The 128,353-nt window shown below is 43.8% G+C and overlaps 3 protein-coding genes across 3 annotated transcripts; 1 reads left to right on the top strand and 2 right to left on the bottom strand.

Moving 5' to 3' along the window:
- Positions 1–18,342: 18,342 nt before the first annotated feature.
- Positions 18,343–33,274, top strand: DLD (dihydrolipoamide dehydrogenase). The gene is made up of 14 exons (XM_054631032.2): positions 18,343–18,492; positions 19,401–19,476; positions 20,200–20,279; positions 23,856–23,924; positions 25,737–25,806; positions 26,195–26,295; positions 26,636–26,779; positions 26,968–27,069; positions 28,166–28,356; positions 29,744–29,914; positions 30,299–30,488; positions 30,868–31,005; positions 32,070–32,159; positions 32,262–33,274. Exons 1-14 carry the CDS (start codon positions 18,454–18,456, stop codon positions 32,325–32,327), a joined length of 1,527 nt encoding a protein of 508 aa, XP_054487007.1. The 5' UTR covers positions 18,343–18,453; the 3' UTR covers positions 32,328–33,274.
- A 2,834-nt stretch (positions 33,275–36,108) lies between these two features.
- On the bottom strand, positions 36,109–79,115 carry LAMB1 (laminin subunit beta 1). The gene is made up of 33 exons (XM_054631031.2): positions 78,935–79,115; positions 78,603–78,772; positions 75,235–75,370; positions 73,245–73,318; positions 71,220–71,408; positions 71,050–71,113; positions 69,386–69,588; positions 68,005–68,125; positions 67,657–67,845; positions 67,166–67,345; positions 66,635–66,747; positions 65,713–65,792; positions 63,072–63,207; positions 60,840–60,998; positions 59,984–60,111; positions 59,411–59,534; positions 58,672–58,876; positions 58,369–58,512; positions 58,041–58,272; positions 57,366–57,529; positions 56,696–56,920; positions 55,680–55,897; positions 55,466–55,562; positions 46,437–46,806; positions 44,612–44,796; positions 43,180–43,421; positions 41,517–41,720; positions 40,994–41,138; positions 40,042–40,249; positions 39,734–39,875; positions 38,713–38,889; positions 37,315–37,474; positions 36,109–36,417 (listed from the first exon to the last, which is right to left on the bottom strand). The coding sequence occupies exons 1-33, from the start codon at positions 78,969–78,971 to the stop codon at positions 36,281–36,283; spliced, it is 5,358 nt and encodes a 1,785-aa protein (XP_054487006.2). The 5' UTR covers positions 78,972–79,115; the 3' UTR covers positions 36,109–36,280.
- A 4,680-nt stretch (positions 79,116–83,795) lies between these two features.
- Positions 83,796–124,863, bottom strand: LAMB4 (laminin subunit beta 4). The gene is made up of 34 exons (XM_054631555.2): positions 124,799–124,863; positions 123,449–123,606; positions 120,360–120,495; positions 118,650–118,723; positions 117,838–118,026; positions 117,626–117,689; positions 116,842–117,056; positions 115,702–115,822; positions 114,832–115,020; positions 113,554–113,733; positions 112,682–112,791; positions 112,151–112,230; positions 111,050–111,200; positions 109,991–110,122; positions 109,095–109,280; positions 107,788–107,909; positions 106,987–107,107; positions 105,888–106,065; positions 104,387–104,530; positions 103,453–103,684; positions 101,400–101,557; positions 99,674–99,898; positions 98,356–98,576; positions 97,153–97,249; positions 96,442–96,817; positions 95,933–96,093; positions 92,599–92,804; positions 91,506–91,709; positions 89,714–89,858; positions 87,690–87,894; positions 86,948–87,086; positions 86,518–86,694; positions 85,376–85,529; positions 83,796–83,995 (listed from the first exon to the last, which is right to left on the bottom strand). The coding sequence occupies exons 1-34, from the start codon at positions 124,830–124,832 to the stop codon at positions 83,856–83,858; spliced, it is 5,424 nt and encodes a 1,807-aa protein (XP_054487530.2). The 5' UTR covers positions 124,833–124,863; the 3' UTR covers positions 83,796–83,855.
- Between the last annotated feature and the right edge of the window lie 3,490 nt (positions 124,864–128,353).

Raw genomic sequence — 128,353 nt, 5'->3', positions numbered from 1 at the left:
CAGGGAAAGTGTGGCCTTCTCTACCTAGGCAGAGCAGAGGAGGAGGAGGAAATGAAAATTCCTGATTGTTTTGTCTCTTAGGTAGCCCCATAAACACAGAGAGTTCAGAGATGCCAATCAATCACAGCCTGATCCTTTGCCAAGCCTCAAGCAGTCTCAGCTTCCCTTTGTTTTCATGAGAGCTGAAAGCCACCCACAGCTCTTGAAAGCCCCTTGGCGAGCTGAGCTCTGAAGGGCTTTAAGTGTGCTGCCTCTCACCCTGGCCAGGATGGAGAGGGAAGAACAAGTGACTGAAGTGAGATAAAGCAGCAAGAAATTCAGTGACTTACTGCATAAAGAAGCTATTCTTCACAGAGGAAGAAGAAAACTGTTCTGCTGGAGATGCAGGATTTGTCTTGTGAAGTGCTTCACGTCTTTGGTCAGTGTTAAACAAACACCAGTATCTATACTGGGAGATTAGCTAGCTGAGAACATGAATAACAGCATCAGCCCATCCAGTTTTGTAGTGTTTCCCAATGTTTTCCTTCACCATGTGCTGTATAAAACTTCTGTTCTCTTGTGTAGCTTTCTGGCAACATCCTGTCTTCTGGCCAGGTTCTACCCAAAGCCTTGAAGCAAAGTTTGCTCACAATACCATCTGCTGTGGTGCTAGAGGTGTGAAAACACCCCAAACTCAAGTTCTTCCAACCATTTAAAAAATAACACTGTTCTACTTGGGCAGTTTAACATGTAAATGTATTTTGCTCAGTGGTAAGTGCAGCAGGCAGTTTGGGCATGCACCTCTTGTCAGTGCCAGTTCCTCTCTCATTTTTGGAGGAAAGACAGGGACCCACCCTCTGAATGGCATCCTTAGGAAGATTTGAAGCTCCCACTGAGGACATCCAAGAAAGAAATGGAAAAAATGCTTGGCCCTGAGAGGCCTTCATGGAAAGCAGAGGTGTCACTTGTACTCACAGACTCAGGACACTGATGTCAGAAGGAAGCATAATGGCATTTCACTTTCCACTTCTTATAGTCTCTAATACCTTAGATTTTTTACAGCAAATTTCTTTTACTAGCACCCTGAAGCCCAACTCAAATCAGTCACGTTACTGTGTCAAATTCAGTGGTGACACCTAAAACTAGGATGAGGATGAGTAAGTTTAGTCAAGATGCAAATATCAGGCAAACAACATAAGAAGGAAAGGGCAGTGAGGTTGGGTGGGAAGAGATGAGTTCCATTAACAATGATTATTTCTTGATTGCTCAGGCTTATTGAGACCTGTAGAAAAGAGGGTTGGAATTTTGCTAAGTGCCTCCAGAAGAGCTGACACCCTGCTAAGATGTGAGTCATTGAAAGTTATCACTCCTTTGTACAGAGCACACTATAAGCAGGAACACCCAGTACAGTTATTGCAGTGTATGGTGAAGTGGAACTGCAAATTTCCAATGAAAGATTGGTGCCATATTCACATACCTCTCACTTTTTAGTCACACTTCTTTTATTATACTTCTGTGATTTTATTATCTTTTTTATGGACTTTACAGTTATTGTGCCCTGAAAGCCAGCAACCGTGGTGTCAGTATTGGGTGTTTATAGGATTCCATTACACCATAATGAAGAGCACAAACACAAAATCCTGCACGTTGCTTTTCAGAACAAATTTTGACATCCTTCTCTGCCAACATTAAAAATAGTGCTTGATTCTTCAATACAAAAGTATCATATTTTAATCCAATGTTATTTTCCCTCTTATGAAATTTCCGTATTTTGCTTAAGATGTCCATAATTTTCATTTAAAGTTATCTCTTTTAACTCAATTAAGAAAATAAATTAATCATTCTCTCACATCAGTGACAACCAACCAGTTAGATTTGTCAATTCAGCATTTGACTCTGCTTTCACAGTTGAAAATCTAGCAATACATTGAGACTCAATCTGGCAGGGAATCACAGGGATGGGAGGGAGCACAATTACAGAGCTGGTGATGGGTGAGTCAGGGAATCTGCACTGTCACAGCCAGATACTGCTACAGATACTGGTACAGGGGGACTGCTACAAGAGCCTGAAGTTGTGTTTAACACAGACTGCAGTGAGTGTTCAGATATCTGAAATAAAGCAGAGATGTGAATTGTCTCTTTTTGTGCTGTGCTGGAATGGGAGGCTCAGCCTTGCCACTCCACCCTGATGTCCTGTCTGCTGGCTACAGGGACACCTGTATGAGCAGAGATGTATTAAGCAGAGATGCTTGTGGGACCCCCATTTGCAAGGGGTTTTCAGCCATGTGAGAATGTAAAAACATCCTATGTTCCACCAGGCCAAAGGAGAAGCATTGCAGGGTGTCCTGTCCACCTCAGGCTTGCAATCAGTGTCCATGTATATTCATCCCCTAAGCATATCCCATCTCTGGGAAACCAGGGTCAAGATAATGGTTCTTGAAGACCACAACAGCAGTTACCTGAATTTCAATTAATCCAAAAAATATTTATGTTACATAGGAAAAAAAGTCAAACTGTCATGAAACCAAAACCAAAACCAAAATAATTATAAATGGCCAAAATGCTGCCTGGCAGAATATGACAAGAAACTTCCATGAATGGGTGTCAGCACCGTATTTCACAGGTGAGCCCTGACCACTGTTCTCAGTTTCTTTCCTAAAGTCCAGCTGAGCACACTTTTACTTGCTTATCCATTTTGAAATAACCTTAAAATAAACTGTTAAAAATAACCTAAACAAATAATATATTTCTAGGTAGCTGGTGGAACATTAGAATACATACAAACACTGTCAGAGACATCTAGTAATCATTTATGTTTGTGCTCTAGGTTTCTCTGTGTGATGTACCTTTGCAGATACCACTGCAATAAAATACTCCACTATCTCCAGATACTTTAGACTGTGCCATTCCTTAAACTGTGCGAATTATGCCTGGAGTTTCCCTCGGGTAACAGCGACGTGGAAAAATGTCTTTCCTAATATTTCACCAGGTCTCTTATCAGTTCCTGTGTCCTTATCAGCGTCAGCTTGTTTTGCAAGAATGTGCAAAATGAAATTGTCTGGGGTTTTGCTCATGGAGCAACATTGCTGTGTTCATCTAGCAGAGGGATTCATCCACCTGCAGGCTCCACAAGTCTGGGGTCTACAATCCCCCCCTTCATTGCCAAGTGTTGGTTCCAGAGCTATCCAGGTGTGCACAGTGCCTTTGAAATCACATCTGGATTTGGGAATTTTAAGCTGCTCTTCCTCTGGAATTGTACAAAATAAGTTGCCACGGGAAATGGAATATTTTGTCTTTTGATCTTACATCTGGATAGTTTCAGATTATTTAAGAAGCCTCACTTTCCTGAATATTTTGGTAATTGTTAAGAGTTCCTACATTGCAATGATTTGCTGCTGGAATTCTTTGAAATTCTTATTATTTTTCAACATACTGTTAACATACTTCTTCCATTTATGCGCTCATAAACATTTCCATACAGATCTTTCAAGCATACATTGAAGTCTATCATAGAGAAGTCTGTTTTCCTTACTCATGTCACAAAGATCCTTAGAAGTAAAACACTAGGTTCAAAGACCACATGCTGAATATCAGTGGCCTAGATTAATTCCAGATTAGCGCTAGCAAACTTTCACTTCTATAAAGTTTCCTTCCCTATGTCATACAGGTACCACATTCTTTAAAACCATATTAAAATACATTAAGCAGTAAATAAAATCTGAAATATATATATATATTTTTAAATGCTATTATAATAAATACAAGCAGGAAAAATTAAGGGTAAAATTCAAGAGTTGAGTTCAGTTGTAAGAAGTTAAACCTATATATGTTTGTCCCTCTTAATCTACAAATGAGGTCTCTCTCATGCTGCTGAAAAGCTCCACAGTACCCTCTGTTGCACTCAGACCCCTGAATGTTCTTGCTACCTGCTTGATTGCAAATTGACACAGGAAGATAATGAAATCTTAATGCAGATCAGCAGGTGGCCTGACCTGGCATGCTGTCTACTCAGAAGGCAGAAGTAGGAAAGTGGTTATATATCAATCATACCATACCATACCATACCATATCATGTAACATAGTCCCAGCTGTAGCATTCCTTAGTAACTGTGCTAATTTGAGGAGGTTTACAAGTATGACAACTGAGAGATGCAGGGGAAAAAAACAACACAACAAAACAAACAACCACAAATGCAGCATTTGAACAAATTTTCATTTCCCACTTGTTGAAGCAATGTGAATTTCCCTGCTCACAGTCCCAAACCCACCCATTCTAGGGCTCCTGGGTTTATTCACAACATCTCTCGTTTCAGCCCAACCTTGACCCTCAGCTTTTTTCTTGCCCCATACAATGATTGTACCTCATACTTTGGCCTCTGCTTGTATGAGGGGAAGCCTCAGTGCTCACGGGGCTTAGCTGTTACTTGCATACAGCCAGTGGTTTCAGCCTATTTCTTTTTTTTTTAGTTTTTTTTTTTTTTGTTTGTTTGTTTTTGGTTTTTTTTTTTTTTTTTGGAAATAAAGAGGTTTATTTGCTCAGTGTGCCAAATCTGAAGGAAATGTGGCCACTGAGAACTGTAATCAGGCCCACAGTTGTCTCTGGTTCCCAAAGAGGCCATGACTGTAGTTTTTACCTACAACATTATTAATAAAAAAAGCTGCACTTCCTCCAGCTGGGATAAAAAACCCGCAAAACCGCAAATCCCAAAGCCAGGTGTGCAGAGTCATCTTGCAAACTGTGGGCAGTAACAGCAATGGGAAAACCCTCCAGTGCTTGGGTGGTGGCACCTTCTCTGCAGCAGCCTCTGGGCAACAGATTCTGGCCACAGCACCTGCTGCCAGGGCTGGTGCTCTCCTTGGCTCCTCAAAAGGCTGCTTCTGGCTGTAATCATGGCAGACCAAACAAGCCAAAAATACTGTGACTAATCAATTTAGGATAAAGGCCATCTCAGAAATGATAGCTGCTCCAGGAAATGAGCTTCTTTCTCAACAGCTGGCATCATTCCCAGTCAACCACCAACAGGGCTCTGAGCACTGGGCTACAGAAGTGAAAAAAAAAGACTCCTTCGGATGAAAATAAGGAGGGAATCTCACCCACACTAAGCTTCATGCAAAAACTGTTAAAAACAAGGCAATAAGAAACTGGTCAGTGTGAAGGGCAGCACTGGGATTGAGGAAAACAGCCATAATCCTGGACACAAGTCCCTTGAAAACAAGCATTTGAGAGATTGGAGGAGGGCAAAGGGGAGTTGCCCATTCTCACCAGCCAGTTACCAAAGTCTATGAGGAAGGTAATTTAGAGCAAACATGAGGAGGATAAAAGAAGAGCAGGAGGTTCAGCAGGGCTCTTCCTGGAAGGGTGAGGAGGCAAAGGCTCCTTGAAATGGGAACCAGCAGCACCTGGCAGTCTCCACAAGCACAACCGTGTGGTTATCCTGGCTGGGGCAAACAGAGTCTGCTGGTGGAAACCTGGAGCTCCGGAGATGTGCTTTTGCAAAGAAAAGACAGACAAGTAAACAGTCCTTATCAAACTCTCCTTCACATCTTGAAAATGTCTTGCCTGTCTCATTTCTCAAGATGTATGTATGGAAAAAAGTCATGCAGTCCATATATTTGGAGTGAGTATATTTGGATGATCCAGTCTAGTTGTTAATGGAAGTTTAATACTTGCTCATCATTATGCCATACACTTTTGTGTTTCTGGGGCTTAGAGCTCAGCCCTGAAACAATACTTCAAGCTACTGCCAAGTCTGAGGATATTCCTGTCATATCTCTTATAAAGGTATTGTAAGTTTATGATAATAATTACAACTAACTTTTAAAGCTTTATCACTATAAATACTGTTGTATGCTTTCATATCGTAGTGGCTTTCATGAAAAATGCTTTCGAATATCCTAGTATTCTATAAAATATTATAGTACTCAAGCTTTCTTTTTATTATCTGTCTTTGTGATAAAAAGTTAATTATCTTTTACATATTGGCTGCACTTGCACAATGTAATATTTTCCAAGGTCTTCTGGAAAGGCTTTTTAATTTATAACTTGGGATGGGCCTAAAATAAAACCCATGTATCTAAGTACATCTAATAAAGATGAGTTGATTGCAGTCTACGTCATAATCAGGACAACACCAATTAAATATCCTTTCTCCTAGAAAAACAGCCACACAAATGTGTGCATTCCCTCCTTTTGTTGAATCATTTAGCCAATCCAGCCCCTTATTTACTCAACTATCTTCTCAGAGCCTGATTGTATCAGCACTGGGAGTCAGATTACAGCTTGTTTTGGACTGGCAGGCTTCACCATCAGGACGAGGTGGGCAGGGACTGGTGCCTGAGTTATGGATGCAAGGTATGGTGCAGCACTGCTGGCCCCATTGGCACAAGCTTCTAATTAACAAGCACAATTTAAATAAAAGATACACACAAAATTTTGCAGACACTCATGATATTCTGAAGTGCTGTGTTGCTCCAGTTTGGGTTGCAAAACTGCACCACCCAGACTACCCTGGCTCCCAATGGGCTCTGAGCAGCTCATGGTGGGAAGAGACCTCCTGCTGTTAGTGCTGGCAAGCCTGAAAAGCATCCTGCCTCATCTCTTGGGTGTGAAGTGAGGCTTTGCCAGAAGGATTCCCATCTCCTCAAGAACCACTCTGCCTTCCTCATGTACTTTAAGATGTTCTTTAAGTTTCTATAATAATTTTCTTCCACCTGGAGGTAAGTATTTGTTAATTCTAAGCAACTGGTTTTTGTTCCAATGGCTAAACTCCAACTCTCTATAGTGAGACATACCAGCAATTGATGGAAATTATCAGGGTGAAGCAAAGGAGACAGGGCACATTTAGGAGAGTGCAGGTGGAAATGCCCAACTGCAGATGGGTGAGATGGTTGAAGTAACCAGGAGAGCCAGCTTGCTGGGGAAACTGATAGGATGCCAGAAAATACAAATTAACCTATGGAGGTCTCACCCTGGCACAGAGGGCTGCCTGTGTGCTCTTGTGGAAGGGTGACCGTTCTGCAAGCCTCCTTTGGAGGGCTCAGCAATCAGCCTTGCTGAGAAAGAGGAGCAGGGAGATGTCCCCACCACCCTGCTCCCAGCCTTTCCCCTCCTCCTATCAACCCACAGGAGAGCAGAAACAGCTGAGCACTTGTTCTGGGCAGTAAAGAGATGATTCTGGGCTTCATTTAGCCTTATAAGCTTAAAAAAATTCTTCAGGACAGCAGATGTCTTCTCTTGCTACCTGCTTACACATTGGAAAATTAAATTTTGTTGTGTATAGACGAGGCCATTGAAAGGCAAGATTTTTCCAAACTGGTGTAACCCAATTGCAGAACGTTGTGCTCAGCCTTGACTGCCTGGTGCACCACAGGGCATTTTGTTAATATTTAAACTCAGTCTTTTGAGTGTTATCCCAGAAGCCGTGGCAGGGTCTGGGGTTTAGGCAGGTTATGTAACCCCAGCCCTGGTGGGTGTGAGCTGCTGAATGGCAGCACTTGCACACGCTGCCAGCCAGGAGCTGGGGTGAAGTGGCAGCAGGTGAAGGAGGCGTGTCCCAGGGAGCTGCAGCCAGCACAGTAGTCTGGGGAAGCTGTCACATGAAAACCGGCCCTCAGAGCCTCCCCAGGAGAGTGAGGAGAGCCTTGCCAGGGAGGAGCACTGGGCTGCAAACAGGAGCCCAGCACATGCTGTACCGTGGCTGCAGCCTGCTTGTCTTTGTCCCCACAGTGAGGGAGCAGTGGGAGAAGCATGGGGAGCCAGAGGCTCAGCTGGGGGTGCAGAGGGGAACAACTTTGATGGAGTGCTAAGGGTGGAGTGCTAGGGTCACACCTGGTCGTGGAAGACCCTGTGTGATGTCCTATGCCCTCATGTACCTTGTACTCAAAAAAACCCACCCCAACAACTTGTATAGTTTTAGTATTCTGCAGGCAGGTTGGAGAGGATGAGGGCATGATGTCTGTGCCAGAGGAATGAGGTGCCGGCAACATGTGTAGAAAGGATAAATGACCTGTGCAGAATAGGAGCTGTCTCCTCAAGGCACCAACAAATTAATGTCTAAATTTTCATCAGGAGAGATTGAAGATGAGTACCTCAGGCACCCTACTCTGGATTGATGCAGCTACAAAACCCTGTTTTTCTTAAGAATGGGTATATAAAACTCTCCCTTCAGTTTCTCAGACATAGGACACACATGTACCTCTGACTGCCTATGACAGAGTATGTATATGTGTATGCAAATGAATACCAAAAATAATTCCAAATCAATTAAACAAAATTAACAACAATGTCAACACAATTATTAGACTGGCCTGGTCATACAGGAAAATGAGTTGGGGCTCTTGTGACCATTCGTTTTAATAAATTGACATTTTATGATAGGGCTATATATATATAGATAGATAGCATTTTGCCCAGACAGGATATGAAATACCATTGAACTCCTTTATTCCTGATTATCTGAAAACTGATTCAAGATACATTTTTTACTCAAACATTATTTGTTAATGTATATCTATGCTGATAACCCTTAGACTCTCTTAAGACAAAGTGTTTGTAAATATGCCCCTTATTTAATCACTCCAGTTTTTGAAGATAATACTTCAATTAGAGGAACAGTAACTTGACTAGAAGAATACTTAATGCTTGCTTAAGTGCCATTTTTAATACTAAATCCTCATTCTACAGTTAAAAATTACCTGAAGTATCTCACTATTACTGTATTAATGATGTAAGAACACTTGTCAGTTTATAGAACCTTCCACTCAAGATTCTTTAATTGCTTCATGACTGTTAGTGTGACCCTTTCCTTAGTAGACAAACATCTGATATTTGCTTTACTTAAAATAAACCGACACATGTAAAATTTACTCAGTGCCATATCAAAGGATGTTGAATTGATAGATATTTTTGAAACTTCCTTTGCAAGTATATCTTGTCCTCTGACAGCCCAATGTATCTCTTGTTAAAGGCAGATACCAGCTCATGGCAATTCTTCATTCTTCATTATTCTGGAATTAAAATGGACTGGGAGAAGCCTTCTGAAAGCCCAACCAAACTTCAAATTATTTCAAGGGGAAAAATAGTCTCCTTGTATTTTCTCTCACTTCTGCTTCGAGTCTGTGGCAGATCCTTGAGACTATTCTAGGTCTTAAAGTTCGTGGACTGAAAAGCCTTTCTCTGGAAATCTGATCCTGCCTTCAGGCAGAGAAGCAAGCTGTCAAAAGAAGAATGGGGATGTTGCTGGCTCTTGCTGGCCTACGAGATTTTGCTCTGGTGTCATAGTCATAGTGGGGCCGGATTACTGACATGACTTTTCCATCTTCCTCACCACCAACCAGCTCAAAATCACCACTGTGTCCCTCAGGAGTCCACACTGATTTGCTCCATGACCAATTAGCTGGCACAGGGCAGGCAGCCATGTCCTTGTGTGGGTCGTGCCTCACCTGGGTGACCTGAGAGTTCAGGTCCTATTGTTTGTGTGCTGCTGTTTACAAGGACATCTTGTCACGTCTTCCTTAATTGTTTCCCAACAATGTCTCTTTAATCAATTTTAGTTATTGACTAGACCACCAGCAAGAATACCAGAAGTTCAAGAACTGTGGTTGACATTGTTTGGGAGGCCTGTGAGGGGCATTGCAGGTATTGGTTATTAGCTTGTTAGACATTAATATGACTCTGTTCCACAAATATGTTAAGAATGCAGCCAAACAAAAGGCTCATGTATCTCTGTGCAAAGGACACTTTGAGGAGCAGTTCCTGGTCTCTTGGGCTCTCAATATTAGAAACAAAAAAAAGTAAATTAAACTACTAGAGAGAACAAAATTCAAAATAAAAAAGAGAGTCCTTTTTCTCTGGGTGCCCAACACAAGGTGATGTTCCTGCCCTACAATGTCATCGAGGCCAGTAGTCCAACAGGAATTTAGCATGCAAAAATTGACTACCACACTACCACAGCTACACTGCTCCATGCTGTGCTGCAGGTCTTTGCAATAAATTCCAACACATAAAATCTGCTTCAGGATGAACTCTGGGATGGTTTCAAACTAAATGGTTCGGGTATTTCTAAGAGTATGACAAGTTTTTTGCCAGATTTTATGTGTGAAATGTCCACAATTCAACTTTCCTCACTTGCTCCATGCTGTGAGCCTCAAGGTTGCAGACCTGCTGAGGAGAAACCAAAAATAAGTCAGGTATTTCATCTCGTGATTTCTTATCATCACTTTGTGAAAGCACCCAGAAACAAACACTAGTTAAAGCAAACTGTTAAGATTGCAAAAGCATCCCAAATTAGGACATGACAGAATTTGAATGTTTTATGTGCATATGTATTGGATATAGGCAGTAACTGCAGGATCTCATGTCTGAGCCCCATGGGAGCCTCGCCTCTTCCAGATCAAAAGGAGAGATGAATTGGGTGGCTCATGGAAGAAAGCTTGATGCCCATAGCTGAACTGGTCACAGTCAGCTGTGTTTACAAAATAGATGTCTTTATGAAAAAGTTCCAGGCTGTGAAGAGCCCATCTTCACATGGTGCTGTCTACTGGAGGTGCCTTGTGAGTATCTGTAAGGGCATTAGAGGGAGAAAAAATCTTGAATATAGATTCCTTAAGCCTGCAGAAGCAGTAGATCTCGAGCCCTCACATGGTCCTACAGTGTACTTTAGGCTAGTGCTTGGTTACATTTGGATATTGAAGCATCTGGTATCACAGGAGGGCAGCAAGGACAGACCTGCCCAGCAGCTGGCACAGGAGCATTACCTTCCTGGGTACTGCCTTTTGGATTCTACTTGAAATCAGCCTCAAAGATCCTCAAAAACCCTCAGACTTTCTCGTCCTAAAGAAGCTGAACCTTGCTGAGCTTATCCAGGCATTTCTGTCACCCTGAAGCTATGTTTGGGAGTATGGCAGCATTTCACTCTCACTCACATAGGCATACCAGAACTGGATGAAGAAAATGTCCTTGTGTTATCAGGACAGATCCAAAACATAGCCCCATACAAGCTCCTATGAAGAAACTCTTTTCCCCTAATCTTTATCAATTATAGTTCTTAAACAGCAAACTGCAGATCAGCATGGGGCGTGCACCTTGGTTTTCACAGTGTCAGTTGATTTATTGTGCTAAATAGAACATTCTCCCATCTAGGTGCTGTACAGTGCCTACAATCTCAACACTGCAGGGAACTAGGGTGCAGAAATTACACTGTGTTTATCACCCTCTTATCGCTGAGAAACTTCCAAACTGCACAATGTCACTATGTTTCAGGGAGAACTTTGACTTTCATAAAGCCAAGTGACATAACAATGGGAATGTATTACTTCAGAGATTCTGTGCAGGTGCAAAGAAAATGTCACTGGTTTCTGGTGCAAAATTTCCTGCTAGCCACAATTCTCCCTGTTGCTCGGGAGGTCTAAAGGTCAGGTTGGGAATTAGGAGAGCAGAGCTTGAGAAAACGTAACCCCAGAGGAGAAGTGTAACATTTCTTTGATGTAATACATATCTCTTGAGGGTGTCTGTGACTGAATTATGTATCTGACAGAGCTTTTGGAATTGAAGAAAATTAAATACTGCATAGTTCCTGCATTTTTAATGGCCTTGTTTGAGGACAAGTTGAGATTTTAGTTAACATGAAAACTTTTGTGGATTCTTTCCACATCAGTTTATATTTACATGTTTTCCAACAATGGAAAAAATTTTACAGCTATCTAAGAAATAGAAAATATTTGTAGTTTTTGGTTTGATTTTTATTGCAGAACTGAAAATGTAACTGGGAGCTTAAAACAAATGAAAGTGGGGTGGTTTTGCTTTACATGTGAAAATTAACTGGCACTTCATTATCAGCTCTGGTATGAATGCTTATGAAGAACTTTAAATTGGCATGACATATCCAGCACAGAAAAAGGGAGACAACAATCACATATCTTTCTAATTCTCATTGCAAAGACCTTGAATCATAGGTGCTGGGCAATTTTATCCTACGGTGAATAATTTATTTCATTGCCTTCTAGGAAGAACACTGACTTTTTCCTGTGAACAAACTGGGCTTTCATATACTGCAATGGCCTCATCCATAATCTCCTTTCTAATTAAGTCACTTTTCACAAGTGTAATGTGCAGGGAACAGAATTTTACAGGGTACAACATGTTACTGATATGCAAAGCCACCCACTGCTATTGCAAAATAATTGCTACCCAGAAGAAAGTCACATGGAAGGAAATTGGAGGGAAGGACATCAGACACAGACCTCCCACTGTCTTTCTGCAATACAAACTTGATATATCAAGTTAAGCAAACTGATGACTAAAGGGAGGTTCATCTCTGCCTCCTTTGAGGGGCAGCAACACAGTTGTGTCCCAGGGATTCTGAGGGCAGGACTCAATCGAACAGGCTGAGATGCTTGAGTTCTCCAGGCCTCTGGAGACCCTCCTTCATCAATGGGGTGAGCTTTTTTCTCATCAGCTTTGACTGTATCAAAATTAGATGTTTAGGGTCACCTGTGTCCCCTCTCTGCTCAGCATGTGGCAGCATTAGAGCTGGCCATTGGAGGACAATCCTTTACGCCCACCTTGGGATAGGATGAGTGACTCTCTCAATTTGCCAATCTTTCTGCATGTCCCATAGGAGCCCAGAAGACAAGTTTTCTATTAGACCTGCTAAACCAGATGTCCAACCCTGAGAGCTGCAGTAAGTCCTGCAATGATTGCTCGCTTTCTCTGTGGAGTAAAAGCAGAGGCAGGAATCCTTGAAGGCCCCAAGGAAGATTGCCTTGGCCTTGGTGAATGCATGTAAGACAGGCAGATAGAATCTCCTGGGTGCTTATTTCCAAAGGCACCTGCTGACCACGCAGACAATTTGGATACTTGCTTTAGGGGGATGGCTTCTCTAGGTGCCTAACATTTAAATGCAAAGCAGTATCACTCCCTCAGGTGAGGCAGCTGGATTCCACCCCACACACAAACCACTGCCAGGAGCAGGGTGCTGGGTGTTTAACCACGGTATGTGGCAAAGTCTTCAGTATATAATGGTTCAGCTTGGACCAGTGCCCTTTTCTGGGCTCACCAGGTGGTGTGAGAGAACCCAAATGTGTCCTGTCACTAGCACCAGCTGTGGTGCCCTTTGTAGGGTCTTCAACTCTGATCTTCTCTTTGGCTTGAAAATGCTTCAAGCTTCCCAACCCCTTCTTGCCTACATGTGCTGCTTTAGAGCTCTAACCGGTAGAGGAATGTCCTGACTGCTTAACTCTCCTGCTAGCACCTGGGAGCCACAGATCTTTGTAAAATACCTGCACAACAGAGCAAATACCAGGTCTCCTGATATGCTCTGTCCTACCTTTTCAATGAATCTGAGGTATGCTGCTATTTTGCATCTGGCCCCATTTCACTCACCTTCTTTCCTATTATCCTACATATTTATGCAGAACCTCAAGCAGAGATCAGTGACTTGCTGTAGTTTTCTCTGCACTTCTCATCTTGCTTTACTGGTTGAGTGATAGGAAGCTTTTCTATGCAGAGCAGTAAGGTGAGCAGTCTGGAAAGCAGTGCCCTGCTTTGAACAAGGATGCAAAACAAAATGCCACCCCTGTCTCCTTCTGGATACACTTTGCCCTGCCTCTCACAAAGAGAGGAGTTTGCCAAAAGGATTTACCAAAGAGAGGAGGAATAATCTGAAAATGTGCTTTCCTAATAACAGCTTTGCAAGGTACAAGACACTGATGGCCACCATCCAATCCTTGAATGGAATGTGGTAGGTATTTTAGTTCTGTTTTCTCAAGTCAGATCCAGTGTTATAGTCTGTCTAGATTGATAATCTCAATGTGTACAAATAACCATGTGCATAGGTATGTATGCACATAAAATTTCAATGTTTAATGCAAGAAATTATTCAGTATTTCAAAGAAATAGAATGTTCTATTTCTCTCTAACACGTCCTTGCAGCTCTGTCAGTTTATGCAGCCATATTGCCCTCTGCTGACTTCAGCCTGTCCTGGCAGCTTTCCTCTGGCTCCAAGTCATAGGTGACTCTTCCTCTCAGAGCAAATAACCATGATGCAGGTTTTTTCCTGACACAGACTTGTAGAATGGTTGAGGTTGGAAGGGACCTCTGGAGGGATCTGATCCAACCCTCTTCTCAAGCAGGGCTGTCTGGAGCTGGTGTCCTAGCATCATGTCTGTGTGACTTTTGAGAAGCTGCAAGGAGAGACTCCACAACCTCTCTAGACAGCCTGTACCAGTGCTCAGTCACCCTCTCAGGAAAATAAGTGTTTGGAAGGAACTTACTGTGTTTCCCTTTGTGCTCACAATCTCTGGTTCTGTCAGTGGGCACTGCTGAGAAGAGCCCAGCTCTATCCTCTGTGCACCCTCCCTTCAGGTGTCTGTATAACCTGATGAGATCCCCCTGAGCCTTCTCTTCTCCAGGCTGAACAGTTCCAGCTCACTCAGCCTTTCCTTACAGCAGAGGTGCTCCAGCCCCTCTGCCATCTCCATGGCTCTTTGCTAGACTGTCCCCAGTACATCTGTGTCTCCCCTGTAATGGACAGCCCAGAGCTGGACCTAGAACCCCAGCTATGTTTCCCCAGTGCTGAGCAGAAGGGAAGGATCACTTGCCCCCTCTTGCTGACAAGATTCCTCCTCATGCAGCTGGAATCCTGGGAGCCTGCTTTGCTGCCAGGAGACATTTCATGAGTATTCATGGATGCAATAAAAAGCAGAAGTGTAAACAGGTACTGTAACCTCAGTGTTCATGAAAAGAATGCCACAACCAAAGCAAGGTGAGGTAGAGTCATACCAGGAGGAAGGGAACAAAAAGTACACAGTACAAAAGTACTTGGTTTACATGTACCATGGTTTACAAGTACCACAAGTTCTACAGACAATAGACTGTGTTTATGATCTTTATTACTCAGAGATGTAAAACCTCAAAAGACAATCTCCAAACTTCAGCAGAGTACCCAGGAAGGTTCACAACACCCAGACACCATAACCCCAAGGGACATGCAGTTAAGGGCAAGGCTGTTCAGAGGTGACTACCAGGGCTGAGGTGAATGGGATGGAGGGATGTAACACTGCATTCCCTGTGTGGCCCTTTGCCTTCCCACTGTCCCCATCCTCTAATACACACTTTAATGCTTCCTGCATTCTCCCAGGCCCCCTACACCCTCTTGCCTGGGTGCTGCAGCAATAACCACACAAACTGCCTTCCCTTTGGTGGCCACAGTAACCATCTGTACTGACCACAGTAACTGGAGGCATCATTCAGAGCCTCCAGTCATTTCCTGTTCATTGCTTGCAGTAAACACATTCTCATGGCATTCAGATTTGTGTCTGAAAAAACCTGTAATTTCTCTAGAAATACTCATGTACTGCCTGTGCAGTGGGGAGAGCTCCAGTACCCCAATGTGCACCGAGGCTGGGAGGCCATGGAGAATTAAAACATGTTGGCTGAGTACTTTCAGTTAGCTACAGCTGGAGCAGTTTTGGGTTTTATTCTCTTTGGTTGGCTCATTAGTGAGGGCAGGAGGAAATGATGGGGACACTGTACTATCCAGGATAACTCTGGAATGCTTTTTCATTAGAATAACAGAATATTCTAAGTTAGAAGGGATCTACAAGGATCATCAAGTCCACCTTGAGTGAATGGCCCATACAGGGATCAAACCCACAACCTTGGCATTTTTAGCACCATGCTCTAACCAACAGGGGTTTAAATATAAAACCATTGGGCACATACAGTCTCCAGCATTGCTGAAGGGCCGATCAGAGAAATCCTTATGGAAAAAGATAGAGGAGGAATTCTGCCTGCTGAATAGGGCCTTTTCCCCTGGCTGGGCGGGAAGTAGCAGAACGCTGCCCCCTGATGGAAATAGTGACGAGTGCGAGAAATTAGTACATCTAGAAAACGTGAGAACTCTTTCACAGAAAATATTTTTAATTTCAGGCAAGGTGGGAAATCAATAGAATTATCTATATTGTATATCACTTACCTAAAGCCACATTTAGGTGTTTTTAGCTTAAATTGAACAGAATATTATGTATATCCTAAACTAGGTAGAAGTCACTACAGAAGGAAAATTATCCTGGCCCATTGTTGGTCTCCCACAGGCAATGAAGGATTTAAGTTTTAAAATACTGATGTGCTGAAGTGCAAATAACAGAGGAATGTAGGGTGTGCAATCTATTATTCTAGAAGAAAATACAATCTATTTTCCAGAAGAAAGTATAAGTTCTGGAAAAATATACAGCATTAAATTAAACCACAGTAATTATGAAAGTGTGTCAATATTCTAGTTCAATTCTTTTCTTGATTAAATAAATTGGAAACAATTATTCCAAGACACTTGAAAATATTTTCAAAACGAAATATTTTAGATTTTATATTTTTGAATGTTTTAAAAATTGAATTTATGTGCATTTCACAGCCATAGAGTCACAGAACCAGTCAAGTTGGAAGGGACCCCAGTGAGTCATCTAGTCCAACCTCCCTACTCAAACAGGATCATCCTAGAGCAAATTGCACAGGATTGCATCCAGAAGGTTCTTGAATATTTCCAGTGAAATACTCCAAAACCTCTCTGGGCACTCTGTTACAGTGCACAGTTACCTGCACAGTAAACACATTCTTCCTCAGATTCAAGTGGAATTATCTGGGCATCACTTTCTGCCCATTGCCTCTTGTCCTATTGCTTGGCACCACTGAGCCATTGCCTGGCTCCAATTTCATGGCACCCCCATTTAGATATTTGTATACATTGATGAGATCCTCTCTTAGTCACCTCTTCTTGAGGAGAATTTTCTTCTGGAGAATGTTCTACCTTGAGAATATTTTCAAGAATATCCTAGTTCAATTTTTTCATGATTAAATAAATTGAAAACAATTATTCAAAGCCCTTCCAAAATTATCTTAGATTTTACATTTTTTAATATAATATGTATGGGCATTTCACTGTCAATTACATGGAAGAGGTTTCTGTCTGGAACATGTCATTTCCCTTTCTCTGCTTGTGCCCAGGTGTTGCTCAGGACACTCAGTCTGGGACTAGGGGCTGCTTTGCTCACCCCAGGGTTCACTTTGGCATGGAGAGCAGCTCTGCTGAGAAGGACCTGTGAGTTTTGGTGGGTGACAAGTTGATTCTGAACTGGCAGTGTGCCCTTGTGGCCAGGATGGCTGACCAATGGTATCCTGGGGTGCATTAGGAGCAGTGGAGCCAGCAGGCCCAGGGAGGTGGCCCTCCTCCTCTATTGGGCCCTAGCGAGGCCACAACTGGAATGTTGTGTGCAGTTCTGGGCTCCTCAGCACAAGAAAAACAAGGAGCTGTTGGAGAGGGTCCAGTGGAAGCCACAAAGATGACAATGGGACTGCAACACCTGCCTTAAGAGGAGAGGGTGAGGGAGCTGGGCCTGCTTAGTCAAGAGAAGACTGAGAAGGGATCTCATGAATACATACAAAGGATGAATTAATTAGCAGTGCCCTGGCAGCCAGGAGGGCCAACCATGTCCCAGAGGACATCACCAGCTGGGCCAGGGAGGGGATTGTCCCACCCTAGTCTGCACTGGGCCGGTGTCACTTCAAATCCCAAGAGGAGTTTTGGGCATCACAATGTAAAAAAGACAGTGAGTTATTAGAGAGCATCCAAAGGAAGCCATGAGGATGTGAAGGGTCTGAAGGAGAAGCCTTATGAGGAGATTTATGAGGACTTTTAATGTCACATGGTCTGTTCAGCCTGAAGGAGACTGAGGGGAGACCTTATTGTGGTCTTGAACATTCTTATGAGGGGAAGTAGACAGGCAGGTGCCAATCTCTTCATTCTCATGATCAGTGACAGGACTCGAGGAAACATCATGAAACTGAGGCAGGGGAGGTTTAGATTGGATATTAGAAAGTGTTTCTGCACCCAGAGGGTGGTTGGGCACTGGAACAGGCTCCCCAGGGAAGCAGTCACAGCCTGACAGAGTTATAGAAGTGTTTGAAAAATGCTCTCAGGGACAGGGTGTGACTCTTGGGATGTCCTGCAGGGCCAGGAGCTGGATCCTGATGGGCCCCTTCCAACTCAGCATATTCTATGATTCTCTGATTCTAGAAATATCTCAAAAACTGGTGCCAAGAGAATGTGCCAGATTCTTTTTAGCGGTGCCGGCGACAGGAAGAGGACCAATGGCCATAAAGTGAAACACAAGAAGTTCCACCTCAACATGAGGAAGAACTTCCTTACGCTGAGCGTGGCAGAGCCCTGGAACAGGCTGCCCAGGGCGGTGACGGAGTCTCCCTCTCCGGAGACTTTCCGAACGCGCCGGGCTGTGCTCCGGTGTCACCTGCGCCAGGTGACCCTGCCCTGGCAGCGGGGCTGGCCGAGGCCGTGCCCAGAGCCCGGGGCTCCCTCCCGGCCCTGAGGCCCCGGCGCCCGCCTGGCCCCGCCCCGCCCGGCACTGCGCCTGCGTGCGTCCGCGGAGTCCTTGAGCGGCCGGGGCGCGGCGGCACCGCCGACATGCAGCGCTGGGGCCGCGTCTACTGCGCGCTCGCTCGGGTACGGCACCGGCGGGGCGGGGAGGCGAGGGCTAGGGAGGGGATATGGGACGGAAGCCGCCCCGGACAGCTCGGGCCTGGGCTTTCTTCAGACCCCTCAGCCCGCCGGGGGCGTGCGTGAGGGCGGGCGGGGCCGGAGTGGCGCCTTGAGGCGGGCGCGGGCCTTGGCCGCGGTGCCCTCCCTGCTCCGCTGTCCCCGTTCCTCGCCGCTCGGGCGGGCGGAGGGGACGCGGCGGCGGTGGCGGCCCTCAGGGTCCGTGAGCGGCAGGGACCAGCTGTCGTGCCGGTCCCCCGGTGTCCCGGCCCGCGGGAGGCCGCGGCCGTGGTGGCTGCAAAAGGCGCCGCCGTCAGCCGGCCCCGGCTTTTGGGCTGCGGTGCTGGGGACTTCCCAAATGCTTCCAGGGACATCCTCTCCTCCAGTTACAGGGTGATCGGCCCTCGATGTGTTTGTAGCAGCTGTTCTGTGCTGTCCCATTACTTTTTCGTAAAGGTTAAAAAATCTTGCCCTCCCGAACCTCCTATGAGATACAGCTGCGTGTTCATGGGAGGTGGCCGAAGGGGCTGGTTACAGAACAAGACTATTCATAAACTCCTGTGGATATCTACTCTATGTCATTATGTGGTTTGAGAGTTGAAAGAGTTTTGTAGTTAGAGGTGAGCCTGAGGTGAGACTGACCTGAGAACAGGTGTGATGACAGACTGAGGTGACAGAGCAGGTAACTGGCAGAGCAACTTCTGCCTCTTGTTCCCATCAGTGCCCACTGTGCTTCAGTGGTGCTGTTCCTGTTTTGGTTACTGGTGACAGTAACTGTGTATTCATCTGTGTGTGGCTGAATGCTTATTTTCCCTCAGGGATAGACATAAACTTATAAAACCAAGGGGTTCTTTTTATTTTTTTTTCCTTTCTAGAGAAGCCATTTTGATCGAATTCATCATGGTCTTCCGGGAGTTTGTGCTGTGCCACAAAGGTCCTATGCTGATCAAGGTAATTTCTTGTGAGAAACCTTTTTTGGACAAAAAAAAAACCCCACCAACCTAAACCCCCACAAAAAACAAAGCAACACTTCAAACTCAGAAATCAACTTTCCAGATAAAATCCATGTCAGGATGGAGATTTAGATGAAAACTGTGGTTTATTTTCATAATTTGATTTCAAGCTAAAGCTGTAAATAGAAGTTGAACTTCACCATCACTGTTCATATGTTAATTCTAATAATATTTTAAAATTAATATTCTAAAAGAGGTTGTGGTTGCAAGATATGAGCTAGGTACAAAGTTCATAGCTTGCACTGCTTTATAATCAATAGAGTTTGCACAGATAACTATTGCGGCCGTGCTTTCCTTTATAAATTTGTGGCATTCAGTAAGCATTTATGTTTGGTGCTAAACATCAATAGAAGCTATGCTGGAAAAAATGGTACAGTAAACTATTGAAACATCTTGGGTTAAGTTCTTAAAGACTTTAGAGCAAGAGGGATGGGAAATTCAGTTTTTTTATGTCATTTTACATAATTTTCCCTGTGAAATTTAAGACTGGTTATTTTTCTTGTGGAATGAATACCTTTAGACAACCTTTCCCTGTGTGCATAAAGTTACTTTCAAATATGAGGTGTAGCTTCCTTATCTAATCCTATTTCATTACCTTGGATAATTCTTAATACACAACTATTTTGCTGAAAAGCAGTAACTCTGCTGTTCTCTGTTTCAGTTGATGCCGATGTCACGGTCATTGGCTCTGGGCCTGGAGGATATGTTGCTGCTATCAAAGCAGCTCAGCTTGGGTTTAAGGTGAGACCTCACTCAGATGGCACAATACTCATCCAGGTTAAGTTGAAAGGTATCTGTGTGACACTGTAATCCTCCTGGCACATCTTGGGCCACCAGATGCTGTAGACATGTTTTGCTAATCTTTCCTTACCTTGCTTACCTGCATCATGCAGAATTTGAAATGGAGGTCTGGCTGTATTACTCTCTATAGCCCTGCTACTGACAAGAGCTGCTTAGGACAGCTTACTTTTGGTTGAAACTGATAATAAAATAAAGTGGGCTTATACTCTTGTGAAGGAGAAGGTGGGAAAACAGTGCTAGGAAGGATTTTTTCTCTCAACAAAGGGAAAAATTAAGAGATCATGACTGACAAAGGACCGGTGGAAAACTGTTCTGAAGAACAGACTGAGGGAGCTCAGAAGGAGAAAAAGCCATATTCAACTGATATGCTTTTTGAATGTGATTAGTGGAATTCTACTGCCATATGAGAATTTTAGAGGCAAAAGTGTGTGTAGAAATACTGTAGTATCTTATTTATGTTCATCTCTGTTGTTCTGCTTGTTGACTTTGAATGCCTTTTAGAAGAGGCAGTTTGTGTCTGATGTGTACTAGTGGTGTGTCATTTAATGAAGTATTGTGAGAGTTGTATGTGTATAATATATTTCAGATGTTTTTAAACTTATAAAAATACAAAACGTGACTTCAGGATACTTTTTTTACCTTCATTTCTTAATATGAAACCAACTGACACTCTTGGCACTGCATTATTGTTCTTGTAATTATCTGGAGCTCTGAGAAGGTGGTGCTAGCAGTCTCAAGCATGTTTCTGCTGTTTGGTATGTCACAATGTTTCTGAATTACCCAGAATAGACTTCATGACCAAAATGAGCTCCTGGTGATGAGTTCCAGTGAAGCACAGGAATGGGGGGCCCATACAGCGTGTAGTTTTCATCTTTCAGTATTTTCAGAACTTGGCTGTACAAGGCCCTGAGCCATCTGATACATCATGGAATCACAGAATGGTTTGGGTTGGGAGGGATGTTAAAGCTGGCCTTGTTCCAACTCCCCTGCCATGGACAGGGACACCTTCCACCAGACCCTGTTACTGAGAGACCCATCCAGCCTGGCCTTGAACATTCAGGGCTGGGGCATCCACAGCTTCTCTGGGCAACCTGTTCCTGTGCCTCACCACCCCCACAGTAAAGAATTCCTTCCTAAGACCTGATCTAAATCTATGCCACTCAGCTTAAGGCTGTTTCTGTCACTGAATGTCCTTGTGAAAAGTCCCTCTCCAGACTTCTTGCAAGCCCCCTTTAGATACTCCAAGGCTGCTGTGAGGTCTCCCCAGAGCCTTCTCAGCCCATCTTCATTGGAGAGCTGTTCCAGCACTGTGATCAACTTGGTGTCCTCCTCCAGGCTTGCTCCAGCAGGTCCAGATCTGTGTTGTGTTCTGCTGGGGACTCCAGAGCTGGGGTCTCATGAGAGCAGAGTAGAGGGGGAGAGTCACCTCCCTCAATGTCTTTGATGTTGACTGTGTTTGGAGAGGGAGGTTTAATTAGATGGCCTCCAGAAGGAGGTCCCTTCAAACTGAATTTGTCTGTAATTCTGAGTGTTGTCCCTCATTGGTCAGTACCCCCCCAACTGGGTGTCAGTAACATCTTTTTGGGCATCTTTTAGCCTTCTAATATGTACCAATAACTGTACCAAAGTAGAAGTGTGTGAGATTCCATTAAGTTTTACATCTGCCTGCGACCTACAGCAAAATAACTGAATTGTCTTTGCACATCTTTGTGAATTACTATTTTGTCATAATAAGTACTTTGCTTGTGGGTGTATGTGGTTACTTAGCTAGTAAGCTGAGAGAAAAAGGTGCTCAGTGATGCAGGTTTTAATAAAGATTGTGGCCTTCTGCCATGTGAGTTTGTGTTTGATTATTCCAAAGCTATTTTTGTGGCTGGCTATAAAGCAGCTTTTCTTGGAACAGTACTGTCCTTGAGTCCTTCATATCCGTGATTAAAAGTAGGATACCATGCACAAGGGGGTTAAAAAGTGCCCTGGATTCTGTTTTTCATCATAGTAAAAAATAATTCTGTTACACTGTTTCACAGCTAGTTAGAGAGGAGGAAATGCTTGGACATACTTGTCACCATTATCATTGAATATGTGTCACCATTATCATTGAATAAACATGTAGAATGTTTTTAGTAGACTGGCAAAAAGATTGTATAGTTACACCATCCATGGAAGAACCTAATTCTGCTCTACTGAATTACTTAAATTTCAATTTTAGTGCCATTTCTACTGGCACAAGCATTGAATCCTTGTATCAGCACTACAGCATCCCATGTTGTTGCCAGTAATGTTCTCTGGGTTTTGGCTTCCCAAAAGCTTTGCTTGGCCTTGTCAGTGAAGTTTATGTGAAATGGATGAGGCAGAACATCCTTGTTGGGTAAAGGTAGGAGCAGTGTGGTGCTGTTTGATCCATGGTGCAGCTTTTAAAGCCTTTGTGCTGTGTGTCATGTATTCGTGTATTTAAAACAAGAGGAAGGGGAGGTAGGGGATGAGCATGTCTCAGAATGTTCCTGTGATTTGATTTGGTAAATTCTGCTCTTCATGTTACCATCACCTACCTTAGCACAAAAGCAACTATTTAAAGAAATTGTGAAAGGTTTTCACTTGGTAGTTGCCTCTCAGTGGACTGGAACTCTCAACAGTGTGAACCAAGGTTACAATTATTTTGAATATGTATGTGCCTTCCAAAGAAGGAGATGCCAGTTCCTTTGCTTATACAATTCCTTCTCTGAAGGAGACCTTCCTTTGCTCTCCTTCATTTTCTCCCAGTGATCTGTTTTTAAATGAAGTTTTGGTAGTTGTTTTTGTCCTTTGCACACTTTGATGTTGTCAGCTTAATGAGAAGGAGATGAAATATTTTCCATCCCTGTTGTTATTGACCTTATTTTTGTTTGGTTTTGCTGTACTTTATTTTTGTTTTTTCTTTCTTTATAAGTGTTGGTACAGCTTTATAGCAGTGGGAGGAAATGTTGTTTGTGGCTTGGGGGTTTTGTTCTGTGTTGTTTTCTTGGAAGAAAAGATAGCTTCATGGGATTTTAATCTATGCCAGTTCACTTACCAGTTGTTTTCTTGTTTTTATGAATCTTCACATGATTTACATGTTTTGCTTCTAGCAGCTTTTTCTGTAATTGTTAGGGGAACATCTTTCACTGGACTGAGTCTTGTATTTATTATTTACTTTGTAGATTTTTGTGGTAGGACTACAGAAATGCATAAAAGTAGCACTTGTATGAATTGTGCAGTGGCTGTTGTTTGCAGACAGTAAACTGGTGCAGTTTGGTAGAGAATTTGGTTGCAAGGAGCTATTTTGTGGGTTTTAAGTTAACAAAAAATGAGGGAAGGGAAACATGAGCTGTAAAATAGATCTAGGAATTAAATTAATGGGATACTTGTAGAGGTAGAATTACTAGACAAGTAGACAAATGTCTTTGTCATCAGTTCTAAATTGTGAGAGATCCCATAAGGAAATGGTGGCAGAGTATTACTAAAAAATTCTTTTTTTTTTCCTCTGTTTTTTTTCCTCAGACTGTCTGTGTAGAAAAAAATGCAACGTTAGGGGGAACCTGTTTGAATGTTGGATGTATTCCATCCAAGGTAAGCGTGCATGTTTGTCATAGCTTCATTAAAAGCAGCTGACATGATGTGCTTCACTTGGAAGGAGATTAGGAAGGAGTTTCTCAAGATGGATGTGCATGTAAGAATGGCCTGGAGGGTGAGGCTGTGGAGTGTGGAGTAATACAGATGTGGAGAGAAAGAGCCGAGTCCAACACATGCACTCTGAAAGAAAGGAGAAGCAAGAAGAAATTAATAAGAACTTCCTATTTGACATTGTCAATCTAGTTTAAAGTAATTTCAGACCTTGGCCTTTGTAAGAACAGTGCTGTTGTTGGGGAATCTGCCCCAATAGCACCCAGCAGGTGGAGGAAGACACTGCTAAGGCCAGGTTTGTGATGGTTGTAGTAACAGATGTAATATTCTTAATAAGATCCCTCCTAACTGTGTTGCTGTTACTAATCCTTTTGCTCAAGAGGTTCCATTAGCATGAGAGGAGAAAATCCAATATAAATATTAAGTTTTTTTAAAAAAATATATTAATTTTTCCAAATCATTTTAATCATTTTAGTAATCATTTTAATGAGGTTCAGAGTATCTTAATAAATTGAAGCACCATTAAAACATGTTAATCCACACAGTGTTACCTTGAAAATTTGAAACTCTGCTAGGATCTTTTTAACTAACTTCTCAAGTACCCTTTTATTTTTTTATCCTTTAGATTTCTTATGAAAATACTGTTGTACCCATGGTTAAACCTAAATGCTATCTGGAATTCTTTTGAATTGTAGTAAACTTAAGAAGAGGTTACATAGGCTGTGTACACTAAGGCACTAACAAATTATTCAAATACTCCTTTCCAGAAAACCACCCAAAATAATACCTCGGGCATGGGGTGGTTTTTTTTCTTTCTAGTTGCTAAAGTCTTAACGCAGTGCTTGTGTCTTTTAAGTAATGTGAGTGTTACAGATTTGGGGCTGTGACAGCTATGTGAAGTAGAGAAATTACTTTTAAAGGTAGTTGATAAAAATAGAATTATCTTATTTTGATAGTATTAGTTTTACACAAACATGTGTAGATAAGGCAATTATTTCAAAATGCCCTTTGAATCTTTTACTGTGCCTGCTTTAGGTTTAAGTCTGTGCAAAGTCACACTGTTGTCCTTGCAAAGATAGAGATACTTTCATATTTGGGGTGGCTATAACAAAAGAATCAATTTTCTTAGTAAGATCCTGCCTTAACTATATTGTTATTTCTAATCAAAATACAATTATCAAGCTTCTGAATTTGAAGCTACTAATTTTTAGCCATACATATAAAAACCATTCTAATTTTTTCTATGAATTTGGAAGATCTGTGTACCTGAGCTAGCTCCAAGCTATCCAGCTTCAGCTTGGCTGGCTGTGCAGAAAACCTCAAAATTTAACTCATATATGTCTACACAGGTTAAAATCTTAACAGGCATTTTAGTGTAGATTTTCCTCATCTAGTTATTCTGTATCTTCTCTTTGGCCATCAGTCATGGTTATCTTTCTCTTCCTCTACTTGGTTTGTTGCTTTTTTAATCTCTGTGGAGTAATTATCAGTTTCTATGGTGAAGTGAGCAAAAAGGATAGGTGTTGATTTAACTATTTTTTCTATTTCTAGGTAAAGTATGTAACTTCGTTGAATGTTTCAGTAGGAGCTACTGTGTACAAGTTCTGTGATTGAAATACACCTTTTCAAATATGTAAATGTCAAGCAATAGTGAGAACATTTTGTAAATAGTATAATTATTTTTCCTTATAGTAAATACTCTTTTATATTATATATGGAATGTATGTCCAAATCCACATTTTTGTGTGTCTGTTTTAGGCCTTGCTGAACAACTCACATCTGTATCACTTGGCCCATGGAAAAGATTTCGCTAACAGAGGAATTGAAAGTGAGTGAAGAGCTCTCACTGCCTGTTACATAAGTGGTTTCCACCAAGAAGTAAATTTAGTCTTTCAAATCTAATTAGTATGGTTTTCTGGTCAGAAAGTTTTTAGAGTTATAAAATAATATCCTTTATGTGTCATTTGGAGGCTTAGGAACATGTCTGCTCTTTGAACTGTGAATATTGGATAGATAAGTTATAGCTGAAAAGTGCAATATTGATTTTCAGCATAGCAGTTGTTGAATGTAACCTTTAGCATTTAGTGGGGCCATTCAACACATCTTTCTGTACCAGCTGTTAACTGTTGAGGTTATCTCCTTTAACATTAGCACACTGCAGTGCTTGATGTAAGTTGTTGTAATGCTTGATGTAAGTTGTTTTGCTTTACCTTTAGTTACAGGACTCCGTTTGAATCTGGAGAAGATGATGGAACAGAAGAGTAGTGCAGTGAAGGCCTTAACAGGTGGAATTGCTCATTTATTTAAACAAAACAAGGTTAGTTTGGATTATATACTGAGATATATCCATTTTTTTAATCTGAATTTCTTACTTTTTACATTTTCCCATTGCCCCATAAATTAGAGTGACTAGTATGATAAGGGCAGAATTTGGATGCTTCTCTTCCAGAAAACTTTTAAATGCCTAGTGCCTTCATTCTTAATCTGCTTAAAGGAAGAGTATACTATTCCTATTCCTACTAGTATACAGTTACTTTGTGATTTGTACCAGATGGAGGTGCAGAGAGATATTTTAGCAGCATCTCTAAGCATTAGTGAGAACCAGGTGAAAGCCTAGCTTATTTGAACCTGACTTCACTGTGTTCTGATTACTAAAGGTTGTACATGTATCTGGGTTTGGAAAAATAACTGGCAAAAACCAAGTCACTGCAACTAAAGAAGATGGCAGCACACAAGTTATCAACACAAAGAACATACTCATAGCCACAGGCTCAGAAGTTGCTCCCTTCCCTGGAATTACTGTACGTATTTGAACTTAATTGTATTTCCTTTTCAGTGTCTCATAGCCACACAATCTAATGTGTAATAATGGTTTGCACCTGATTGCACTTCACGTTGTGTGTGTTTTGTATAGAATATGTAGAAGTGTTTTGTATAGAATATGTAAAAGAGATTGCAAACGTCCCTTTGTGCATTTCTTTGTCATTAGATTGATGAAGATAACATTGTGTCATCCACTGGTGCGCTGTCACTGAAAAAAGTTCCTGAAAAGATGGTTGTCATTGGTGCAGGAGTCATCGGTGTGGAACTGGTGAGAGGATGTTTCAACCACTTGACTTGTAATTTGTAAAAGAAAAAGGTGGTTTTTTGTGGCTGTATTTGATGGTTTTGCTGTGCTTTAACAGTTCAGTGAGTTGTAGTCAATCTGTTCAGACTTCATAGGCTGCTAGCTCCATTTTTTTACCAGAAAAGCTGGGATAAGTGTTTGTTGGGTCACTACTTCTGCAGCTGGTTAGATAAGCAAAGAAATTAGAAAGGAACAGCCAGGGCCTTGCATATTTATTTTTCTCTTTTGGAGGAGTAGGGATGTGAGGGAATGCCAGGGTAATCAGGATGAATTCTTGTGTTTAGTAGTTAATCTCAAGAGATGTTTAATGTGATCTGGTAGTACATATTCTATCAGCCAGAACTTTGTAGTTCATTGTGGTCTGAATCCTTTTACCTCACAAGTACACGTTTCAAAAAGAATTTATATTTGCTGGTCTTGCAGCTGCTTGAGTCTGTGCCCATCTGCCAAGTGGTTGCTTAACCTGCTGACTAATAAGCTGGGAAAGAGTAAGCAAAGTGAAATTCTGTATTGGGTAGATGTGGGTAACTGTAGGTGAATACCTCCAGGGTGTACATGGTTTTTGTTGGTGAGGCTGATGATCATGGTTAAGGTTATAAATACAGACAGGACCAGCAGAGGCTCCATTTTGTTGTGTAAAATTTCCTTAATGTGGTATTGTTTTGATTAATTAGTAGTGGTATTAGAGCACCACAAGCAATTCCCTGTGGGTTTTCCTTTCAGATTCTTTGATTTTTAATTTCTTCTATACCTATTGTATAAATAAAACATACATGAGTTGTATTTAGTGATTTTGTTAGCTATTTCTTTAGAAGCCTAATTCCCTGAATTCAATCATGGAAGTTTTGAGTCTGCAAATAAACAATGATAAATCTTTTTATGGAAAGGCTGGGGGAAGTTGAACTTGTTTTATTTTACATCATGTTTATAGAAACTAATCAGTTTGCTGTTACATGCTATCCTGCTTTAGAAGAATTTACAGTCTGTTGTAAATATTAGAGTAAAAGTATCTGAAGTTTGCTTTTCAACATCTCTTTTTACCTGTATTGTTTACCTGCAGGGTTCAGTTTGGCAGCGCCTCGGTGCAGATGTGACAGCTGTTGAGTTCATGGGCCATGTTGGGGGAATGGGAATTGACATGGAGATCTCTAAAAACTTCCAACGCATTCTTCAGAAACAGGGATTCAAGTTTAAACTGAACACCAAAGTTACTGGTGCTACCAAGAGACCAGATGGAAAAATAGATGTAGCGTAAGTGTTTAACATAAAACTAAAGGAATGCAAAATACATTCTTCCTCCCAATCCATCAAACCTATTTAAAAATACAATCTGATACTATTTTTTAAACAGGAATTAAAATTAATTTAGTGCAATTAAATGTTTATCCTTCTTTAACAACTTACAGAGCTCATAATTTTGGGTTTATTAAGTCCTAAGTTGCTTATACAGGAGAGAATCCATTGACTTGAGTTGAGGGCTTGCTGGCATAAAATCACTGTTATAATGAGATCAGTAATAAAAACAGAACTCTAAATCATTATTTTCATGGAAGATATTAGCTTCTGTATAACTAGCATAAATACCATGATTGTTCATACAGCCATTTCCAAGCCATTAATTCTTGACTACATACTGGATGGTCATCTTGTCTTAGGGTAAGCCTGGTAGAGATATTATTTTGAACAGAAATAAATGAAGCTACACAAAGAATTTATTTTAATGGTCTTACTCAAGACCTTTGAAGTTTTATACATGAACAGTTAATATAGAAACACATAAAGCAAATTTGCTTTGTAAAAGTCCATAAGTATGCACTAGTTCTGTTTGTGTTAATGGATTCTCTATTCAGAAACTGTAGTTTAAAAAATTGCTTGATGTTACTTCACAAAAACAAGTTTAAATGGTTTTTTTGCTGGAGACTTACTATGGAGACTTTTACTTGCTGTATCACTGTATTTTGGGACAGTCTGTCATCTGTCACTCTAAAGGTCCAGGATTTGGGCTTCTTTGCATTCCATGCTGATGCTGGTTGGATCTCTCATTTAATCTGTTTCTACTTCTAGGGTATCATTTTGGTTCAGAGTATGCTTTTGAACCACACTTCCAGTTATCCTCATTTTCCATGCTTTGGTTCTTGTGCTCTCAGAGTACGTGAACTGAACTTGCTCTGGGTGCAATTAAGGACCAGATGCACTTGAGGGATGCATGGCAGCTGCTAACAGGTGTTTGGTTCCTGGGCCAGAAGAAAGCTTGCTGAGAATACATGGCCCTACCCCATCCCAAAGTATGTATACTATATACAAAATATATATATATATACTTTGGGTGACAGGTACTCAGCAGTGATGACTTTGCTGTACAGATTTGATCCCATCAGATCATGACATTTGCTGTTGAAAATACACCCTGATTTTCTCTCTGACAATTGTTAGCAAATGTAGTAAGAGTTGTTGCCTCTTCCTCCCTCTTCCACTGCTGAACTCTTGCAAGGAGGAAGCCTGGGGCAGGCTGAATGAAGTGCTTTGGGTGCCAGACCCAGCCAGGATTTCACCATCTTGAGTCATATTAGTTACTAGCCAGGGAGAGATAAGGCTACAAGTTTACAGCTTAGCATTTTTGCTTCTTGTTTTGCTGTAGTGTTGAAGCTGCTGCTGGTGGCAAGGCAGAAGTAATAACTTGTGATGTGCTCCTAGTTTGCATCGGTAGGCGCCCTTTTACAAAAAATCTAGGTCTTGAGGAAATTGGAATAGAACTTGATAAGAAGGGAAAAATTCCAGTCAACAACAGATTCCAAACCAAGATTCCCAAGTAAGTAAGACTAGTTTTTTTTTTCCTTTTTTTTAAATGCAGAACTTATTTTTAAAGTTTAACTTACTAAAGCATTTCTGGTTTTTAATAACAGAACATATTTCCCTTTTCTGAAAAGAAAACTCAATATATCCTATCATTTCAGTAGCTAAAAAATTTTAGTCAGCCTTTGAAGTTTTGTAATTTAAAAGTCACTGTCTATTTCATGTCACTAAGTACCTCTTGAAGTGTGGTCATTTTGTGGAAACAGCTAAATTGAAGTATTTTAATCTGTTTTGATTAGAGTTTTCAGTAACATGTTTCAAACAGACTGTTATGTACGGTAGCCAAAGTGTGCTAGGATGTTTTTAAACAGTGTCTTATTCTGTTTCATTGGTCTGATAGCATCTATGCTATTGGTGATGTAGTTGCTGGACCTATGCTGGCCCACAAGGCTGAGGATGAAGGCATTCTTTGTGTAGAAGGCATGGCTGGGGGAGCAGTTCACATTGACTATAACTGCGTTCCCTCTGTGATCTACACTCACCCTGAAGTGGCCTGGGTGGGCAAGTCAGAAGAACAGCTGAAAGAAGAGGTACCGTTTGTTTTCTTTGCCAGCAAAAACTGTTTTTCCACTTTGAGCTTGGTTTCATTCTCTAGTTGTTTATCTAGCTACATTATCTATATTTCTGCATTTGAATTTATTGCTTAGGGAATGTGAGTGAATGATGCTCTTGTGCATGCCGCTCTCCCAAGAACCACAGTTCTCTTTAATAACTTGAATTCTGTGACATTAATATTGTTTATTTGCAAATTAATCTTTTTTTTTGTACACTGTTACACCATTTACAATGATCGTTCATGTACATTCCTGTGTCTCCTGTTTTAGTTGTGCATTGCTTCTCCTCATGTATGTAACAGTTGGTTACATTGTTCTTGTTGGTCATTAAGTCAGTAACACATCTGTTTTGCAGGGTGTAGAATACAAAGTTGGGAAATTTCCATTTGCTGCAAACAGTAGAGCAAAGACAAATGCTGACACAGATGGCATGGTGAAGATACTTAGTCATAAGTCGACAGACAGGATGTTGGGTGCTCACATTTTAGGCTCAGTAAGTATCATCAGTTGTGCTTTCTTAGCCTTGTAACATTCTTTTTATTTAGTGTTGCATAGTTGTTGAGTTAGAAGTGGTGTTTGTAAACAGGAAGGTTTGAGTTCACCGTACTTATTTTTTTTACAGTTCTGTTCTGCACCCCTGGCCTCCTTCCTACTTTTTAGTTACTTAGGTGTAACTAAAAAAAAAAAAAAAAGCCCAGCTTTTTTTTTTTTTTCCCTCTTGAATTGTTATAGTTATTTATTTGGTTTCTTTGACAAGTTTTGTGTGGTGAGGTTTTTGGTGATGGTGTTTGTTGTGGGGTTTTTTTCATTTTGTTTTTATGAATACTGCCAAATACTTCAGAGAACAGCAGAAATTGTTGATTCATCTTTTGGAAGTTGAAGGAGCTGAAAAGACTTTGTCTTTTTCATTGGTGTTTTCTTTTTTCCCTTCTCTCCAACTAAAGACCTCAGCAAGGGTGGCAATCTTATGCTGCAGTCACCAAATCTGGGGTCAGTAATTTATGGAACTTAGAGTAAAAAAGCCTTTGGGATTTCCCTTGTCCAGAAGGTTTTTGGGTTTTTTTGGTCAAAGTTAGACCCTAGTTTTTCTCTGTTTTGTTTCTTAGCTGTAAATATTTTTTTTTCAAATTATGTTTGCAGAAACACTTCCATACATTTTTGTGTAGAGCTTTCTTTAAGAGAAACACCAAACTGTTCTCAATAAGATTCTCTGCTACTTACTTTCTCTTGCAATTGTAGTAATTTAGAAACCAACATGCCTTTTTAACTTTTCAGGGAAGCATTGAAGTTTTGGGTAGGTTTCCTTTCATGGAAAAATGCCTAGCTTTTGCACAGCTCTCAGGAATGAGAGAACAAATACTCTCATTAATGTTTGGATTTATGCTAGGTTTGATCACAATCATCAAATAGAGTACATTACTTATAGCACAGATGAAGTGCTAGTTAGAACATAACTTCTCTTTTTTAGCAGAAAATGCTTATTTATAAGTGGCTACTGATGCAGCGTGGACAAGTGCATAAGAATTTGTGCTAATTGCAAGTGCCATTAAATTACAGGGTGCTGGTGAAATGGTGAATGAAGCTGCCCTTGCTATGGAATATGGAGCATCATGTGAAGATGTAGCCAGAGTTTGCCATGCCCATCCAGTAAGTGTTTTCTAAAGGGGCTGTTGAACACCATTACACAGACAGGCTGTTACTCCATGTAGCTGTTAATGACTTGTAACTTTTTGTGTTTGCTCCCTACAGACGGTGTCAGAAGCCTTCAGGGAAGCAAACCTAGCAGCATCCTTTGGCAAAGCTATCAACTTCTAAAATGAAAGAGCAAATCCTTGTACATATATAGTACATCTCTGAAAATGGACTGTGGGCCCTTAATGGAAGGCTGAATCTGAGGATTTTAGGACTGACTTAAATGAATATCTTAATTTTAAACATCAGATATTTAAACAAGTAGAGTTTGGAACAAGTGGAATTATACAGTCTCTGTAAATTAAATACTTAAAATTACATGTTTATTTCCACAATGAATGTTGCAGAAAAGCAGCCTGACAGAACTCTTTTCTTTTTGGAAACCAAACATTTTGCTGCTGCATGGGATTATCAGGTGTGCTGGTCAGAACTGTGGATGATTGTCCAGCATACCTTGTATTTTCTTATTTGAAGTAGTGTTACAATAAACCAGTTGAATACTGGCACTTAAAATGCCACTGGCACTTAAAATGCCACTGTCACTTCCGCACAAAAATGTGTTTCCTTCTGAAGGGATTAACTTTGGTATTTAACCTACTTCTTACATATGAGTACCAAAACTTGTTTTGACCTAGTAGTGTTGGGATGTTGGAAGAAGAGGGGCTCGTGTAGATCAATTAAAATTATACTCACTTTTTAAAGAGAAAATTACTGTCTGTGTGATTCTCTATGTCAGGTTTTCATATTGAAAACTCTTAAGGGGAAAAACTGAGTGCTGATTGAGAAATGAAAAATTGAAGACAAATTCATTGTACTGCTACCTAATCCTTTTTGGTTTTAAAGCTTCCATTGTCCAGCTCTCTTAAACTTGAAATGCTAAAACTGGGTAGTGAAGCAGTGTTTGCTGTTAAATGCTATGACATGAGGGTTATTCTGCACCTTCCACACATAAGGGCTGCAGTGTCAGCTCTCCACACAATTAAGACATACTTTCTTCTCTTCTGTTTTCTATTTTGTTCTCTCTTTCTGTCTCTTCTGTAGCAAGAGAGCTTAATAAATACTTGACATGGCTGGAGGGTCTTGTTGGGTTTTGTTTGTTGATTGGATCCTTGTAGTGTCTAGGTTGTTGATCATGTGAGCAAACTCACAAACAGATGGCATTGTTGAAAGATCTTTAACCTGTATATGGAGCATGCCCAAATCCAGTAGTAAAATTAACTTCTTTTCCAAGGTGCCATTTCTTTTTTTGTCAGGCCTCTTCTGCCTTGAAGAAAACCTTAATACCTGCTGGTATTGTGCATGTCCTTTTTCATTATGCCACTGGAATGAGAAGTGCACATTCAGAAGGTGGTGCTACAGCTACATGGTTTTTTGTATAGACAAGATGGTTATATCTTTCTAAATTGCTTTATTATAGCTTATTATTCAAGTACTATTTATAGTGAGTGATAGAGATGGATGCCAGCATTACCATATCAGTTAATCAGTAAAACAACCAGTGATACTCTTCCTCATTGTGATTTATTTTCTTAACTCCTACTTTAAATGTAGATGGGGTTAAACCATACCACCTCATTAAGCTTATCACCATCTGATTCATGGGTATGCTGGGTGAATTAATGTGGGTCTGCTTTCAGGTGTTAGTAGGAAGCTGCTAAATGGAAAGTGAAGGTGAGACAACAGAGCAGAAAAGCTTGATTCTTCCAATAGATCTTGACATTTCAGAATCACTTCTAACTTAACAAAGGTAAATGTTAAGTGTTAATTATGTGACTTGCAAGTTCTTCCCAGAAGCCTTGCTCTTTCAGAACCAGTTTTGTGTCTACTCCCTCCACTTCCTGAATACTTGTAGCAGTCTTACTGCAATTCATTCTTGAAGTTTATAAGTTAGAGAAGTTTGTATCTCATTTTATGTTAAATGAAGTTTAAAAAGCCAGGGAAACTTATAACCAATACTACTTCTAAGTTTGTACTGGAGCCTGAGTTTTCCAGACACTTAAAAATAAAAATCAAGGCCTTAAAATTATTTTTGTAACTTCTCTTGCTGTCATTCCCATTCTAGTTAAGTGTACAAAAAAGTGTAAAAGTGAAATGAGCTGCTGAGCCACCTGTCAGTGGTCTCATGGCAGTTAGGCCTGAGTGCTGCCAAATTGGCACTTTGTAGCAGCTGCTGAGTGTACTGGCAGTGAACAGTGCATGATGCTGCTGTCATGATCAGTTCCTTCAAAGATTTTTTTTGTTGTTGTGCTGTTTGTAATCTCTGGAGCTTAGGGGTAATTATTTATTTAATTATAATGCCCTTCATTTTGCTCAGGTGGTGCTGTATCCTTCTGTAGTTGTCCTGATTTTGATGATCACACCTGCTTAGCAAACCTGATTTCCTTTTATCACAAGTTAACCCACAAAGCTGGTCAGGGAAGCCAGTTGATGTACCCTTTTTGGATTTCAGCAAAGCTTTTGATACTGTCTCTCATAGGATCCTTCTGCACAAAATGTCCAGCACACAGCTGGATAAACACATCATTGACTCACAGGTTGGGCACAAAGGGTTACAGTGAATGGTGGCATCAGAGTGGTGACCTGTCTCTAGTGGGGATCCACAGGGTTCCATCTTCAGTCCTGTGCTCTTCATCTTCATTAATGACTTGGAGGCAGGACAGGAAGGGCCTCTAGCAAGTTTGCATGTCATACAAAACAGGGAGGAGCTGTTGAGTTCTTCTAAGCCAGAGAGGCCCTGCACAGAGACCTTGACAAGTTACAGAACTGGGCAGTCACCAACCACTGAAAGTTCAGCAAGGGGACAGTACCAGATCTGCACCTGGATGTATGGACAGACTGGGGAATGAGAGGCTGGAAAGCAGCACTGTGGAAAGGGACTTGGGGGGGTCCTGGTCAGTGGAAAGTTGAATTATGAGTCAGCAGTGCCCTGGCAGCCTGGAGGGCCACCTGTGTCCAGGGGGCATCAGGCACAGCAGCACCAGCTGGGCAAGGGAGGGGATTGTCCTGCTCTGCTCTGCACTGGGGTGGCCTCATCTCGAGTGCTGGGGGCAGGTTTGGGCCCCACAATATAGAAAAGACATGAAACTATTAGAGAGTGCCCAAAGGTGGTGAAGGACCTTGAGGAGAAGCTGTATAAGGAGTGCCTGAGGTCACTGGGTCTGTTCAGCCTGGAGGAGACTGAGGGGAGACCTCACTGCAGTTACAGCTTCCTCATGAGGGGAAGAAGAGGAGGGACAGACATGGATCTCTCTGGTGACCAGTGCTGAGGGAATTGCCTGAAGTTGTGTCAGGGGAGGTTGATGTTGAATATCAGAAAAAGGTTTTTCACTCAGAGGCACTGGAACAGGCTCCCCAGGGCAGTGGTCACAGCACCAAACCTGGCAGAGTCCAAGGAGGCTTTGGACAATGCTCTCAGGAACGTGGTGTGACTCTTGGGGTGTCCTGTGCAGGGCCAGGAGTTAGACTTTATGGCCCTTGTGGGGCCCTTGCAACTCTGTTTATTTTGTGAGTCCAAGTTTGAATTACCATATAAACTTGGTACATTCCTCCTTTCAGTGCTGACCTCTCTGTTTTCACTCCTACATATCAAATGTTTCATAATCAGTGACATGAAAGTAGTTTTAGGCCTAACTGGGTATCATGCAGGGGCTACACAATCCTTTTTGAGTGCTGTGGCATAACTAACTACATATGGATGGTATTTCTTCACTGGTAGTTTGGTCTGAGTCACCATATTATGTTTTATAGTAATAGTAACCCTTCTTTAGAATTACACAGCTCAAGCCAAGATTTTATTAGATCTCTAACCAATGTAAGAACAAGACTTGCTAAAGGATTAATTGATGTACCATTGCAGCTACTGAAAATAGGCAGGAACTTAATGAGTCATACTAGGTACATACACTGATACAAAAGTACTGTTTATTTTCAACATCAAAAAGTTATTTTTCTTTGGTTCTGTGGCTTTAAAGTCAATATAAAACCTGTTCACCTTTTCAGGTCTTAATGTAATGTCAAAAAGAACTAGTATAATACTTGTAAAAACCATCCTGAACACAAGCGCTTCCCACTCCTGTTTACAAGCAAGTGCTGTAAACAGCAACCTTCTGGCTGATTGTCTGTAAGAGGGAGCGAACTGTCTCCTCCAGCTCCACCAACTGCTTGGCTTTGTCTTCCAGAACTTTCTGATTGTTTTCATATGTATTTTCCAAATCTGTAGGCAAATGAAGGCAAAAAAACCAGCTTAATTAGTGGTGTTTTGATGCATGTAAATCATTATAGGTATAGATAAACTACTATTAAAATTTATTTCTATTGTGGAAGATATTCTGATTGGGGAAAAAAAACAAATAAAACAAACAATACCCCCAAAATCAACAAAGGCTGGAATGGCACCTTTTGTTTCCCTAACATAGCGATGTAAAGGAACAAAGAAGTCATTTTCCAAAGGTGAAAATCCAGAAGTATATTTTGAGGGTTAAAATAATTGTAATTCTTTGCTCTATGGTGGCTTTTACAGAACAGTGAAACGTTTTGTCTTGTGATGATTAAGACTACTCAGCAAGTCACAGTAACTGTGCAGGAGTAGCAAAGAGGGGAAGAATGAATTCCTGGCCTGGCAAAACCAGAAGGAAAATTTAATTCTGTCTCCGATAGCAAGGGGCAGATTGCCTTGTTCTGGTTCAATCAACTTTGTCAACAATAAATGTTAAATTAAACTGTGAACTGGAACTCCTGTGTCCTGATTAGCTTTTGTTTTAAGAGCTTTCCAGGGTGGGGTGAGGGGAGTAGTTTGGAGATGGGGGTCTTGCTGGAACAGATGAGTCCTTGTCCTGAGCAGAGTAGTTTTGTTCCTTCCCTTGGTTGTTCTGGGGACAGTGAGAGGTGCCACACCAGAAGTTTGTGTCTCACCTCTAAGTTTCAGCTTATTCTACAGAAATCCTTGCTTCAAAAGACTGTATTACATCCATAATAATAAGGAGAGCAGATCAATTCTCAGTAACAAAAAAGTACCTTTTCTTTTCCCTTTCTGCTAATGAATAGCTGGTTAAACAGCATGAAATTGCTTCATGTTCTAAGGTGCCAAATGACCTCCTCAGAAGAGCCTTACCTTTGAGCAGCTGGAGTTTGCTGTTTGCTTGAGCCAACAAGGCTTTAGCTTCATCTTGCAGCACGCCTGCTTTCCTCCTGGCCTCGGCCGACTCCTCTGTCTTCCTGGCAATGAGCTCTTCCACGGTTCTGTACTTGCCGCTGAGCTCGCTGCTGAGCACCTGTTCCCAATTCAAGCACAAGATGGAGCTCACACAAAGCCAATACAGCGGGAGTTGGCATTTCCTCCCTCTGTCCTTTACTAGTCCGGCTGCCATGCGGGGAGCTCACTTTACAAAAGCAGAAATGGTGTCAGGGTATCTCCTACTTTCTGTCCAAGGCTAAGAGCTGTGGTGAAGACTCATCAGTTGCTCTTTTGCAGATCTGTGTCTGTTTTACAGCTTCAATACTGGCACTTGGCAGAGATTTATGGGATTCAGTTACAGGGTTCTGTAACTAATGGAAGCCATGGCCCCTAGAACTGCTGGAAAGCTACACCTGGCACTGCTCCTGGCTGAGTGGTTGCATCTGGGGAGGAATAAATACCCTTGCTACCCTCTCAGCAACAGGAACTGAACTAGCTGCCCAGCTGGTGTTAGTGAAGGTGCTGGGAAAGTTGTGAGGTTGGTTTCTCAGCTGTGCTTTTGTTGTGGGGTTTAAGGTTAAGAAGTCCTATGGCCCAACTAAATTCAACCATTGAGCAAGATGATGAACCATAGCAGCACTGGAATTCTCTTGTGTTTCCTTGACAGCACCTGAAATTCTACTTAGTGTTTGGATATTGTTGAGTTGATGGATAATGCAGCTCTCCTGTCAGAAAATGGCTCTCTGGAGATTGGTAGGCTAACTACAGACAAGAGATGGGAGTAATGAAACTTCCTTTGGCAGACTGGTCAATTGTTTTGTTAATGAACATTCTTTTGCTATTACAAAAGTGTGTAGCAAACATTGGGAGTAATGCCATGTTACAGAGAAAAATCTTGCATCTCTGATATTTAGCAATTACTTCAGTTTTTTTGTTAGGGTAATTACTTTTCCTGTTGCTTGATTCTGTATATGCCAAATTCTGGTTTGTTTGTGCTGAACCTATCATTGTCATAGAACCATAAATATTCTATACAAGTGGAATAAAAAATTCCAGTTCTCTAGTAAAGCTGAGGAACAAAAACCTATCTGTGAAAGGCTGACAGGTTTCCCACAGCTATTTCAGAACCTAAAAACTTCCCAATGAATCTCTCTCAGGATCTGATACCAAAGTAAAAAGTAGCTATCTTTGGTAAGAGTATAAATGTTGGAATATTTTCTACCCCCAGAATATGAACAATAAATGTGACTGACCACATGGATTCATTGATCTCCCTTTAGCCAAACATGGGGAGTTTTGCTGGCTTCTCTTTAGGATTGTTCCTGAGCTTCTCACCTTTTGAACTTCTTCAGCATTTTGTTTTGCACTAATAATTTTGTCTTCTATATTTCCCACAGTCCCTGAATTTGTAGCTGCCTTTTGTCTAAGGTCTTCAACACTCTTCTCTAGCTCAAACAGACGTAAGGTAGCATTGTTCAGCGTTTCTGCAGATGCCGCATTTTCAGATTCAATCTAAGAGAAAGAAGAATGAGAGTTAGACTTTCAAAAGACAATGGATATAATACTAAACTTTCTTCATAAACCCTGCTTAACTAACTAGCTTGTGTCCATATATCTGAGTTAAAAGCAGTGTTTTAGTTTTGCTAAAAATGGCCCATTGCAGCCAGGGTGAAAAAGCTCAGTGCTTGAGAATGGTACATATGGGGCTGCACAAGCATTAAGGAACATGGTCAAAAAGTATTTGATTGCATTATACACGCAAGAGTTGACTAATCCATTGACAAAACTTCAGACATTTGACTCCATCATGTGATAATGGACTTGTGAAGCTTCTAAACTGGGCAAGCTTCATAAGTGTAGATAGCACTGTAGTCTCATGAGGGCTTTGAGATGAAGTCTGCAAATACTTTATCTGACAAGATTGTAGCACTTGGCACTTCAATCTGGCATTTGTTTATTTTAGTCTGGTGCTGCAGTGGTAGATGACACTGAGCACACCAATGCACAACCAGTGTGACTGACAGGAGTGGCTTGCCAGGGGTCTTGTCAGACCTGCTGGTTTAGAGAGCTACAGTCCTGCTCATTTAACTTGGTTGGTGCAGAACACGGGGTGAGAAAAGCCTTTTGGTGGTTTTTGTTTTTGTTGTCTGGTTTGGTTTATGCACAAGAAGTCCCCTAGCATCTGTCCTACTCACTCAAAAGTTGATGTGAAGGCAGGAATGGTTTAGATGCATTTTAACTGCAGCCTTTGCTTTGCAGTACCCAAAAGCTTTCCCTAGACAGGCTTACATTAGTTTCTGAGCATCAGACTTGGTGCTGTTTCTATGATGTTAAGAAATACTTGTAAAGAACTCACCGAAGTCAGCAAGTCTTGAGTTCCTTTAATATCTTCATCAGCTTGTTTGATGGCTTTTTCAGCTGCATTTTGAGCTTTTTCAGCTTCTTCCAGTGCTGCTTTCACCATGTCTGCAGTGACTTTAACATCTGTTGCCCCTTTGCTGTGGACCAAGATTGTTAATGCTAAAAATGCTCTTACTTTGGAACTGGAAAAAGAACATATGCTGCAACGGGCTGGTTTTGCCCCTTACTGAAGGAATGAGAATTCACATCAGGGAAACTTAAACTGCATTTTCTGATGCAATGAGATGAAACAGGGCTGCATACCTTGCTCTTTTAGCTTCCTCCAGTAGCATTTCTGCTCTGGCAATGTCTCCAGCACTCTGCTGCAGAATGACCTCAACATCAGAAAGGCTTTCTACACGCTCACGAATATCTTCTGTCAGGGCCTGCAGCTGCTGGGGAGTGCTTGGCATCTCCATGTTCAGCACTTCATTAGCCACTGCCTCAATGCTATCCAGGTCAGCACTGTCTTCTAGCAGATGGACACAAATGACAGAGATGTGAGTAAAAGCGTCTCCCTGTCACATCTCAGCACTCAAATTCTGTTCAGCTGCTTCCTTAAGAAGGAAAATAATGAGAAAACTTCCTCCCCCAGATGTATGGAAAATCAATGTGTTAAAGCTACTTCCCAAGGTGAAACTTCCCTCTCAGGAGAGGCCCAGCAGGTGTATAGGCCCTGCTGGCACAGCTGTCTTGGAAGCCATTTGAAGATCTTGGTGCCCAGCTGCAGCACTCTGGGGAGGACCCGAGCCCACAGGAAACAAAACCAACAGCTGCACGTAGATGTATTTATGCTCCCAGCACAGTCAGCCCTGAGCAAACAGGCAAGGAATGGGCTGCTGGCAAACAAGGCTCTCATTTAACCTTTACTTGCTTTCTTACAGAGAGAGAAATGCAGTTTCTGACTCCCTTCCCCTTTAATACTACTTTGTCTTTCTAGCCAGAACTTACAGACATACTTGGCAAAGTACAGCAGTACAACAACCTCAGCTGAAAGGCACACAAGAACATGTCACAGTTTGCTCTCACTTTCTTATTATCTTGGTTTTCTCTTGTTTTTTCTCATGTTTCCAGATTTCATCATACACACTGTCTGTCTAGGGGAGGTGGGGGGAATGATGACAACTGTTGAGCTAACTCTTGGAAGATAATACAGATGTAAGGCTGGTTTTCACAAACCCAGCATTAAAATATAATTAAAATGTAACGTTCTTACGCATTAGGAAGTCTCTAATCTGTTTAATAAGATTTCTCAGATCTTCATTGCTTCTGTCCACTTGTTCTTTTGTAGCATTGGTTTTAAGCAAAACTGCTTGTGCATTTTGTTTTGCTTCATCCGCTCTCTGTTTTGCCTCAGAAACCTAAAGAAAGGAAAATGGAAGGCTTGCTTGCTTATCTTCTTATGCTTTAGGGTTTGTTTTAAAACAATTCATCTGGAGTCAGAAGTAATAGTAACAAGGAATGCTTTTTCTCATAAAACTCAACACTTGGAAGCTGGCCCTGATCCATACCACCAGTGCTAGTTTAAACAACTCAGGCTGATGTTTAGTTATCCATGGAGCTTCACTCTAGCAAGCTCCCTTTCTGAAGATATTTACAAGCATGATGAAGTTACACAACCCAAAATAAGTATTTTCTGCAGAAAACCAGCACATGCTTTATCAATTAGTGCCTGTGCTACAACAGACAGATTTTCCCTTTTGTTTTTTACTATCTTAACAATTGATTTGGCATATTACCATTCTGGAGAGTTGCTCAACTTCTGCTAATGCACTGAGGATGTCTCTGTCAAAATCCATAGCCTTCTGCCAGGCATTGTGAGCCACAGTCACCAGCCCATCGCAGCCGGGGCCTCCACACTTCTTCTTGCCCTCATCTGTCCGACAGCTCAGCCCCCCGCACTCGGACTCAGCACACGAGGCTCCTGGGGCACTGCCACACGTCTGCAGGGACACAGGGGAAGCAGTCACAGCCTCATTTCCATTCCACTGCCTGGGGGCTGGAGTAGGACACTGTTCCACCACAAAATTTCAGAGTCAACTTTTTTTTTTCAAGAAGCGAAACTATTTCTATCGGCAACATTGTGCTGAGAATTATCTGCTGCTTGGTCAATTGTTTGGTAATGAAATAACACGGGAGTTGGTTTAACCAGAGGGAAAATTAGAAATTCCCTGTTCTTGTGAGGCTCTTTTACCTTTTCATGCCCCCCATCCCACTCTTTTTGCCAAATGATAGTCACTAACTCAGATTTTGCAGCCAAAAAATCTCCCTGGAAAAACCTAGGGGCTGAGCCAAGTTAGCTGCAGCTGTCTCATGTGAAGTGTAAATGAGTCCCTCTTACCTGTTTGGCACGTAACCCAGCAGTAGCTAGAAAGCAGAAAGATGTGTCTGTGTGTGTGTGTGTGTGTCTCATGATTACACCTCCAAGCAACTCAGTATTTACTGCCTTGATAAACATCTACCAAGATTTCAGTTCTTAAGAACAGTCAGGGCAGGAATGTAGGGGAAGGGAAACTAAATAGAAAGATGTCTCTTTCTTCCCTTCAGAGAAAAAAAGGAGGGCTGAGGGAGTGGGAGGGATGACTGGTTGTAAAGGAAAAGGGACAATCAGTGTGTGAAGAACTCACTCTCTACCACAGGCCTGGCCTGCCTGGGGGAGTTAATGAGCGGTGCCCTGCAGCCTGCCTTCACCCAGGGTTGTTCAGGGATTGTTCACTGAATGCAGCTGGCCAACTTCAAAGAGAAACTGAGAGAACACCCAGCCTCTCCCAAGAAAAAGCCATCCTTAATCATATTTACAGATGAGCAGGCACCTTCAACAGAGAAAATGCCCTTTTGACTCCAGCTCCCTGTAAATTCTGCTTTGTCTCGAGCAGGAGGATGAGCCTGGGGGGATGCTGAGGCCCGGGGGTGTGTGCAGAAGTGCAGCCTGGCCAAGCACTGTACAGGCACAGAGTGTATCGGATGGACCTGCAGAAGGGAAGAGGGGAGCCTAGGGAAAGCAAGCACTGAACTCAGGATAGGCTGAAGAGGATGGCTCTCAGCCCAGCAGATTTGCCACACTTTCCTGCATGTGGGAACTCTGTCCCTAGCAAAGAACATTGGATTAGAACAAGGGTGATGCAAAAACAGGTGCTGTGATGGGGCTGGGAAGAGTGGGAGGAAGACCAATGTGAAAGGCTGGTCTTTGAAAGCCAGTAGTGGCAGAGCTCACCAGTTAAACAACCCAGTTGCAGCCCACGAAACCGAGGGGTTGCTCAACCAAGCAAGGTGCATTTCTCATGACCCAACTGCACATCTCACACTGCCATGTCCCCTACAGCTCCTCCCTGCCCGTTGCTTCACCACAAACCCAACTCTGTTTCTGCCACGGGTTTATCCCAGCCATTCTCAGCTGTGTACCTTCTCAGCCACCTCAGAGAGATCCAGGCTCTGCAGCTTCCCAGCGAGTTCATCCAGAAGGCGCGACTGCTCCTCTTGGTTAGCCTTGAACTGGGCCTCCTTCTCATTGATCAAGTCTTGCACTTCCTGCCGCGTCCGCGCTGACAGCTCCACGGCGCTGTCAGGATCAACGGTGGAGGCATTGACCCTCTCCTCTGCCTCCTGGGACATCTGGAAATACTTGGTGATACTGTCCAAGGCTCCTGCAGAAATCAGAGGGAACTGATGAAAACTCTGTTGAGTAACCCAAAGTAATGTATATCACAGATGTTATCGGATGACACATCAGGATTAGTGATATATCACATTAAAGGAAATGCTGGCCTTGGCAGCTGTGCCATTGCAAGGATGACAGAATTTGGCCTCTTGTAGGAAAAAAAAGTTTGCTTCTTTGCTTGGTGGAGACTGTCAAGCTGGTCTTTGAAGTTAAGCCTTTCTCTAACCCTAGTGACTGAATTCTGCCTGCCCTAAGGGCAAAAGGAAATACAGCCTTTGAAGGTTTTTAGGGGAACAGTTTGTTTTCTAAGGATTCCTTTATCCCATCAGTTCTTATTGCTTGCCCTGGGATGTCTGGCTTATGGAGTCACTGCTTGGAAACTGGTCAGAGCTTTCCTATGAAACAACTACTTGTCGAAAGATGCTGATTTATGGAACTGTTGATTTTGGACAACTCCTAGAGAGGCCTTGTGTGGGTGTGAGGGACCCTATGGGGGTGGTTATACTCTGCACCTTGGGGCAGCTTTCCTCTGCCAAATGCCAGAAGTCAGGGACACCACTATTCCACATGCTACTCGCCTTAGTCTGAAATCTCCCATGTTCACTGGAAACAATCTCAGACTTCCTGCAAACCAGGAAATATATAAGAAAAATTATAAATACTTTCTTTGAAGTCAGCTTTCCAGATTTCCAAATAATTTAGTGACATTCCTCTTCCTCCAGCAAATTTTGATTCTTGGCCCATTTCAGTGTGCCAATGGACATGCCAGGCTTGGGTGGTTCAGAAGAACTGGATCCTTTACCATGAGCTCTTTTTTTTCACCCAGAAATAGCAATTTAACAGACTGAAGGGAGCAAGGGAGATGTCCAGACATATCTTGAAATCTGTGGTGCACTTTCTTCTGTTGTGTCTCATCTACAATGTGTTCACCATGATACCTTAAGACGATTCTATGCCCGAAGAATTTAAGCCAGCTTTGTAATGTGCAGAGGAAGAGAGACCAGATGAGGGGGCAAAAATTCCTGCTGCATCAGCAACTCTGCTAATGCACAGAAAGAACCTGTCCCTGAGGAACTGTTTTATTACAAGTTAGAAGATTAATATGGTACTTAAACCCATGCACTAATTAAATCTTTGTCCACCCTGCTGCTTTCTCCCCCTCCCTTTGACACTTACCCCGAACATCAGAGATCTTGATGAACTCTAGCTGCTCTGCAAGCTCTTTCACGACATGGTCCAGACTTTTGGCATCTGTCTCCAGTGCACTCAAGTCTGTGTCTGTGCTATTGCTCTTTGCTGATAAGGCTGATAGGTTTTCTTCTATGTCAGCGATCTTAACTGTAACATCTGCTGTCAGCTTTCTGTAAAACAGGCACAGGACTCAACATGGGGAGGAAGAAGGGTCATCTGCCTCATACTTCACTGGAGCATGGTGGCTAGAGATGTACCCAGCTTCTCCCATGGCAGGACCTGTCCTCCCTCAGTGGAGCTCCAAGCGATTTGTAACAATATGCCTACCTAAAATACTGGTTTGCTTCCTTTATTATACAAACCTACTTTTTAATTTACAGCACATTTATAAACCCAAAGCGCCAAATTGCTCAGAAAACAGCTGCATTGTGTAAGATTAACTGGAGGGAGATTCCAGAGGACTGGAGTAATGCTCTTGTATCATGGCAACCGCATAGGTCAGAGTTGACTACTATGATCCATACATAATCTGCTTCCCATCCCACACAGCTCAAATGTAGTTTTGATTACTACGAGCTCATCAGACAGAATTGAACTTCAGGAAGCAGGGAGGGGGGAGCCTTTATTTTAGCACAATGGGTTCTTTAAACTCTTCTGTACAGATCCCTCCTCACCAGAGTTTTGAAGGAAAACCTCCTGCTCTAAGCATTCACTCAGTGAGCCATGGAGCAGGCTTTAGCTAGTGGTATAACCCTAAAAGGAAAAGCAAGTGAGCTACATGTCAAGGCTGCTGTGGAACAGAAGTGGGCATAGGAAGCTATTCCCATCCATGGTGATCCCCTCAAGCCAAGCATTTCCTCACTCTGAAAGAATCAAGGCAGTATTTAAGATCTAAGTTCAATTTACAGCTCTCTCAATAGCCCACCAGCCTGCTGTTTTCCAGGACTCCTCCAAAGCCCAGTACTTTCTATACAGCCAGAGAGGAGCAAGAACAGATACACCTAAGGTATGTTAGGGAAAAGCAGCTCCTCAGCTTTTCTGGTCTCCCTCAATACACACAGAGTCCAGAAGCAGCAGCAACCCTCAGCTCTCTAGCAGGAGGGAGGGGAGCTGTAGGACAGAAACTATTCCTAATTGAGACATTTGTTCTTTAATCCTCACCCTTTCGCTTTGTGCAGTTCCCTTCACAATGCACAAGCAAGTTGGAGCAGTGGCACACAGGGCTAGAAAGCCTCTGTAATCCTACTTAATGTTACACTGCCCCATCTCCAGACTACCATCTTTTGTATGCTTAGCCCTAAAAGAAAATACAAGGCTTCTACTCTCAGAAAAAAAGGAAACAATCCATGTTATAAACCTGGTGCTTCCCCCAACACGTGCTCAGGGTGCAGAAAGAAGCCCAAGTTTCCAACTCATCAGCTACACAGGGAAATCCAGGAATTTAATCTCTCCCCCTCTTCATTCTCTCACATAATAGCAGTGTTTGTCCTTTGGCCTGGGGCAGCACAAGGCAAGCATGAGTGGCTCCCTGGTAATTAGCTGCCTGGAGAGCAGTGGGAGCAGGACAACCCAGCCCAGCACGTGGCAGCTGCACTGTTCCTGCCTGCCCCACCAGGTTTCTGCCCCATGGGAAGGGCACTCACTGCCAGTGCTGAGCATGGCAAGGTGCTCCAGCAGCCACAGCACCCTCACCCAGCCAGAGTGCCCTCAGCCCAGCATGGGGACATCAGTCACTCAAGTAAATCCCAGCTCATGGAACTCCCACTTGTTCCCAAGACACACTGATCCATGTAACTACAACTGTACTCACTCTGCTTCCTCAAAGAGATTCCCAATGTTCTTCAGGGGCTCGGCTGCTGGATTTTGAGCGATGATGGTTTTAATTTCAGAGAGCTTCTCCTCCAGTGTGTTGAGTGTCTGCTGGTATGGGCCAGTGACTCCAGTGATTTTGAGGGTATTAGCCCTATCCAAGAACTGCTGGGTCCTATTAGCCAGCTCACTGATGATCACATCCCAGAGGGCAAAGCACTGGTGGCAGGGCACGCAGTCAGGGAAGATGCCCGAGTAGCCCCGGGAGCACTTGTCACAGTGCAGCCCTTCCACCCCCTCATTGCAGATGCACTGCCCTGTGGCACGGTCACACTGCGGGGTCTGGATGCCTCGAGGGTTGCAGTCACATGCTGGGAGGAGAAAAAGGCACATGTGAAGGCCATGGATGTTGGCAGGCTGGGGAAAAAATCAGTTATAATAAAATGAACACAGATGTGGTCAGTGTCTCAATTATAAAAAGCTAATTATGGATGTATCACTTCCGTATGGAGAAAGCAAGTGTGAGTGAGAAAGGGGAGAGAGATGGGGAAAGAACTCTAGAGGAGATCAGGATTTGCACATCTTGGAAATAGGAACAATAATGGAGCAAGGATGGACACCAATTGCAATGTTCAGATGTCAGCTGAATAGCAGCTGAAAATAAAGATCCCAGTTTCTCTCCTGCAATAAAGAGTGAGTAGAGCAGGGCTCTTGGGACAGGAAAAGAAGTGGCAGGCAGGCACATAGAGGATTTAAGAGCAAACCATGAGAGAAGAAGGAAAATTGAACTAGGAACAGCCATTTACTGTCTCCCCTAGCAGTGGAGTAACATTCAGGTGAGGAATCCTGCAAATCATAACCCAACCACCCTTTCACAAACAGCACACTAAAAGGAGATAACTGATTACACGGCACTTGGTTAATTGGAGGAGCTCTGTTCCATAAGGCACTGTGGGTGCTAAAAGTGGAATTGGCTTCCAAGAACAGGACAAATCTATGCAGCAAAAGCCCTTGAGAGATCTTGTAGGCAGAGGTACAGGGACTGGCTCAGAACATGCTCCTGCCATGGATAGTGGGAAAACATTCACAACACACACTGAGGAGCCTGGCATGGGCTGACATTTTGGGTATACAGAAAATCAGAAAAAAATCTGGCAGTGAAAAGTAGAATAGAATAAAGAATGTGGTCATGGGCAGCCCTGTAGTGTTTGAGGTGTTAAGGACCAAGAGCCTACGTGCTGTTTGCTACCCTCAATGTCACCCTCAGTGGAAATGAGGACACTTAAATTTATAAATTTTTAAAAATTATTTCACACTGAGCACTGACTTCGGAGTTAGTGTTCACACCTTCATGAAATACATTTCTTTGGCACTAACCCATGACAGAGAGAAGTTACTCACTTAACTCAGTGATGCACTGTCACTGCTGAAAGCACAGACATGCTCTGTACACAATAATGCTATCAGGAGAAGCATTTCCATGCAGCAAGGCTGCCACTTGACCTCCTTAATTACACAGGAGGCAGCAGCAGCAGAGGACATCACCAACATGCAAAGCTTTTAATAAAGAGATGGCAGCAAGCAACAAAAAGAGAGGCTTTGAAAATAAGCACATCATCTACCTATCATTATGGCAGAGTGCACCCAAAACAGGTCAAGCACATGTTCCCTAAACAGGAAAAGGACTGGCATACCTGATAAAGCCCCTCACTTACACATCCATTTACCAGGCACGCTCTAAGGAGGTTAAATGGCTCAAAAGGGCCCATCAATCAATTCACACACCCAAAGCAAATGTCCCCTTGAAAATAGGGCAAAAAAACACAAAGCTGTTTTCAAGACTGTACATTGTTTGCTTCAATGCCAGAACACAGTGGTGGTCTTCAGTTCAAAAAGAGCCCCAGCAGAACAAATCGCTCCTCAACAAAACGACTTTCTTGTACAACGTGAATATGATAGGCAAGAGACAAAAATAACTTCTGCTGCCTGCACAATTGAGCAAAACGCTCTTTTGTTCTTTGAACTATACCCTGACACAAGAGATTGTTTTTACTTTACATCGAAAGTGCTTAAGTAGTCAACTCACCATGGAATATGTTCCCTGCAGGCAAACCGTTGAGTTCCTGTTCGAAGGTCAGTTAACCCTTCTGTCAACTAATAAGGCCCTTGGTATAATGATGAATTGTCCAAATTCCTCTGTATAGAAAGAGGCTAAATGGCATGTGGTTTTTCTCAAAGATCCTGAGGTCTGATCAAGTTACACGAATACTTGCTGCTGGCAAATCAGATCACTATATTTACTTGCAGATTTAAAAGGCTTAATGTGAAAAATATCCCTGTAACCCCATATTGGTAATTCTACTCCTGAATACCTGCATGTTCAGGAAAGCCAGGTGACATGGCTTTAGTAGCATTTACATGGTAAAGTGGATTCCAAAATCTCTGGAACCAGAAAATACTAGGGAAGAAGAGAAAATAATTTAGGTACTAAAATACTGTTTGCAAACTCCACAGCTGCCTGTTGGGGGATGATAAGAGCAAAGAAGTAATTTATTCTAAATGCAGAACAACAGCTGGAAGAATACAGTCCAACAGAACTCCCAAACCAAGCTTTGCAGGACCATGAGAAATTGTACAAGGCAGATAGAAACATTACTGTGTCTTACGTCTCCATTTTATGATTTCTTATCAAGCTCACAAGCAGGTAATCCTGGCTCTCAATTACTTCAGTCCCCTGAATGAAATGCATATAGAATGGCTTTCAAAAGTGCTGGTTTCCTATTGCTCTTCCTCCTCTTCCCAAGACATTAACCATATACAAGACAACGCCAGATTTCACCCCTAACCACCTCTAGTGATGAGTCCTGTACCTTGTGCCCTGGAAACCTCCACCAGGCATTTTACACCTCAGCAAGGAGAACGTTCAAGGCCACTGAAGAAGAACACCTTCCCTTTATGCCATGGTGGGGATTAAACCCTCTACTCACTCCAGCTGTGGCCAGTTCTCAAGAGAAGGAAAGCAAGCCCAAGCCAAGATGATGTAAAGCCTTCTTCATAGTGAGTAGCACCTTGAACACAGCAGTCCACCAGGCAAACAGCTCAGTGCCAGCTTTCACCTCTGCCTCAGGCAGTGCCTGCCTGCCAAGAACCTGCTGGCTTCAGTCTCTTTGACTGAAGGGCATGACTTCATCCTAAAGAACAAAAGCATAGTGACAGTGGCAGGATGTATGTGAAAGGAGGCCCTCCGAGCTGGCACAGACTGGAGAACACTGGCACAGGATTGGCAAAGAGCTCATGGAAGAACAACTGAGTTACACAACTATCATTCAAGATGGTGGGTGCACATGCACCAGAAAATTCCTGTGACATTCTAGCATCACTGCCAATGAACTGGGATGTGAATACCAGAGATACCTGCTAGAAACAGAGCAAACACCAGTCAGAGTGACCCAGCACATCATGCTCAGTATCATGTTTGACCAAAGTACCCACCATCACTTCTAGCCACAGCAGAGTTCTCGTTCCCCAGACACCTCCTTTGTTATGTCCAACTATTCCTATGGCCATGGTGGGATTCAGAAGTAGTCCTGTGCCTGACAGGCTAACTCAAACATGACCTTCAAAGTATTGCTTTGCTCAGGAGATTTTGGCTCCAACCAGCACACTCCTAAATCTTATGTAAGACCTGAGTAGTACAACACATCCAGTGTTAGCATGTATCTGATTAATCTGAACTTTTTCAAGAACAAGAAACACACAGGCACATCTAGGGATGCAGATGTGCCTGAAGATGTTTCAGATGTGGCTTAGTAGCTACCAACAGCTTTATACTCATATGTGATATAGGGAAAGACAAAGTCCTGTAAGCTACTTTTATGTGGCTTCCCTATGCTTACATGACAAGAAACTGGAAAAGTAGTTCATTTTGCACTGCAAAATCTAACAGATGTTGAGTTTACTTCAAGATACTTGGATGCCTTGACCACTTGGAGTTGGAAATGCCTTTCAAGACAAATGGTTGATTAGTCTCCCTTCAAGCAGACAGATGGCCCAAAGCCAGGGTGAAGGGCTGAAAGTTAATGCAGACATGGCGGCTTGCATTGAAGATCAGTGTTAGAAAGGCTTCAAATCTGTAGGCAGAGCAGGACATAGCAGTACCTCCCATGGAAAACACAGTGGAGGAAAAGAAGTCTTTTGAAATCGTTGGCCCAAGATTTAAGGGTTTTCAAAGGAGCATTTACTAAATTAAACAATAGGTTTCTGTTTTGAAATGTCATTTTGGAACTGGGCGTATTGTTTTCTTTAACTGAGTGTGTAACTCAATCAGTGATTCTTTTGTGGCATACTTCAACTTCAGGGAAACCATATTTTTGGAAAAGTTTTAGCCAAATTCTTCAGTCAGGATCTGCTGATTAGCAGATTATGAGGATTGTAGCTGCATCTGTTTACAAATGCATGTGCACGTATGTGCATGCACACCCTGAATATCCATGGGTAATTCTTGTATCACCTTCATCAGTGCATTTCTCCTCCTCCTTTTTCCTGATCCTAAAGAGAGAAGTAACACTCAAACATGTATACCAAATGCAGTCATGTAAAAACCTAAGAGGAGAAATCCAAAAGAAGCAAGTAACTAGCTTGAGAGGTTTGCTTTAAGCTCAAAAGGATCCGAGAATTGCTTTATTTTTTACCTACTCTGAAAGCTCTGCTATCTTTTCCTCTGATTTCAAATATTTAGAACTCACTTCCATTTAAACTACTGTAGTTCAATATGCAGTATATTTGCACATCACTTTAATTTAAACTCAGGTGTGTCAAAGCACTTGATACTAGAGCAAAAGGTGACAGAATGGATAGTGAATGGGCTGTATGAAGACCAGTCTCAGTGTTCAATTCCTCACTGGGGGATGCCAGGAACAAACAAGTGTTGTACACCATCCTATGCTGAATAGAAATCATTTTTCCAGAAATATTTTTTTACTGCTTGAGACTGAGGGCGGCAAGCATCAAATGTTTAACTCCTCCACAGAAAAAAACATAAAGCTTTTGTTCAAACATGATTTCCTGGCATCATTTCCCAGTGGCAGTGAGGCACTGTGATAAGAAAACCATTCAACAATTTTTAAGGTTGAAAGTTTTGCAGAGCTAGCAAATTTCTTCTGAATAATCAGCTATTGATTCAAGTTACCCTGCAAGCATAGTGCTAACTTCTCAGCATTATGATTTCAGTAGGAATCATTTCCAGCCTAAAATTACTGGAGTTGTGCTACATCTTAACATGCTAGCAGACCATACCAAAAGGATAATTTTCTGGAAATAATCAATACACATTACAGTACTTTATGACCCTAGGTAATTTAAAATTATGAAATTCCAAGTGAAAATTATATTTTTTTAGCACAGAATTTGTCTGACTTCCTTTAGGCACTTCTCACAGAAGGAAACAAGACATCTCTGAACACCAAAAATATCTATAAAAGCAGCCTATGTGACTAGTTCAAGATCTAGGTGTTAAAATTTTAAGACTACAAAACTTATTCTTAAATGGCAATAGGGTAATTTTTAGTACACTGCTGTTCCTGCACCATATAACAAAGACTAAAAAAAGAGAAAAACAACATTCTTGTCAATGTATGCAGTGTGTATTTGACAAAAAGCATGACCTTTTTTTTTCATTGTAATTCAATTAAATTCTGTGATTTTACAGTAAGACTTGATACTCATGTCCAACACAGGACATGTTTCTGAAGGGACTACAGCAACACCACCTAACTTCCAATCTCACACAGGGCCTCCTACTAACTGCACTCTGGTCTGCTTGTTCAACTTATTACAACAGTAATGACAATAAAATTGTCATCTCCTTCATATTAGATGAAGCATAAACTTTAAGTATCTACTGTGCAAAGGCATTGTTTGAGCTGCATCTGCAGCCACTCCACATCTCAGGCCTCCCAGGAGCCTGCAGCCTTCTTTTGGAGACATGCTTTGTGGGTTGAAGCTGGTGCAGAACTCAGCATGCCGAGTCCTGCACTTTAGTTGCCAGGCTTTGGAAAAGCTCCAGCAGAATGCCTGGGAGACCTGAATTTGATGAACTCTGTAGTGCTATTATTTACTACCTTAGGTAGGATTTTTATGCACACACACACGTTCACATGCTGGTTCATGCAGAGCTGCAGCCAGCTCAAGGCTGGAGCAATGGCAGAAGAGTCCTGCCAAGGGGCTGGCACTGCCTCCAGAGCAGGTGATGCCCACAGCACAGCTCCTGCCCACTGTAATCCTCCCAGGGACCTGCACGAGGCCAGGAGAGAAATGCTGGGCTCTTCCCCATCCTCTATGGCTCTGCTGTGCTTGTTTCAGGCATTATGATGAATTCAGTGAGAGAATGTTGTGCTTTTTCAAAGCACAGGGAGTAAGCAGGCTCTGAAGACCCAGCCACAGGCTTTCTGTGGGGTGGAATCCCCAGTGGGGACATTTGTGGGTGCTGAAGTGCAGCCAGTGCTGTGGGTGCACAATGCTGTCCAAGCACAGGCACCCACCTCATCGGGCCCCAGTGGTGCCAGTGTGATCTCTGTGGACAGAGAGGAGACGTCAGATGACATTTTCTCTCCACAGCAGAGGGCACAGACTGCAGCACCCAGAACAGGTACAAAAACCTGCCTTCCCCGGCTTCTGCTTCACCATGGCTGATCTAAACAAGGTTTCTAGAAGAGACATCACAGACAGCAGCTGGCAATGGGGATGGGAGGGAAGAGTGCCCTAGAGCCTGGTATCCCCTGGAGTCTACTGGGACCCTGGGCCACATCCACAACTCACTGCTGCTGCAAGTGCCTGAGAACCCATGGAGAGCTGCAGCCTCAGCCTGTCCTATATGGGCCATTTTGCACATCTCCACACAGCTTTGTCCAGAGCTTATTTGCAGGCACTTGGGATTTTATAGTATTGTAAATATTGTCAAAGCTACATGAGCAGTATGGTTCTCATTTCTCATCAGGAGCTTGTGTTTCTTGATGCCAACAACCTGAAGACCTGTTGTGAAGAGATCACACATCACTGTCCTTGGAGTAACTGGTTCACCCTGTGGTTTCCAACCTTGAGCAGAACTCACTTGCCCTAGAGAATGGAGGATCCCACACTGGAGCCCCTGGGAGCAATGTCCACACCTCTGCACCAGCTTGGTGAAGACTGTGTCCACACTCACATGGTTCAGAGCTTTTGCTCTTCCCCATCCAGATTTGTTCCTATTTTGCTCCTGAATGCAGCACAAAGTGTGGCCATACTGGCTGCTTGGGCCAGCAAGAACATGCCAGGTGGCAAACACCATGGCAGGAGTCCACATGTTCCCTGCAACTGGAGCAGACATCTTTGTGACAAAGCCTTGTCTCAGTTCCAGCTTCACTGGCTGCAGGCCAGATCTCTGCTGTTTTCCAGGGACACTGCTCAGCAGCTCCTTAAACAGCACGGTTTCTGCTTGCAACCCTCTTATCCCAGAGAGCTGCTACCTGCCCACGCAGCAGCTGCAGGTCTGCCAGCCTGAACATCACCACTCACTCCCCAGGGCTAAATGAGGGCTGAGAAGTCAATTGTCTTCTTGCCAAGGAAAGACAGGAGGCCCTGACCGCAGCACACCGGGGAGAGCCTGCAGCACCACCCGGCTGGATGCGTTCCACGAGCCAGCACACGCTTGGAGCCTGTCCAGAGCATCACACTGCAGGCTGCCACTGCTCAGCCCTGGGCAGCAGCTCTCCCCACCTGCCACAGACACCTCCTGTTGGATGTAATCATGAAGGAAAATCTGCCTTTCCACCCGAGGGAGTCTCCTCTCTCACTAGGGCACAGAAGGGATGGTGGACTGGAAGGGGAGTGTAGATCTCACATGGTAAAAACAGGCTCTGAAGAATACATTGTCTCTTTACTACAGAAAAATTAAAGCAGGTTTTCACATGTTCAAAAGACAGCAGAAACTCCTCTGCAAAACCCTGCCGATAAGGTATGCAGATGGACTCCATCAATAAACCCTGATGGAGACAACTGATAGCAAAAGACAATCCCTGCCCTGGAGGCAGCAGGGTCAGCACACCCCTTCCCATGTCAGAACACACACAGCCTCTCAAAAGGCAGCCTTTCCCCCAAGAAACCCAATATGTACTCAGGAACTGGGACAACTCCCCAGTCCTTTCATCTGCTGCAGTAACCAAGTAGCTGTGACCTGCCTATCTATCAAGATAATGGGCTCTAAGGTATCTCTATTGTAAGGGATTTATTAAAGACCACAGCAAGCACATTCCTCCCTGCAGGAAAAAATACCTTAAATCTATTGCAAATCCTCCTGGCAAGGACTCTTATTTGAACAGATCAGAGATACAAGTTTGTTCTGGTCTGGACAATGTTTGAGGTTTCTTTTCCAGCTAATGAACAGACTTGTTTATAATGAAAGGACAGAGGCCATCCAGTTTTCTAAACAACCTACTTCATGGTGCTCTGTTTTGCAGCTATGTAGCTATGGCTAAACCACTGCATGGTCTCTGCTTTCTCCTTTATTTTAATCTGAAATATAAGGAAAGTCTCCTACTTAACAAAAAATCTCCAGTCTCTGTAAGAAGGCACAAGAGACAGGGGTCTTCAGCTACATATAATTGAAAGACAAAGGAAACTAGTTTCAAGAACAATTCTCAAACTCAAATGTTTGTGATATGTTTTCTTATCATGCTGGCTCACCTGACAGCATTGCAATCTTACCCTTAAGGAAGAGTTGCTTCTAAACAGAGAGGTTTGTTTCTAAATAAAGGTCAGACAAGAAAAACACAGACAAGCACAGGCCTGGGCTCCTGCCACATGTCCCATCCTGCAAGGCACCAAAACCCCAGGGCAGACCTTACCATGCCTTTGTCCCTCTTTTCCCTCTTTTCCAAGGCTCAAGCGGGCTGCTCCTGGCAGGGGTGTCCCAGTGAACCAGGGTGTGACAGTATGCCCAGCCACACAGACATTTCTAAAAGGAGCAGGTGGAGCAGGCACCAGGGTTGGACTCACCTAAGCACTCCACGCTTGGGTCACCCCAGAAGAGCTCCTGGCACTCCCGGCAGGTCCGGCCTCCGAAGCCCGGCATGCAGTGGCACTGCCCTGTGAACTGTCAAAGCCAAAAAGCAAACCCATCAGCGAGCCCTCAGCAGTTCAGCCCTGCCCCGAGCGGGGGCCGAGCCTCGGGCACAGGGCCGAGCCTCGGGCACAGGCCGCGCCACCTCACCTCGTTGCAGGCCGGCCCGAGGGAGCGTGCGGGGTCGCAGTCGCAGCGCTCGCAGCCGGTGCCGCTGGCCAGGCGCCACGTGTGGGGGGCACAGCGGTCACACGTCTGCCCCACCACGTTCGGGAGGCACCGGCACTGTCCCGTGGCCGCCGCGCAGCGGCAGCTCTCCGAGCCCTCGCAGTCCTCCCGCACTGTGCCCAGGTAGTTGCAGACGCACTCTGTGAGGGAAAGAGCACGGCACCTCCATGTCAGCCTGCCCCCTGCTACCAGACTGCCCTGATTTCACATCTAGTTTATTCTCTGAGTCCACAGAAGTGTGGGCAGATGCTGGCATGTCCCAATGCCAGTGGCCAGGCCTGGCTGACCCAACACTAAATGACATCCAGCACTGCTCAAGAGCCCTCCTTATGCCCCAGCCCTCCTCATTCAACCAGCCCAATCCTCCCTGCTCTCCTCCATTCCTCCTTCTGTAGAACCAAAGCCCAGGTCTGCTCAGCTCTCCTCAGTCAGCTACGGTGGCAGATCTGCTTGAAGTGGTCAACTGGCCAAAAGTGAGCTCACCTGCTCAGTGACTCACCTGTCCTGCTAGGCTGTGCCTGATGCCACAGGAGAGTGGGGTCTGCCTCCCCACCACCCATTACAGCTTCCTGTCCCAGTCCTCATTCTCACTGCCCAACCACACCTGCTGGGAGCTGGTGTAAACAAAAGCCAAACCCTCCCCCCACCACCTTATCTCTGGAGAAGATATAAACAGAGACCAGTATCAAGAGGGTAAGAAGCCCCCCTCCTGCAAAATCCTCCCACCTTTCAGCAAATGTAAATGCTGTCTCTGAACTCCCTCTCAAACACAGAGAGCCAGGAGCCCCACCCAGCTGCAGGGCAGCTGCAGGCAACTCCAGCTGGAAGTAATAAGGTTTTTCCTCCACCCCAAATGCTCCCAGGTAAAAAGCATTTAGCTGTCCACTGCTGCCCCTGACAAGGCTGGTGCTGGGGCTGCAGCTGTGTCTCGCACTCACTTCTGCAGTCCTGCTGCAGGGCGCTCCCATAGTAGCCCTCTCTGCAGAGGTGGCAGTTTTCCCCCTCGGTGTGATAGAGGCACTTCACGCACGCTCCGCTCCTCTTGTCGCAGGCCTCTGGGTCAGTGGTGTCGATGTTGTTGTTGCACTGGCACGGCTGGCAGGCGCCACCGACCTCATCAGGGCTCCCAAAGAAGCCAGACGCACATTCATCACAGCGACTGCCTGTTTGAACAAACAGGCACACTGGGAACGGCCATCACGGCTCCCTGGCACAGCCCCGTCATCAGCAAGGCAATAAAGACCATTACTGGGGGGGCATTAACTGGATCACGTTAAAGAAACAGAGACAGCACTTGGTGAGACCAGGGTAATTTGGTGCAGAGCAGGGATGGTACCACCCAGGGCACCAAGGCATGCTGCTCATCCCCTCGGTTCCAGTGCTGTCCTGTCAACCCTTTGCTCAGCACCAGTCATCCCTCACTGCTGCAGATGAGGTTCATGGTCATGCTGGCACCAGCCACAGAAACCACTCTGCCCTGGCACCTTCCAGGTGAAGCAACCTCCTGCAACAACCCACTGGTGCTGGTCACATCTAACCCACATGAACACATCCTCTCCCTGAAAGGTTCAACCCAACCAGCCACCCCTCCATAGCCCCACCAAATACCTATGTATCCCACACTACAGACACACACGACTTGCAGTGTGACTGGATCCTGGTAACAGCCACTGGCAAACTGGCGTCCACTCTCAGGGCCATCAGGGCAAGGGCATGGCCGGCAGTGGTCACCTGATCCCAGGATGGGGTCTCCATAGTAGCCAGCCTGGCACCTGCACAACAGAGTACACAGCATGCAGGGACTGCAGGCAAACACACTGCAGCCTTGCTGTACATAAGCTCAGATTTTATACCACTGTGAAGAAGCAAAGGGCAGAAACATCCTTATGGCTCTCCCTAACCACTCACACTCCTAGCAGCTGTGTCCACAGACACAAATTTGCCTGGTTTACACCAGCATAGGAGCTGCACACCGAAGGCTGGACATCAGCCCTGCCACTGCAACACCTCTCAGAAGGCTTGCAACGGCTTGCTAAAGGCCTGGGGTCCTGCAGCATGCTCTTGGTCACTTATGCAGACACAAGGCTGTGGGCAGGGAAGAGGGGATCCCCACTCCCATCAATCTCCAGGACCACAAGTGCTTCTCTGACTCCCCGGACCCAGGGACTTTTGCTGTGGCTCAACACCTGCATGAGCACCAGCACCAGAGAGGCACAGCAGAGCTGCTGTGGCCACACTGCTGTGGGGAAGGAGAGGGGCAGGGCAAGGGCACAGGTGCCGTACCTCTCACAGTTGTGCCCGGCTGTGTGGTCCCGGCAGCTGAGGCACTCCCCGGTGTAGGGGTTACAGTCGTCAGCGTGGCCATTGCAGTGGCAGGGCTGGCAGCTGGGGAAGCCCCAGAAGCTGGGCAGGCAGCGGTCGCACTGCCGCCCGTACACCCCGGGGAAGCAGTGGCACTGGCCCGTCTCCACGTCGCAGAAGGCGTTGTAAGAGCCTCGGGCGTGGCACTCGCATGCTGCAAGGAGAGCAGGAGAGAGGCTGAGTTTCCAAGACAAGCCATAACCTCAGGGCCCCAACCACAGCCCAGCCCAGAGCCAAGGGTTTAACATACGTCGGCATCCGCTCGGCCCAAACCCGAAGGTGCCAGGGGCACATCTGTCGCACTGTCTTCCAACAACGTTGGGACGACACTGGCACTGTCCTCCATTGGGGTCACACACCGAACTCAGGGAGCCCTGAGGGTCACACTGGCATGCTGAGCAGAGAAAAACATTGCAGAAAGTGAGCACTGTGGCACAGGACATGAATCCCCTGCCTCATCCCACGCACATGCCTTCCCCATGGAAACTGCTTTGCCTGCAGACACCATCCAGCCCCCAGGCACAGTCTGCCCTACAAGTAGGTGGTTACATACATAAGGCAGTCTCATGCAGTAGTGCAGAAATGCTGAATATTATGTTCTTGCAGACATCTGTCATGGGAGTTTTCACAACACTCCTGCTGTTTTCCAAACACCGGTATCTTTGGAAAGTTTCCCAAGCGCTGTTCGTGACCACGTCTTCGCCCGAGCCTCCCACTGTGAATATGTCCAGTGATTTGCAGTATGGCATGAGAACAAGCTACAAAACAATTTTAGAATGACAAAGTGTCACTACTTATAAATAGCCTCCACAAAAATTGTGAAAATTCAGTATTATCCCAGTTTCTAGCCTTCTTTTTGCTGAAAAGCAAACAGCCAGATGGAATTTGTAAGGTAAATGACAGTATTTCTCTATTTTGGTGGAATACTTCTGGTATCTGACAAATTCTTACCCAATCTACCAAATTCTATCCATTCTAAAGAAGAAGATTAACACTGTCATTGATTTTCATGACCTACATGACACACATGAGCCTCCCCAAAAAAACTAGAGGTCTGTGGACTAGCTGCAGTCCTGCAAAATACCTAAAAGGCATTTTAGCAGAAAAATAGCTCACGTACTTGGAGGAACTTCTGAAGAAACCTATACTGCATTACATTGTTCAGTTGAAATCTGACTTCAGCTGTAAGGAACAACGCTGCAAAATACTACTTTGAATTTACACAGACATATGCCAGGGGAAATGCAAACTTCCAGGCTTTTAAGAGCATCCCTGAAATAAATTCTGCTCACAGAGTCAATGAGTGTGTAGGGGTTCTCAGTCTCTGTGTCCACCGAGGAGTACTGGGGCAGCTCCAGGCGGATGGTGTAGTTCAGCCCCTTCTCGAAGCACACGGGCCGCGGGAGAACAACGTATCTGAAGGAGGAACAGGAAACAGTCCTTACTTCAAAGGCACCATAAAGCATTTCAGGTGCCCCTATAGAGCAATCTAGATAACAGAAAGCAGCCAAGACCTGGCAGAACAAAAGCTGCGACGTGAGAGAGGCAGTTTGCAGGCTTGTGGAAGTCAGAACCGGAAAAGGTTATCAGCAAGGTAAAGAGTCAAACCAGTGTTCACTCACAGGCTGTGCAAACACCTCCCCCTCCCCCTCCACTCAGTGAACAAACCATATCAGAATATGAGAATAAACTTAAAAGCTTTGAGTCTACAGACACACTACTAAATGTGGTTTTTATAACCCACTGGAAATTAATTTTCACCTATTTTCACAGAGGTTACAGAAAACTGAAAATGTGGCATTATTGTACTTCAATTTTTAAATGCTTTATTTTTTCTCTCCTTTTTCCCATCCAGTTATACCAACCTGGATCCAGGTGACAGTGAGACCACTTGATTATCGTCATCAGGAACTGTGTTGCCACACCGACTGCCTGTGGGAATCTTTCCTGGGCGTGTGACACTGATCACAGCTTTTTCCCACTGATCAGGCAACTGGGAAAAAAAAAAGGCTCATCAGTATCAAGTAAGAATCATAAACTCCTGGAAGCATCCAGAGCTCAGGCCAGGAAAAGCGTGAGCACAGACAGGGTGGTCATGGTGCTTCAGGGAGGATGGGGCTACAGCTGCAGCATCAATGGGGCATCTACCAGCTGCAGGTGTGGGCTGAGAGCAAGGAGCAGGTGGCCAGCAGCCCCATCTGCATCATGGCATCACCAGGGGCTTTGGTGACTCCTCTCCCCTCACCTCTGGGTCCTGTATGTGAGTATTCCCTGCAGTTAGTTGCTGCCAACAGGCAAGGAGATGGAGGGATTTTTCTCTTTCATTTCACTCTACGAATTATCAAAGGCAACTGCTTGCAAACCCTTGGCTGCAGGCATTCAACATCCAAGATGGGCAATTTGCTTCCTAAGGTGCACAATGCCCATCTGATCTGGCCAATAACAAATTTATAGTCTAATCTGCCCTGATAGGACTTGTCACTTTTTAATTTGCTCATTAAACAGGTGCTGAAACAATGCAATAGAGAAACAAACTCTAAAGCAAATAGTACTAGAAATAGTCAACATCATTTTGGATTTTGACACATCTCAAACATTTAACTGAGCACCTGTCCTTTCTTTGAGCCCTGATGACACCTTAAAGTGCCAGCTCATGTCAGTTGTGCACCAGGACAGCCAGCACCTGCTGGGAGGCAGCAGTGCCCATACTCACAGACCCACCTGCGGCTCGTAGCGGATCACAACATCATACTCCATGGAGTAGGGGATGTTGTCAATGTGGAATTCCAGGTGTCCCCCCTCAGGGACTCTCACAAATCCTATGCCCGTCCATGACGGCGTGCGGTCTGGCGTGTACTGGCGCTCTATTATGTTCACTCCCTACAAAACAGGGAACAGATATTTCAGTACTGATCCATTAAATCTGCAAGTCCCATAGGAGGACATGAAGTGAGGGGTTCTGCTGATGGATGACTTCTGGACTGCAGCATCCACTGCTGGCATCCCAGACAACACAAATTCTCTTTTAAATCCATACACGTGCACACTACTGCACTTTCACTTAACAACATTACAAATGCAAGAGAGATAAAGCAAAGCAAAACTGCACAACTCTTCATTTATTTCTCTGCTATGGTGCAGAATTAAATTTTAAAACTTGCTATGAGTAACTAATTCACCAGCTATGACATCTCATTCACCATACAGATTTCCACATTGCACTTGTAGCAGTAGGATTTATGGCAGTGGCACATCACTGTTCCATTAACTACCCAAACCTGAATGCCAATTGCACCCTGACTACACCAGGCTGTTTCAAACCAAACCACTGCTCAAAATAGCACTGGAAAAGCAGATCATGGCTTTAATGAGCAGGGTGTCACTAAAGAACAGAAATCCTCATCACTGATAGATATTTCCTAGCCAAATCAACACATGGTCACCGTTTTCAGTCTGAGGTGTCAGGTTTTTTATCTGTTTTTTATATAAAGCAAAGAAGAGGAAAAAGCTAATAGAAAATAGAAACATGGTGCTCAAATTTCCTGTTTCAAATGTATCTGTATCCACAAATAGTTCTCTCCATAGAACAACATCCTGTGCATTCCTAAGGAAGCTGCTTCAGTAGAAAGGGATAAAATGCAAGGAAACGCCTACATATATACGTGTCACTTCAGGATGTCCCCTCATGTATTCTCACACTCTTTGAACAGAGCCTGGCTGTAAGTTATCAGCCTTTGGCTTTGCACAAAGATCAGAGCTCCCCAGAAAGGATGGCAGGCAGGATGTGAGCAAGGGCATGCAGCTGTAGGAGCACAGGGGCTTGGCCCTGCCTGCCAATCCCTGCAACTCCGTGCCACTGCATTTTGTCTTGTGTTGGCCCCTATCTGGGAATTCAGAGTTTTATTCTATCATCAGATCTGTGAGAAGCTTTTCAATATTGGTGTTTTTAAAAATTGTTTGTTCTCAAGGTTTCAAAAGGCAAACCAGCAGCACATTCCCCTTGCTGTTTGGCAGGCTGGATTTTGGTGTTGGGCTTCTCCATCCCTGAGCCTTGGAAGGGCCTCAGGTACCACCTCTCCAGCTGGGCAGACACAAATGCACCAAAAACCCTGCACCAGCTCATGTGCCCTCTGCTGTGGCACAATTTCTGCTCTGTGCTGCCTTCCCTTTCTGCAGTTATATGAGAGGAAAAACTCCTCTGCCTTGGCTGAAACTGCAGAGTGGCTGCATTTTGCTCAAAAGAAATAAATTAGGGCACCAAATGCCCTGATTGTAGGCAGGCAAAGATCTGTTGGTTTAGAGAAACCATTATTTCCATCTCCCTGTCTCCTTGCTGGAGGCAAAAGTGATGGGTATAATTGCCTAGCTGCTGTTAATGAATTGAAAGCAAGGCTGTGTGATGGGCAACAGAAAGAGCCAGAGACCCTATTGTACCATGCCAGCAGGCAGAACAAGCTAGAGGCAACCTCACTTACAAAAATAGTTTTCTGGACAACCAATATGGTTTTAGTCATTAATAATATATGTAACTGATGTACAGAAACTATAAAAACTGTGGCAATGTGCTTAAATGTGTGCTTTGTTCACTCACACTGAAGTGGCACCAAAGAGAAGAGCCAGTGTCTATGTGCCACCTCTCTTGAGATAAGAGGAGAAGTGGATGTGATGGGGTACAGAGAGGGATGGTGACAGAAAACTAACTGTACAGTCATGATCAATAAAAAGGTTTAAAAAGAAAAATTACAATTCCTCCCCCCTCAATTACTCCATTATTTATTGATAATAAGATTGAAAAGCTACAGGTTAGTAGTTTTCTGATGCATTTCAGTTTTGTGTTTTCCACATTTTAATTGCAAAATAAGCAGAATATAAAAGACACTTCCAAGAGGCAAGTGGTGAAACAACTTTTCCACAGCCCTCCAGACACTCCAGCCCACTGAAACTGCTACTCACAGGGCCCAAGTTGGCTTCCTCTGCCTCGTAGATGTAATGATCCAGTGAAATGAAGTAATAGCCAGGCTCCACCTGGTTGCACTGACGTCCAAACATGTGGGGCCGGCATTCGCATTGGCCAGATTCACTTGAGCAGCTAGAATGGAAGAGCAATGAATTTACAACAGATCTTGGCTATGCTGAGACAGCGATGGAGCTATGGCATTTTAAATGACACAGGAGGAGAAGCACTTCTGAACACAGCACACAGGAGAGGCTCTTGGGCTCTGCACTACTAACATGGCAGCACAGTCGCAAGTAGACCTGGCTCAACCCAACTATCACTCTCCAAAACAACATCCAGGCTCAGGCTGGAAGCAAGCACAGACCACGAACATTTCCAGTAGGCAGTTTGCAAATAGTTTCCTCTGTTTGGATGGCAAGAGAATTTTATGCTATGGATGCAGTGATTCCCTGGGACACAGGAGTTCTGGGAGCTTTACTTGCTACCAGACACAGCCAACAGGCACATCTGCCCTGAAGCCGAGGGCAGGCTTGGGCTCCAAGCTTGCAAGCCACAGAGGCAGTGCATCTGTTTGTATGGTCTCAGGCAGAGCAGGAACATGCACGCCCCAGGATGCTGAGCTGCTCTCACTTGCTGCAAAGCATCCAGACAGGTCACCATCAGCATCTACACAGGGAGGAAAACCATCCCTGGCTGCTCTAGAGTAGGACAGACACAACCAGTGACATGGGGCAGTCAGGGCCATCCCCTGACTGAAGGTCTGTCCAGAGTGACACATACATTTCCCCTTCTTTCACAATGAGACATTTTCTTTACTCTATACAGCTCTATCCCCAAACTGCCTTTGGCTGTTTTATTGTCCCTAGAGAGTCTGTCCTGTATCATAAAGAACCCTTGAGAACATCGTAATTTTGCACACACACAATCGCACTTCTTAAAAGGAAGGTTTTTTGGTCCACCAAAATACGCCTCTTTCTTTAAATTTGAGTGGGATTTAAAAACGTTTTCTAAAGGTAAATGCCTCTGGTTTCCATGAACAATCTCCAGACTCCTCAAGCCTCCAGACAAAGAGTAATTTTTAACTTAAACTGTTTTTTTGAAGTTGCAGAGATTCTCTTAAATGTTCACTTTGAGATGCCAAAAGTGCCATAGCTGTCCCAGAAGAGGAGCTGGGAAGCTTCCCCTTTGGGGAGGCAATAAGTCCACCACCTGGGTTACACCACAGGGATGAATTTTGGGTGAGGCACAGCATCCCACACCCTGACAGGGAGCCAGAAAGCAGCAATTCAGCAGGTGAGGAGAGGAGTACAGGAGGAGGGGAGCACAGCTCCCCCTTCCCAATGAGAGTGAGAGAGCAAAGCCAGGAGCCAGAGCTGGGCTCTGCGGTGCTCCTGCGGCTGGACGCGAGCACAGCTGCTGCCTGCCCCTGCCAGGATGCTGCACCTCCCCTCCCCACATGGTTTTGCAATCTCCAGGCTCAGTGCATGGGAAACAGGCTGGGCTGTTACCCCAAAGCCCTGGAAGCAGCTGTGCTGGGGGAGCTGCTCTGAGCTGTGTGGTGTAACCCATCTGTGCGCAGGCAGCGAGCACGGGGGAGTAAATAATCCCTAAGATCCACACTGCTGTCTGCCAAGGGCTAATGATTCACTCGGGAGCAGACAGGAGACACGGCCCATGGGGCATTCCCACGGCAATCCCTGATGCAGATGGGTGTCTGGAGGCTGTGATGACCTATGGGAGACACACCAAGATGATCCCACACTCCCCCAGGGTGGTCCCATGGGCTTCAGTGGGAAACAGCTCTCTGACCCCCTTGGGAAACTTCCATGGCTTTAGACAAAAGCATGACATTTCAAAGGGTTTGTGGAAGGAAGGGGAGAGGGGGAAAAAAAAAGGCAAAAGAACATGCTGCTGTTAACAAGCCAGGAGTTGGGTACACACCTAGCACACAGAGAACTGCTCTGGTCAGAGGAGCAGTCTGGCTACCCAGCACCCCACTGACAGGGCAACTAAGCCATGACTTTCCATGCTGATACTGATGGATGCATATTCAAAACTTACAATTTTCTCTAAAAAATGTCCATCTCCCCAGTGGGCACATTCAGGTCCACATCCTACTCCATGCAGCACCACTGGGGCAATGGAGCAGTGCTGTGCAGCTAGTGTGCTTCCCTTAGCACCAGTGGGCAGATAGATTGGCCAAAGGGTGATTTGGGAGCAAAGCAAGACCAGCATGTCCATGTCACTGTCCATGTCTATGTCATGCCTGAGTCCTGCTTTCACCCTGTAAGAGCAAAGCTTTGACATGGACCATGGGTCCATAACCCTGGGTTACAGCCAAGGCAGAGCTTAATCCACACCTGGTTCTTACCCTGGTTGACAAAGGCAGAGCTACACCAAAAAACAGTTTTACATGTTCACTTGCATCAGTGGCATCCACAGAGATTGCTCAGCACAGAAAAGACATGGATGCCCCTGCCACCCTTGCTGCAATCAAGATCTACCACCTCCTGAAGCAGAAAGATGGCTATCAAACATCCTGTCCCAGAGCCCATTGAGCCCTGGATGCTGTGGTTACAAAAACATGAAGCTGGGTGAAGTGGGTGATCACAGGAGAGTGACTGGGCAGAGACTCACTTGTTGTTCAGCGCTCCGCCCGGGTCGCAGTCGCACGGCCGGCATCCGTCCATGTCATTGCTCAGGCCCCAGTGCTCGGGCTGCAGGAGCAAACATCACCAGCACTGTCACCTGGGGCTGAATTAGCTCCATCTAACCCAAAGGAACATTTTTAAACACTCAGCCCAAGCTGTCCCAGACTGCCCCACCACCCATGGATCCTGCTCCCCTGGTTGTGGGTCTACCCCCACAAGCACCAACAGCCCTTCCCTACCTGCTCTTCTCCCACCTTGCTGACCATTTCAAGGGCAAGAGAGCCACACATGGGGCAGTGGATATTTGTGTAGGGCACTGCCCTTGCAGGGCTGCTACTCTGCAACTTGCTTGCTGGATAGACAGACAGACAGACAGACTTGTTTGGTTTTTCCATGCAGTTCACTGCTAGGTAAGAGTTTCTCAGTGTTTGTACAAACACATCCAGTTATCTGACAGCATGTTTCTATAACACTCCAGCATGCATAAACACTACATGGAAATGTATGTGTGTGAAATAATCCCTGCCTAAAATAATGGCCTGTTTAGAAAGCAATTTTTTTGGTAACACTCTTTCCCTGACCATTTTGTCTTTCACCCTGTCAAGGACTTCAGCAGAACTGCCCTAGATCCCACATTTTCAGAGCTACCACAGGTATCCTAATGTCTCACTTCTTATAGTCCCAGGAATTAGACTGGATGCTCCGGTCTGCCTTGACATGCATCCCAGCTCCCCAAAACACAGCACACTTCACGGCTCCTGACATCTCAAGGTGCCCTCTACACCCTAAATGCCAGGCATGGGCTAGTAGGCAGTCAGAGACAGAGGCCAGCACCTTGCTCCATGCTTCCCACACTCCAGCCCCCTCACACCAGTGTCTCCTGATTGATTTTAGAGTGAACTACTTGCCAGACATTGATTGCACTGCTTTCCTGTCACCAGACGCTTACAATAGCAGTTTCCTGTCTCCGGATCACAAGGATTGCCCCCGGGGTGGGTACCCAGAGGATTACAGGCACAAGCTACATGGAAATACAAATAGGCAGGTCAAAAGCAGGACTGGAGTTGTATTTTAGACAGTGCTCAACTTCAATATATACATTAAATTTTCCCCTGAATTCCCCATTACAGAAATTAATTTCATTCTTTGCCCACCACCCATCCCAGTAAAACCTCCCTGGCCTAAAGACTCATAATTGAAAAGAAATAAGGAGGATTATGCTATTTCCACTGAATACACCAGAAGGATCAAATGGCAAACTGCATTTTAAGGGCTGGTGGACTCCAAGCTACACCAAATCTAGAGTAATGTTTTTCCTTTAGGCAAAACATGAAAAAAAGGAGAAAAAAAAATCCATCCCACAAACCAACTTCTCCTGGCACTAACAGACCCTCAAAGAGCTTTTGATCACACATAAAGGAGCATATGTTTTTACTCACACTGACAGCCCGCTGGGTCATCAGCACTCAGGCCATAGAAACCTTCTTTGCAGAGGTCACAACGCTCCCCCTCAACAAATAATTTACAACGGCACTGTCCGGCAATGAGGCCGGTGGAGAAATCAGTGTAGCGGTCACAGATCCCACCATTCTGGGAGCCAGCTGGGTCACAGTTACAAGCTAAGAAGGAAGCACCACACATGTGTTATTACTGCTACAAAATGAAAGGCCAAGTCTCACACTGAATTACTGAAATTCAGCTGCTGTGTAGAAAGACTGTCGCTCTTGCAAGTATTAGACATGACGTGGGCTGGACACACAAGGACCAGGTAAATTCCCAGATTCTCAAAGAGAAAACAAAACCCAGCCAGGCTCCCTCAAGACCTCCAAGACAGCCACTTGGAGGCTTCCTCAGGGATCCCAAGGCCCACCTGGGATTTCCTCAGGGATCCCAAGACCATTCCCACCCTGCGGAGTGGGGCTGCACTTACGCTCGCAGACGTCGGGGTCCCGCAGGTCTCTCTCGGGGTGCTGGAAGTAGAAGGGCTTGCACTGCTCGCAGTTGCGGCCCACGGTGTTGTGCTGGCAGTCATCACACACTCCCCCACTGGTGTTCCCTGTTGTCATGTACACTGCCATGTCAAAGTGGCACTGGCTGGAGTGGCCATTGCAGTTGCACTCTGTGACAAAGACAGAAAGCAGAGTAAGAGTTCTGCAGGAAGTGCAGCTCTGCAGAAAAGACACACCAGTCAATCAAAGAACATGAAGGATTTTACACACAAATAACAAACAGCCTGTAACGCTCACTGCACCCAGCTCTGCATTTTACTCCAACTCACTTTTGCATGCGTTACTATTGCGACCTTCAGCAGGGCGCCAGGGTAAGTCATGGTAGAAATCCATACACTGCTCACAGTTTAATCCTTTGGTATTATGTCTGCACATGCAGTGACCATGAACCTGTAATTCAAAAAAAAAAGGAGGGGAAAAAAAGAATGAAAAAAGAGTTGGTTATAAATGAAAAATTAAAAAAAAAAATTCTACAATTAATGCAAAATAAAGCTAGCACATAATGGACATATACTTTTGGAGACTTTAATCCATGTAACTGCATTTAGAAAAGGCATAAAGGGCCAAAGGTATGTCCTTCACCTGCCCAAGTGTCCTCATACAAATTTGTCCTTCTTTCCTTACTGGAACTAGTGCCAGAATAAATGCTTTCAGAAATAAACAAGGAGAGCACAGTTCCGCCCCAATAATCACAGAAGCCTCTTGGAACCAAAAGTTAGCTGTTTATTAGCTGTTAATTAGCTATTAACATGCATCTATTTACATGAGCAGGTCACTAGCCCAGTGCCCTCTTTCCAGCCTGCCTTGGTTCTCAGAGCAAAGATAACAGCCAGTTTGGATGGCATTTATCCATCAGCCCCAGGCTTTGCCTTTGCCTTGTGAACAGAACAAGCACCAAGCAGACCAAGAGTGGTTGTGTGACAGCTGCTGCCACAGACCACTGGCACTACCAGCACTGTAGCCACAATGCTGAAGGCAAAGCCTGAGTGGAGACACTCATCCAAACACAGGGCAGTGGAGCATGCCTGGCTCGACGGCATCCTGCAGCCCTGGACAACCCACAACCCCATCCCACATCTCCAACCAGTTAATAACTCACCCATTAACAGGGTGCTATTTTGGCTTGTCATGCAAAAAGCATGGGGAAAAGCAGACCCCAGAAGGGATGTGGCACTTGTGCAGCAGCATATCATGGAGGCAATCAGGGTTTTCCTTCAGGGCCTGTGTTTATTAGGGCTACAAACTCGACTTCTCAGCTGGTAATGACTAATACAAACACAGGTTATGTTTGATTCACAAGTGTTTCAGCCTTTGATGCCTCTATTCCACTTCAATTTTAAGGTAACCAAGTCAACCCACACATCAGTCTCTGACCTAATAAGGTTACACTCCCTTTCTTCATTCCTACCTTTCAGTTTCATCAGCTCTGTAACACAATCAGAAAAGGAATGTTAAAACAATTATCACCTAATCTGAGATATGTGTTTGGTTAATACCAATAATGACAGATGTGTTTGCCACAGAGGAATAATCATAACAGCTTTGCTGTTTGAAAACCAAGCATGCAGAGGTGAGGGACAGAGTGTCATCTTTACATTTGTGTTCAAATCACTTAAAAGAGGCAGAGACAAGAAGAGTGTGAATATTTACCATTCCTTCCACCTCCTCGTCCAAGCCCTCCACGGGCGCGCACTCGCTGGCGTGCCCGTAGCAGAAGCAGTTCCCGCGGACCACCATGTCGTAGATGGCATAGTAGTACTTCTCTCGGATCTCCATCCTGGAGTCCAAGAGGTTGTCTCCCAGAGTGTGCAGCTTGACAAATTTGACTCTCAGGTTTGTGATCTTCAATAGGTCTGCAGGGGACACACACAAAATACCTAACCAGCAAGCTCGTTTTGGAATTATTTACAGATAATATTTTGAATGGGAGGAAGCCAGGAGTGACTTCCTAAGCATGCTTCCTATGGGCAGATTAGATCAGATTTGATTTCAGCACCTACATATCACTTCACACTCCCCAAATTAAAAAAAAAAAAAAAAAGAAATTACATTATTTTACTACAGGTTGATAACTGTATGTCAGTTTAAACATAATTTAAAATAGTCTATTTTATTATAAACATGCACAGGCACATACACAAACATTAAAGGCAAGGAGAAAAGCATTGCCTAAAATACACTGGTTCTTTGGGGTTTTAAAATATAAGATGGTAAGGACTTGATATCAAGAAACTGCTGCCAAAAGGACCAAGAGCCATTAGAGTTAGGAGACTTTTGGAAAAAGTTTAAACTGGAAACAAAGGCAAATAATTCTTCTTTTGTACACACCCAACTTTCCTAGGAAATGTAATTAGTTACATTTTGTGGAAAGAAATAACACCCCATCAATGACCAAATACAAAGAATTTCTTGAGGGATAATCCACGGGAATACAATATTGCAGTAATTAATACCATCCACATGTCTCCTTTGATATTGTGAATCCTATGTAATTTCTTATAGCCTTGAACTAGGCTTGACAAAGCACTTCAAGCCCATGAAAGCAGTTTCTCCTTTAAAATGCTGAGTAAAAAAAAAAACCAACATTAAACTCATAGCAACGAGCAGACACTCCTCTACTTCACATATTTCCTTTTGCTCCAGGTAGCTTTACACTGAAGGACATGAACCCTCATGAGAATGCATATTAAATTCAGAGGTCAGGATAAGGCCAGCACTGCATTTCCCTCAGGCCAAACATCCCACAAGCTTTCTCTTAAAGCCACACTGAGCAACAGATCTCTCATGCATTGCCATGACCATGCATGAACACTACAGCAAGTTGTGGTTTTATGAGCACATCTGAGTGGTCCAGCCATGCAGTGCTACCATGGCCAACTGTTCCAAAGTCATGACTTTGTTTTGAAAAATAAAACATGACCTCATTGATTTTAGCTAGAAATGCATAATGAAATAAGCACCTTTGTAGCTCTCTTCATTTGCTTTCTGAATACTCTACAATTATAGGATCACATTCCAAGGTTTCTCTTGGCAACTGCATGTATTTTGGGGAAAGGGGGTCTTTAATGAAAATAAATCCCTGATCAATTAAGAAAAAGAAGTGTGCAAGAGCAATCTCTTGCATTCACAACACTGGTCTTTATTTCCCCACACATCACTGCCTGAGTCAGGAAAAGGAGCCATACACAGAGATATGCATATGACTTCAGAATTGCTCTTGGGGATAATGCATGACTTAGTGGATTACTGGTTTTCCTAAACAAGTAAGTGCTGAAATGCTCTCAAATCAGCCTGAAAGGCAACTGCATACATACTCTGAATCCTTGGACTGTATGGATCTTCAATTCGAAAAGCAGGATCTAGAACACGATATATTACCTGGAGGAAAAATCAAACAATGAAAGATTCAGCTTCAAAAACAACAGAATCTGAATTTGCAAGGAAAAAGTCTAACAACAAACATATTAGAAAAACTGTCTCTGACCTCTCCCTCTGTTGAAGGTTCAATGTCAGAGTATCGGGAATCACAGATTATATCATCCACTTTCTTCATGGGTCCAGTTGAAATCCCAGGAAAGGAGCTCTCACAGTCATATGCAAAATACCTGTAAACGTGCCAAGTCTGTCCAAAGTCAGATGATCTTTCAATCAACATTGCAGCAGGACGGAATGTCTAACGGTAAGAAAAACAAGAGATTTCATTTGGTTAATTATTATTTGCATTTACATTAAATCCTAGTAGTGTGAGCAATCCACATGTCTGGATTTTAATCTCTCTCCCTGCACCAACTATTTCCCATATGTGGAAATATCGGAAATACTTTTCTGGTGATATTCCACTTTCTTCCCAGAGGCAGATACAGGAAATAACACTCCTCAAACCATAGACTACTACCCATCTTCAAAAGATGGCACCCAGTGGCCAAGTGCTTAAACACATTTAAACAAGAAAACTTGTAAGTTTTTTTTATTCCAAACCCTTTCTGAAAAGTGGGGGTGGAAGTAGGGCTCTACAGAGACAAAAATTTTTTTCCCCACAGCTTGTGGAAAGCAGCAGAGCCTTCTTCCTAGCTGTACCTCTTCACTTGATCTTTTACAAAGGACCTAATGGGCCTCCTCTCCTACTGTAGGGAGCAGGAGGCCACTGCTTCCCATCCAGCTCTGACACCCAGAAGTTACTGCTGAGCAGGTACCTCTGAAGCTCAGAGAAGCCCCAGCATTTCCTCTTTGCCTGACCACATGAGGCAAAATGCAGCATCTCTGATGTCCAGTGCCAGCTGTCCTCTGTGCTGCCTTAAGAAAACATCCCTTATGGAGATGGAGAGGTTCAGCTTCATCCACTCACGGTGCATTTGATTCCCCCCATCCCCAGTGACCTTTCTCCAGCTGGCCTTGCCCAGACCCTGGCAGGATGCATTCACTTCACCAAACCAGTGTCCTTCTTACCTACATGTATCCAACTCTAGAACAACAAACTAATAAACTTTTGATAAGATTTTTAATCCCTCCTACCTAAATAAAATCATGTTTTCATTTTTGTGCTGCCTTTCAAAAACCAGATATTTATTTAACCCTAGCTTGTACCTACCAAGAAATGCCAACAATCTCTTCCTTAGTTTTATGTATTCAGTGGGGACCTCCCAGAGCCAAGCACAAAAGCATTTCAGTCACAGCTGGAAAGAAATTTTGTCTCTGCTTCCTGGCTGAAAATATCACCCAACTTAGAAACTAGTATCTCACCCAACAAAAAAATTTAGCAACCCAGAAATAAGGCAGCTCAACTGTCTACCACACAAAGGCCACAAGGCATCATTAAAACTATCTTTCCACTGCAGTCTTCCTCCTGACAGCAGAACAAGCTCCAGCACTGGGGTACAATGGCTGCAGTGACAGGGGTTTTTTGGGGGTCCCTCACTGCTGGCTGCAGTAGAAATGACCACCTTCCACCACCTTAAGTCACAGGGAGAAACCCTTGTTGATGCCACAGGAAAGAGGAACCAGCTGTCCTAGAAAGCTAATGCATAAAAATGAAGAGATTAATTTGTCCACATGGGAAGAACATTTAGGATGTACGGGACATAAGCTACCATTCCAAGACATCTGTTTGTAAAAAAACAAAGACACTTTGTGTACAGATGTTCCTTCTTCCTGAAGACCTTTCTATTTGCCAAATGAAAACTGACACCATGGCCAACTTTTTTCAGGAAAAAAACCCTTGCTACTATATGACTTAGCTAACAACTTCTAGAACATAACCACCAAAGACACACCAACACAAAACCCAGCTTCAGCAAGACTCCTTCTGCAGCCTCACTGGAGCTCAAACACAAATCAGAACCCAGCCTTTCTGCATGACTTCAGCACTGGTTAATGGTTGGCAGCTCTGAAAAATTCAGGCCAAACAGCTCAGACAAAGCCCAAATCCAAAATATCAAATAGATGTGAAGGACTATGAGACCTCTCATTTCCTCATGTTTTAGGGTTCAGGGTAAGACTGTGGCTTCCTTACCTTGAAGGTCATAATGAGATGAGTGAAATGAAACTCAGCCTCCAGGTCCAGCTGGATAGTCACGTTTTCCAAACCTGCAGGGGCAGAGAAAAGAAGGTGTTCAGCTAACAAGGACACCTGCCAGTCTCTACATGAAGAGCTTTTGCCAAAGCTCTTCACTCTGTTGGCATGAGACTATTTTCTTTAGCACTTGGTTCTGTAGTGGAAAAGGAATATGATGGTTTAGTGTGTGCCTGAGGTAGAGGGGGAGACACCAAGAACCTGCTGGAGAGTAACACGTGGGATTCCTGCGCGTGATCAGCACCGAATGCGCTACACCCAGAGCGTGAGCCCGCAGTGCTACTTGAGACAGAGGCATGGCTGGGACCACCACAAGCTGGGTCCTGGCACCAAAGCCCCAGTCCAGCTGGGGATGCTGAGCCCAGATGTGTGTGGTGGCTGCAGGCTGTTCTCCCCCACCCCAGCCTCTCTGGCAGCAGCAGCAGCACAAGCTTCTGCAGCCCTAACACCCCCAGTCTCACTGATGCCTGGTTGGGGCCATTCCCCACCATTTTTCACTCACTCTGGACTCTCCTGTCCACAAGAACAGCTCCTTTAGAACCTAGTTTTGAGACACTCCTAAAGCAACTATCACAGCCCTGCTTTGCAGTCCCAAAGGTTAAGAAAATGGTGAGAGGAAAAATGTTTTCCAAACTGCTGTATGACTACCTGTGGTTAAGGACTCTACACAGAAAGGAAGAAAAACAGCCAGAAATATTATTTTGCCTTGTGAAAAGAGCTCTCGAAGCAGCTGGATACTAATTATACTGTAGTTGGAAATAAAATATAAAATCAAGATTTACAGAGAGGAGAAAGGGTAAGAAATGAAAATAATAAAACAATAAGGCACTTAAATTTTTGACCAGCTGTAACCTTCTGTGAAGCATGCAGCAATGGTCCCTTATGCTGAATGCCTGAAAACATGAATTGGACAGAAAGAATCATTTGTTTTTTATTGTTGAAGGACATTTTCATGACCTTATGAGCTAAGAAACTTTTTTGTGTGAATGCTGCCAAGTCTGTTGCAAAAAACATGAATTATCTGGAATGCTGGAAGAGAACCGCTGGCTGCAAGCAGTTGATCTAAATGGTTAAAAAGGATTTAGTGAAAACCTTTCTTTAACAGGCAGCAAAACTGTTACAAATATTACTTTTTTTTTCTCATATACAATAAGGCAGCTGCTGCCAATGAATTTGCAGAAATCCCACCCTGTCCAGCTGGCTTTAAGGTTTCAGGGTAGGACTGCTGTTTGAGAAACCCTTGCTGCCTTGTTTTGTGTATGAAAGCATTCCAAAAGCATAACCAGAAAAGTAAAACAGGCGGAAGAAGGATTAAAAGAAAAAAACCAAAAACCCCACCAAACTAATAAGAAATTTTTGTTTTTAACGAGTTGGCTTGTTTCCACAGTTCATTTTATTGCTTGGCAAATGGTACAGAAATTCAGGGAGCTCAGGAGGGAGAAGGCAGCTTGTAGGGTAAGAGATATCCCTGGCTTTACTGTCCTGAGGTAGGAAAAGGAAATTGGAGGACTGCAGGCAGGGCAAGAGCCAGCTCTGCACCCAAACCCCCTCCTTCCACAGCCTCCAGCCCGGGCGTGGGGAAGCCCTGGGATATTTACTCTTGGAAAGCTGCTCAGCTCTTGCTGCCCAAATATGAGGGAGAATCTGAGGCCAGTGTGGGAAATTCATCTCTTTAGGAAAGGACTCTTGCAGAGTGCTTGGACGGCTGTTTCCAACACTCCTGGAGGACTCGAGGGGTTTTGTTGCAGATTAAGGACCGCTCCAGGGCACACAAAAGCAGCCAGCTTTACTCATGGCTCCTCACACAGCATGATCCTTCACAGGGCAGTCATCACCAGGCCAGAGATAAGAGCAAACCCACAGGTACCCTTAAACAAAAGGAGGGAAAACAGCTCCCAGCCCCGGAAATTGCCCCAGACAAACCACATACCATTCTCCGACTGCCACCAGAGCTTCAGGCGATTTGGATCGAACGTGGTGACCACATTTTCAATCCGATGGCTGTCGGGATTGAGAGTATCGTGGAAGGGATCCTCCGAATCACATATGAAACATTTTTTGTCCTCCTGAAACAACATGATAATCAGCATTACTGATTTTATCCATGGGGCAATAGTTGCTTCCTGCAGATAAGAGTATTTTCCATCCATATCACATTCCACTCGTTTTGCCTGCAGGAGTCATAAAAGATTTTTTTTTGTTGAAATGCGAAGTGTTTTTACCTCTATGAATTAATGTAAATTGCCAAATGGAAAATATGCCAGGAATTCCATAACTTCATTTTTATGGGAAGCATGCCCTCAATGAAAATTGCAGTTTCAGGAAATGTCTTCCAGTGCACGTATTCTCCAGTGGAATTCAAAACCAATGGCAACATCTACAGAAAATTGCTGAATTGCTTCTGTAAAAAATGCACACGTGCAAAACTGCATCTTAACAACTCGTGAGAAATTAACTCTGGCTTTTGGAAGCTGGCTTGGAGATGCAAGCTGCCTGAATTAGGGATACCTCCCGTGAGGCTCAGTGCACATCAAGGGGCCCTCAGTGATTTAGCCCTTTTCTCTGAATTCAGCTTGTCCAACTCCTACCCAAACCTTGCATCTTCAGCTGGTATTGCAACCCCAAACTGTGTACATAAGGTCCATTTGCACACATTACAAAGTCTGCCCAAGCAAAACCAGCTCAGAACAAGTCTGGGATGTGCTGCTTGGATAAGCCAGAAGCTTCTTCACCAGGGGACAAAACTCCATCATGGCTTGTCCGGTCGGCTGTCTGTCTCTGCCCAGACACGCCATGGATGGTGCAGGGGCAGCCCGTGCTTCAAAGGATGAGTCTGGACTCTTCAGTTTTTCAGTCTTCAGATTGTTTATTATTTCTCATCTACAGAATTTTCTTTCTGCCCAGTAGAGGTCTGATCTGCAAGGCAGCCAAGGGCACTCTGACCACCCACAGGGCGGTCGTGTCTTTTTATACTAAAAACTACGTACATGATATTTACCTTTATTTCCCAACACCTTTCACCCATATTAGCAAGTGCACCTTCACCATGGACCAATCCCCAAGTGCCAACATCACCACAGAAAATGGAAGACAAGAAGAAGAAAGAAGAAGGATGAGACATGCCCTGATCCCTCCATCTTGTCTCCATAACCCCCCTGTACCAAAACCCTAAAATCTGTATTTCACCCTGTAAATACATCATTCCTGCACCATTCACTCCCAAGTGACTCTCATGTCCTCAAACAGGTGGCACATCCCTAGAGGGATCGAAGTCAAGCCACCAGACGCTCCTGGCAACATTCCAGGATTTCCGAGCCCCCCCAAGGGTTCTCTCGGTAACTCTGGACATCCGGAGTGATGTGCTGAGTTCCCACAATGGCTGTTACTACAAACAGTGCTATTTTTGCATTGTCCTTCTGCCTAAAACCACCGTTTTCTGACTGCAAAGTAGGGTGCAAACTAAACCAAAAGGGAGGGATCCTGCCCAGACCAACGGGAGAGGGCAGATGAGGAGAGGAGCTCGTTGGATGGCAGTGAAGGAGCCCCAACACAGCAACAACTCATCCCTGCCCAAAGCTACACAGGCACCATTCCTCCAGCACGTTTATGGAGACAAATGCTCTTCTTTATCAGCCAAGAATGTGACAGCTGGCAGGTCTGCACCACACAGGCTTGCCATTTCACCAGTCCTGGCTTCTGTGGCTCCTCCCAAGCTCAGGGCTTCACCTCCCACAAGCCCTCGAACACTCCTCCAGCAGAAAGAATGGCAAGAGCAGGGGTCCCAGGAAGACGTTCCCTACTGTCTGCTCCAGGCTTATCTTCCCCCACACTTCATGCCACAACTTGCTTCTCCTCTGACCAAAAGTAAATCCTAGAAGACCTAGCAGATCCTAATTCTGCCAAGCACTCAGTGCGGCCACGCCCCATGTTACTAAGAGGATACTGACAACTTCCATGATTTCTTCAATACCACACACTATGGTTCAGAATAACCAGGGACATCCCAAATGCTGAACCGGGGCAGGGAGATCAGGAATAAGGGCACATGAGAACTTCTGAAGTGATGCTTTTTACAACGGCACTTCAACATTTTTTGAGACAAGAAAATGTAACAAAGCACCTTTGTTATTTCGTTCTACCAGAGATGCTTATGTTGTTAAAGTCAATCCCAACGTATACTGAAAATGTTCAGAGAAGCTAAATCCCTCGTCAAATAAAGTAGAGCCATTAGACAGAACTTACACGGTAAAACTGAAGGTGGGGAAAGAATTAAGGGAGACTTGGTAACTTCAGGGTACAAATGAGTCAAGTGCTACTGCCTCTCCTGCTTCCTGTGGTTTTCCTTCCAAGTGCCAGAATCCGGCCCTATTGTCTCCACAGTAATTCGTCCGGAGATTATCCCTTTACTTTCAGTTCAACAGAGTTCCACGTATAACTGATAGTTTATTTTTCTCCACCATCCCTTCTCTCTCAGAGATTTTGAGTTTGATGAGCTGCTTCTGGCTTTAAAAAGCAGCAGCTCACCAGATGTGCAGAGACAACCTTATTTGCATCCTTCCACTCCAAGACCATATACATGTAATTACATTGCGGGGACTGTGGACAAAACATTGCCGGGCCCTACAGCCCACTCTTCTTTAGGAAGCTGTCTAGACGGCTCCGAGCGAGCCGGGAAATAAAGCATTAACTGAACTTAGTGCGGCACATTCTTCTTTATTGGCCTCGATCAGGAAAGGGAGCTCGGAGCCGAAAGCCGCGGGGGATTCCCTGCGCCCAGGGTGCGGGGTCCCGCACGGGGCACGGCGCTGCCCGCGCCTCCTACCCGCGGGCCGTGCTCGTCCCGTCCCGCCGGCCCGGGCGCTGCCCGCGGGTGTGCACCCGGCGCAGCTCCCGCACCCCGCGCAGCTCCCGCACCCCGCGCAGCTCCCGCACCCCGCGCAGCTCCCGCACCCCGCTCAGTTCCCGCACCCCGCTCAGTCCCCGCACCCCGCGCAGCCTCCGCACCCCGCTCAGTCCCCGCACCCCGCTCAGTTCCCGCACCCCGCTCAGTCCCCGCACCCCGCGCAGCCTCCGCACCCCGCTCAGTCCCCGCACCCCGCTCAGTCCCCGCACCCCGCTCAGTCCCCGCACCCCGCTCAGTCCCCGCACCCCGCGCAGTCCCCGCTCAGCCCCCGCACCCCGCTCAGTCCCCGCACCCCGCGCAGCCCGTGCAGCGCCCGCGCAGGAGGCGATGCCCGCCCCAGCGCCGGCACCGAGCGCGGTGCCCGGGAGCGCTGCCCGCCCGCGGCCGGCGCTCACCTGGAGGTGGCTGACGATGCAGTAGGGCTCGGGCTGGCGGAGGCCGCAGGTGGAGGAGGCGGAGAGGCGGGCGGCGCGGCCGATGAGCAGGTCGCCGGTGGCGGGGTAGCAGCTGCCCTCGGCGCAGCCATAGCTGTACTCGGGCTCCTGTGCCGCCGCGGGCCACAGCGCTGCGCGGCCGCGGAGGGAGGGAGAGAGAGAGGGGGACACAGGGTGAGAGAGGGAAGCGGGAGCGCGGCCGGGCTGGGCGCCCCGAGCCGCCCCGGCGGGCGCTACAGAGGCGCGCCCAGCCCGCCGTGCCCCGACGGCGGCCGGAGCGGAGCGGGAGTTACCGAGGCAGCAGCAGAGGTACAGCGGGAGGCGGCCCATGGCGGGCGGCAGGACGGGACGGGACGGGACGGGACAGGACACGACGGGACGGGACGGGACGCGGCTGCCCCTCCACGCGCCGCCGAAAGCCGCTGCTCCGGCCGCTCCACGCAGGCGCCGCCGTTCCCGACCGCGGCCCCGCGCCGCCGGGCGCCCCCCGGCCCTCCTCCTCCTCCTCCTCCTCCTCCTCCGCCCCTCCGCATCCGCGGGGCCGGGCCGAGCCCCTCCCGCCCTGGGGCAGCCCGGCCCTCAGCCGGGGCACGGAGCGCCGCCGTCGAGGAAGGGCGGCTCAGTCGGGGTGGGAGGCAAGGGGAGGTCCTGTCCCGCTGTAGCCAAGGAGCCCCGAGCGGGACACCGGGAGCTCCAGCCCCCCGGCCCGCAGGCTGGGCTCTTTCCAGCGTCGGGAGCGGGCTCTGGGCAGGGTTCGACAATTGGAAGGGGGTGGCGGATAGGTGGGGGCAATCACCAATTGGGTACCCCTCCTCCCTGCCCTTGTCGGTGCAGAAACAATGAAGGAATGGGGTTATTGACCTAATCCTCCCTTCTGCCGCTAGCGTGGATGAAGCCGGGGCCCTGCGAGGAAAGGATGGATGGATGGATGGATGGATGGATGGATGGATGGATGGATGGATGGATGGATGGATGGACCCAAAGCCCAGCAAAGCACCAGGAGTTTGACAACTGTCCCACTCAAGGCTCAGTAGCCCCGCTCTGCCTGGTGCTGTGGTGCCAGCACACGTGGCTCAGGAGTGCCATTCCTGGGGATGGTGGCTGCCATACATGGCCAGGTCTGGCTCTGGCACAGGCAGAGAGGCCCAGCAAGCCTGGAGCAGCCACTGCCAGGCTGTGTCACATTCCCTGGGAGCACATGGCACCGTTGCCTTCCCAGGGGCGCTGGGGCAGCTGCAAGGAATGAGTGGCGGTGATGGAGCTGCCCCTGCACCCCAGCCTCCCACATCAGTGCCTTGGGGTCTGCTGGGGAGCATGGGGGCTTCATTGGCTGGTGGCAGGGTCCCCTCAGCACCCAGGGAAAATGTTTAGGGTTAAATAAACACCTAGGAGTGTGTATGAAGGATGGATGTGGCTGGGACAAATGCCTGGGTTTGTATACCCAGGTTTTGCTTGCACATGTGTAACACGTGTACTTGTGTAAATCTTTACCAGGTACCAGTGCCCCCCAAGAACACTTTGCCCTCACTATTTGCAGTGCCAGAATGAAAACACACCATGGTCTGTCTGGCCCAGCAAACCCTGCCGAGGTAGGTAAATATGTTCATTCTCATTTTACAGATGGATAAGCAGAAACAGAGAGATACCGAGTGACTTGCCCTAAAGGTTAAACACCAGGTTTGAAACATAACCCAAGACTCTGGATTAAACAACTTGTGGAGCTGTTTCATTAAAGAAATCCATAAAATTAAATCATTCTAAACTGACAGGGCAGGAATTGTAATATCCTAAACTTCTTCTGCAATGTGGTCTTCTAAATTCAGAAAACAAATTCAGTTTCATAACCCTGTTATATTTTTTAAGCTTCAGTACAGCAAACATTTTTGTTCCCCCACTAACAGAAAATGTTTTACTTTGTGCAACTCTTTCATTGCCCCTGGACTTTTTCTGTCCCCTACTTTTCCAACTTTGATTGACATTTTCTCCTTTTGGTTTTTTTTCCTGTTTCATAGCCTTGTGGAAGTCCTGTCCTCCCCTATAGGCTCCTTTGTGCCTTGGCACAGAGAGCATGAAAACGTGCTTTGTTCCAGCCTGGGGGTGACCCTGGCGTGCAACACCAGGGCTTGAGCTGGAGCTCCAGCCACAGCCTGGGGTGACCACCATCACCCATAACTGGGGTATTCTTTCAGACATAACAGAAACCACCACACTCAGTGTGTGAGTAATTAGGAACAGGGGACTCGTGTCCCTCCCTCTCTGCAGTGCTCATGACAAATAGTGAGTGGGAGTATTTTAATTTGATTCTTCAAATGATAAAAGTTCGGTTTAGTGCCCTATCCTTGTGGTTGGTGAACCACCTTTACCTCCCTGGAGTGTCTGTGTTTGTGCATGGTTGGAAGTCTCAAAAAACAAAATTTCTGAATTTGAGCCCAGTGGGACCCACTTGATCACCCATTTTCTTAAAACACTGCAGTGGTTGAATGCCTGGTAGAGCTGATGATATGATTTTGATTAAATATATCTTTGATTCTATGTCAGTTTGGGTGTGTTTGCATTTTGATTAATGCCTTTGAAGTAAAAATGCTCTACAGCAGGAAACTTATTTCAATCCTTTTTCAAGAAACAGTTTTCTGAAGCCATTTCTGCCCACAAGGAAGAGGTCCAGGGGGAGCTACAAATAGGTATTTTTTTATCTAGAGACAGCATTTTCTCCACAAATTAACTTTGAAAAAACACTTTGAAAGTTTTTGCATCACTTCCAGTGGGAAATGCTGCACAGTTGTAAACTTCTGAAGCTGTCATAGGATGGATTTGGAGTTCTGTGGCCACTGGTTCCATCGGATCTGGTTCCTTTGTGTGTCTGAGCATGCTTGGGGGCAGGGAGGGGAGGTTAGACTGTGCTGAATTTCTTGTTCCTGCTTCCGCTTTCCTTCCAGCGATTTCTGTTTCCCCCATGGATACATCTCCTCTCCAGGCCTGTTTAACTGCCTTGTGTTTACAGATTTCTCATCTGTGCAGCTTGTGGAAAGCCATTCAGCAATTCTCATAGTCAGCAGTAGATTTTAGGAGGAAGTTCTCTTTCAACTTTTTGCTTGTGAATTCAGATTTTTAAAGCCACAAAAGAAATAATTTTGGTTTGTATGCAATTGGGAATTTCTGTCTAAGAGTTTCAGTTTGCCTCTCCCAGGTGCAGTCCAGCAGAGATGCACTGAAACCTGCAGAAAATCCTTCATAACCTGGAGACCTGCACGTGAGCAGCTAGGTGTGTGCTCCGAGTAAAACAGAGATGTTTGATTTCATTATGTCAAAGTCAGCCTAAATACAGTCATCTGATTACAGCCTAGTAACTTAGAAAAAAGCCTCACACCTCACAGATGATTTTTCCTAAGTGCTAAAATTCAGACAATGCTAACCCACAAATTCCATGCATTCCTGCGTTCAGGTGGCTTTGTTAGATTATATCAAAATTATAATTTGATTCCATTATTTTCCCAATAGAATGTGTCACAGTGTAATAATGCATGTTGCACATTGCCCTGGAGCACAGCTGGTTCGAGTTAGAGGAGTATCTCTGAAATCTCATCTGCCAGCAATTCCCACCCAAGCCCCCAGCGCATACCAATGCTACTTTAGCTCTTGTAAACACGGGGTGATAACCATGCAGTGTTTATCTCCGTGGGATCGATAAGGATTGTTTCACGGGTGCTGCTGGCATGGGTAAATGTCAAGAGCCCTGTGTTCCCGCAGAGCATTCCTGACTTTTACAGATGTGGTCTGGGCTAGGTCCAGCTCTGAAGCAGCACCGTGCTGAATGCAGTCCCTCAGTGGGACAGTCCAGCCAGGAATGACACGACTGGTTTTGACTGAGGAAAGCCCATCACTCCTCTGCTCTGCAACCTGCAGGAGTATGTATACCAAGGGTGGGAGTTTGAAACTGAGGCGTAGCTCACTTCAGTCTTTTTTAAACTCTGGCATGTCTATAACACTTGCTTAACCACAGATTCCTTTCTTATTAATATATTAAAAAATAATTACAGCCTAGAATTTCGGCCAATTCATGTGTTCCTGATGCTAAAAGAAATTGCTGAGTGAACCCTGATTTCATGAAGTGCTGCATTGTGGGAGAAGAGCTGGAGAAACTGGTTTTCAACATTTCTGGCCCTTTAGACTCACAGCTTTAACCTAAGAGCTGGAGTTATTCTCCAGTTGCTGGTTACATTAATGAAAAACGCGTGAAACCCCCTATAAGCATAAGAAAAACATGCATTGCAGGAGCGCCAATGCCAGAGAAAAGAGTTTTAAGTTGATTTCTGCGTTAAGCATCTGAGCACTGCCATCCAGTGGGCAGCGGGACATCGGCCCTGTCGCCCACCGCCCGTGGCCCGGCGCTGCACGGAGCTGCTGCCCGCCGCATTTCCAGGGAGCACAGCGGGACCCTCGCATCCTCAGGGCTCTGGTGGGGGAACCCTGCCCTGCCTCGGTGAGGAGATGGGGCTGGAGCAGTGACAGTGCCGGGGATGCGGCTGGATGTCAGCAGGAGCGGCTGCAGGAGCCCGCAGGGTTTCATTCACCTGCATCCCGCTGCAGTACCCGCCCGGTTTCACCCGCATCCCGCTGCAGGACCCGCGGGGTTTCATTCACCCGCATCCCGCTGCAGGACCCGCAGGGTTTCATTCACCCGCATCCCGCTGCAGGACCCGCGGGGTTTCATTCACCCGCATCCCGCTGCAGGACCCGCGGGGTTTCATTCACCTGCATCCCGCTGCAGGACCCGCGGGGTTTCACCTGCATCGCCCCATCCGAGTCTGCCCCCTGCAGGGTCGTGGCACAACCACGGTTTGTAGGGGCTGGCAGAAGACACGGGGTGCTGGGAGTCTGCCTTTGGGACAGCTCCCACCAGCTCTCTGAGCAATCCTCCTTTTGCATTTCCTGGCCCCCCACCACAGGAAGCCCTAGACTGTGCACAGGAGTATATTGTAGAGCTCCCTCAAAGACTACACCTGATTACTAAATCAGATGGTTTATTACAAGGTATTTCCTATTTCCATATAAACTCAACTGAACAAAAGAAGAAAAAGAAAAAAAGGTAAAATTACATTATTCACTAGGCCACTTCAGATGTATTTCCAGAGGATAGTGGCCTGTGCCAGGATGCTCAGGACATGGTAATTGTGGTGATTTCAGCTTCATTTTACCTGATGGTCTGTTCAGACCCTAACTCTTGCATGTTGCATACTTGCTTTCCTGCTCCATGATTTCATTTTTAATGGCTAACACTTGTTCCTCTAGTTGTCTCAGTTGCTCTGCTTTATCCTGCTTGGTTTGATTCAGTTCCTGAAGCTTCTTCTCCAAATCTGGAAAAGCAGAGACATGCAATGATGTGACCATTGATGCTCACATTTGTTGTGTAAGTAAAATCCAGTGATTATCAGCATTTCTTTTCCCATAAGTTTTAGAGACAATAAGCCCATTTTGAATGGGGAATGTTATAAGTGCAACTGGAAGGAAAAGTCTGGCTTCTGGATAGCAAGGAAAGCATGATAGCCTTGAAGAAATTAATTTCTCAGCATGTGCTTTTGTCCATCAGCTAGGATGGGACAGGACATGGAGCTCTTGAAGGACTTGGTTTAAATGGAAGCACTCAGAGGAGCAGTGTGTCCACTGATGCATGTAAAGCCTAGACAATTGGGGTGTGATGGGGTTAGGTCTCCCTCACTTGTGTCACTGCTTTCTGCTGGTTCCTGTGAAGCTACACCAATGTAAACATATTGGTAATGAGTTAAACTCACAGGATTCACTGCCTGCTTCTAATGTCCTTATCATTCAGGCATTTGGAGTGGCTTGAATGGTCTTAATGCTTTTCCTCAAGGTATCTGCTCAAAATATTTATTTGGATCCTGTCCTGAAGAGTTTTCTCCTGGGATAGAGTTTCTGCTTCAGTTTTGCTGATGTTATTTGGTATTTTCTTATTTGAGCCTGGCAGGATCCTAGTCCTAAGGGTTCCCAGTGGGAATGCCCAGATCTCCACTACAAGGAGAATTAGGTTCCCTGTGTGCAGGGACATGAGATGTGCTCCTCCTTTTTGGTGACCCCCTGAGCCTGTGTGAGCAGCAGTGTGTGCCAGGACAGCCACAGCAGCTCTGTCTGCAGTGCCCATGGCCCCTCTGCCCGGCTGCCATGGCCCCCCAGATTCAGGGCACCTCAGCTTCAGTCTCCACAAGCTGGTAATTGTAGCTGGTTTGCTCTGCCATTGCTCAGAGATAAGGTCTGAAGGGGAGCAAGTATGGGCTGATGGAAAACAGCTGCCCTGCAGCTCTGTCACACCAGCCCTTGCCTGGGTGATGTAGGAAAGACAGAGCATAGAGGAAGGAGAGAAGGTCCAAGTGCCCAAAGCAAATGCATAAATCAGGGCCTCCAGCTGAATCTGCAGCCAGGTTTTATGCAGGTTTTGCTCTAGCCCTGTTTTTAAACTGAAGAAAATCTCTGCAAGTCCCTGTGTGGACAGTTCTTAACCTTTGCTTATAGCAATATATTTAAGTCAGAAAAAGTACATAAGCCAAATCAATTCAACTACTTTTAAAATTAGTAGCTTCAGGCAAGGATTTTCACCAGGTAAAATGTTTTAAACTTAATTTTGGGTGAACTTAGTGTGTTAGTGTCTGTGGGCAAGGACTTTAGCCTTGGATTCATGACTATACAGTGTTTACCACTTACTGTGGAAGTGAGAACATCACCTGTTATTCTCTTTATCTTCTTTTCAGTCTCTTCAGCCAGTTTTTCTGCTTCTTCTTTCAACTGCTTCACTTTTTCTAGTGTCACTTTTGGAGGTCCTCGCATTTTTAGCTTTTCTTGAAGAATGGTGTACTTTCTTTTAACATCAGTAAATTCCTGTAACAAAATGCCATTACTTAGTTTAAGAGCATCTCATAATTAATCTGGTGTACAGAAGGAAGTTTTAGTACTTTTTTAACGCCCTCTTTGAACCAAAGTTTAGATTCCCCTTTCTCTTAAATATTAAAAAACAGATCCTTAATTTGTAGACATTGAAAAATGCTTTGCAAAATGTGATAGAAATCAATTAAAACAAGCTGCCTGTGGAGTAATCTAAAGGAGAGGATATAAAGAAAATATTATTTAAGATATTTAAGTTTATGCTGGTTTTGCTTCTGTTGATAGGGCTTTTCTGTAAATTTCATTTTACCATAAGGCTTAATTCAAATTTAATTAATTATCTGTAGCAGCATTGGGTTTTTTTACATTTTCAATTGCAGTAATATTTACTGGCTAATCTGTTCCCTGCTGATCTAGGTTGCTGTTGAGACTGCAGTTTAGATTTTGCCTACAGTTCTTGTAACTTGGAAGTATGGCCATGTTCCAAGCTTGTGGTGTGGGTACTTGGTTCTTGCCATTTTAGCAAATTTTTAGCTTCATTTTCAAAAAACTGAACTACTGGAAAGCATCAAGCCAATCAAAAACTCCAAGTTACTCCCACAGCAATTTTCTCTGAAGGAGAATGGCACAGGATGAATTGTCAGGGTGCTTCCATCACTCATGTATTTTAATATCAGGTTTTGTGATTTGTTCTGTTGTGTTTATTGGTGCCCATGGTGACTACAAGTCTTATACACAGTGCAAGAAAAAATGTAATGAAGTAGCCAGAGAAATGTGTATGTTTTCTGTCATTCAAGCAAGCAGAAGTGTATGCCAGAAACCTTAAAATAAAACACAAATTCTTCTTAACCATGGCATTTTACACTGCATGGCATAAGGAAAATGTTAAATTTTTATGACAGCATGGCAATGCTTCTGAATCAAAAATACTATTAAACATGGAGGAGGGGTTTTTTTCCCCTTAACATGTGACAGAAGAGCTTACATTTTCCATTTTCTTGGCTTGCTTGTGAGCTGCTTCTGCCTCTGCTCTTGCCTTTGTAGCTTGATTCTTGTTCATCAGCATTTTTGCCTGCCATGTGGCACTTTCATCTTCCATCCCAGTCTGTTTGGCTGACAAGTCATTTAGTTTATTGTTTGTCTTGTTCACTTGGTTCTGAGCCTAAAACAGAGCAATTGAAGGCTGTGATTTCTTATGCAACATCCATCCAGCTTGTGGAGTGTGGTAATGAGGGACTGTCAGTGGATTGAGAGACACTTAAGCAGTATGGAATTGATGTCATATCTGTGCCACATTCTGGTTTTGTTTATTTAAGTTTATGTTAAGGAATGAAGTATGTTTATGTTATATTCAGAATAAAGTATCTCTTTCTAATAAATCTAGCAATTAAATTAAAATATTTGCAGCAAGATACCTGAGAGATTTGTGTTCTGATGCTTTGTATCTCTTCATTTGACTTTATGATGGTGCTTTTGGAGTATCCTTGAGACTTCACAACATTTTTTAGTTTATTATTAATTTCATCCACTGGCAGAAGAGCTTTAGCTGCTTTGCTAAAATGGAAAAAAGAAGTACATGTAGTATCATGGTGTGGTGAGCAAAGCAAGAACATGTTTCAAATGCACCCATGCTGACATACAGGAGTGTTTCCTCAAGTCCAACAACAAGCACTAAAATTGTGGTAAATTGGTAAAGCAAAACCTCAGAGAAGGACTTTGTGAGGGAGCACCTGAGTTGCTGTACTCAGGGTGAGGTTGGATGCTGCTGGCTGCCTGGGGGTGCACAGCTAGGAGGGAGCACCCATGGGTGAACATGTTTTTTCTCTTGTTGGGTCTTTCTCACCCTTATTCAAACCACCCAGTGAGCCAGATGTGATGCTCCACCAGGTCCCAGGTGGAGTTAAGGAGCTGCTTTGGCCTCTCTGGCTCAGCAGGCAGAGGAGCCAAGAGCTGTCAGGAGCTGGCTCCTTTCAGCATGGTGGCTCCTGCAGCCCAAGTGGCAGTGGCAGAGGCCCTGTGGAAAAGGCAAGGTGAAATCTCCATCTGAATTCTCCTTCCAGTGTTACTGGGATACTGCCAGGGGTATGGAGCAGTCCTGCTGTGCACAGTGCCACCCCAGCTGGAGCTGGCACACCAGCATGAGAATACTCTACTCACTCAGCTTCTTGTGCCTCCACCAGCAGTGTCTGAGCATCCTCCCCTTTTACGTTTCTCTTGTTATTCAGTTTGTACTTCTCACAGTGGTTCATAAAGCTCTGGAGTTTGCCAAGCATGCCTGTGAGCTCTTGTGGAGTCAAGGGAAGGTTTATTTGCAGAACATAATTTGCCACTTTCTCAATGTCTTCTGGAGGTGCACTCTCATCTGCAACAGAAATGGAGCTGAGAGTATCCTGAAGCAGCTCCTTCCAGCCAGTAAATGCTCTTTATGGCTGCCTACCCTTTGAGTTATGGGAGAAAATAAAGCTGACAGGCACAGCAAGGGGGTAAGAGAATTATCTCCAACATTTTGTAATTTAATATTATGCTTCCAGATACTGCTGTTAGTGTTGTCAGAACTGGCTGAAATGAGGATTTGAACCCACTTTGAACTGAGTTATTAAAATTCTGATGTAGGACAGAGCCCATGGAGGGCTTTAAATCAGTGCCCAGCACAGCTAGATGTGTCAGAGCCCATTTCTCCCCTGGCCCACAGATCAAAGAGGTGCTGGTGAGGCTGGGGTGTGAATGGAGATTTCCAAGCTGGCCAGTGGGTGTAATCCCTTCCCTGGAGTTGCCACAATATTGAGAAAGTGGTTCCTTTGCTGGTTAATGAGAAAGGCTAAGCTGCAGAGGGAACTTGGGTCAGACTTGCATAGGATGGGAATTTACCATAGAAAAAAACCCCATATTTTGAAAATTCCCATTACAAATGAGTTTGTCCTAGATCTTTGCTGAGAGGCAGGGGCACACACAGAGTAGTCAATGTCTTGAGAAGCCACATCATCAGTTTTATCTTCTGCTCATTTCCATTTATAGACAAGACCTTGTATGACAAAGCAGTTGAGATATGTTAAATGGATGTGTTAATCTACAGAGTAAGTCAGCAAGAATTAAATAGAAAAAATTTAGTGTGCAAACAGTAGTGCATTCCTGAGAGTTATTTTCTGTAGAAATATATTCATCCAGAATCACCATTCACATCAATGTCAAGTACAGAAGATTTAATGTATTTTTAATGTTTAACTGTATGCTTCTCAGCTGTTCCTGTTCTTAAAATTAACAAAACAAAGATTTGAAAAAATTCTTTTAGAATTGTTAATAAAGGCTGTATATCTACTAAGAAAGATAAAAGAGTGAAAGATGGAATTTTCAGTGGCTATCAATAAAAATCTGAGACTCTTAAGCAATCAAATGGACCTAAATCTTCTAAATCAATAAAATAATGTAAAGTTTTTCTGAACAAAAGAAGTCCTCTGTCCTCTGCCCTTGCTCCCATCTGGATGTAGAGGTATGAATACCAAAAGACTGCAATCCATAGAAATTTATGAGATCAGCTACATTGAAGAGATTAAAGAAAATCCTGCCACATTTGAATCCTTTGATGTGCATCTGAGAAAAAAAAAATTAGGATCTGTTTCCTACAGCATTTTTCTGCAATCCCAAGAGTGGAAAATTTTTAGGGTAGATACAGTTGTTTTGTTATTTTTTTTTTATGAGAGCTGTGAAGTTCTACCAGAATCCTTTGATTCCTCAAGTTACAGCTTTATGGAGAGGATGGAGTGGGATGTGTCCTAATTCCCACGCTCCCTACCAAGAGCCTCTATTTATGGACCTGGAAGAAGGGGGTGGAATAACAATTTGAGGGTGCACTGGACATGCCTGGCCATTATATTTTGTATGAAATTATTTTAGTAGTCCTTTACTCCGATAAACCAGGAACAGAGAGAGTTACTTCAAATTAAACACAGTAATAGAAGATGATCATCAGAATGTAGCAGATGTATTGTAAAACTGATACAAAGTACTGTCACCTGGGAGAAAGAAGCACTAGAAAAAAGGGATTGAAATAGTTTGCACAGCTCAGGATGTAGATGAGAAAGTTCATGCATACACAGCTAGATCATCTTCTGGCTGTCCATTATGCTGTATGATATTGGAATATATTTATGAAAAACGAGTCAAAAAGAACATTGCATATTTACCTAGCAAGAAGACTTTCACTTTTTGGATGAACTCCTTAGTGATCTCTCCATCAACTTCAATTTGATTGATAGCTGTCTCCAGCTGCCCATTAAATTGTGAGCCTTTCAGTTTGCTGTCTTCTGCCATTTTTCTAATGCTTTTAACCTGGAAATATTATTAGAAACAGCAGTGCTATTTTCTGGAGGTTATCTGCCACTGCTTTGCAAGTTGGGCTCTGACAAAAAGGTAATTTTGATCCAAGCCTCAGCTGGAATCATTTGATGAGGCTTTGAAAAGTAGTAGGAGACCTCTTTGGGAAACTCCAGAAGCTGCTACATCCTGGGCTTCATCTGGCCTCAGAAAAAGCCTAAATCAAGCATTTTTTTTTCTCTCTGCAACCACTGCTAAACCCCAGCCCCCTCCTGTCTCTAAAAAAAAATACTGACAGTTATTGCAGTACTGTAGCTTGTCAGTGATCAGATTCAGATCTGATTATAGAAAATGTGATTTCATTTGTCATTTCACATTGGACTTGCTGTAAAAAACAGCTAAAGAGGTGTCTCGGTTTGGAAAGATGGGAGTCTGCTAAGGAAGGCAGGAGCCTCCCCTGAAATGGAGAATGTAAACCCTCCCCACCCTCTGAATTGCTATAAATTTTAACAAGAGGACACAAGGAAGGTAGAGTTCAAGGCTTGTCTTTAAAAGTTACCTTTTGCCACTAAATTAGTATTCTTGATAATTTAAATGAAAACTGTCGACTAATTATCAAATTCCAACAGTATTTTACTTTGGTAGGGGCTTTGCCTTCAAGAATGGCCCAGGTACACCTGTGGTCTGCAGAGGGAAGAGATTTGGTCTTTCTCCATGCAACGAGAAAAATGCTGATATGGTTTTTATTTCCGAAATGTCTCAGAACAGTTCACTCAGATTACCACGGAGGTGCCTGGGGCTTGTGCAGCCCAGGCCATGTCCCGGCAGCCCGGCAGCGCTCGGCGGTGCCTTTGGCCGCCGCCTCTCCGGTGCCGGGGCCCCAGGGCGCTGCCCCAATTGCTCCTTTCCAGGCCGGCTGGCCGGGATGCACTCGAGGGCATTTTAAAAAGAGGAAATGGATGCCCAGGCATCCTGCAGTGACGGGACAAAGCCACAGCAGAATATAATTTCTGCTGGAAAGTGAGCTTTGCCTGTAACTGTAACAGGCATCATCTCTGACTGTTAATAGGAACAAATTCCTTACTGCTGCTTTGGGATTTGTCTGTTTTGTTTCCTTGGCATATGTTGCATTGGCCACACTTTGCTTGAATTATTTTTCACTGCTACTGTGCAGTATAGTCGACTAATTGATGCCCTCCTAAACATTACTGGGGGCAGAAAAGCTTCATCTTGAAATTATTTTCAAAATAATTTATTGGCAAACAGAAGAGTAGTATGAAGTTGTATAAATAGAGCTTAACACCATGCACAGCAGTAATCCCATTGCAATAAGCACATCAGGCTACTGACAAATGGTGCCATTTGAATCTTTCCCAGTAAAAATTTAGACAATCCTAGCCTGAAATGACCTACTCCCATAGAAACATGGCACCATGACTTTTGAAATCAGCAGCTATGAGGAAGATGATCTAGATAAAGCCAATCTCTTGGTGGGGCTGACACCTGGTACTGAATCATGATAGGTCTATGATGCTGGGACAGAGTCCATCACTGTGTCACACTCTTTGTCCAAAGAGCAGGTGAGTTTTTCTGCATTTGTGACCTCCCAAATCTCATCCTCCATCCACTTCACAGAACAAATGTAGGTTTGATATACAGCACCTGATTCGCAGGTTCCTGTAGCTGAGTAGTCAAGTTATTTAGCATCACAGCAGTCTCCTCAGCTTTCCTGAAGGCCTCAGAGGAGAGAGAAAGAGCTCCACTGCAGTCTGGGCCACCACAATGCCTTAGTCCATGACCGTCCTGGCACAAAGCTCCCCCACAGGCTGCTGTGGCACATGGCTGGTCTCCTGGAACACCACAGATCTGCAAGAGGGAAGATGCTTATGTCAGGACTCCTCTGGGGGCCTGAGATACACTCCTGAGGGAAGGAAGATGTTTGACATCATATGAACATTGAATATAGGATAGGATATTCCTCAAGACACAGCATCTGGTCTTTATAAAGATGGGTATCACTGCCAGTTACAGGTCCCTCTCCCCTGATTTGAAGGATGCTATGGCAGCTCCATGGCTCTGAGCATCCTTGCAGGAGCCATTTGTTAGGCTCCAAGTGTTGCACTGAGACCCTTGCTTCACTCTTCTTTAGCCAAAGGGCTGAAACCATTCCCTAACTATACCCAGCCCATGGGTCAATGGCCTCTTCTGAAGGATCCAGGTAACCTCTAACAGAGCAAGGTGCCATGTCTAGTCCTCCATGTATTTTGACACAGATATGGAACCTATAGGCTTAGGTGGATGATGTCTTCCAGATTTGTCATGAATTGGTGCTATCAGGTATTTACTGCTGCCCTGCAGAAGAACAGAAATCCCCTTCTTTCCCAGAGGTGACACAAAGGATATGTGAGCACTCCCCATCCACTCCGGGACAAAGTCACTCTGGTTAGTTTAACTTACTCATGGAGGAGGTTTGCCTTAATCTTTCTGAAATTACTCTGATGACCTCTTGAGACTAGAGAGCTCCTAAACAGTTCCTTGTGCTGGGAACAATGGCTTCGAGAAGGCTGGAAACAACTACAGCTGAGAAGTGCAGTTGTTCTGATGGGATTGGCTGTGGCAAGGAAGTGCCATTTTCCAGACTTAAAAATGCATGTAAGCATCCTTTTAAAATAAAACCTACTACAACATCAAAAAAAAGAGGGTTTTTTTGTTTTTTGGAGGTTTTTAGCTTTCATTCAAAATCCACAGCACCTACCTTTTCATTCAGGTTTTGGATGTCAGGGCTTTTGATCATTCTGAGCTGTTGCAGCACACTGCTTGCGTCAAAGAGCTGATGGTCCAACATAGCGAGGGTGTCGTTCCTGGTGTACTCTGAGTGCCTTACAACAGGGCTTGTCCCCCTGGTCCTCTGTTCTGCCAGCAATGATACTTCAGAGTGTTTCCTAATGTTGCTGATGGCCTCTGTACCAACAGAAATAGGGTTTAGTACCAACTGCATTTGATTGCATTCAGTTTGTGCATTTGCTTGAATTCTGGACAATTGCTGAGTGACAGCTGATTCACTGTGTTTAATTTGGGAAGCAGGGAAGAGCAGGAACTGTCTTTTCCTCAGCAAAGCCTTTCAATCCTTCACTTATCCAGTTGCTAAATAGAAATAGTTATCAATGCTCATAAAACCTGCTAAACTAGAAATAAAAATGGTGGATCCTATGTCATCCACAGGATGCCAAGGTGTTTGAGAAGGCAACAGAATAATTAGAAGTATGAAGGAGATCCCATTATTGACACTAACTGCTACAGATCTGCATTCATCAGTAGCTCATTCACTGCTACCATTGTTGATTGGATAAAAGCTCCTGACATTTATTATGTTTTAGGCAGGAAAACTCTTTCTGCCAGTTGTCATGAAATGATCAGCTGCCTGATTGTGAGTCAGGAAAATAACCATCCTTTCTGCTCAGCATAGCACCCAAGAGTTAAGTGGTCTGCTAGAGTGAGACTAAAATTTATATTACAAATGGGAATATATGAGGGCTTTTGTGTCTCTGGAAAATCCAGTTTCAGGACTGATGAATTAAAAAAAAAAAGACACTTCCGTGATAAGCTAATAGGCCAGGCTAAAAATGCTTTCCAGCAAGAGTCTTGTTTGGTTAGTGAAAGCTTTTCCTTAAGCAGGCTCAAAAGGGTTGGAGAATATTACATTTTTTGCAGATTAATAGCCTGAGAAAAGGATTCAGGCCCTTTGCAACACACATAATTTAAAGATGTTACTGCTGCTGTTGAGTTTTCCCAGATCTCTGGAGAGCCCAGATTTGCCCACATTCCTAGGCAGAAATATGTCCAGAGCCAGAATCGATGTGTCAGCAGTGAAAAAGCATTAGAGGTCTCTGATTAACATCTCTCTTTGTGCTGGTAACTGACTCAGTTACGAGTTGAAGTCAAAGACAAGACACTCAAGTCCTGTGTGCTTTGATTCAGGCTCTAAAGCCCTTGGCTGTGCTTTGATTGAAGCTGAACAATGTTTAGTTATCATGTGGAACCAGGGCTATTTATTTATCTTGTAATTCTTGGAAACAATATACAGCTTAAAGCTAGCTCTTAACACAAAATACCTGGAAAGAGACTGCTGTAACTCCTCATCTAAGCCAGAGATTTTTTCTGTGCAACAATTCCACAGCAGGAATATTTCACAGTGGTTCAGCTCTCCATTAAATGGCCTAAATGCATTTTCTACATTTGGTTTTTGATGGAGCTGTAGAGATTCCAAGTTCCTTTTCATTAAACACAGTGTCTTAGCATAGGCTTGATTTATAGCCTCACTGTGTTACTGCACCTCAGCTGCTGCAAATGCAGGGGGCCAGTGCTGGAAAGCCATAATTTAATGACATCTCATAGACTGCAAACATTCTTTTAAGGGCACTTGCATCTTAGTTTTTCCAGTGGTTTTAATTTATCATTACATATTGATGTTTCCAGGTCATCTAGCTGAATGTATGCCTGTGAGGAGGACTCCAACTCCTGATCCTCTGCACAGAGACATAGGCAGGAGCTCATTCTCTGTGTGTGTCTAGGGCACGAGTGCCAGATGTGCCCCAGATGGGGTATCTGCCCCAGCAAAAAGGAGAGGAACAAGCAGAGCCACAGATAGGATATGCTGCTGGTCTGAAAGGAAGGAGGAGCCAGTCTCTCTCCTGGGTATCAGAAAAGCTGTTTATCTTGAGGGAAATGTTATTTTTGTGCTATTATACGCTTGGTAGCAGAACCAATGAATATTTGTGGCCTTGATAGGAAATTCATCTTAAATTCAAGGTCTTCCCCTCCCCACACTCCCATGTGCTTTTTATAGGGCTGTTTATCTGCCTCCAGAGGCCAAAAGATTAAGTGGGTTTGGAATGTGACCAGAGAGCACCATGGATGCTTCAGCTCTGTGTCCACTGACCTCCCTGGATTTATTGTTTCTTTGCCTTTCTGCCTTTCTGTCTGTGCAAGGCTCAGTTGAAGTGAGAAGTGGAGTCTGGGAGAGCTCTGCTGGCTGCTTGCAGAGGAGCTGCCCCAGGGGGCTGCCAAGTACAACAGGGCACGGGAACCCTAAACCTTCGTTAATCCCTCTTTTCCCCTCTCCCATTTCCTCCACTATGCATTTTGTTGACTTTTCCTTCTTTTTTCTTTTTCCTTTGTTTTTATTAAAGCAAACAAACAAAAACAAAACAAAAAACCCCCCAAAAAAGAAAAAAAACCAAACCAAACCAAACCAAACCCCCAACTTGCCCAGGCCAAGTTTTTCTTGCCTGAATGAAACACAGAGGAACTGTAAGTGGGAGTGCATTGCTTGTAGCTTGTGTCTTCTGTGGCAAGCACCCTGTCTTCTGGGGGTTCATATCTTGGCAGCCATCTCTTTGGAGAGGATTCTGCTGACCATCTCCTGCCATTGTGGGTGGTATAGCACTGTTCAAGATCCCTGCCTGATACAGCCCCATTTTTCTCCAGAAACCAGTGTGGGACATCATCATTACAGCTATTAGCAGCTGATGGAGACTATACTTAGCTCAAACACAGAGGATTTAATTCTTTCAAAAATGCCAAGGACCTCAGTTCTGCTTTCACATTTTTTGATGATGGAGAGCTACTTCTAGAAGTCCCACATAAAGTCAAGTATTTTCCCATGAGAACACTAGGAAGCTGCACTATGACACAATGCTTTAATTAAATAAACTGTTCCTGTACAAGATCCTTTAAGTATTCCTATGAGCAAGAGGAGTCAAATGTGGTAGGGGAATCCTTTGCTGTTCCATTGCATGTGAGTCTGTACTCTGAAACTGGTTTTCTTTTATATCCTGATGTAAGCATTTATGAGACTCCTGACTGATGTGACCCTGGCACATGCATCTGAAATTTGGGATGCTAGAAATCACAGCATTTTAAGACAAAAGAGAATTTGGAAAGTCAGTATAAAATGTTATCAGTGTCAACATTTTTGTGCTACCACAGGAAGCAAAGGGATCTTTAAGATGTTGTATGGTTTAATGATGAGAAAGCATTCCAAAATTCTAGGGAAAATGTATACCCATTTTAATTCATTGCTGACTTACCTTTGAAATTCAAGTACTGAAAACTTTGATGCAGATGTATTTTTTGTTGTAGAAGTTCAAACACTAGGTTGGCTTCTTCTACTATATCTTCTATGCTCTTGTTAAGGTCAGGAAACTCAAAGGGTGAACTGTGAAGGGGATCCATCTGTGCAACTTTTTGTCTGAAGGGATAAGACAGTTATGCAGAAGTCAGACCAGATTGTTCTTAAACTAGAACTGAGTTACACAATATTTTAGAGGGCAAGAGATACATGTATAAATAAGCAAAAACATTTAATTATATGGCTTATTTAGAAAACCTTTAGTATGAATTGGAAATTTCCATCATTTAAGTATATATCTCTATGGGTTAGGCATATATTAAGGATTATTTTGCTCACAGATCTACTGAAAACAGTCACTTAGTAGACCAGCATCTGTGTGCTGATCAGAAGTGGGATGGCTGGTGGAGTCTGGGGGAAGACAGTTTCTCAGCTAAGGGATTTTTCCAGGAGCAACCTAGCCCTTACTGAAGGAAGCCCTGAAAATCCCTGATGCCTGAAAGGGCCTGCAGTGAAAGGACAGGATGTCTCAAAATGCGTTCCATTTCAGAAATGGCATCTTCGAAGGCTTTGAAGCGCATGTCACAGCTGGGCATTCGTCCTCCTTTATCTTCCAGCTTTGCTGCAAACCTCATTAACCCCTGCACAGTCTGAGCAAGAGCCGCAATTTCAGCATCCCACTGATCAAAACAAAGATGACACTGAGGGCAGGAGGGAAAGTCCTTCTCAAAGCCGCGGGCGCACTGGTCGCAGAGCCGGCCGGTGACGCCAGCCCGGCAGTTACACGCGCCGGTGGCTTTGTCACACGTGGGCTGGCGGGTCCCCTCCAGGTTACACTCACATGCTGCAAGAAAGGAACAGCAGGTTACATCCAGTTGTCCCTGTTCTGTGGGATTAATGCATGAAAAAGGTGCTTTTCAAGATAATAAAAGCAAAGCAGTGTTTGAGTTAGAGCAAGGTGGACTGCACAGTAGTGGCTCTTCTTCATCTCTGACTTCCATCTTAACCATTTAAATAAAAATATAGATAAATAATATAAACACTTGTCCATCTCATACACACAAACATATGAAAGGCTGTTTCTCTACATGAATTCCCTGTTTCCCCTGTGAATATAAAAGGTAAGCATTTATGTTGAGGCAGTTCCGAATCCAGTTATAGTCACGCAATAATACTTACAAACGCAATGTAGCTGGGGATTGCCAAAGTAGTTTTCCTCACATTCATTACAGCATCTTCCACTGTAACCTGGCTTACATGGACACTGGCCTGTAAGCTGTAAAAACAGATAGGGTGGAATAACTTCCAGCAGAGCCATAGGGCTGGATATACATTATTTCAGCTGTACAAGAGCTGCAGCAACACTGCTTGCTCACAGTCTTTGAAGGTCCTGGAAACAAAATGCACTCTGAGAATGGCTTTGCTTTACTAATGTTAGAGATTTTGTATGATCCAATCTACTAACGCTGTTTGAGAACTCATCCTCTGACAATGATCTGAGAGGATTCTTTTCCTTTGCAAAATAAGTATTTTTTATTTTTGCTAGATCTAAGAACTCAACATTTCAACTTAAACTACACAATACATCAATTTTAACTGAAAACCTTGAGGATATATTATGCACGTTGCCCTAGAAAAAATATTTTGAAATTCAGCTATTAAATTAGACTCCAGGGAATTACGACTTTGATAACTGCTAGTAGTTCTTTGAAGTCAAGAACTATATTTGCTATAAAAATAATAAATCTACTGAATGAACTGGAACAAACAGAGAGCCTATTGAAAGAAAAATGTGCAAACACATCAGCAAGATTTGAGGATATGCTCCTGCTGCTCTGAAGTCAATGGCAAAATTGCTGTTGACTCCATGGGACCACAATTTCACCTTTCTGTTCTGAAATGCTGTTTAATTTTTTCTACATTCTAGCCCTGAAATGTGCACAGGACTTAAAAATGAGAAAAGGTACTCTAGTAGTACGATAGATGAGGCTTGATTAATGCAATGACCACAGCTGATATTTTACTTTATGAAAATAAACACTTAAAAAATACTCATTTGACTCTTAGGCCCAAGCTTGGATTTCCTTTTTCCCTATATGCATAGTTAAGAGGTAGCTTTTTTCTGTGACATCTTTTTACAATGTATTTCTAAGGTCCACTTGACAAAAAAACATGCAGAGAGAAATTGCAAAGCCTCGTTATCAGAACAACACTTTTGATTTAATGACTCACAGTGTGATTGTACCAACTACAAACTTCCAAAGAATTTTTTGTTTTCAGGGAATATGACAAAAAAGCGATCTTCATTTATAAGAGGGTCCCCACTTTGCCATGTCAAAACACCAGCACCCTGGTTCCTGGAAAGCAGAGTAATTTCCTTGCCTGGTTGCACTGGTTGCTTTGGGAGTTTTTTGGATCACAGTCACAGGTCTGACATCCTTTTCCACTAGCCAGGTCCCAGTAGCCAGAGGCACACTGGTCACACGTGGCACCCAGCACATTGGGCAGGCAGGGACAAGCTCCCGTGGTTGGGTCACACAGGCAGGCTGCATCCCCCCCTGGGCACATGGCAGGCTGAACACCTGCCAGATTGCACGTGCAGCCTGGAAAAAGAGGGACAATTACTACAGCAGACAGAAATACAGACAGCTGATGGACAGCCAGAGCTGGATATAAAGCTTTACTTTCAGTGATACCTTGAACATGTTTAATCTCATACATATTACCTGCCTTTCTGTAATAACTTATATATGGCTTTGAGAAAACTTACTGTGAATGTTCAACCCTTTTAATACAGGCACAGAAAACAAAGGCTCAGTGTATTTTGAATCTTATTAGAATGCAATGTTAAATATGTTGGGTAAGGATAAATTGATTTACAGTAGGCATTATCCAGCGTGGGAATCCCCAGTAAGCCAAGTAAGATAAGAAGCCCTCCTAGTGAGGAGCCAAAAGTTCTTACTTAACAATTTCTAACAGACATCTTCCAAGAATGAACAAGGGATGGGCTTGGACTGTATTTTAGAGATTCCCAGAAAAATTGTTTCTTGACTATACTTATAGTTATCTTGGCCATAAAAATTAAATCCTCAGGCACATCTGTGAAAATGAGTTTAGAGAAAAACTGGGAAGAAGCTTGTGCCTTGCTTTTCCTTACACTCCTATTCTTCTGTTCAAAGTGCTGAGTTACTGATGTGTCCTCATGGAATCTATTCAATTGCCTGAATGCTCTCTCTCTAGCCACTTAATGAAAACAACTGGTAAGGCAGGAAGTCCAGCAAGGGATCATCTGGTTAACTGAGCTCTAACTGAGCTTAGCTGGCATCAGCCAGCAACATGGATAAACAGTTATCACTGATTCCTTTACTTTTGATTCCTTCCTGAATAAGCTGAGTGCACATTTATTTTTCTAACAGAGAGTACTGCTTTCATTTCACAAATGAGTATTTCCAAGGAGCGATATTCAGTATGAGAGTTAGCGAGACTTGGATGACAAAGAATTTAATAGATGCCATGTTAAGTTATTTGTATCATTGATGTTATTTATATTTAGTAGATAGAGAAATATATTTGTGAATCTTATATTTTGCTCTATTTATCTTTAGTTTTGTCCTCCCTCCAAGGTCTAGCCTTTCCCTATAGCCTATTTTTTAAACACATTTTCTTGGTAGTAAAACACAGTTGCAGTGCTGTTACTTACTTTGACAGCTTTGATTGAGGGCTGAGCCAAAATAACCTGGTTTGCAGAGCTGGCAGTTTGCTCCATGGGTGTTGTGTAAACACTTGGTGCATTCCCCAGTGACCCTGTTACAGGACTCTGGGTCTGTCAAATCAATGTTGTTATTGCAGGGACATGGTGCACAGTCAAGCCCAGGGCTGCTGGAGTTTTTGTAGAACCCACTAGGACACTTGTCACACTGATTGCCTGTCAGAGAAAGGTAAACATATTGCTGGCTGATGGAATTCAAGTGAAACATGTAATTTCCAGTAATACTATTAAAATGTTCAGACTGTCTGTTCAAATGCACATTTTCAGTGGAAAATATCCACCTGTTTGAGATCATTGCCCTTTAATTCTCTGAACAGTTTAGATTATATCTTCCCCACTGAAATCTGATGGTAAGACACCTTTCTCATCCCAAGTTGTTTATACCAAGGAAGCCTTTCAGTAAGAACAATTAGGTGCCCCATCATACAACACCTCCAAACATCTTTTTCCATCAAAGTCCGTTCAATGGCAGTAGTCAGGGTTAGCCATACTTGCAGGATTTTCCTTGGCCCTTCACTCCCACAGCAGCATTGGAGGGTGGGGTGTACTCAGGAGTTCAGATGAACTCTGATGCTCTGTCCTTGCTGGCATTACCACTAGTACTGCATTTTGTCTCAATGCCTGCCCTGATCTGGGTGCTACCTCTGCATCTCAGAAACCATTCTGGGCAGACTGGTGTTTATGGAACCACATCCACTGGTTCGTCTTCAGCCAAGGACACTCTTCCTTCACTGTGCAACTCAGGACCCAGAGCCTTTCTCAATCTCTGAGAAAGTGAGACTGCTGCTACAAAGGTGACCAAGAGTCCTGCTGGAAAGGAGCAGGAGCAGTAAAGTTCAAAACTGAGAAGTGCAGTTTGTGATTTGTGAGGACAGAAGTCCCTTGGGTGAACACCAACATGAATAATTTTGACCCTACAGCAATTACTCAAGCAAAAACACTCTTGACTTATAAAGAAACCTTGCCTAAGTAAAGATGACAACATTGGTTTAATTTTCAGCAGTGATTCCCATTAAGCTTTGCTTCCACCAAACAAGATCTTTCTAATGCCCAAGGGAAGGGAAATATCTTCAGCTTTCCCTTCAGAAATTCAACTTAAGTCAACATGATCTTAGGAAATGAGGAATCAGTTTGCTGCAAAAACATCTGCATTTTAGACAGCTGAGAACAGAAACCTCATTTCTAAAATGACTATTTGAACCATGAAGCAGTCACTTTAAGGCATAATGTCAAAGAGTTTCTCTGATTACAAAGTCTTATCAGCTCTTTTTGATGCCCTAATCATTCCCATTTGAGCTTGCAATTCTTCTTTTTCAAAGGTAACAAGCAATTGCAGTTTTCCCCCCCTCTCCCCACCAGATTAGTGTAATGCCTCTGGAAAGGAGGAGATTTCCAGAGAGTGACATCAGAACAATAAATGACTTCACAGTATCCACATAGGTGAATCCCTTTTGAAAACACTAACTGCACAATTCCCATTCTTCCTAGTCAGAACGTAGCCACATAATTTCAGTAAACTTGAGTGCTAACTCTTCTTAGCTGTTTTATTAGCATTACCTCATTGTCATTTCTGAACATGTGACAGGTGAAGGATGATAATTTTTTTTCTTACATCAATTTAACTAGTATCAAAACCAGTCCTTACTTTGCTTCATACCTGAATATCCCTCGAGACAATTACAGACAAGCTGTGCAGACTGGGAGTCCTGGTAACAGGAATGTGCAAAATACCTATTGCTTGTAGGTGCTCCTGGGCACATGCATGGGTGGCAGGGTTCTCCATCCAGAGGGTTTCCATAATAGCCATCCATGCACCTGCCAAAGCAGTCAACACAAAGCAGGACAAATTGTCAAGTGCTTCATGCAGGTGAATCAATTTACATGTATATTTTGAAATTGGTAATCCAGATTACTGTAATGCTGTCTCCATCAATTAGTAGAGATATATCAAGATTCAAAGGTGTTCTAAAATGGAAAATCAGAGCTGCATTCTCAAAATCTGAAGCAAAAAGAAAAAGACACATGTTTTCCTTTCAAGAAATGTTTGTGAAGACTTTCACCTACTCTGGAACAATTTTAAACTGAATGATTATTGTTGAGGGTTTTTTGCAAGACAATGGATATATATATATGCACAGTCTTCACAGAAACTGAGTAAGGTCACAATGCCCTTGAAGGACATGAAAGAAGAAGAACATGCTCAGCAACAGACGGTTCAGGATGTAAAGGCAGACAAGAAAACCACAGCGAGACGCGTGAAGAAGAAAAACTGAAATTAACTGAAAGATTAAAACACGTGCACAGAAGGATTTAACCAATCATGTATTAGCTTGAGGCATGAACAGTAGAACACAGTACAAACATAGCTTGTTTTTGCAATAAATTGGCTTAACTTGATCACATTGATCATGGCGTGATGTCCCGTTCCTGTTCCTCTGCAGATAATGACATGGCATATCACACATGCTCTGCATAGGCAGCTAAAAGCTGCCATATAAAAATTCTGTATATTTACCTATCAGCACATATATTCATCTATTTCCATCCAGACACACACACAGAGTGGCTGGCATGACAGTAAAAAGTGCTGGCACAGGCAAAAAAGCAATGATTCCTCAAGAGTACTCAGAGAATACTGCATATTTCACATGTAACATATGTATTGAGCCATGCTCTGTCTGACATGTTCTGCAAACCTGGGGTAACAGCTCTTTCAAGGTGCTGGTGGCTGTGCTGTTACCCAAACTGGTGGGGGCTTTTGGGGCTCCCTGGGGGCTCAGCCACCCTGCCCACCACTGCTGCCTCCACATCCCAAGCCCCTGCAGTCCTGCAGCTGCAGCAAAAACAACACAGAGGCTTCTGAAGCATCCTCAGTCTTTGATCTGTTTTACTATGGCAAATGGGAACATTATTATCCTCCCCTGGGAGGATAATCATATAGCCAAGGAGGTCCTGCAAAGCCACAGGGCAAAAAGTGTTTCAGTCTCCCATTTTTAATCTGTTTGCCATCTACAAGTAGAATAGCCAAAGACTGTATTGTCTAAAACAGGAAAATCTCAACAGGTTTCATGAGGAAAACCTCTTAAAAATTAATGACAAGACATAGTCCAGCCAAACCAAACTAAACAAACCTAATTTCCATGTCCATGTTGAATTGTGATACTGCTGCCAGTGTACAAAACAAAAAAAGAGGAGCAGTGCTCTGAATGAAGCTGGAACATGTGGGAAAAGTAATTTCCTGGTGACACGGAACTAATATGACCAGCAAAGAGGGCACGTTTACTTAAACTCCTTGAAGGTAATTGCAGGTATTAAAATGAGTATTCAGCACAACATTCAGCCTCTTGGCTAGCCTCGTGCTGAATTTTAAATTTGAAAGCTGGCAATTTGGAACCTGGCTGGAGTCAGTTTAAGTCTCAAATGCTTTCTTGCAGGTAGCCCACTGCAATGCTGGGTGCATGCCCTGCCTGCAGTCCACCCACAGGGATTGCACGTTCCCACATGCAATAGGTAATAGTAATAAAATAGGTACCTGACATTCAGCAGTTTCATGTTAACATGTCAATGACCTGCTCAGTGTTCTGCAAACCTGGGGTAATGGCTCAATGACCCGTTACGGTCATTGATGCATTTGGAGGCCCCCAGCTACCCAGGCACTTTGGAGACCAGCAGTGTGTGCTGGGGCTTTGCAGCAGCGCTCATGAGCTGACCTCTCGCAGTGGCTTCCAGCGGTGAAGCCGCGGCAGTCGAGGCACTCTCCGGTCCGAGGGTCGCACAGCTCCGCGTGGCCATGACAGGGGCAGGGACGGCAGTGGGGAAAGCCGAAGTATCCGGGCAGGCAGCGGCTGCAGCGCTGGCCACCCACCTCCCGGCGGCAGGAGCACTGCCCTGTCACCTGGTCACACAGCGCGCTCAGCGAGCCTTGCGGGTGGCACTCGCACGCTGGAAAACACCGAAAGCAAAGCTGCGTCCTTAAAGCGTTCCTGCTGCTAAGAAAATGAATTTACAAACGCTAGAAGTTTGTGTCCAACAAGGAGACATAGGAGTCCTTTCAGGCTTTATTCGAATGAAGGAAGAGGCCATGGGGCATTCCCCTGAGATCTCTCAAATTTTTAGAAGACGCAGCCTCCTTTTTATCTTAGTTTCCCGGCCGCATTTCCCTTCTCTCTTTCTCCATTAGCTGGTACTTGAGAGGTACAGACTCCCCCATACGCCTGATACCAAAGATTTCCCTCTAATGTATAACCCTCCCTTTTAATTTTTAATTCTTACAGAATTTAGGAGTTTTTCTTCCCCATTGTTTCTTTCATCTCTCAATGCCTAATTTCATTTATCAGCAAACCTAAAGTTTCTTTGTAAAAGCAAATATCTTTTTCCATTCATCAATCAGTAGAATCCTTCCCACTGTTTCTTTTATCTCCCAGTGCTAGTTTTATCTACCAGCAGACCCACAGCTTGTTTGTAAAGACAAACCTGCTATTCCTCTCACTGCCAACACATCTCATTGCTGCTCAAAGGCAGCAGGGATGGAAAATTTGTTATTAGTGGGGACATTTTTAATCTTGCTTCCCATATGATCTGGGATTTGGAGACATTGGGGTGTGCTAGTGGTCCTGGTAGTGGTGCTGGCTGCAAGGCACTCACCGTAGCAGCCGTGGAAGCCGAAGCCGTAGCTGCCTGCAGAGCAGGTGTCACAGCAGCGCCCCACGACGTTGGCCTTGCACTGACACTGGCCCCCCAGCTTACTACAGCTGGCATTCAGCGACCCTTGGGGATTGCACTTGCATGCTGGCAAGGGGAAAGAAAATCAAAACGTGTTTGGTTGTCAAGGAGTTCTACTGCTCTCATCAGCTTGCAGGTTTCACACTTTAAAATAGGTAGGAAAGAGTTTGATTATGCTTCTCAGGGTTCACTAAACTGATGATGCCATAGTTTAGATCATTTGATGGTGTAGCACCAATGGTGATGGTGTATCAGGCACCAGCACAAGTCTTGGTGTTGTAGTTGCCACATTCAAGGCACACATTTGGGGTAGGACAGAAAGGGGGTAGCAAAGCACGGATCCAAATAGAGACATTGTGAAGTTTAAAAAGATTTGCTATAAATCCGCATCTAGCTGAAGCACTGGACATTACCTGCAAGCTGTATTTAGTCTGCATCTGTGTACTGTTTGTTTCCTTCTGGACACCTTGGACTAACTTGTGGAGCGAAGATGCTCTGCTAACCCACAGAGGTTTGCCTAGGATGCTCTGGAAAGCACTAGAAAACCAAAGTGCCACATTTCATTGGGAGAATCTTGTCACTTTAGGAATCAGGCCAATAGGAAGTTATCACAGCCCAAGCCTAAATGAGGGGTTCACTGGTTGCACAGCTGTGACCTCATTGCCTGATATTAGAGTGAGGCATCAGTGCTAAAATTTGTCCAATCCAAGCAGATGCTACCACTTTGGAGGGATTGCTGCTAAAGAAGCTGCAGAGATTGCTGCCCTGAAAGAAGCTGGCCACCAAAGTTGCCCAGAAAGGCCCCTCCTGCTACTGGAAGTGCAGAGAAGTTCCATTTCTCTGGGCCAAATACTTGGGAAATTCCCTGAGCTACTGAGCCCAGCTAATGGTGGGTCCAGGAAGCTGCCTAGGAATTTCAAACCCTACCTGCTGCTGCCTTCTTGCTGGAATATCTTCAAGGTTTACCTGGTGAATCTCTTCCAGTACACCAACTTATGTACCATTATGTCTGGAATCTTACCAAGGCATTCAGCTAGCCTACAGCATCTAGAGAGAGGGCTTAGAAACTTCGCTGTCATTTAACAGCAGCCAGAAAAGAAGGAACATTACTGCCTTGGCCATATGGTAAAGGCATCTGATTCAAATGTTTTTCAGAAGACACAAAAACACTGCCATGGTGCCTCTCACGTTGCTCATGAAGCCCATCAGGAGTGATGAACCCTGAGATTCATGCCACCAAGAGGTGTTTGCAGCACACACAGGGTTCACCGCGATATACCCTGCACATCCACAGGTACCACATGCTGGCCAGCTTCACTTCTACATCACTGCAGGCTCAGATCTCTACAGTCAACATACCCTACAAACCCAAGGGAAAGCCAGCAACTGCCCAAAAGAGCTGCCTGTGCGGGCTGGTCCTTACCCACGGCGCCGTTGTGGATTCGGGCTGACAGGCTCGCTATGAGCCGCGCGCACGCCTCGGGCAGGACGTGAGGCCCGACTTCAGATGCAATTTCAATGCAGTGATACTTCTGGTACTCATCTAAATCCTTTGCACTGCATAAGTTCTCCACAGATCCGATTCTGGGAATAAGTCCAAGCTTTGTCGTTAAGAGAGAAAATAAAATATTTTTGCTTAGATATGTTGAAAGCCAGAATTTCCCACATTCTCTTAATGTGCTTTCTGTTGCAATGACAGAGGCCTGGAGCATTGGGTTTCCAAATCTGCAGTTATGCATTCTGTCATCTAAATTCACATTTATTCTCAAGGTCTAAACATTCCCTGAGTTCTTTAAATAAGAGAGACTGTGTTTAAAAAAATAAAATTATAATAAGACTTCTGATATATGCTAAGAACTGGTCTTGCCATGCTGTGTTTGTGACTCCAAAAGCAGTGTCTGGCCAAAACTTTTACTTGTATTACTGTGATAGGGAAAAATCAGCTGAAGGTTCTATGTCCAAGTATAGCCAGCCCTTGCCAGGTCCAGTTCTACAGGAATAATAAGAGAAATAGACCTAAAAATATTTTTCAAGAGAAGGACCCAAAACTAACACCCTGCTCCTGACTTGATGGAAACTTGCAAAATATCTGGAACTGATTCCCAGGAAGTACAAGACTAATTTTACTTTTCCAAAATAATCCTTAAAAATATCCATGACTCAAACAAATTAGAGATATTTAAAAAAACCTAAGTGATGAGGAGCTGTACAAATTTATATCCATAGCCACAGCATCTTATCAGCACATACATATGGACTGTGATCATAATCAATGAGCAACAGATAGAGATACATGCAACATATGCAACAAGTGTGACTTGTACTGCTCCATGAAAATTTAACCAGATACAATTCTGCCTTTCCATACAAAAATATGCAAACAATACCAATGCAGAAAAACAGAAGCTGAATTTCTATTAGAACACACTATACCTTATTTAAAAATACTTCTAATAAGTCTGTAAAAAAAATAGCACTGTGTAGAAATACAACCTCAAGGGACTTGTGACAGAACTACTCACTGAGTCAATCAAGATGAATGATTTTGCCTTTTTGTCAGAGGCAGAGAGCTGGGAAAAATACACATCCACAAAATATTCTGTTCCCGGCTCTAGGCAGACTGGAGTTTGCAGAATTGCAATCCTGTTTAGCAGAAATGAAGCACAGTTATAGCCAGGAGTCAGGACAAGGCAAGTTTACTGAATGTTGTGAGCTCTCCCTTCCCTTTGTGCCTGCAAACTGATGCCTGCAGCCTGGAGCAAGCCCTGCTGCTGTGAGGAGCACACCCAGCCCCATGCTTGCAGGCTCTGGGAAAGCTGCAGGACTTCTGCCAGACGATTCTCTAAGTGCAATTTAAACTGAGGAGATTAAACTGAAAATGGCAGGTTTTACTGCTTCTAGCAAGGGGGTTTGCAACTCACTGTTCATATTCATCCTTTCCTGTCCCTATTTGATCAAGACATTGGTCACATCCTCTCAGCTTCTCTCTATTCTTTACACAGGTCCAAGCTGAAAAGCTGGTTTTGAAAGTAGACTAGGACAGTGAGTTTAAGTCAATATTTCCTTTCCATTCTGATCTTCACCAGAGCAACCAACCCTAGCTGGATCTCAGGCTGCTCTCCTGGGTTTGGCAAATGTTTCCCAGACTGGGGCATCAGACTCTTCCTTAGACCCTGTGTAGTACTGTGGTGTGCCAGCAACAGAAAAGGCCACACATGTGTTTCTGATATTCCCACTATCCCACACATGTGTTGCTCTGCAGTGCTTCAGTAAATGATTTGTACACAGAAGATCTACAGGCAAAAAGACAGCAACAGTCAGACCTCTTTGAAGCTGGGAGATGCAACTCATGTGGCTCCTGTGAAAGGACCTTGTTTTTGCAGTGTTGACCCGACAAGATACCAGCAGGCTGGATGGCAACACTTGCAAGCCAGTCTTCCAAGAACTATAAACAAAAGACAAAAAATCTGGCTATATTTTGTATCTGAAAAACCTGCTTTCTCTTTGCAAGTGTTAATGAAAGCCATCTGAATCACTGCACACTGCAGTGACAAGACAGACTTTCTCTTTATTCTTTACAGCACTGAAAAACAATGTTATTGTGAAAAATTCATTGTATTTGCAATAGATAATGAAAAGCAGAGACGGAAATGGGACCTCATCTGGTTCAAATGGAAACAGCTCTGTTAGAGTCATTGGAGTTGTTTCTTTTCTTAGCACAGTGTTTTTCTGGAGATATCCTTTAGCTGCCTTTTCACACATCTAATAAGAAATAGTAAACATAAAAGACTTTGTATCAAATGTATTTAAAACCCAACTCTTCAATCCTTAGACAGAAAAAGGCACCTCAAACTAACCCACTGAAAAATTGTTCCAATGTTTTAAAACACTGGGAGATTGTTTTGCCTGAGTGCTAGTCAGAGAACAGAACACAATAGACAGCAGGAAAATCTTGAGGTGTGGGACTGTCCCAGAGAATTGCAAAAGAGTAAGGAGTATAAAAAAGCTGGTACCAATAAAACACTTGCGTGTGTTTTTGAAGACATGGGTAAGACCCGAGTTTAACCAGATTTGGATTAACAGATTTCCCTAGACATGTCATCATCATTAAGAAATCTTCTCCAGGCAAAAAATAGTAATTTGGTTATTTTCCTACAATTTTCACACATCTCAGGGTGCAGATGGAACAACTGGGAAGCAGGATGCCTGCAAAAGGCCTGGATAAATATCTATGCAAATGACTCCTGCCTGTACACACTTTACTGCCCAAAAAACCCAGCTAGGACTACATGATGCATGTCTGAAAGGAACTGCATTTTCCATGTGTTTGATTTTTGAGTAAAAGTCCAGTCCAAGTAAAGCTGCCAAAAGAGAAACATTCAGAAGATGTAATTTTAGCCAATGCTTAGAAAACACTTCTAGTGCAGATTTTTCATATTTGAGCGGAAAGGGTTAAGGGGGTCAGTGGATAACATATTCCTTGGTTGGTAAGGCAATTTGTTACTGGGTAAAAAACCAAGCAATTTTAATTTTTGATATAAAGAATAGGGCAAGTTGCTCATCCTATTGTTCACAAAATAGACCCTGCACCTATCACAGCACCACAAGACACACAAGACATCACAAGTACCTCAGGCTCGTAGCGAACTGTGATATCAAAGTCCATAGCAAAGGGAACATTGCTGATGGCAAATCTGAGCCCAGCTCCGCTGGGAACGCGGGCGAAGCCGTGTCCTGTCCAGGTGACAGCCCGGCCAGCGCTGGGCGGCCGGAACACCAGCGCCACATCCGAGCCCTGTCCAAACTGCATCGCACCCTGCAGACACACACTGGCATCTTCAACAACACACAGACTCAAATTATAACAAAAACAAACTCGGAAAAAAGAAAGGAAATATTTTTGCCATTTTGTTTACTTGTTTCAGCCATCAGTCTCATTTTCTGAACAAGCTCGAGATTGACAATCTAAGAGCTCTCCCAAAGGTAGGATATTTGGGGGCACATGTAAAGGAAAGCTTCTTATAACTTTGCAGCAACAGCAATAAGAGGGACTAGAATAATCCACTCGCCTCTGAATATTTGGCATCTCCAAACATTCACATTGCAAACCTTAAACAGAGGAAGCCTGATTTCATGCATGGCTGGACCATTCCATTATAAGCTAGATACATAAATATCAGTACTTACAATGGCTGCACTTAAGTGCAGGAGGTACCATGCTAATGTCTTGGTAAACTTGTTGAAAATGTCTTGCAACCAAAAAAAAGTTTACCTTTCATAAGGCCTTTTCTCTTCCAAAAATTAATGGAAATGAGTCTACAAAGGCACCGGACATAGCAGAGCAAGCCTGTCAGTGTGCATAATAAAATTTCCAACCCAACTGTGTACCAAAAAATTTATTTCTGTCAGGATTGAAATGTCTAAGACTGCAAATCCCATGTGCTCAGACATTTCCTTGCCCTTTGTTACAAAAGAAAATTTTATTATTTGGTGTAAACTTAAGTAACTACTCAAGTACTAATTTACCTGTTCCAGTCCAGATTTCCTTACAGTTCGTTTCTTGTTCCTGTTTAACACAATCTTTCCATTTTCAATCATGAACTCATAGCCTTTCTTCTGGAAGTAAATGTCACACCTTGGAAGAGTGCTTGGCTGAACCTATGAAGTAATAAAAGAGGAGCAGCACTGTCTCAACAATGTTGAAGGGTGGTAAGCAAGTAAATGAAAACCCACATTCTTAAAACAAGATCTATTCTCGCTGGGAGAAACTCTAAACTGTGGCTCAGCAGCTGCTGGAAACCTTTTTCCCTCACTCCTTTAAAATTAACTTGCACTTTTCCCTCATAAGCTATGTCCCAGACATCTGTTTTCCATTTAATTTTTGGACTGTAGGATAATTGCTGATTGTGATTATAGCTAAGTATTTGTGGATGCAACATGCAAATAAACATTTTTTTATTATTCCTTATCTATCGTTTCTATACATGTCAGAGAAAAAATGTTAGCAACAGCATAGACAGAGGAAGGGATACATTCCAGGCTTGCACTCAGCATGGGGGACAACTACCCCCATGTTGAAGGGGGGGAAAAGAATTAATTTTTCTAAAAACATTACAGATGGATGCCAAATTCTTGAGGAAATTAGGCTACAATCAATGCCATTATATAAGGCAGCAGGAATTAGTCCAATGGAGCAAAGAGTAATTTGATTCTTCCCTTGTTGGAGATTCTCAGAAATAAAACATTTCATGAGAGCTATTGGCAACTCAAACACTTTACTCTAATTTAAATAATTGAATTTATTTCTCTAATTCATGCTAGACCAGCCTGCACTTAAGAAGCAACAAGGGCAGCTTTGCAGGTCATACCGCGCTGTAGTGACTGTCCCTTTTTAACAGCCACAGTTATGGAATAGTCATGTCCATGAAAAACAAAGACAAACTGACAATGGCCAAGGGATTTGTTCTGCATTTTCCTGCTAAAGAGCTGCTGCCCAAGCAAGAGCCCTCCTCCTCAGCCTCAGCCCCCGTGTCACCGCTGCAATGATCCCCTCTCAGTAGAACACCCAAAAAGCCAAGTACCTACCAAGGGTGCAGAGCCAGAAAGGGGCCTTGCATGCTCAGCTTCATAAATGTAATAGTCCAGGGGCAGAAAGAAGAATCCTGGAGCTGGCTCGTTGCACTGGCGGCTCACGATGTTGGGCAGACACTCGCACTGGCCGTCCTTCGGCGAGCACCTAGGGAGCAGTTGGAAAAGGGAGGACATCAGGGTGGCACAGCTGGGTCCTCACAGCACGAGGGCAGCTCACACCCACCCTCATTCCACCTTTGCTTAATTTCTCCCATTGCTGGATTACCTCCATTACTAAACTTCTTCCTATCACCCACCTCCTCTGTTTCTGATGCAATGCTACTTTTCCATGACTTCAGAGTTCACAACCTCCTTTGTCTTTGTCTGTTCCATACCTGAAGCACTGATCCTTTTGTTTCCTGAGCATATGTTAGTGTCTATTCCTGTATAATTTCTTGTATATTTTTCTATAAGAATCACTATATCATGATTCTTAATAATCTGTCACCCACAATTATGGAGGCAGGACATGAGATCAGAAGGACCTTTGATGTGATATTGAATGTTTTCATATGCTTACACGTATATTTAACACACCAGGTGATTTACCTGCTCACAAGGATATGCTCTACAGCATAGGACTGTGTGCTCCTCTGTCTGAAGCCTAACAGCAGTCGTGAAAACCCCTGCCCAACAGATTTTTGGAGAAGCCCAAATGAAACCAGCCTTTCTTCTAAAATTATACATTTTAATAGGATGGAGAAAAAAAAATCTAGCATTTAAGGTAGGAAGCTAAGTTAAAAATCTCACCTCTAACTTCTAATTTCTAATAATATTAGGGCCTCTGGTTCTCTCAAGGCATGTTTTATATTTCATATTAAACACATCTAGGCTCAACCAGATTTAAGGTTGGCTTCAAAGGAAATAGGTAAATCCCCTTACCACAAATAAATTTCCAAGATCTCCACCCAAATTTACACTGTTTGTATATTATGAAATTTCATCTACATTCTATTTTCCTATCTGTACTGTGACTGTATTAACCTAACCAGAAAGTCTAGCCTAAGAGTTTATAAAAATTAAACCCAAGAAAGAACTTGAAGAACTTTAACTTACAAGTTATTCTGGGATCCACCAATATCACAGTCACATGGAGAACAGCCATACAAGCTGTTGCCAAGACCCCAATATCCTGCCTGGTATAAAAAGAAAGGTTCTTTTATGGCAAAAGTTTAAGTATGCAAAGCAAAACAAAACTTGTTCTGCTGGATGAACAATGGAGCACTACTGTGCTTGGCCATGGGAGATTGCCCCTCTTACCAGATTGCAGGCATGCTCAGCCACTGCAAGAGCCAGATATTTACCCACTTGTACTAGCAAATTGCTCTGTAAACAGCTAAGATGGAACAAGGACATAATTTTACATTTCCTTTCTGGGAGTGCTCCTCCCCCTGCAATTTGATTGCGCAAATATTTGGGAGCAGTGAAAGAAAAGCAGGCATGTCAATGCAAATTGGGAGCATACAGCTATAAAATGATTTTGAATTTTGACTAATTGTTTACTTTTCTGGCAGTGAAAAGGTGTGAGATGGATGAGGAGACTTCCACAACCACATGCAGAAGCAAAACCAAAAACTGAGTACATACAAGGCATCTTTCACAGCGCTGCCCTGTGGTGAACCTCTGGCAGAGGCACTGTCCCGTGGCAGGATCACAGACGGAGAAGGGCAAAGTGCCTGAGGGATCGCAGTTGCAGGCTGCAGGGACAGAAAAGTGCAGTTACCTCTGCAGGGCCCAGAGACACCCCAGGACTGGCATTTACATTAGATGTGGCATCAGCATGACAGGCAGTGTCCATCCTCCACACAGACACTCTGAATGTGCCCCTGCACCCTCCAGACTACCCTTGGAAATGGACAATTTCCTCAGTGGGTGCCTCTCTGGGGAGAGCAGAGGCACTGGCAGAAGGCCTCAGCAGTGGTTTGCCAAGGGCTGTGTGCTGATCTGCACTGCAGTCCTTGTGTGTGGCTGAGCACCTGGCGTGGGCATAACGTGCTCACAAACCCACAGAGCACCTGGGCAGGGGTGGGATGTGCTTTCACCAGGCCTTTCTCAGAGGAATGGTTGGCTGGAAGTTCTTTTGGCAAGGCAGCAGCTCCTGTCATCTCAATATCCCTTTTCAATTAAGTTGCATATTTAATAACTTTTCTATTAACAACAGCCTGATCTGTTATATTATACGATGATGATAATGATGATGATGATGATGATGATGATTATTATTATTATTATTATTATTATTATTCTATGCTAATATTATACTATTCTGAAAGTGACTTTGCATTGTTTCAGCCTTGGATGCTGCACCAGAAACCTTGAATTTTGTTGGCGTTAAATTACAGTAGACAACTGGGTATTTGTGACTCAAGTAGAGCATTAGCGTGTGGATCTGTGCATTCAACTACCTCCCTGCCTCAAAAATGCTTTGGAAAGGAGACTAGCAGAGGTGTTTTACATACGCTGGCAGCCCAGGGGGTCGCTGCTGCTCAGCCCGTGGTAGTTTGCCTTGCACCTGTCGCAGCGAGCGCCCTCCACGTTGTCCTTGCAGGGGCAGCGCCCCGCCACCGTGCCCAGCGCGGGGTCCGTGCGGCTCTCGCACACGCCCTCGGGCAAGGTCCCCGCGGGGTCACAGTTGCATGCTGCAGGCAGGGCCAGGGAGACACACAAAACAAGCACAGGCACAGGTAAGCATGAAAATGCAGTTACAGAGCTACTGGCGATCTGCCCTTGCCTCCTTAAGGACTTTTCATGCCAATCCATTGCTACAATTAAATAATACTCAGAGTGTTTTCTCCATCCTATGTTAATAATGAATTTAGGTTATCTTTCAGAAGAAGAGTTTTCATGTCTGAAAGATTATTTTTCTTGCATATGGCAGGTATCTAGCAAAAGTTATTTACTCCTCCCATCATTTTGGAGCCTCTTCTGTAATCGCTGAAGGTCACAGAAGCAACATCACTACTGCTATTTATATTTATATTGACCTTGTTCAAGAGAAATTATAGCTTTGCTGGATTTCTAAGCTCTGTTTAGCAAGGAGCTGGAATATGCAGCTCTTTTCACAATGCTGTTTGGAGGATACTGTCATGCAGCTACTTAGCAGGGCAGTTTGGATGTTATAGGTTTGGTAACATTTTTACATCCATATGGACATTTAAGCATGGGGACGGCCATAGGGCTCAGAGCAAAGGGAACCAGAACTGATAGTACAGGGATAAAATGTTTCTAAAATCATGGGATATTCAGGGGAGTTGGAAAGAAAGATTGGGCCTGGTAGGCCCTGGGAAAATGTAAGGCTTTACTGGATCATGCAAAACTGCACCTGTATAATCATTTAATGACTATGATAAATTACATGATTGTCATATGATAAATCATATGATTGTTTAATGATTGTTTGGATAATGGATATAATTATTGTTTCATTGTAACAAGAATCATGAGAAATTATGTTTGGGGGGTTTGATGGAAATTACAAGAATCCATGCTTGGATTAAATCAATGTATACAATAGAACAATATAAATTTAATAATTAATATGTAGTTATATAATGATAAGGGAATGAAAACACGTCCATCCCGAACCCATGTCAGGTCAGATTTGGGTCTGTACCCCGACACCAGAGCTCTTCAATAAAAGCACCTGCATACAATCATTGCATGATTATGTGTTCCTGAGCACTAACAGAACAGCCCTGCTTTGAGTCACTCATACAGCAGTTAAACGGGAAGCTTACGGAGGCAGGGCTGAGGATCTGAGATGGCTTTGAGTGGATCCTGGTAGAAGGAAGGTTTGCAGGTGTCGCAGTGCTGGCCGGTGGTGTTGTCCTGGCAGTCCTCACAAACGCCACCGCTGACCCCGCCGCTGGCCTGGTACACGGCCATGTCAAAGTGGCACCTGCTGGAGTGGCTGTTGCAGTTACAACCTGAAGCCAAAGCAACACAGGGGGTGTTTCACACCATGGAAATGCTGTGCTCTGGCGACATTGCTGTCCACACTTAACACAGCGTTACTGGCTACTTGTATGGTTTCAGTGCCCAGCAAGATTATTCCCAGGCCTTGTGTGTTACAGCTGGGGGAAAAAAAATTGGAGTTTTCAGACAGAACTGTATCCTAAACTTGGAAATGCAGGTAAGTGTGTTTGATATGCAGTGGGGAACACTGCTTTGCTGAAGAAATCTCTAGCTAAATATTTTTTACAGATCCTAATATACTATTCTTGTGTATACTGCATCATTCATTACTGTGGAAATGAATAATTTAGCCTTATCTAAATTCTTTCACTCACATGGAAAACACTGTGCAAACCAATGAATGATCTTTTTTGGATTAGCTGCTTTTTCTCCTCTTTATTGTTTTTGTTTTTTTGGTTTTTTTTTGTTTTTTTGTTTTTTTTGTTTTTTTTCCTGTATGAAGAATAAGAACATGAAACAGCTCTTCCTCTTGTAGGATAACACCGCACCTGTGAATGCGGGAATCTGTTTTTCTGGATGAGGCATGAAAAAGACTCCCTTCCAGAAACTTGGCCATCCCCTTATGGATTGGACTAGGATTGTGCTACACCCACTCCTGGCTATTAAAAAGGAAAATATCATGTTTGAGTTACGTTTGCAAGCATTATCTTGTGTCCCTTCAGCTGGCCTCCAGGGAGCATCATTGTAGAAATCTTTACATCTTTCACAAGAGAAACCTTCAGTGTTATGGTGGCAAATACATCTCCCATGGACCTGTAATGTGGTGAGAACAGAGAGCAGGTAAGGTGACAAAAAGAGAGGAGAGGAGAGGAGAGGAGAGGAGAGGAGAGGAGAGGAGAGGAGAGGAGAGGAGAGGAGAGGAGAGGAGAGGAGAGGAGAGGAGAGGAGAGGAGAGGAGAGGAGAGGAGAGGAGAGGAGAGGAGAGGAGAGGAGAGGAGAGGAGAGGAGAGGAGAGGAGAGGAGAGGAGAGGAGAGGAGAGGAGAGGAGAGGAGAGGAGAGGAGAGGAGAGGAGAGGAGAGATATTTGCTTAATGTATGTCAGCAAGATCAGGAAAATTTGAAGCTCTTTGGCTCCCTCAGCTGACATAATTTTCAATTATTTGAGTAAAGGATCTAGAGAATGCCTCCAGACATTAACCAAATAGTTTTAAAGCCACTGAGCAACATTTAGAAAAAAATTACTTAGAGAGATTTCAAAGGAGACATCAACATTTTAGATTATTTCTCTCTCTCCCTATATGTCTTCAGATTGTGATACGTATTTAACAGGAGAAAGAACACTTGTTCCCAGAGGGAAAAAACTGGCAATCACATTACTAGAATTTTTAATAATCCATTTTTCATGGGTTAGCTTTGCATTATCAACTATTCTTTGTGCCAATGCCTCCTCTCCCGCTGCAGAGCCTCTGAGCCCAGCTGGAGTGTGGAATGCACCCAACAAGTGGCCATTCAAGTCTGCACATGCCATAGGCTTCTTACTCCATTACATTTGCACCATTACAGCTCTGGAATTCTGCTGCTATTATCAACATGTCTTGTCCCAGTTGCTTTTGAAACACCACAGTAGTGCCAACAAAGACAGCTTCTGTGCATTCCAACCCCAGGTTTTAAAGGAAGAGTCTGCACTGAAACATTTAACAACTAGCAGTTGCAAATGGCCAATCCAAAGATTATCAGAGATCTTCCTTCAGCTCCCTCCCTCCCTCCATCTCTTCCTTCTCACAAAACACCAATCAAGACTCCCCCTTTTGGAGACAGAGTTAAGGACACACCATCCCGGACTGATGGAAAACATCTCCCCGGAGGTTCTGCATGGAATCACACTGGCTGGCATGGCCATTGCAAAAGCAGCTGCCCCTCACAACCATCTCATAGATGGCATAGTAGTACTTCTCAAGGGGATCACTGTGCCTCCTCCCAAGCAGAGCATCTCCAAGGGTGTGGAGTTTAGTAAAATTGATCCTTAGGTTTGTCAATGTAATGAGATCTGGAAGGAAAGAAGAGAGATCAGGAGCCCAAGTTCAGGCTAAAATGAACAGTATGAAATCTTCAGCTTGAATCAGTCATCCAAGAATTTTCCTATAGTGAAGAAATAATGAAAATGATCCACTATTGGCCAAGATCAGTAATGCCTACAGTGGTAGTGCAGGGACCCACTCCTGGCACACAGCTGCCACTATAGGCATCCTACAGTGTTAGCATCCTACTTGGTATGGCTCTGCATTTTCCCAGCCATTGTCTTCATGGGTCCATGTGTACCTCTGGGACTGCTCTCAAAAAGCAGTATGGATTGGGCCTGAATCCAAAGGGAAAGACAGTTTAGCTTCACAGATGTGCTCTGCAGAGCTTTGCTGTTTGCCCCCAGGGCTAGAGAACAAGACTGGCCCATTTCATTTATTAATACAATGTGTCCCTAAGATCATTAGGTACCTAATTTTCAACATTAGGTACCTAATTTTCATTGACTTACACCAACTGAGCTGTTGACCCTTTTCAGCGTACAAAACAAAAAATTACCAGCAAAGTGTCTCTGGACAAAACACGTAATGTCCATACCTTGGATATATGGCACATATGGATTTTCTATTTCAAAGCTGGGATCCAAGGCTTTTAAAACAACCTGCAAAACAAATCAATAAAGCTCTAAAGATGAGATGAGCAGCCACCAAAGGGATCAAAGGGCAGGCCTCTGCTTTTAGCAGACACAGACAAGAGACCTTCAGTTCCACAAATGATTTGAACTCATACAAACAGACACTTGACCATACCTCGCCTTCAGTGGAGGGCTCAATGTCTGAATATCTTGAATCACAAACAACATCTCCAACACTTTTTGCTGGACCAGAAGAGATGTTGGGGAAAGAAGCTGCACAATCATGTGCAAAATATCTAAACACTTTCCAGGTCTGACCAAAATCGGTAGAGCGCTCAACCAGCATTGCTGCAGGCCGAAAAGTCTGCAAGAAACATTTCAAGAATTACCTAAGTCGGCATTAATAAGACACCTCAGGGGTTGTTGTATTGATATTCCTCTTTGGAGGATGTTAAAATTTTGAATTTGAGAGTTTATAGGCTCATTACAGGTACTGTGATAGTTACAGGGGTCTCTGAAAAAGCTCATTAGAACCTCTCTCTAGCAAAAGGGAAAGGTAACTTTTCATATAGATAAGTGATTACTTTCTAAGTAAGGAAGTTTACCATAACAATTAGGAATTTAGTACAAAAAAAAATTGCAATCATCTGGATCATAATTGATACACAAAAACTGAACTAAATTGAAAGAGCAACTGCAGTTCAGATATGTCCCACATTTTTTGAGTGTAATTTTGCAAAGCATTTTTTCAGTTTTAATTCTTGGCTTTATAGAAAACAGGTTCAGAAGGCACACAAATAGGAAGCTGTTCAGTCTATCCTCCTCCCCCAAGGCAGGATCAACTATAATTTAACAATACTTGACAGATGTTTATCTAACCTGTCCTTACAAACCTCTAAAGATGGAGCTTTCAATGCTCTCTAAGCAGTTTAATCCTGTGGTTAATTAGTGTATAATATTACATAAAAGCTCTGGTAAAAGATGTACCTTAAAGGTCAGGATAAGATGGCTGAATTGGAATAAAGTTTCTAGGTCCAATCTAATGCTGACATGGTCAATGCCTGAAAAGAGAATGAAAATGAAGTGCACAATGTGTACATTGAAGGGGTTGCTGAGACAGTTTTCCCATGGAGGATTTAAAGATGCCTTTTCCAGCAGAGCAGCTAGACCCTTTAGGGCATCCCCTGTGCACAAACCTGTGCCGATGGACCTCTCTCTCTGGGGCAATACAATGTGCTGCCTTCCTGCCACTGTCACCAGCAATGCTGCATGTCACTGAGACTGCAGGAGATGGCTGAAGGTCCTGCTCACATAATTCAGACTGTAAATGATGGTCATGATAGGGTGCTGGGTTTGTGTGTTTCTATATCCAGTTAGGTTTATTTCTTAAAATCCATTCAAATAATTCACTTATTGCTAAGAAAGAAAAAGAGAACTAATAAAATGAGGTGTTTTCTTCATGCTAAACAGAGCTTTTAAACCCTTCTATACTTTCAGATGTGAAATTTGTCATGAGCAGAACTACTGCACCAGACATCTTCCAAAACTGCAACGAATATGGAAAAAAACCTCCAGAGGTCACACACTCCCTGTAGAGAGTGCCAGGAGCTCAGCTGATATCCCCATTGTTCACATCTACATGCACCATCTCAGGAGTCCTCCTGACCAGGCTGTGCATGAGACCCCATTCCAGAAGAAAGATAGAGAGAACAAGGAAAGCTCCTCTCACAGCTGGCCCACAGCTTTATTGGCAGTGGTGTCCAGAGCCAGTGACAGATCCTTGCTAAACTCCATGAAAAAACAAGGCTTATGGATTTTCAGTTGGATACTCAAAATAGAGGTAACATATTATCTTATTTTTCTATGCCTTAATTTCCAACCAGTCAAATGCTTTTCACATAATCACTGTATGTCAAATAAGACAGAGTAAATGTTATTCCTCCTGGCATGTCTTCCCAGAGAAGCTGTAAGGATACTTACAGCTATCTTCATCAATTCTGGGATTGCACACATCCTCAGCAAGTTGCAGAGGACACCAAGCTTAGTGGTGCTGCTGACACCTGTGAAGGATCAGTGACCATCCAGAGGGACCTGAAAAAGCTCGAGAATGGCCCATGGGAATCTGATGAGATTTGTCAAAGCCAAGTGCAAGGTGCTACACCTGGGTTAGGACAACCCCCAGAATCAATACAAGCTTGGGGATGAATGGATCAAGAACAGCCCTGCAGAAAAGGAACTTTGGAATATCAGAATAAGGGAGCTGATAGCCAGGCTTTATTTAATTTTTTTCCTAAAATATTGGTTCTTTTAAAATATTTTTTTAAACAGGTATTTGTAAAGACACACTGTCATTATATTACATCTGTAGGCAAATGTGTATTTTGCCCCAAATGAAAATTCTCTGTCAGGGCAGACACCCTGTGGAAAATATATGGCTTTCATGTATAATCCAGCATTACCACACATCCTCTGGTCAGCTCTTGGGGATGCTGAGTTTAAAACTTGTCCATAGAAACACAGACTTCCTGAATTCTTGTCTTGCTACACACAAATGGGTCTAAATCACTCAGTAGTACCTAATCAAAGAACAGATGCAGGTCTTTGTTCATCTCTTCATGAAGGCAACTTTGTGAAAGCCCATTATGTAAAGAAATCCCACAGTAACATTTGCAGTAATATTTTCTCTAAGGAACTTACCATTTTCTGACTGCCACCACTTCTTTTTCCTTTCAGGCTCAAACGTTGTGATAACATTTTCTACCATGTGACTGTTGTGCTGGGTATAGGGATTATATGGGTATCTGGAATCACAGAGAAAGCATTTCTCTTCAGCCTAGAAAACAAAATGAGCAGAATAAAAGCTTAATTTGGATTCTTCACTAAAAATTAGATGGATGTACATATATTTATGCCATTGCAAGGCTAGAACCTGTCTTGTTGCTCTGGATGCCTGTGCTTTTAGTCACTCAGGCTTTTCATATACAAGCCCAAGAGAACCATCATATGCAGGAAGCATGCACAAAGTAAGGGTTGGTCTTGGTCTTCCCCAGGTACTTTATAAAAATTGCACTTTTCAGTTGTGGAGAAGGGATCTCAGTAAGACCAGGTACCAGGTAAGTAGTTGGTTTGGGATGACACCACCCTCCTGACTGCTGTCAGCATCTTTTGAAGCATAGCAGAACTGGGAAAGTTTAAACCAATGCAAAAAAGGAAAATCAGGGTATCAATACGATACAAGGGTAATATTTGAAGGTGTTACAAGCAGAAGATGAAGGTAGTAATGATTAACTGATATCAACTGAGAGCAAGAAGAGGTGATAAGGTTAATATACTGGGCTGGGAGATAGCCTGTGCTGGGCCACGAGGAGAGCCTGAGCAGCCATGACAGCCAGCAGGGTCTCAGGGAAGTGTTCAGCAGGGTGGGCAGGGGTGGATGCACTGCACAGACATTGCAAGAGACTTGGGCAGAGTATAGTGTGAGGATGCAGGAATAAGCCATAGCAGAAGGTGAGGCCCAAGCTGTGTGCCTGGCTGGTGGGGACAGTGGCAGGAGGAACAGGGGATGACACAGCACCCCAGAGGGAACTGAAGGAGGAGGAATGAGTTCAGTGCCCATGGCTGGGAGACTGGAATGACCCAGAAGGAGATGGGTGGCACACTCAGGATCCACAAGGAATTGAGAATGGTTTTAACGTCTTTGCATTATGAAATCACCTGGGAATTATTTGCATTTAAATAAGTGAAGATATATAGATTTACAGGTATAATTAATGTATTTTAACCATGGTAACTATGTATTATATTCAGTCATTCTATACTACACTTGACAAATGTATGAATGCACGTTTTAGAAGATGAGCAAGAAATGAAAAAAAAAATACTATGTCATCTCATTTCACAAAGCTCTGGTAAAGAGAGCTGAGGTTGTTCAAGCAGTTGGAAGGACCATGCACACTCATACTCTGGTTTTTATAGACATACAATATGACACTAGGGCAACTTATGTTTAAGGTTGCTCCATAAAATCTGCTCCAAAGGACAAGCATGTGCATGTCCATGTCTGGCAGATCCCACTTGCCTCTGAATTGTGCAGCTTTATATTCTCCTCAACACTGAGTGCACTGTCTTTTCTTTTCAAAACATACGTAAGTAGTAAATCCAATCATTGAGCTAAAACCCACTTAACCTAAATTTTAAAAAGAGTAAGACATATCAAAGACTAAAAATTACTTGTAGTGCTTCTTTCCAAACACAAAGCAGTTGAATTTTATTTTTTCCCCATCTGAATCCCAGCTAAATCCTGGCTCTTGGTAGCTTGCCACATTGACTAATACCCACTTTCATGAGTAAGGTTTGCTCTTAAGAAATCTGACACAGGTCATCAGAAGAGGAGAGGAAGAGCTTTGGTTTACAAGATGTAAGATGCAAAACTTCCTGGTATGTCTCCAGCAAAGAATTCAAATGTGCTGGTGAGAAAGCAAATTAAAAGTGAAGTGGCATTCTGATGCACTGTAGGTGCACAACACATTTAAGGCAATCTGATGGAACAGAACACATTGACAAAGGATCTCTCTCTCTCAAGCTCTGCAAAGCAGCAGTTTGTGGTTTTCATCCTCTTCAGGAAAGAGCCACCAGGGGTCAAGATATGTTGAAGCAGCATTAAATCACAGGGATTATTGCAGAACAGCTGCTCCTTTTCATGAGTCTGAATTTACATAATTCAAAGGATAAGTACAGGCAAGTGAAAATACTATTTTTTTTTATTGCTTTTTGATCTCCTCCTAAAAAGCAAGAATAAAAGGCAATCATCCAGCTTTAGGACCAGAAAGAGGATTCAGGCTATTTTAGCAAAGAGATATTTACATTTTGCAGAAAACTGTGGATACAATATGCAACCTGGAGCAGTGCTTGGTTCCATGTCCATACTTTACTCTGCAAATGTGTCACAACATTAAGCTAGAAGGTCATAAACTGTAATTATTTTCAATTGCTTATAAATTAAGCTGTATTTTAACTTCCTCTTCAGCCTAGCCTGTTATTTAGTGACGATATTTCTATTTGTGACAATTCATTAACTCAGTGGGGCCAAGTCCTCCAGGATGTACAACAGGGGAATCCTCATTTCTGCACACCTTCCATATAGCAGTGGTTCCCCCTCCTCACTGCAGCCAGGGAGTGAGAGGCATCCCTCAGGTCAGCCACATTTTGGATCTGCTGACCAACCCACATGACCAAAGCCTGGACCACAGCATTAGGTCTTCCCTTTTCAGAGGCAGCTTTCTGCTCTCAGCAACACTGGCCTCATTTCAGATCAAAAGTGAGGACAGTGTATGGTGTGAATCTCTTAACAGGCTCCTCAGGTCTCAACACCATATGGACATGTCCTCTGGAGAAGGTCCTGCAGCCTGTGGGACCCCTGCACTCACACACAGACCATGGGCTTCACCTCTGGGATCTGAGTGGGAAGAGGACTTGCAGAGCAAAGCTCCTTCAAAAATCCCTGTGCTCAATCCCTGTGCATCTCAGGGAAGTTTCTCCCCCTTGAGAAGATACACATACATCACTATGCAGGCTGTTTGCTGCCAAACCCTCCATATGTGCTGCAGTGAGGCACAGCCTTCCACCAGACTTGGTGTCACACTGTCTGATAATTATTCAGATAACTCCCACAGGAACTTCCCAGTCTGGGCAAATTCCCCATACAGATGAGAATAAGATTAGTAGGAAGAGTGAGGACATGGTTAGTAAGAGGAGTTCAGTTTATTAAAAAAGAAGAGCAAACCAACCTCCAGGTAGCCTAGAATGCAGTACTTCTGAGGGCTGCTCATGCCACAGGTTGACGAGGCTGTCAGTTGCTTGCTGCGGCCCTGGAGGAGGTCCCCAAGGGCTGGGTGGCAGGAGCCAGCCCCACAGTCATGCTGTGCATGCTGGGGCCTTATCAGCACTGAGCATAACAGAAGATCAAAGAAAGATTAAATTGTTTTGTGTAGCCAGCAGTATTCTCCAGACAAAATCATTTAACTCCCAACAAAAGCAGAAAGCTCAATTATCCTTTGCCTGTACCCCTTTTGTCCTTAGTTATACATTTTTTAAAGAACTTGAGTAATGCACACACCAGCTGCAAAATAATAATAAAAAATATAGCTAGCATATTGCAAATCTATGCTAAAACTAAAATTTTCAGCACATTGGCATTTTTACTGAAAAGAAATGTGCCATGAGCAATAATTTATTATGCTTCCCACCCTGACATACCCATTGCCAGCAATCCTACAAAAGAGCATTTCAATTGACTCCGTGAATAGAGACAGATTTGAATTAATTCCACTTATTTCTGTTGAAATAAGTGTTCCAAGTTATAATGGTGGAAATGAGACCAGGATTGATATCAGGGATCCCCCAGATTTTTTTTAATTTGCAGTGAATCCCTAGTCCAGTGTCAGAATCCTGTCAGACCCCATGAAGTGGTAATTAATAAATTAAAAGAGTAATTCTGAATTCTCTGAATAACTGCAGAACTTCTTTGCTTAGCCTGAAATAACTTTCAGTATCTTCCCTTACAGGGCTTTTCTTTTAAACAAGTTCTGTCCTGAAACTCTGCAAAGGAATGGGTACCTTGGAGGCTATATCCATTCAGCTTTACTTGGCTCAACTTGTTAGAAAAGGTGCAGTTAAAAAAACCCTACAACTGATACTTGAAGATCCCACAAAACACCAGAAATACAACTACCACAGTAAAAAATACAGCATTTTATGACAAAATTTCAGTCTAGGGCTCAGGCTATAATTCAAATGATGAGTGACATGACTGTTCAGATGTAAAGCAGTGCCTATGTTTAGTTAGCCTGCTCTTTTTACTTATACAAATCCATGCTGATTATTCATTAGCAGATGTTGATTGCCCCTTTCAGGACCTGAATCAGACTCAATTACAACATGTATGTTTTCTTTGTACTTGAAGATATCATAAGTCATAGGTCCCTCACTGGCAGGAGAGTGGGGAATAAGGATTCACTGTCACGTGTTTCTCAACAGCATTTTCTTAAAAGAAGTGCTTTAACAAACTCTTGGAAAGGTGTGTAAATCATATGATAATATTTCAAAATTGCCCTGAGTACAGTAGCATCTGTACTTACTGAGGTGTATCAGGATGGCCAGCCCCAGCCTCATGCCTCTCCATCAAACTCTGACTGGTACTGCTGCAAGAGAAAAACTGGTCCATCACTTGGTGCTCTTGCTCACCAGGGCACACAGGTGTACTCAGAATTGACTGAATTAATTTCAGCCTTCAGTGAAGTGACAGAGATGTAATAAAGATATAAAGACTAAAAGGAAACCCTGGCTTTGATTTAGTTGTAGAAAAAAAAAATCTCATGATGGAAACTTCAGCACTGAAACTAGGATGAAAGTAGAGAAGCACTTCACAAAGGCTTCCAGAGAAGACCTTGAAAACATATTCACACTTAGTATAAAATACAACCAGAATGCTGTCAGCTAAAATACTACAGTATTCAAACTAAAAAAAAAAAAAATAAATCCAAGTGGATTCAGCAGGAGGGCTGTTTGCATGTTTGCAGAGATCTAGCTCTTTCTCTGGAGGTTCTAGTTTATTTTCATTAATTTAAAAGATAGTCAGAGGTCCTAATGAAGATGCCACTGAGAAATGCCTGATGTCAGGTACTATGAATTTTGTCGGAAATCTGATGTAAGTGCATCTTAATGTTTAGTGAAGAAAACCAGGTAATGTCAGCATTAGTGCAAAAAACTTGTACAGGGGAAAATCAGCATGAGTCCAAAAAAGGTTGATTGTGGCATTATGGCATCCTTCCTCTTCCTATTTACTGGAAGAAAGTGAGACTTGCCAACACAAAACTGTTGGAAAAACAAAAAGGCAGCCATGGGTATAAAAGATAATCCAGTATCCTGCCACCAAGTAGAACTCCCAATCCAAACCTGCCCCCATCTTTGCATCTTCCACCTCTTTCTCCACCTGGAGGAAGCAGTGAGGCTGGTACACCCTGAAACAGTTCCAGCTGCTGGGGCATCCCTGTATGAATGAGCATGGCCCAAGCACCACTTCCCAGCTGTGTTCTTGTTCCTCACAGCCATCACTGTACTGAGTGAGCTTAAATGAAATACACCCCCAGAGTAGTGGGAACATAAAGAAAAGCACCTCAGGTGTTACAGGCTCCATGTGGGCTTGGTGCACCCAGCTCTATTCAGCACATGACACAAGAGCTGTACCTAGATGAGTACTTCAGCAACCAGAGGCAGGGAAAGCTAGCAAGGGTCACCAGGCTTTCATGCTGCTGCAGCTGCTCTCACTTGCCACAACCACAGAGAGCCTGGCATGTGACAGGGAGATGACACTGGTGAGCATCCATGAAGCTGTGCCTGGCTACAGAGAGAACTGGCCACAGATCCACTGTCCGAGGCAAAACTGAGCAAATATTTTCCTCCTGTGTTGGACTTCAAATTTTATACTCTGTCAGAATAATGGGTAGACTCAGAGATGATTTAAGCTGCAACCACTGCCACAGCACTGCAGTGAAATACAGGTGCCTATGGTGAGCAATCTTGGCAGTTACATATCCAATCCCTACCCTAACACTGTGACATGTAACACAAGTGATACTCTCTAAACATCACTCCCTTTTATGGACAAACAAGGACTAGAAAAACCCCAACAAATTTTGGTTCCATGCTTAACAGGAAAATTAAATACTGAAGAGTTCTTACCTGGGTTCCAGGCAGCCAAGTGTCTCAGCTGGGAATGAACAGAGCTGAGTGAGGGAAGCAAGCAAAGGCATACCTGTGCACTTCAGCTGGAGAAGACAGCACATCCCCTGAGGCACCAAGGTGTAGGTGAGAATAAGACCCAGCCTGCAACTTGTCAAAAGCTTGATTTGTGAACTCCTTCTGCTTCTGGCATCAGCAAATATATTCACTGAAAGACAATTGTGACAGGTTAAGTTCATGGCAGAAAAAGTTCATGCAAGTGAAAACAGAAGGCTGGGATTCTTAAAGTGCTGAAAAACAACACCTTGTCTGTTGTTTAATTAAACATCTGTTCAGTTAGTCTGGTTTGAAATCAAATATCAAAGTCTTTATAACTAGTTAGCATCAGAAGTCTAGTGGCCCTGGATTATCTGACCATGGGCTAACAAGGATTCACACAGCAGGAGTGTGAATGGTCTGAAGGGCTGTTTGGGGTTCTGAGGTGACTGCAAACATGCCTGCCAGACAGCTGTGATTACACTTGCAGGGACATATTGAGCCAAATGTGAAATAGTTCAAACTCTGGATCTTCAGTGTGAGCACTATGTTTTTCTCAATTTAAAGCTGAAGACAACACAGCACCTTGAGTCATGGCTTTGCATTTCAGCACAAGTTTTGCCTGTAACTGTCCCCAGCAGCAAGCACAGGACTGCACTGATGTGTGGGGTACAGCACAGTCACAGGCAACACGGTGATGGAGCAGCTCTGAAATAGTGTTCAACAGCTCATGTGCAGAACTGGCCTCTGTTTTCTGGTGTCTGTTGAAACATGTGGCACTGTGATTCCAGTTTTCAGAATGGCAGGTTGCCTTGATACACAATTTTAGAGGTGACATATTTGTTATCAGTTTTCCTCTGACTGTTTGTAAGGCTTAATTCATGATAGTCTGTCAAGCATCATCACACATCCTTAAACAGAAGGTTTTCTATAGGAGCAAAATATGTCTTATAAATTAATCACTGACTTTTCTTTTGGTTGTTCCTATTCTTTTGGAAAAAAATAAAGGTGTGTTCTTTAATCCTATTGCAATGCTCAGTACTAAGTGTCCTCTGCCATTATTATAATTATTAACTCTAGCAGAAATAATTCTTATACTTAATTTTTTTGAAATTATTTTCCTCAAATGCATGTGGAAATTACTTGCGAGAGACTTTTTTCAGGCTGATTTAATCTGCATTTGGTTTGCACTTATGCATGATTAATTATTGTACAGATGGTTTATACTTAGTGGGTTTTGGTATTAGGAAAAAGACTAAATGATATATTAAGATATTAATTTCACTTTTTATGTGCAAGCAATATGTCAAATGTTGCCTGAAAGAGACACATATAACTAAAGAAAGTATTATTACTATGATGCTACTAAATTATAAACTGGTTGACATTTTATTAACGTATTTCATGGGGAATTCAGAATTTGTTACAGAGAAGTTATGTGAGAAGTAAATATCAAGGAAGATTTATTTGCAGAATATAGCCAGTCCTCTGTTCTGATTTATGTAGGACCCCAAGCAAGAAGGAGGTTTTAAACTGCTTGAGGCAGGGATTAAGAAACTTCTTTCTTGCTTCTTTAATCTCTGCACTGGTAAAGGACCTGGATTTATAATGCATCACTCGTCCCATGCTGGCTGGAGGGTAGACAGCACTGGTGTGTGATTTTTCAAGTCATCACATGTCTGAGGGCTGTCATTGCTCAGGCCCAAGGCATATCCTCAGTACACACAAAGGATGGGAACTGTCAGCACTGCAGCATGTATTCCCTTCACAGACACCAACCAGCAGTGAGGGAAGGGGCAGGAGTAGAGCCACTGCTTTAAAATTTCAATACATTTTTCAAGAAATGAAATTATTTGAGCCTAGGACTATTCTTGCTGTATGAAAACTAAGTTTTTAATCTAAACAAATCACTTGGG

The sequence above is a fragment of the Agelaius phoeniceus genome, chromosome 5, assembly GCF_051311805.1.
Source record: "Agelaius phoeniceus isolate bAgePho1 chromosome 5, bAgePho1.hap1, whole genome shotgun sequence".
NCBI lineage: Eukaryota > Metazoa > Chordata > Aves > Passeriformes > Icteridae > Agelaius > Agelaius phoeniceus.
Note: the sequence above shows the minus strand (reverse complement) of the source record. Positions and strands in the feature narration are given on the sequence as shown.

Coding starts and splice junctions, on each gene's coding strand:
- LAMB1 (XM_054631031.2), bottom strand. CDS start 78,971: ATGGGCCGCCTCCCGCTGTACCTCTGCTGCTGCCTCG. Junction 41,721..43,179: donor TCTCTGAGGTGGCTGAGAAG/GTACACAGCTGA, acceptor GTGTCCCTGCAG/ACGTGTGGCAGTGCCCCAGG. Junction 40,250..40,993: donor GATTAGAGACTTCCTAATGC/GTAAGAACGTTA, acceptor TCCATCTGCTAG/AAGACAGTGCTGACCTGGAT.
- DLD (XM_054631032.2), top strand. CDS start 18,454: ATGCAGCGCTGGGGCCGCGTCTACTGCGCGCTCGCTCGG. Junction 18,493..19,400: donor TCTACTGCGCGCTCGCTCGG/GTACGGCACCGG, acceptor TTTCCTTTCTAG/AGAAGCCATTTTGATCGAAT. Junction 31,006..32,069: donor GTGCTCACATTTTAGGCTCA/GTAAGTATCATC, acceptor ATTAAATTACAG/GGTGCTGGTGAAATGGTGAA.
- LAMB4 (XM_054631555.2), bottom strand. CDS start 124,832: ATGAGGCTGGGGCTGGCCATCCTGATACACCTCA. Junction 113,734..114,831: donor AGATCCTCAGCCCTGCCTCC/GTAAGCTTCCCG, acceptor CCCTGCCTGCAG/CATGCAACTGTGACCCCGCG. Junction 110,123..111,049: donor TTTCTGGCTCTGCACCCTTG/GTAGGTACTTGG, acceptor ATTACTTCATAG/GTTCAGCCAAGCACTCTTCC.